Raw genomic sequence first — 123,567 nt, 5'->3', positions numbered from 1 at the left:
GTTTGGATGAAGGATAACCCCATTTTTATTCCAAATATAATACTTGCTGAGTAAGAGTTTTCTGATTGAGTTTATTGAATAAAATGGTGAATCATTTAAAAAAAAATGGTATATACTTCGTTTTTATCCTATATGTCGACATGGCAATTCGAATTAATTTTTCTTTTAAGAATATCTCATCTTAGAGTTGGTTGAAAGTGCCATACAAGCATTGTGAAATAATTACCGGGAAAAAAAAAAAATGTAGCCTTTAGCATTGCTCGTTGTGAGGTCTCAACTTTTAATTTAATGAGACTAAAACTTCTAGTATTCTGATCACTTTGAATACGATATTTCCGTTAAAATAATGATTAAGTGATTCAATTTATCTTTTCCTATGACCTTAAGCTTTTTGGGACAATTGGTGATTTAACATGGTATCAGATCCAAAGGTCCTGAGATCGAACATTGACTATGTTATTTGTCTTCTATTTCAATTAAATATTTCACGTATTGGATATCACCTATTAAAAGTAAGACAATTCATGTAGTTTTTGAACCAACCACGGGGGAGGCCTTAGCAGCCTTGCAAGCAGCAGAATTATGTCATGATTTAGGCATCTATGAGGTTGTGTTGGAAGGGGACTCTTTGTCGGTTGTTACTTGTTAAGGCTATTTGGGAGACAAAGCATAACTGGTTAAGGTATGGGAAAATTGTGGATGACACCAAAATGGTTTTGAGATCCCTTCAACGCTGAAAAATTTGCCATGTCAAGTGATAAACAAATAGAGCAACCCATGGATTGGCAAAGGAGGCGACCAGGAACGTCATGGATAGCATTTGGATTGAGGAAACCCCTGCTTATATTTCCAACATTGTTCTTTTAGAGCTTAATGTTCTTTCTTTATAAATCTTTGGCTCTTGTATTCTTTTTTCATCTATAAATGAAGAGTATCTTTAATTTTCATAAAAAAAAATAAAAAAATAAAAAAAAATAAAAATAGAGTCCACATGTGAGGAGGGAATGATTAAGTGATTACTTTTATCTATTCCTATAAGCTTAAGCTTTTGGGACAATTGATAATTTAACAATTTTACTTACACATTTTCATCAAAGAAATAATAGATATCACCCAAAAATAATAATAATGCATTAATGCCCCTAAGATCAAAATTTAAAATATAAATAAATAAATAGATAAAAGAAAAAACGTCTGTAGCGAATTCCACCATTGTGGAGGCCATGGTGGGTTGGTTTGTATCTAGTCAGGATGGTATTTTGAGACAGAGGCTTCTTATAAAGAGTATTTATTTTTTTTTGGGTTGTTTGATAATGGGCCCTTGCCCCCTTTTTTTTTTTTAAAAAAAAAAAATTATTATTATTATTATTATTATTATTATTATTTTGTATTTTTTTAATTGAATAAAGAAAGGGCTACATGAAGAGATCTTTTACACTTTTTATCCGAACGGAAGAAGAAGTGAGAGATTCTAAAAACAAAAATAGGGTGAGCTCCCCAACAATAAACCCAAAACAAACTAAAACAGCACAAAAATAAACACAAAATAGGAGGGGACCCTAACAACAGAGCTCAAATGATAAAAAGCAGTGCAAATACAATAACAAATTATGGATCTAGTCCAAAAGGACCAAACAGCAGGCAATGATGATTACTAATAATCCCAAAAGAACCATAAGCAAGCCGGACATATTCCAGGGCCGCACAAGGCGATGCAAATTGCAAAGAAATTCCGTGAAGAATCCATTGCGAGTAAAACAACAACCACTGTTAAATGGTTGTTGCAAAGTAGGCACTGTTAAATGGTTGTTGAAGGACGACCACCAACATCAATCTCTTCCTCTTAGTTGTACAATAATGACTCTTAAATTTCGAAGCCTTTTTATTGAGTAGGCATTTTTGTTAATTGGGTAGGCATATTGATTATTTCCACATCAAATATCATTAAATTGGAATTAAGGTCTCAACTCAATTTCAAAAAGTACGAAAGCATAACATAATTTATCTTTATTTTTACAAGGACATAACAATTTTGTCTTGGCTAATTCAAACTTGCAAATCTTATACAAATTTAATTTTCTTTTCTTTATTCTTTATATCATGATGTAACATAACATAATTGAAAATTAGATAAATTTAATTTAAAAAAAACCCAATTATATTATAAAATTTTTTTTATAAAATTTATTTGTAAGTATAGTATTTTTCTTAATATATATATATATCGTTAAGAAAAATGATTGGTGTTTCACCCGCATCATCTTATAAATTAACTAATAAATTTATGAATTTATGTGTATTCTATATAAATAATGGTGGACCCCATATGAGTAATGATAGATCTCGTCCAACAATTTGTAAGAAAATATAAAATAAAAAAATATTGAATAAATTATTGACTTATTGATATGGAGTCGGTTCTGTTGATGGGCACGCTGTACAAGAGGCGCGTGACGCAAGCTTTCCAACAAGGACGTTGTGGTAAGCCCAGTGGACACTAGCCTGTCTCTCTCTTATTATTTTATTCACTTGCTGCATATAATGCTTATCTTGTGATGGTAGTCTTATTTTTATATTTATATTTTTTTAAAATATTTTTATATCCTTTTCTTAATTATTAGATTACTCCTTCCAATTCCATACAAAAGAGGTTGATGCCAAAACTATATAAAACAAAATATTTTTAAAGATGATGTACTCGTTTTTTCTTGCTTAATATTTGTATTGGAATCTTCATGGGTGGATTTTTGTTAGTGAATTAGAATAAGATTATACCCTGTAGTGACATAGTAGTTCTCTTTTTTATATTATTGATGTAATGCTTTAAAAAAAGCGTTAGCTGCATCTATATTATTATTTAAAAAGTCTCTTCAAATTGCATTAAAATTATTGATAAAATTAAAGAAAAATTTTATGTGTTTTTTTAGTGTTCTCCTAATTGTAATATGGTCTTTAAAATCACCAATAAATTAAAAGTCAATAATATAATAATATTAAATTTAACGCTAATTTTAAAAGTCACATCACAGTTGAGAGAACACCGGGAGAACACTAGAAGAACACCTAGTATTTCCTAAAATTAAATCCCACATAATAAAAATGAATAAGATCTTTTCTATTTCATTTGAAATTGAGAATATCCTATTAGTCTTTTTTAGTGGTGTAAAATTGTCCAAAAAAAAGCAATTGAATACTTAACCCTCGCAAGCAACTTTATATAATCTACCTACCTAATTTAAAACTACATTTTGAAATCTTACAATAATCTTTTTTACGGAGCTCATGTTTAAAGGAAAATAACTCAAATTTGATGATTTAATAGACTATTATACTACTGTTATATAATTGAGATGAATTAATAGTAAAAATTAGTCATTAATTTTTTTTTTTTTTTTTATCTTTACAAGCTCTTATTGATTTAAGAATAAATTTTTACTAATATAAGAATATACTAAATAACATTATTCAATTTTGATTATTAAAAAAAAAAAAAACAGCCACGTATATTCTTACTTTCCTTTTGGTACTATAAAAAAAATAAAATAAAATCTGTTTTTTTTATAGATTACAGGGTTGTTCTAGTACGTCCCTCAGAACTTTGATGGATTCTCTTCACCGTCCTTTTCTTCTCATTCACAGCTTTATGTTTACTGACTCACCTATGTATAGTTTACTGCAAAGAGACAGAGAGAATCCAGACATACAAACAAAACCCATCACGCCAAGCTACCTCAGCAAACCCACTGACGTATCATCGCTCCCCACATGCGCCCAAAAGTCTAGAAGGAGAGAGAGAGAGAGTTGTAGTGAACAGAAACAGAGACGGGGTTTTTATAGGACTAGTAAAATTCAGACGAGAAGACCCTTTTGTGTGAATGACAGTTTGGAAATGACTGTTCCGGTGGTCTATTTATGCAAAGTTTAGAGAGGGAGATTGGTTCATCGGACAAACAAAGCCGAGATCAGAGGACCCTTTTGTGTGAATTTTATTGTTTTTTTCAGTTGAAAGAAAATGGTGGGTATTTTCTCAAGGTTTTCTGTCAGCAGGTCTGGCCATCGACGAAGCCAAAGTGCACTTGTAAGAACACGCTCTTTCTTTCTCCTTTCAAATTGTTGGTTTCTTCTTCAGTCTTTACTGTCATTTCTGTAATCTTGCGTTTCTTTCGCTGGGTCTAGAAGATATTTTTATTTTGGATTGAGTTGATCATTAAACAAATCATTTCATTGGGTTTTATGGATTGTGAAGTTGGGTTTGATTTGGTCTTAAATTTTGTTGATGTTATTAAGATCTGACCCTTATGTTTGAATGCGAATAACGTTATTTAGCTTCAGTTTTGTGAAATATTATAACCTTCTTTTACATGGATTTGACTGTTGGTCTTATTGTATATCTAGCCGGCCTGATCTTGGACTTCTGTCCATTCAGCTCTGCGCATTAACTTTCCCTTAATTCTTGAATTCCTGAATGAATTTCAAAACTGTTCTTAAAACACTTTTATGGAATTATGTTGGTCTTATTGTATCTAGCCGGCCTGATCTTGGACTTCTGACCATTCAGTTCTGCGCATTGACTTACCCTTAATTCTTGAATTCCTGAATGGATTTCACAACTGTTCTTAAAACACTTTTGAGTAAGAATGTGGTGTTGAGGGTTCATTATTGGTTTGAACTGTTCTGACCGTTGGGGCCCTGCATTGGGCTCATGTAGGACAGCGACCCCCCTCCCCTAAGACAAGTCAGAATGGCCAGATCGCACCCTCATTTGAATGGGACTGCAAACGGAACATTCAGGAGTCCTAACCAAATCGACCGGTTGCGTCAACATTCGAATGGGAGTGTGAATGGTCCATTCAAGAATCTTGGCGAAATCGTCCAGTCACACCCATGTTTGAGTGGGAGTGCGATCCCAATAGTTCGGACTATGCTGTTTGAGCAGATTTTCATCCCGTCTTCGATAGTGAAAGTATAAAAGGAAATGATTCCCAACCGACAAGAATGCTAACTCAATTTCCATTCAGACTCTCCATCCAAATTCCGTGCCAATTTCAGAATGATTTATTCCCTTCTTAGATTAGAGTTACTGATTTTGGTTTATTTGTTAGCTTTGACTTTCTTGATTTCCCTTAGTTTTTCAACTTTAGGATATTTTCCCAACTTTAGGATATTTTCCCTTCTTTAGGTTGTATCCTTGGACAGCTGCTTATGTTTCTCCTTTAGTGATCAGATTTCATGGTTTCCTTGTTCTTTTTGCCCCTCTATTTAGGGGGCTTCTCTTTTAATGACATCTCAATTATTTATCAATAAAAAGTTAGTAAGATTCTCTATAGTTGAGAAATTGCTGTTTTTCTATTATTTCTAGCAATTAGTTTCTTTCCTTTTGAGGCTTTGTATTCTCTATTATGAAAAGAGTTCTGAATGTAATGGAAAGATCAGTTTTGACAATGAAATATTAAATAACAGTGAAAATTCCAGTTTCCTATGCTTTTCTAAGCTATTTGTTAGCTTGTTGAGTTTCTAGAATTGAAGTCGCGAACTTCTGTTCTTTTCCTATCGCTTCCACAATGTCATCTGCGAAGATTGTAGAACTGCTGCCACACGTTATTGATTTGTTTGTGCTATTCCTAATTTTCCATGTAGGGAAATTTGTTCTATCTTGTTATATGTCGTTATGAAGCATCTTATCTTGCTTTTAAGTATAGCATGTTTTCTGTCTATTTCCATCTAGGTTACATTAGCTTGTCTAATTTCTGTATTTTCATTGGTGATGTTGTGGCTAAATGTTGCAATGTTTGTATGCATGTTCACACCTTGATTGGATTTTTTTTTTTTTTTTCGGGGTAGATATATTTTCATAATGATTTGCTTTATCTGGTGCAGGATGATAGGGAAGTATTGCCCCCAATTTCAGAGGCTACAGCTGCAGCTACTGGTGCTATTCCTGCTTCTCATGGGATTGAAGTAGCAGGGGAGTTTAAGCCAGTTGAGCACCCGACTGAGCCTCTTAACAATGATAGACCAATTCAATGTCCATTACCTGAACCTTCAGTTCTTAATGTAAGCTTTCAACTTGTTGTCTCTTCTAGAATCTTCTGTTATAAATAGAAAATGATGCATGCACATGTGCGTGAGTGTGTCTGTGTGCATTGTGGTGGTTTGCCCCGGACAAGTTAGTTTGGATAGTGTACAGTAGATCAGCCTTTTTATGTTTTATTTTTTGGGTGGATGATGTCTTGTGTCCCAATTAGACAATTTTTGTCACTGTTTTATCAGTGGTCATTCTCTAGTGGATATTTGACCAAAATTTTTTATTGATAACAGAATCATAATCAGCATGCTTAATGTACTTATTCAGTTGTCATGCATCAGATTTTGTAGAAGGCCTCCTTTCCTTCAGCATTGAAATTTGTGCTGGGTGTAAGAACACAGGATAAGTTAGGCAATTAAGGTTTTAAATTTTCTATTCAACTCTTACATTGCTAATGCATTACATAACAGAATACTTTCTGCTGATACTACAATAATCTGTACTTCCATATAGTTTATTGAAGATTCTATTATTCCCAAAAGACTTCAAACCTCAAGCATTTATTCCAAAAGAACCAGAAAAAAATTCCACTAAAGCTTACAACAAAATTTATATTCAGAACATTCATCAATATGCTCTATCGAATGACTCATTTTTTGTAACTACTGACCATTATTTTCTTTATGTTTCTGTGCTTCTTACAAGAGAAATGCTACACACACTCCCAAATGCACATGCCATGATGTGGCACTAAAAATCACCATCGGATCAAAAATCCAATAGTGATCCATCCAAAATCTAATTGTGAGTTTTAGTGCCATGTCAGGGAGTGTGCATTTGGAAGTGTGGGAATGGAAGTTTGTGTAGCATTTTTCTTCTTACAAATATACTGCTGGCTAGACAGTTAGCATAGCTATAGAAAGTTTTTCAGATTCTGGGCCTACCGTTTGGCAGACAAGAAGACAACAATTAGGAACTTAATTGTGAAAAAATTATAATGTTGGATGACTCAGCCATTCAATTTTTTTTTTAAAATTAATTGTACAGTAAAGATCTTGAATGTCTTATAAAAGTAAGTAATAAAGATGCTAAAATCAATCGCCAATACACACACATATATATATGTATGTATTTTATAATCTTGTCTTTGGACACTAGTTATAGTCTTGAGTTGGTTCTATTAGACAATGGAGCCCCATACTTGAAATAAGATGACATGTGGCATTCTAGGTTTTTGATCAGCATGAGCCTGTTCTTAAGAACGATAGACCATAGCTTTTCAAGAGGTAACTAATCGAGGGAAATGAAAAAGGTTGTTTGGAAAGAACCTTAGTGGGTGGAGAAATGATCTTGCATTTCTCCCCCCCCCCCCGGCGAAAGATGGACGGTAATGTTGGTATAAGATTTTGTTGTAAGGAGGTGTGAGTTGCAGATCATATTCAGTTTTCTAATGGTGATATTCAATGGAATTTATCTTTTATAAGATCTATACAGGATTGGGAGGTCAATTTGGTGATTGCATTTTTTTGATTCGTTGTATTCCCTCATAATGAGTCAAGGTGGTGAGGATCACATTTGGTGGATCCCTTCATAGAGGAGGAAGTTTGAAGTAAGGTCACTGTATCAGGAGTTATTTCATCTTTTCATTGGAAGAGTATGTGGAGAGTCAATGTTCCATTGAGAGTTTCTGTGTGGACGATGGCTCTTGGAAATATTCTGGCTATGGATAATTTGAGAAAGATAAAGGTAATAGTGGTGGAATGATGTTGTATGTGTAAAAGGAGCAAATGATTCATAGATCATCATTTTCTCCATTGTGAAATGTCCAGAGAATTATGGAGCGTAATTTTTAGCCTTTTTAGTGTAGATTGAGTTATGCCCTATAGAGGTGATAGAGTTGTTAGATTGTTGGCGAGGTTAGTTCGGTAGTCGTTCATTTTTAGCCGCTTGGAGGATGTCCCCTTTGTGCTTAACGTGTAGTCTTTAGCGAGAGCATAATGCAAAGTGTTTTGAAGATCATGAGAGGTCATGGAAGATCTTAAGAACATCTTGGTTAATTCGCTTTATTATATATGGACAGAGGCGTATAATATTCTCCATTTTTCTAGCTTTTCTTAATTTGTTGATTTATGTTCTTCTTTTAATCTCTAAGTATAGGGACCTGAACTTTGGGGAGCTACATGTCCGCCCTACCTAGGCTAACCGTGGTGGGGCTGATTTTGCCTAGCAAAGTGATATACGGTTTGGGGTCCACACTGGATTTAGTTGGCTTAGCTTTTAACAATATTTTAAGGAAATGTCAGATTGAACAATTGGTTGTCTCACATGTAAGAGTGAAGGATATATAACTAATTGCTATCACCTCAAAGAGATTAAGCTGTGGATAAATTAGGCTGACATTAACTGGATCTTGCATAAATTGGTTGCAATTAAGTATTAAGATAGTCTTTTTTCATGTTAGGGAAAATTTGGGTTCTATGCTCAACAATAAAAAACTATTAGTGTTTTGGGACCTTTTTAAGATGGAATTGCAAGTAAGTTAATACAACAATATCCAAATTTAAGTGAGCGCACAATAAACTGAAGGTAGTAGTAGTGTAACACCCTAGTCCCACTTGGGGAAGATGAGAATCCCACGTATAGTGAGTGACTTATAAAGATATTCATAGGTGTTAAGTCTCACATTACTTATTGGACTTTATAAAGGGAGTTTCCAAATTAACTAGTTCTTTTGGGGTGATAGCGCAGATATGGCTAGCACTTTTCCTTGGAGTGTTACAAATAATATCAGAGCCACCTAGTAACACCATGTAATACTAGAGCACTGTATGGCGTGGCCCTAACGAGGACATTAGGGATTTAAGGGGAGAGTTTGTAACACTCCGGTCCCACTTTGGGGAGATGACTAGCCCACATGGAGTGAGTGATTTATAAAGACACTTATGGGTGCTAAGTTTCACATTGCTTAACTGAACTTTATAAGAAAAACTTCAAATTGACTAGTCTTTTGGGGTGATAGTGCAGATGTGGCTAACACTTTCCCTGGGTTCATTACAACTAGAGGTAATCTTAGGTGCATGTCCAATTGAAGGTACTACAAGAACATTCCTCAGGTATTGTCTAATATACGAATGGTATCTCTCCACTTCTCATTTCCTAGTCAAAGAAGGTGCTACCAATGAAACTCTAGGTACATGTCCATTAAATTTATAAGTACTATTTAAGTTAACCTTTAGATTCTAAATAACCTTAGATTCTACTTCAATAAACAGATGGTACCCCTCCAACTTCCAAATCCAACACAAAGAAGGTACCATATAAGATACATGTCCAATAAATTGAAGAGGTATCACTAGAGGTAACCTTAAGTACCACTCTAACAAATAGATAATCTCACTTCATCTTCTCATGTCCAACATAAAAAAGATTCCACATAATGAAAAATCTGGTACATATTCAATCAAATAACTGTATCATTAGAGAAAGTTTAGGTACCAATCTAGCAAACGTACTATCTTTGAATAATGGAATTGGTGGACGGTTGCTGAAGTATTAGTACTTTTAGTTTTGGTTATTTGACTCAGTCAAATACAAATAGCTTACTTATAGTCATTAGACTATAATTATTTTCACTCCTGGTCGCTATGCCCTAATTTCCCCTTCATGATGTTATTCTTCAATTACATTCATATTTTGTTGGACTTTGATTATTTTTCTTTCCCCTATGTCTGTTAAATGGCATTGTTTTTATTTGGTATTGTTGAGAAAAATCTACTCTCTCTCTCTCTCTCTCTCTCTCTCTCTCTTTCTGTGAAGTCATTATTGCAACATTTCTCAAGTCTGTAGTGCAAATGTGACAACCTCGCTAAGTATTTCATATTCAATTGGTGAAATGATCATCACTTTGCAAAGTTGCAATACTTTAAGTTGGCTATTTGAATATTTTCTCACTCATCTTTCGTCTGTTCTAACCAACTCGCTTCCAATACACCTCGAACTCCTTCCCTTGCTTGAACCATCTTTACAAGAATCTAAATGCAGTCTCTACCATCGGCCAAATCCGATCTCAGTTATACAAAGTCAAAGGCTGTGGGGTCTATTTATGTAGATCTGGAACTCAGACGAAGCCCCTTATCTTCTTGAAATTGATCTGATTTGCACATTTTTCATAATGGGCTTGAAGGAAAGATATAAACTTTCCTCTTTCTAATTCTCTTGCCTAGTGAGCCACTTTTGCTGAATGACTTGAAAAGGATTCCAATGGTTACTATGCACATGAGAGTAATGGAATTTTTCTTGCCTTGCCTTTTTGTGCATAATGAGATATATTGCATCTGTCTACCAGACGGATATGAAGGGTGTTTGACTTAACAATTTTTGTGCAAGAATGGTTAGGAATATGTATGGAACTATGACATGATGGTTCAAAATCAGTAGAGGAGGTTTTGCAATGCATTTTTTTGTGTGGGTGTGTTTGACTTAACAACATAGTTCCATATATTATTTAGTCATTCCTAAACTTATTGATGGAAACAGTTGCATTCTAACTGCTAAGATTCTGATATTTACTTCCATGGTCGTCAGGACGGAAGAATATGGAAGGAGCGAGTGTCGGCAAGTGTGCGGAGGAGAGCCGACTTGCCGGTGATGAAGGAAAGCGATGGTCTCGAAGCCGAACCGGCTGAGACAAAACAAAAGTCAACCCACTCCAATCGCCTGATTCTACCATCTCTCAGTGCTCCTGAGCATAACATTCTGAACCTACTTGAAGAATCTGGGATTTAAAACGTGCAATTGAGTCTTGAATGAATAGAATTGTCACAATTTCCAATTAGTCACCTCCAATTTCAAATGTTCTCTTTTTATCTTTTGATATTTTTTTCTTGTAATCTTTTATTTTCCCTTTTTTCACATTTTTGCTTGCCTATATGTATTTCTAAATGTATAATTTGCAAAGTCACACCTTGTGTATGTATATTAATGGCTCATATGGAAGTGTCAGCCCCTTTTGTTTGATTTTTTTTTTAACCATATCTATTAGTTTTATGATGCTGCACTGAGTTTTCCCAGGATTGGACTGAACAACTGGAATTCTTCAAACTTTATGCCTGCACATAGAAGATTAACGTTGTTATTTGTTATTTCTACAAGGAGTAATGTTAAAAGAAAGATCTATGTCTTTTTTGTGTTTTTCCAAAATTGATGTGTCTCTTGAAATTATCATTGGATTTATGATAGATTATTATTAGATTTTGATTCAATGATAATTTTAAAAGTCACATCAGTTTAGGAGGACACAAAGAGGATATAAGAGTGACATTAAGCATTACTCTTCTATCGGTTCTATCGGTTATTGATGTTGAATCATGAGATTTAGTTTATTAGGAGTCTATTTCAAGGTTTTTTTTAGAAGTTTTCTTTACGTTTAGAGAAATGAATGAAATTTAAGAGAGTTGTTGTTAGTACTTTTAGTAGCTTATCACGAATCACCACCAGTTGTTTACATGTTAAAGAAACAAGACGGTATTTGAGACGTTGGTGCTCTTGCGTCAAAAGGTCTAGAGTGCAGTGTAAGTGGGTTTCTATAAGATAGTTTTCTTTGTTGATACACACCGTTTATCATTGGTCGTTATAATTAGTATAGTTAGTAGCATTATTGATTGCTTTCTCCACCTTCGAGGATCCTCTTTGAATCTGTGGCTAGATTGTTGTCAAGATTATATTTTCTTTTTGGCAATTTGTATTTTGGATTCTGTAATTTTCTGCTTTTGTATTTGTGCTATTTGTTTATATTTGTTCTTGCTCATCTTTTAAAAAAAAAAAAAAAGGATGAGGTGGGTTTCTATTACTTCTACTCGAGAGAAATTCATTGAGGGTCTAGGTTGCATCTTGAAACTATAAGAGACATATTGTTACAGTTAAAGCTTTAAGATTTAATTTCTAATTTTTGTCAAATTCTGAGTTATGTTATTTTATTTTTTAGAACCTTTTTAAGCCTTTCATCAGGTAATGGTTACGTGTCCCTTTTCAAAATGTTATCCTTTCCTTTGGTCCTCCTCCAACGCTGAATATCCTTTACTTGTAGCCCCACTCATCAATTAAAAAGATTAAAGCTCTTTTCTTCCACAGTTTGTGAAGGCTCCTTTAAATTTCTATGGTCTTTCAATTATTGATATTAATGGCAATCATGATTGGGTATTTATTGCATCAATCATTTGTGGGATTAGTATCTCTTACAATTTTTTTGAAATTATAAATTTTCAAATTACAGAATTTAGGTCAATTTTCAAAAAAAAAAAAAAAGCATTTTTGGCACATTTTTTAAGCGTTTCAATGTTTAGAAACGGCCTAAATTTCGTAATTTAAAAATTTACAATTTTTCTAAAATTGTTAAGGATCTTAATCCGGAAAATGAAACCCAAATGAGAAATGGGTTAGGCGGCCCAAAACATCACAACTGCATAGGTTTTTAAGATTTTGAAAACGGATTCAACTTCCAAACAAAGAACTGTCTTCCTTAATCCAATGGTCTTTCCGACACAAACATAGAAAAATCAGACATTCAAAGTAAAACAATTTGTTTTCCATATATAGTACCATAGACAAGAAGTTACAATTTCACAAACAAGTAAGTTGATCAATAAAAACACACCAAAAAAAAAAAAATGCTATTTTTTCGTCACCCGTCTCTACAAATTCAATGGTGGATTTGAAAAAACGACGGGTGGGAGATGAAGAAATAGCAGATAGTAATACTAATATTCATTACAGAAAGCAACAAGCTATAGAGGGAGCTCTTGTGCCTCAAAAGGGTGCTGGACTGTTGGGTTGACAAGGTGCTTTCTTGGGCCACGAAAGTTTCCATGATTCACCCCCAGCTTCCTTTGCCATGCAACTCCATGCTTTTCTGCAGAAGAAACTGCACCAACTTGAGAGCCAGCTGAATGAATCAGAGCTGTGATGGTGGTGAAACAGAGGAGGAAAAGAAGAAAGATTGCAGATAAGGCTCTGATCAACTGCACCATTGTCATTGTGCTTTCAGTTTCTACCTTTATGTGGAGTGTGGTAATAAAGGGTGTTAAAGAATAACTTTGCTTTGTTTGGAAGGCACAAAGACAATCATTTTACCCCCCACCACTCCATAAAATTGATGGCTGGATCTGTTGGGCCTGTGTGTTTAGGTTGGCTTAAAGTGGTGGGGCATTTGGTTGGTGTTTGTTGTTGTAAGTAATCATTCTATTGGAAGACTCCATTATGGTAATGTTTCTTTAGAGGGTGTTTTACTGTTTTTGTTTTTTGTGTTTTTGTTTGGAAAAAAGTCTTCTGTTGTAATGTAAATGTAAAGCGAAAGAAATTTTAAGTGTTTTGCGAGTGTTTACTAATAATTTTATTTTGAAAAAAAAAAAAAAAAAAAAAAGTGTTATCGACAAAGTCTCAAGGCACTAAGATAGAACAAAGCTAAACTAAAAAGTAAAGAAAAAGTACATGTACGCTTTTCAAACTATTATCTCATTAATGTCATCTTCAATGTCCTCCTAAACTATTAAAAAATGTCAATGTCCCCCTAATGACAAAAATACATTTTATAAAAATAAAAATAAAAAATCTTAAAAATTATTTTTTTAAAAAAAAACTTTTTTTGTTTAAAATGAACAAAATGAAAACCCAAGGGAGTCACCTCCTCCTTTTTTTTTTTTTTTTTTTTTTTTTCTAATTTATAAGAATATTTTTGTCTTATTGTAATTTTTTAGACTTGTTTTTGTCTTTTTTTTTTTTTTTTTTTTTTTTGCTTTGGGAGGACATTGACATTTTGTTTAGTAGTTTAAGGAAGACATTGACACAATTGGTAGTTTGGAGGAACATTAACAATGAGATAGTAGTTTGAATGTGAGGTATGTATACTTTTCCCAAAAAGTAATAATGGATTTAAGTGCTATTAAAAAAAATAAAAAAATACACCATTTGTGTTGTAGTTTTTGTCAACCGTTTTAATTTCACACTTTTTCCTTAAAAAAAAAAATAAAAATAAAAAATAAAAAAAAATAAAAAAACTTAAAATTAAATCTAAACCATTAAATCTGACCATTAAAAAAACTACAAAATCCAGCAATAATAATGAGGTTCTTCAACACAATTATGAAGCCTCTACTTTTAGGGTGCATGGCAAAGACAGCCCAAGCACAACTCTACCACCATTACTCATCTTCCCCCGTGAATGAGGAGCTATCTTACTGCAATTCAATTTATTGTTTGGCTAGGCCTACCGTTAAGCCTTCCAAAAAATTATGCTATTCCTAAACCGGAATGAGGATATCCCTCTTCTCACAATAAAGACACCTAACCAGAATAAGAGGAGAAAGCAGCCAAACGCCCGTCTTGTGAGAAAGTTGAGAGAAAAAATTTATTGATATATGCAAAACTCGCTTATATGTAGTTTTTTTTTTTTTTTTTTTTTTTGAGTAGAAACAACAAATTACATTAATGGGCTTAGTAACCCAAACAAAAGGTCCTTAAACCACCATATCAGAATTGGTAAACAAAAAAAAAAAAAAAAGAAAAAAAAAAGAAAAAGAAAAAGAAAAAGAAGAGACAATACATAAAATGAATGACACGGGCCTATGATTTCTTGGTACAACGACCAAGAAAACTAACCACCAATTAAGGCTCTAATATATGGTCTGTCAAAGATGACACAACCAAAAAGTCTAGAAAATAGCACATGTAACATCCCCAGCCCGTTAAGGCTGAGTTTGCCACTTTTCTTCTTTTACAACAAAAGTTTTTGCAAAGATCTATAAGGTCTATCAGAGTACTTGATTTTAAAGGATACGAAAAATGTATAAAACATTATTCAAGAGATTTTATTACAAGCGAAATTAGAAAACATTAAACTTTAGTTGCGGAATATCATATCATTACAATAACTTATATGAAAAGACTTTGAAAATTAATAATTATTCCCACCCCATTCCGGCCTCCTATTCCAGCATCCTTTCTACCTGAAAACAAGAAATAAAACTGAATGAGCCCAAAGGGGGCCCAGCAAGTAAAATCCACAACCATAAATAGTTTTACTCCTTGTTCTCAGTTTTGAAAATCATTTTCGCAAATAAATATAATTCTAGCCATAATAATATCTGTATGTACGGTTGCATCTCCCGTAACATATACATACTATTACATCTAGTAATAGATCATCGTTGTAAATCATCTTTATAAATCATCATCATAATGCATCATTATAAATAATCTCTGTAAATCATCATAGCATATCATCGTTGAAAATATAGTATCATTTTCTCATAATAAGGCCCATGTACACTATTACCCCTGTGCACGAGGGTTGCGGGTCCTGTGACCATGGCACTGAACTGAGGCCTCAGCCCTGCCCGACCGTCAATTAACTCTTTCTTGGTGCACTCAACGGTCTAGTTGATGGAATACCACCTTCTGGCATAGCCTCCTTCAGTGGTTTCGCCTCCATCCGAGTATCGGTACCGAACTCTCATCTTATCTTATCTTGGGGCCAAAAATACTCTCCTCCATACATGTGCCCTCATTTCATAAACATTTATCTCATCTCTTGTACTTTTCTTTGTACTTCTTTTGATGCATCTTAGGACAACATGTAGGAGGGTTTATCATCATTTTTCTTTCTTATAATCATCATCATTTCTCAACTTTCTTTTCTTAAAATGGAAACTTTTCCAAATATAAACTTGTTGTGCTTAAAAAGCATTTAAAGAAATATAAACTTTCTAAATAATTCTTTTAGAAATCCTTCATGCATGCAACATATCTCCATGACAGGTAAATAAAATAATCATTTACAGTTTGATACAAGAATATATAAATAGCATGACAAGAATATATAAATAGCATGACATGAAGTAATTTTAGAAGGGGTAGTGAATTTACTTACCTCTAGACTGAAGCTAGAAGTGGTATGAAGGAATCTAGTTGCTCCAATATGACTAACACCACTAGTATATCTTTTGAAACTAATTTCTAAAGTCCGCTATCTCTTGTGTTCTTTCTTTCTTGTAGCGCTTGGTCTCGCCCTTTCTCTCTCTGTTCTGAGTAAACACTCTTAGAAAGAAGAAAGACCGAGTAAAAAGCGGAAGAAGGAAGAATATATGCAAGAGATGGGAGAGGAGATGAGTGGTGAAAATTCTGAAGGAGAAGAGCTCTATTTATAGGAGAAAATCAAATACTATTCCACCAACCCTACACTATTCCACCAACCCTTTACTATTTCACCAACCCTATACTATTCCACCAACCCTACACTATTCCACCTTCAATTTACGATTATACCCTCATTCTTTTTTCAATTTACAATTATACCCTCATTTTACTATTTCACCAACCCTATACTATTTCACCAATTACCATTCTCTAATTACCACTCTCATAAATTTCCCAAGAATTAAAATCCTTAGCTACAATGGATATTAAAATAACATCATTATCAAAATAATCTATTTAAATAGCTTTGAAAATTCTGGGACACTACAATCTTCCCTCCTTATTAGAATTTCGTCCTCGAAATTAAAACCTATAATATTATCGTCCAATCTTCAAGTTGAGGGATTCAGATAATATTCCTTTCAATCCTTCATCAAAGCTTACTCTCTTTTATCATATTGAAATTCCATCTCCTTCTTCTATGAGTAAATCTTATTCACAGTCTAAAGTCTCAATTTCTGCAATCATTCATCAATTCACACTAAAATCTTACCTCAAAATCTTTTCCATTGTTTCTTTCCAACCTCAATAACAACGATCGAGTTATTCATTAACAGTCTACAATCAAGGTTTTAAACATCAAATTAATAAATCATGTGATCAATAGTTCATACCTCCAAACATCATAGTCCTTATTTCAAGCCTGCAATAATTCTCTCGATCTAATTTAATCAATTTTATCAAAAAGGTGTAAAAATCATCCCCGCCTATATTCTTTTTAGTATCTCAGTATTCCAAATCATGCATACGAAATTTTAATATGATGCTCTAATAATTATTAACTTCTCACCATCATAAGCCTGTAAAAGTAAATAGCACCAACATTCTACAGTTTATATTTTCCAAAAGCATTATTACATGAATATACCTCAGAAATGACATCATAATTCGATTCATTCTAAATACACAACCGTTTCTATTTTCTCATCCCAACTTTTGTGTTTATGCTACAATATCAGCGAAAATCTTTCAGTACTACATCTTTACTTGATAAATCATAACTTAATAATAGAAACTCGTAGTTATGATTTCAACTCAAACGAAATACACGATTACATCAAATGTAAGATTCTCATCCATTCTTGACTAATACATGCTGTGCTTTGCTGCGTTCTAGAGATGAAATTGATGAGCAAGCAAAGTAGGATATGGGTAAGTTTCCAAGCTGGATGTCCCAAAACACTCATGTTATAATTTCTCTCCCTTGGGTCTTGCAAGGTCAAGAAGAGAAAAGAGAGAAAGATAGTCCTGTTGCTTTCTAGAAATGAAGATTTGAAAAGCATTTCGGGACATGGCATGTATGTGAGACTTTCAAAATACCCACATCGGATGCTCTCTCTCTTCTGTCATTTACGAAGACTGAGAAGGAAAGAGAGATATTTAGCCTGAGAAGCATGATCAAGGATAATCTTGCTTCATCAGGACATGATCAACGATAATCTTGCTTCAATGGTTTACTACTGAGAGTATAAGGAGTTGGGTTTGTGAATCAAATCGTGAGGCTGCATTTTTCTCTTGAGGACACGCTCAACTAGGAGGAAAAGTCGAGCTTTCATTGTATGGAAGGCTATTAACAGAAGATTTCAGGCGAAGGGGTATGATCAGAAGGCATGTGTTGCAATGGAGAAAGAGGTGGGAATTTATAGGAAAGATTTCTGGTAATGAACGAGCGCGTGGTGCGCGTTGGCATGACAATTCATTCAGTTGCCCACGCATGGTATTTGAAGTCGTTGATTGAACAGTGGGTTTGAAAAATGAGCTCAGTCGAATTTATGACAGGAGACAAGATCCTACTTCCACGGGATCTTTTGACAAAATTTCCATCGCGGCCCGAGGTCGCCTAACGCTTAGTCTCTTCTCAGTACTTCATCTCTCCCAATTTCTTCGTATTCTCAACTATTTTTCCTTACTCTCCTAAATATGGGAGTATCAGCATCATCCGTTAACAACCTCGATTTGAATGTTGCTCCTGCAGCACAACCCATTGTTATGCCTGACGTGCAACCGGAGGTGCCTGTTGTTCCCCCTGAAGTGTCTGCTATTCATCCCGTCGTACCTGTTACACACCCTAATGAACCTGCTGCATATCCTAACGTATGGCAGCCAACTTTTGTCTTTGACAATCGTCCTATCACTATTCACGATTCTGTCATGCTCCATGATTCTACTGCTGTAGCAGTGGCCAAAGGTTTCGTAATTCCACGGGATCAAACGTTCTTAGCTGATAGGTCGGATACTGATGCTATTAATAACTCATTGGCATTCAGTATCCAAGGTGCTGCTTCAGTTTCTGACATGGCACAACGTTTGAGTGCCAGAAATGTTGAGCTGAAAGTCTCAAGAAACCAAATCGGGGTCTTACAGCGACTGCTCAAATACTACAAACGAAAACACGTGGATTTGAAGCAGGAGAATACTCAGCTGAAAAAGATGATGTTATCTTACGCAGAATACTTGGGACCAAAGATGCTAGAAATGGAGAAGAATACCGAACGTCTCCAGCGACAGCACGAAAAACTCCGGGTCGATGTTCAGGGGTGTTGCAAGTCTCTCCGCACACGCTCTAGTCAGGTACCTCATTAGAAATAAATATTCTATTTGATAATTCAATTATATAAATATACGATTATGCTCATACTAGGTTTTCTCTGTGCAGAAATAATCTTCCTGGAGCAGCTCTGAGGAATCATCTGCTCATCATTACCACGTATCTCTTTATGCAACAAATTCCCTTCTCTTTTTTTTTTTTTTTTTTTTTTTTATGGACACTGGTATGTAATATTATAAGGAGCTTGTTCTCCAAACATTTCTTTTCGTAATCATTCAGTGCTCATTCAATATTCATTATGAAATCATTCTGTCATTGTAATAACTTCCTTTAAACAAACAATCTGTTTAAAAAAAGTTAATCACTCAATAAAACATCTAAGTATGCACTATCACATGTTTTCAACCTCTAAAATACCTTAATATCATTGAACATATATCTTATAAGAGAAATTTTGATCATGTCACTATATTATATCACTGTATCATATTGTCTTTCAACTCTTACCTTTATGCTTCAATTTACCTCAAGAATAATAATCCATTTTCTTTACTTAGTAAAAGAAAATTATATCAAAAGCTTTGGCATGTAACTAAAATTTCTCATAATTTCATATCCACTAATGCCTCAAAATTTAAATATTATCCACAACCTAGGAGCATCAATTCATCCTCAAAACTTTAAGCATCACTTCAATATAATTTACCTCAATTACAGAAAACCTAGCACCTCAAATTCTAAGAATCACCTCAAAGATTTCATGAATTGTACCTTAAAGTCATCACAATCATTTGAAAATATCAAAATCCTTAAACCACAACTTTATATATCAAAATATCTTATAGATTCTAGGGTATACCTCATTTGCATTTATCCCTGCAATACTTAGGCATTCACTTCATGCCACTACGTAATCCTTATTCATCAATCCATATATTATAACATCAATCATAGTATCATTATTGTCATCGACCAAACCTTAGCCATTACCAAAAACTCATATAAACTCTTATATCATTAATTCAGTTCAAGAATCATTTCACAACCGACATCCATAAGACCATTCATTACCAAATCACTTACACAATTTGTCTCACAACCTAAATCCATAAAACCATTTTGTCGCCAAGTTAATTTCACAAATCATCTCGCAACCTAAATCTATAAAATCATCATACGATTTTTAAATCATGATCAATAATCTTTTCTAAATCCTCGAGACACCTTAAAATATACCCTTATCAATCGATACTCTAGAAAACTGCCGCAAATCCAAATAGGCAGATACTATAGATCACAACCTATCTATAAAATAAAAATTTATCTCCGTCATTAACATGATCACAATAATAAAATCCTCCAAATTAATCACACTAGGATGATTTTTTTTTTTTTTTTTTTTAACAAAAATTAACCATTAGAAAAATGCTCATGCATCATTTATTAGAGACCACACAACAATGCACACTCTACTTGGCCGGAATGTGGCTTCTCATTAACCCCCCAATTTTTTTTTTTTTTTTTTTTTTGAAAAGTCTGCCAGAACCTTATAACCTTTGCTCTGATACCAAAATTGTAACATCCCCAGCCCGTTAAGGCTGAGTTTGCCACTTTTCTTCTTTTACAACAAAAGTTTTTGCAAAGATCTATAAGGTCTATCAGAGTACTTGATTTTAAAGGATACGAAAAATGTATAAAACATTATTCAAGAGATTTTATTACAAGCGAAATTAGAAAACATTAAACTTTAGTTGCGGAATATCATATCATTACAATAACTTATATGAAAAGACTTTGAAAATTAATAATTATTCCCACCCCATTCCGGCCTCCTATTCCAGCATCCTTTCTACCTGAAAACAAGAAATAAAACTGAATGAGCCCAAAGGGGGGCCCAGCAAGTAAAATCCACAACCATAAATAGTTTTACTCCTTGTTCTCAGTTTTGAAAATCATTTTCGCAAATAAATATAATTCTAGCCATAATAATATCTGTATGTACGGTTGCATCTCCCGTAACATATACATACTATTACATCTAGTAATAGATCATCGTTGTAAATCATCTTTATAAATCATCATCATAATGCATCATTATAAATAATCTCTGTAAATCATCATAGCATATCATCGTTGAAAATATAGTATCATTTTCTCATAATAAGGCCCATGTACACTATTACCCCTGTGCACGAGGGTTGCGGGTCCTGTGACCATGGCACTGAACTGAGGCCTCAGCCCTGCCCGACCGTCAATTAACTCTTTCTTGGTGCACTCAACGGTCTAGTTGATGGAATACCACCTTCTGGCATAGCCTCCTTCAGTGGTTTCGCCTCCATCCGAGTATCGGTACCGAACTCTCATCTTATCTTATCTTGGGGCCAAAAATACTCTCCTCCATACATGTGCCCTCATTTCATAAACATTTATCTCATCTCTTGTACTTTTCTTTGTACTTCTTTTGATGCATCTTAGGGCAACATGTAGGAGGGTTTATCATCATTTTTCTTTCTTATAATCATCATCATTTCTCAACTTTCTTTTCTTAAAATGGAAACTTTTCCAAATATAAACTTGTTGTGCTTAAAAAGCATTTAAAGAAATATAAACTTTCTAAATAATTCTTTTAGAAATCCTTCATGCATGCAACATATCTCCATGACAGGTAAATAAAATAATCATTTACAGTTTGATACAAGAATATATAAATAGCATGACAAGAATATATAAATAGCATGACATGAAGTAATTTTAGAAGGGGTAGTGAATTTACTTACCTCTAGACTGAAGCTAGAAGTGGTATGAAGGAATCTAGTTGCTCCAATATGACTAACACCACTAGTATATCTTTTGAAACTAATTTCTAAAGTCCGCTATCTCTTGTGTTCTTTCTTTCTTGTAGCGCTTGGTCTCGCCCTTTCTCTCTCTGTTCTGAGTAAACACTCTTAGAAAGAAGAAAGACCGAGTAAAAAGCGGAAGAAGGAAGAATATATGCAAGAGATGGGAGAGGAGATGAGTGGTGAAAATTCTGAAGGAGAAGAGCTCTATTTATAGGAGAAAATCAAATACTATTCCACCAACCCTACACTATTCCACCAACCCTTTACTATTTCACCAACCCTATACTATTCCACCAACCCTACACTATTCCACCTTCAATTTACGATTATACCCTCATTCTTTTTTCAATTTACAATTATACCCTCATTTTACTATTTCACCAACCCTATACTATTTCACCAATTACCATTCTCTAATTACCACTCTCATAAATTTCCCAAGAATTAAAATCCTTAGCTACAATGGATATTAAAATAACATCATTATCAAAATAATCTATTTAAATAGCTTTGAAAATTCTGGGACACTACAGCACAAAACTATAAAAGTTCTGCACTCCTCTCCAAACCCCGAAGGACGGACAGGAACATCAATGACGGTGGTAGGGATTCTTACAAACAAAGTAATTAACAACATAAAAACAAAAACAAGAGTAAAAGCCCATAACAAACAACAAGCAAATAACATAAAAAGTAAATAAATATTACACAACAACAAGGTCTTTTTTGGAAGGGGTGGAGGGAAGCCACAATAAGGGCGGTCGGCCCTTACACGACAGTGCCTGTTGAACACGCGCCACCGCGTGGTGGTCGTATGGAGATGGAGCTGGCGGTGATCCGTAGCAAAAAGGCCCAAGAGTTCGATGAGGTGGCGCATGTGGGCTTGCATCTTCATGAAATGGACAGATCTGATTTTGAAAAAACCAAATCAAAAGATTTCAAAGAGATGCCGAAATTGAGACATGAAGCGGATGGAAATGGCAATGACTAGACCAACTACGAAGGAGAACGAGACGACGGAGCGTTTGATGCAGGATAAATCGCCATAGGCGATGGATAGGGCCTCCAAAGAGGCAAGACAGACCTTTGAGGAGGTATTTGGGGCCTCATATGAGGCATGAAAGGGAAAGGGAAAGAGGATCAGTAGGGAGAAGGAGGGAGGAGGAAGTCGAAACTTCATCCTCCCATGGTTGTTTGAGAGACCAATTGTGGCTATCATATATAGGCATGACTATAGTAGCACCTACCCTCTGGGAGTCGCATAGAAGGGGCCTAGATGGTGGGAACCGCAGGTGCTCCTTCAAGTTCGACTGAGCCATAGCCTGACCCAGCCCCACCAGAGCATCAATGAGAACCAAAATAGATATGATTATGACACGTGTCACTTGGGTATGCCAAAATAGATGACATAGTTTTTTAGTTTCATATATTTATAGAGAGATGATTAGTGTTAATATTTTTTTTCATATTTTTTCCATCTCTTAGTACAAATTATATTTGTGATCTTATGTGGACCCACATAAGTCAATGGTGGACCCTACAAATCTAATGGTTGATCTATTGAATTTGTAAGAGAATATAGAATAAATATTCGCAAATTATTGACACCAAGCATTTCTCATATTTGCATATTTAATATTTGTTTACTAACATGTCATTATTTTATTGTTGCTAACATGACACATTAAAGGAATATGTCAAGTGTTTGACGAAATTTGATTGCAGAGACTAAATTGTTACTGAAGACTTCTTTTTTTTTTTTCCTTTTTTTTTTCTAATTAAAAAGGTGGGAAGGGGCGACCAGTGTAGTTTCCCCCCTTGGGCGTTACCATCGGGGTTCCCACCCGCTGTGGAATGTCCGGTTTGAGCCATAGCTACTGCCTGGGAAGGCGAGCCTGTCACCACAACCCCACAAAGGTGTGAGTTAGTAGAACCCTTTTGTAGAACCCCTTCAAAGTAGCATCTGGTTCACGCATCTACTACCGCAAGCGGATTCGAACACGCGACCACTAGGATGAAAGGAATTCTTCTACCAACTCAACTACCACCCTTGTGGTACCGAAGACTTCTTAAATATAGTTTTAAAAGACATTTTTTTTTAAAAAAAAAAAATTTTGTTGATATGTCCACATAAGAGGGTGGAGAAGGAATTCAAACTAGTAACCTTTGTTTCATTAGGCGTGGTCTCCAGTCTATTAAGCTATCCTTTAGAGACACTCTTTTACATATAATTTTAAAACGTGAATTTTTCTACATTTTTAAATGCACTAGCAAGTAACAACCATTTACTCGAACCATATAAGACATTGCATTTGAGAAGTTATCTTGAGTCTTATTTTTGTTGGTATTCCATCAACTAAAGTAGAAGTTTTGGGAAAAAATAAAAAAAGAAAAAAGAAAAAGAAAAAAGAAAAGACAAGAAAAAGTAGAAGCTTTGGCTCTTTCTATAAATAGAGTAAAATCCACCTTCTTCTCCAAGAATCTTGGCAGTTCATTTATTGATAGATTTTCATAAATCCAGGTGTAAAAAGTAATTATGTGGAAGTTAATAAAAAAATCTTAATGACGTGGAATTTGCCAATTGAAGAAAATGAGAGTGACATGATCATTGAAATTACCTTTTTATTTTTGCAGGTTCGGCCAAAAATGAATTCAACGAAAATGTAGTTGCTGTTGGTGGATTTGGTTCATCTTGGAAAGTCGGTGAGTGTACAGCCAATGGGCGAAGTGTGGTTAATTATGATTAATCAATTTTTAATTTTTTTTTTCTATCTCTTTACACATTTTGTAAATTTAATTGGTGGCCGAGAGCGTTAAATCACCGCTTATATCGACAGAGATGAGGTTCAAACTTAAGATTTTTATTTTGATTTCATATTAAATTTGCACTTATTATAAGAGTGAATCGAAAATTAATCATTTAACATCCAAAAGTAGAGATTAATTATATATTAATATATTTGAATTTTGAAATAGTGCATAAAATTGAATGGAACACCATTTGGGCCCAAATGGTTGACAATCCATTTTGGCCCATAAAAAATAGGCTTGGCCTAATATAAAAAGCCTATGATTAACCGACTTAATCAACTGACATTTAACCGATTTCATTGAGTTAACCGACTTAATCGAAATAGTCAACATTTATTTATGTAAGCTTTTGTGGTTGGGTGGGCGAAAATACCTATACTATCATTGATTTAACTAATACACAACCGTATTAGTTTAAGAATGAGTGATTTCCATTCTTCGACCATTGCTGCCACTTAAATTCGAGAGGATCCTATTCAACTTGAAATACATTTAAAATTGTAATTAATTTAATATCTGTTTTATATGTCCGCACAAGTGGAGGAAAAATGGAGAAAATGGATTCGAACTAGTGACATCCACTTTATTAGATGTGGTCCTCAGTTGATTGAACTACCACTTGGGGACCATGTCTCATAGTGTTTAGAATTTTTTTTTTTCAAATGGTCAAGCCACTCTATTGGTCAAACCACCGAGCATCCCCTCAAATTCTATTATTTGGCTATTTTGGGGTGGCCAAACCACCCACAAAGAGCAAAAAAATAAAGAATTGAGGGGGTGGCCAAACTATCTCAATAGGCATGGTGTGGTTTGCCGAGTAGTGATATAAGGGGGATTAGAGTACTCTCAAATGTGACGTGACATTTAAAATCACTAATATATCAAAATTAAATAATGATCATCTCAAATTCAATAGTGATTTTAAAAGTTACGTCACATTTAGGATGCCTCTAAGAGGATAATAGTTTTCCTTATATCATTACTCATGGTTTGCCAACCCCTAAACCACCCCTGTTTGAACTCTCATTTTGTAAATTTTTTTTCTTCAAATTTATAGGAGTATTTTTATATTACTAAAATAAAATTATGATTATTTTTGCCTTTTTGTTAGCTTTGGAAGGACATTAATAATTTTTGGTAAGTTGAGGAGATATTGATATACGGATAATAGTTTGAAGAGAGTCTGTATTAAGCTAAGATGAAAGATGAAATTTGTTGAGGAGTTTATGAGTGCTAAAAATAAAAAATTGCCGGGTTCTTTTAATTGCCGAAGGAAACCCGGAAGGCCGGACTCGGGTTTTCCACCACTTTCTCCTATTCTTTTCTTTCCGATCAAGAAAAATAAAAATAAAAAAATAAAAAGAGCCAAAAACAAAGCGAAAGCTCTATTTTAGGCCAAATCTAATATATAAACTGTTCAGCTCTCACAGACCTCTCTCTCTCTCTCTCTCTCTCTCTTTCTCTGAGACTCACAGACATGGCTGCGCCGCTGCAGTACCTGGAGACGCTGCGCACCGCGCACCCGGAGCTCGGCGAGTGGTACGCCTCGCTGGCAGATCTGTACCAGCGGAAGCTCTGGCACCAGCTCACCGCCAAGCTCGAGCAGTTCGTCGCCCTCACCGTCTTTCAGGTCCGCGTTTCCTTCGCTTTTCCCACTTTCTTCCTCTTCTGAGTACTTTCCGTTTGTGCGTGGGTTTGTGGACTAGGGTTTGTGGATTCGTCAAACGGCTGCGTTTTGATTTTTGCGCCAGAATTTTTATCCTTTTTTTGTTGTTGGTATAATTAGGGTTTTTGGGAAGAAGAAGAAGATTGGGGAATTAGAGCCATTTTTTGGGTGGTAAAATGGGGTTTTGCGGTGGAATTAAGGGGTTTTAAAGTGTGCATGAGTATTGCATTAAATAAACTTCCTTTCATGTTGTTTTAGTTTTTGATTGGTTGCTGATAAATTGGAGGAAGTTGTGAGGATTATAGGTCTGTTCTGTAGAATTGTTATGCTTATAATCTTATGTGCCATTGGATTTAGAGATTATGGATCTGGGGTATTTTGGAAGTAATCCATTGGGTAGTGTGAACTTTGCATTGAATTGTAAAATTCTTATCAAGTTTTACGTGAAGATTTAGCTGTTTTACATCAGAATAAAGATTAAGAAATTAACAAGTTGCCCTTAGCCAACCTGACCTACCCTGGGTTCTTGATATTCAATTTGGCTCCTCAATTGACCGAGGTTCATGAAGTATAGTGTTTGCAAAACATATGTGTGGTTATATGTTTGTTTGATAAGAATTCTACACATCTGTTAAAAGGATTATTGGTTTTCCTTCTATCTTTAAAAGGGAAAAAAGATGGAAAAAAACATTCAGGGAGCTAATTGAACTCTTATAAGCACCTGTACTTTCCACATAAAATTGGTGATCTTAGGTGAAGTGATCAATGCAGGTGGACAATGAAATGAAGGTTATTAGGATTGTCCCACTTTTGTGGGACATACGTGTATAATGCAACATTGCTCATTTACTTGATTTTTTGTTAATTATTCTTGAATTAGAGTAATGGTTGGAGTACAGACAAAGTTTTCCTCTAAACTGGGTCGGAGGAGTTTTCTTCAACATAGTCTATAAAAGTGACATGTGTCTTTTTTTTTTAATAACATGTGAGATGCACATGAATTTTTAATAAAATTTATTCCAACGTTGCCCCTGCTATTAAAAAAACATGTGCATCTCACGTGTTCAAGGGACACATGTCACTTTTATAGATTAGGTTGAAGGAAACTCCTCCAACTTAGTTTGGAGGAAAACTTTGCCCGTTGGAGTACCCTTTTGACCTATATATGGATTCTCTGTTATGAGAGTTGTCTAAACATGATAAACTCCAACACGTTATGCTGTCTTGATATCACAAAGACTGGGGACTCCCACTAAATGGGATTAGCTAATATTTGAAGTTCATAAAAAAAAGAAAAAAGAAAAAAGAAGAGAGTAACTAATATATAGTTCATGAGTAATGCTAGAAATAGAACGTCTGTCCCCCTTTTGTTCCCTCAAAGGTGATGTGCCTTTTAAAATCACAATTAGATCAAACTTCAATTGTGATCATCCCAAATTTAATGGTGATTTTAAAAGCTATATCACTTATGGGGAAACAAAAGTCCTACTCCTAGCATTACTCTATAGTTCATAGTGCCTTGCCTCTTTAGCATCTCGAAGGAGTGTAACTCTATTGTTCAAAAAGGCTTATATCAAGGTGTATTGATTGAAGTGAAAAAATCAAAATGAGCATGTCTATATATTTTTTATGAGTCTGTCTATATATTTGCCATGAATGGATCTTCTAAGCTGTGTCCTAAGTGTGGGATGTGATGAGTTATTGGGAATTAAGGACATGCAGCCCAGGCATAGTTGGGCATTTAGCATTTACTTTGATTTGATGTTGGTCTTTTTCTAAGTCCTGTTGAATTAGTTAAGATTGTCATACTGCTCACCATCCATTGTGTAAAGTTTTCCTTCATTGATTGTTATTGCTGGAAATGCTTCAGCAAACTTGTTCATAGGCTCTTTCGTTTACGGGCATTCAAAACCGTATCAGTCAACGATATTGCTCGAGTACTAATGTTTTAAACAATATTGCTGGACATTTTTTATGATTTAATTTTCTGATAAGTAATCAAGATGTTATTAAAAGTGTGTAAGGTCCCCCTAGGTACACAGGAAGTATACATGAGAAAATATGTAACTAGAAGGAGAAAAGAGAGTAAGAAAATTATGGTAACTAGTTCATAGTGCATTGCCTCTTTAGCATCTCAAAGCAGTGTGACTGCATTGTTCAAAAGGCTTATATCAAGTTATTGATTGAAATGATAAAATCAAAATGAGTCTGTCTAGATTTTTTTATGAGTCTGTCTATATATTTGCTATGAATGGATCTTCTAAGCTGTCCCCTAAGCGTGAGATGTGATGAGTTATTGGGAATTAAGGACATGCACAGGCATAGTTGGGCATTTAGGTAGTTCCTGTGTAGAACTGAGGATGCAAACCTTCAGTTACCGCAATTGATTTGTAAATTTTGGTTGCCATTCATCTTCATTACCAAAAAAAAAAAAAAAGGAATTTGTGGTTACCGTGCATGCTTCTTCTGTACCCTATACAAATGGTGTTAAAAAAATTCCTCTGGGGAAGGGATATATGGTTTGGAGTTCAAGTTGCTAAAGTCGGTTAATTATGAGAATTTTATGTTATTAACATGCGTATGCTCTCTCATAAGGTTAGTTTGCATGCTATTTTTTTTTGTTGATGAATAACAATAGACCTTATTAACGTGGACACAGTACAGTATTTTCTATTCAAATCCATTCATATGCAGAATCTCTTTAACTTGTTAAGTTCAACGCATCATCCCAGTGTTTTGTTTAACCATGATTAATTGCTACTAAATTCTGTGTTCTTTATTTGGCCAGGGTGCTATGAATTGGACATAGATTTTAACAAAATCTCTGTATATTGTTGTGATTTTTTTTGCCCCAGTCACATGTTTTACACAACATGTTCTTGACTTAAAAAGTTAAATGGGATTTTTCTGTGTATGTTTCCTTCTGATCTGCATCTAACACCTTTTTCTTGGTTAAATTGTATTTCAGGCTGGTGATGCTCTCATACAGTTATATCACAATTTCATCACCGACTTTGAGACTAAAATCAATCTTCTCAAGCTTGCACATTTTGCTGTCATCGTTTCTAGGCAGTATTCAGAGAAAGAAGCTGCCATTAGTTATCTTGAAGGGGTGATTGAGAAGCTTCGAGCTACTAGAGAGCAGCGTATTGAAGAGCCAGTCCTCTACATCAAGATGCAAATAGCCATATTTAAACTTGAGCAAGGGGACCAAAAAGAGTGCAAGAAGCTTCTAGAAGATGGAAAGAGTACCCTTGACAGCATGACCGACATTGATCCATCAGTGTATGCTAACTATTACTGGGTCTCATCTCAGTTCCATAAATTTCGTCAAGAATTTGCTGAGTTCTATAAAAGTGCTCTTCTTTATCTGGCGTATACGTCCGTGGAGTCTCTCTCAGAATCATTTAAGCTGGTATGTGATTATCTTTGTGCGCTTCTTTATGTGGCTTACATGTAGTCGTCTGTGACAAGTCCTGGTTTGCTTTCTCTCACTAAGGTTATTTTGAGGTGTCATCTTACATTCTTACTCGAAGGCTTGAATAGCATGGAATTTGATAGTTTTTTGGGTTTCTATATTATCTAGTTTGTTGTGATTTCAGTGTTTCATTCTTAGGATTTGTTTTTGTCTCTGAACTTCTGATATCTACAAAATCTCTAAATTGTAAGCTATAGTACCAGTACGAAACTAAAATGTGTCATGTTCTTGACCAAATCATTCTCCATGGATGGCAAATGAAGATTTTACCCAGGTACAAGTTGTACAGTTTGATAGGGATTGTACTGCAGTCCGGTTTCAAGCTCAACCAATGCGTCCAAATGTGGGGACAGTATTGAGTCATATATGGAATAAATAACTCTTCACAAACCTGTTAAATTTTTAATTAGCTTGGATCAGCTTAAAATAAACTCTGGCATTGTTTTTTTGTAGCTCCAGTATGGAGAAATCCATTTATTCAAATTTGCTGCAATAGTTGCAATTAGTGAACAAAAAATAGCATCTATCATCTATGCACTTTAATCAAGCATCATTATAAAATTAATTTGATAGTACGGTTCACTAATTCTGACATCTGATTGTCCTCCATATGCACATTTTTTCAACTAGTCTATCATGTGTTCTAACCTTTAGATAATTGATCAGGATCTGGCGTTTGATTTGTCCCTTTCTGCACTACTGGGAGATAACATTTACAACTTTGGAGAATTGCTTGCCCATCCTATTGTAAGTGTATCGTGACTGAGGTTCTTACTTTGATGTTGGTCTTTTTCTATGTCCTGTTGAATTAGTTAAGATTGTCATGCTGCTCACCATCCATTGCGTAAAGTTTTCCTTCATTAATTGTGACTGCTGGAAATGCTTCAGCAAACTTGATCATAGGCTCCTTCGTTTACGGGCACATCAAAACCGTATTAGTCAATGATATTACTTGAGTACAAATATTTTAAATGAGATTGCTGAACATGTTTTATGAATTTCATTTTTTAATAAGTGATCAAGATATCATTAAAAGCGCAAGGTGCCCCTAGTGCACATGAAGTATACATGAGAAAATACCTAATTAGAAGGAGAAAAGAGTAAAGAAATCATGGTAACTAATCACTAAGAGAAATAAAAGTTGTTATCCAAAGATACAAAGTATAGAAAAATAATGACTTGAGCTTCTCCAAAGTTCTTTTACGGTCTTCAAAATTTCTATAATTCTTTTCCCTCTATAGACACCGCAAGAGGCATGAAGGCACCATCTTCTACATAGTAGCGCTCCGAGTGCTCCAAGTGCTCTCAGCAGTTTACCAACATGCATATAAGTCGACTACCCATCCATGAACACACATGTTTTATGAATTTTATACAATTCTCTTGGAAATAAGAGTACATTCTGACAAAATATTTAAGTACATTCTGACAATATTTATGGCATGGGAAGCTGGAAATAATGTTAGAAGTGACATGAATTCGATTTTCGATACTGAGTCTTTTCTCTTACTAAATTTTTAGATGCTTCTTTTTAGCAGCCTGCTATGATGGGTGGTGACATCTTTTACTTTCTGCAGATTAAGAGTCTTCTAGGGACAAAGGTTGAGTGGCTCTACTATATTCTTCAGGCATTCAACTCTGGTGATTTAGTTCGTTATCAGGAACTATGTCATGTGCACAATGCTGCTCTGAGGGCTCAACCAGCATTAGTTGAGAATGAGAAAAAGCTGGTGGAAAAGATAAATATTCTCTGCTTGATGGAAATTATTTTCAGGTTTAGCATTTGTCTTTTTTTTTTTTGTTCTACCTTTGTTTTTGTGCTAGAGGAACAAGTCTTTCCCGATACAATTGGCATAATTGATTAACTGCTACATGTTTCCTTGCAGCCGGTCATCTGATGATCGAACTATACCTTTGAGTATCATTGCAGAGCGCACAAAACTTTCTATCGAGGAGGTGGAGCATCTTCTTATGAAGAGCCTTTCTGTAAGTCCCCATGTCCTTGAAATATTAATGAAGAGTAATTGATCTTTAAATGCTTTGTGAATCTTTACTACCTTTGCGACTTTCCTACTTGGCATGTTTCTTGCAACATCAGTTCTTTTGTTTAATCACTTTTAACATTATATGTTTCTCATTAAATTATCTGGGGATTGCAAAAAACTTAAGCACACCATTCTGGTTGGTCAATTTGCATCAAAGAAGGAAACTTCGTTCCCTTGCCAACTACATAATTTTTGTGCAACAACTTTTGATTGAATACAAACCACTGGGAGAATTTTATTGCAGGTTCATCTGATTGAGGGCATAATTGATCAAGTTGAGGGAACAGTGCATGTATCCTGGGTGCAGCCAAGAGTATTGGGGATTCCACAGATCACATCCTTGCGCGATCGTCTGGACAATTGGTTGAAAAAAGTGAACACTGCCTTGAAATCCATCGAGGCAGAAACACCTGATCTTGTTGCATCCTGATTTTTTCCCCCCCTTTGATTTGCTTCTGCCCATTGTAACAATTCATTAACAGAAAAGGGAAAAAAATTGGAAAGGCGACCAAAAAAAAAAAAAAACAAAAAATTAAAAGAGACTCGTCTTTTAAGTCGCATGGGCAGTATGGCCAACTGTATGCTTCCTTTCTTATTGCCTATTTTTGTTGAATCCTCTTCCTGAAAGGAGCAGCCTCTTGTGCTTCATGAAGTCATCGGTTCCATAGTGCCATCCCTAGAGACAAATGAAAAACGGCTGTTTTACGCTTTAGAGTGGTTTATTAGACTATGTATTTGAAATTTTTCTTAGACACAATCAGATGTGATTCTCTTTATGTTGTTAGAGTGCATTTCCTTTCGTGATTATCATTTTATTCTTCTTTTATATATTGCTATGTTTGAACCAGGTTAAGGTCTTCTTGTTCAGCTTCCTTTTTATTCATTTTTTTAAAAAGAAAAAAGAAAAAGAAAGTAGTGGATGTGCTAAATTGTTTGAATAGTGTTTTCGGTTGTGTTTTGAAAGGATTTTTTGTAAAGGTGAAATTAAGAGGTGTATCTGGTGGGTTTACATTTGAAAGTTGAGTAAGTAAAAAATTGATAAGTATTTAAAGAAGATAAAAAGAAACAAAACAAAGAAGGTTGAAAAAAATTGAGTTTATTGTAGGTGTCACTATACAGGTGGTGGTTTCTCTATCTTGTTTTGTAACCACCAGGTGCACCACAGATTAGGCATTATATATATTTTTTGAAGTATTTTGTGATTTGTTTTGGAAAGTGTTTTAGTAGTAGGGACTAGGGACCATATTTTAAAATTATTTGGTAATTATCGTCTAACAAGTATTTTCAATATTTGAACAAAATTATTTCTTGTACATTTTGTCTCTCTTTTTGCTTTTTTTTTTGGCAAATTTACTATTAAATTTGTAAAAAAATATAGTTAAAAAATGGATGTGTAACGTGCTTCTTTATACGGAGATGAATACGTTATGCGTAGATATCTCTTTTTTATTAGATAAAATATTTTTTCGTTGCTTTTTCCTATATGAGAAGTGTATGTACATATGCATATTTTGGAACAAGCATTTCCAAAATCCTCTTTAACTTTTATGAATGATGATCGTGCTTTATTTTCTTTGTTTTCACGGGTCTTCTCAAGCCCTTAATTGGAGATGATCATTTTCCCTTTCTCTAGTGTTTGAATATAATATTGAACAAAAATTGATTAAAAATATTAAATAATATAAATATCGAAATAAATAAACCATTCAACAAAATTTAATTATGGTTTAAAACATATAAATATAATTTACGATTTATTTTGTCACGCCTACCATTATTTATTAAGTTGTCCTTGATGAGTTTTCATATTTTAAAATTGTTGCATGATTCCTTCATAGCTTATACTCTTAAATATATCATTTTTAATGTACGCATGCAAATAATCATTTATCAACTGATCTCTTAATTAGTTATGTAAACAATTTTTAACAATAATCATTGATGAAAAACACTCTTTCAACGGTAGCTGCCGCACCTTGCAAGATTCGCAACATAGGTTTTTTTATGTCTCCGTGTTAAAACATAATGTTTAACGCTCGCTTTTGTCGGCTCACGTTTTAGCATCAACTTGGAGCACTTAGCACACAATAGGAAATAAAGTTTAAAATGAGCATTTTGCTCATGGTCAACTCAAGCTTTTGTTATTAAAGTGGAGTGTTTTGTCAACATACTAAAGTTTTAACACAACATTTTGTATCGTCTTCTTCTTCTTCTTCTTCAAGTTGTTAACCTAAATCTCTGAAACTTGAAAGTCTAAAGCAGTGATATTATCACCTACTTGTATAGCTTAATTCGTTAACTGCCTCTATCCCAAGGCATATCTCCATTGTTCTAGTCTACCACATCTCTTCCCAACCACAAATGAACACATACATGGATAACGTCAATCAACACCTACAAGACAATGGGAAAAACCCACCCAGCACAATTTGCCAATATCATCAAAATTTTGATGATTATAAACGGGGGAAAAAAGAGATCAACTTTATATGGATGAGGAAATGAAGCAGAGCATATTAAATGTTTCCCTTTTGAACTTTATCCGTAAAGCAAATACACAGAAGATCTCTCAAGCACATCACTCTTGTCTGACAAACGGTGAGGAGCTCACGTCTGTACTATAAAATGAATCTTCTACTCCGCCGTAGTAGTTCTCATCCTTATCTTCCTCCCATTTGAGAACCTCTCTTATATACTTGAATGCCTCATCGATGGTCACTCGGTCCCTAGCCCTAACTTGCGACACAAAAAGCTTTTGACTTGTGATGGAAGCATAAAGGTCTTTGAACTTCATTGCAACATAGAAGTATGCCTGATGGGCCAATGACTGGTTGTTGTGGTGCGTCCGCACCGGACTAAAATCGTTGAACCACTCGCAAGCACTTAAATGCACCCGAGTCACCTTCTCCTCAAAGAGATCATACTTGTTTAATACTAACACAAATGGTGTATCCTTAAAGCAAGGGTGTCTGACCATACTCTCAAACAGCTCCTTGCTTTGCATCATTTTGTTTTGAAGTAGGACTCCACTGCCATTACTTTCTGAGGCAAGCCCCATCTGATCATAATCACTAAGGGAAACACAGAACACAACCACACGAACATCTTCAAACATTTCCACCCACTTACATCCCTCGTTCATCCCCTTCGCATTTACCCTTATAAGTTGATATCTGTAAAAACACCAGAAAGAGGTTCAGAATTCTATGATTGCATAAAAGACGCCAAAGGGAGAAAAAGTAGTAGTTCAAATTCATACGCTCCAGAAAATATCATGTATATTCCTTAAAATCATCTTTTTGATATTTTTCATTGGGGACCATAGGCTACGCTGTAAAAGGTGGCCAAGTGGGATGAGCTCAACTAGGTCTCAAGTTAAAAAATTCTAGCTTTCCAACATAATACTAATTACAATAAGAGTCCTAATTTTAGTAATAACAAATTGAAGGGTTCTTGGTAGGTGCAACCAGGCCACATGGGGTCAAACATCACATGCACGAGGTAGAATTCAACAATATGCATGGAAAGCACTAAATTGCTATAACACAGAATCACAGATACTACAGCGGAGATTTTCTGACTAAATATAAGGATTAGGCGGGGATTGTCTACGACTATACATAGAATAGAGAGCTGTGAAATATAATTACTTGGTCAGAGGCGGGGGTGGAGCCTCTACATTGTCTGTGTAGGTTTCAGACATTGGGCTTCGATCATCAAGGGAGAATTCTATGAAAGCCAAACCATTTCCTTTTGTGACTCCTTCTGCATATAGTATGTCTCTCTCTGAAGGTTCATATTCATTGCTAGATACCTCAACAGCCTGAAAGAAACAACATTAACTTCTTTAGCATTCAAGATGAGTAATAATGCTTATTCACTTGTTCTTAATCATGAAAATTACTGATTGAAATATCAATTTGTTTCAAGTCACTTCAGCAGCCACTGCAAAAGGCCCAGTCATGACATTGATAGAAGATACCATGCATGTGTAGATGTCATTTGTATCATATAGTTTATTCTACACAGGCATATCATATTATGTTGACATTAATGAACAAAAGTAGTTGAATAACAAAAATTAGATCAATAATAGCAATAAAATAACATAACTTTAGAATTTAGACGAGAATATGGTATCATATTGCCCATTAACCTAAAACAAAATGTTCATCTCCTGTGTCGAGTAGATTAATCCCCACAGCAAGTGATGCCATTTGTTTCTAGTAGCATCCATCACGACAACCACAATGCTAATTTGATGGGAAAAAAGGAATTTGAGTGCATACAAATATATATTCACATATATACAGAACAACATTAGGGTCATATATTTTGTTCAAAACCTTGGTAGCCATTCTAACAATGATTGCATGGACATGGGTTCTAAAACCAGCCACTTGGACCTAAAAAGACTGGGTCAATGTTCATAATCATTCAAGTAGAAGAAGCTGCTTAGTTTCCTGATATGTAGCTAAACACTTGAGAGTAGAAAATAATTCATATTGGATATGGCGCAGAAAAATAAAATTGTGAAACTGAGATAAACGTCCACTAATCCATAGTCAATGAAACAAACAAATACAACACTAGATTACCAATGGAAAGATTAGGATGGGAAGAAGGGGCACCTTCCATTTTCAGAGAACTCAGTTTTGCCAAAAATAAATAAACAGTTAAAACATGTTGTAACCATGCAAGCACTGGCACAGGAGGATTAGCAACAATAAAATGCTGTATTATAAAAAACAAATTAAGATGAGATATCAACGAGGGTGTTAATGAAATACCCTGCTCAGGAAGTACTCTGCAACATCTGGAAGGAAGTGAAGCTCATCTTTTCTTTTATATGTTTCCTGTACAGCAGGATCCTTCCACACCTCGTCAACTAATGGAGCATACTCCCGAGTTGCTGCAGGAAAGAACGCATCCAAATCTCCAGTTGCTATAATATCCAGGAGCCAGTCAGAGAAATGCTTCAACTTGGGGTTGATGGAATAGACAGATTGATTTGTTTCATTAGGATCAACCTCTCCATCTAAAGCAAGATTGAAATCAGATGTTACATATTTGAAGCACTGTAACTCAATTAAATAATACCTTAACTTTGCAAGCAGTCTGGTCAACAACATTACCATATCGACATGCAGAAAGAATTTAGTTGCCCTTGACAGAAGTTAAAGGGGCTTATTACACAAGCCTTACACTCCATGGCATATTAACACATCTATTCTCGTTGAGATGAATTGTTGAAGATAATATATAAGAGGAACCTCTCATAGAATACTTCCTTTACTACTTTTAGAGTTAAAAACTAAATCATAAGAGTTAAAATGAAGAATTCTCACCACCCCTTTAATGCCTTGACTGCCGTGCATCACAACACTGGCTTCTCATTGAACGTTTACCTTCAATTAAATTTATCCCAGGAAAAACTATTTCTGGTAACTCTACTTTAAGGCTGAAACTTAAGCAAAAAGAATGTGGCCAATGTGATTCCCCATCTCAGAAACTCCAACCCTACATTTGAAATAATATAAGACACTCGAGTTCTCTTGAAAAGAAAAGAGATGGGAATTTCTTAGAGCTACAAGGCTCAATACACAAGTACCAGAGCAACTTACTATGGCAATGAATTTTAAACTTATAGACATGCAATCATTTCCAATCAGCATGATGCATACGCAGCCAAAGGGAATAATATAAGCTCGTAGAGCAGTATGCATAAAAGATACTAGTTGGCAATATAATTTCTCAGAACTAAAGAAAAAAACATATACATAGTCCAGTCCCCCACCACTTACATTAAAGATTTGAAGTTTCTGGACTTCAACTGAATACTTTCATGAAGAATGGTAGTGAGCAGTGGAGACCAAAACCACTATGCAAGAACAACTACTTTGAAAAACAAAGGGATATTACCTGCTTCAGTGTTTTGATCATTGGGGGTTAGTGCTCTCATTCTAGACATGGCCTCCTCCTCAAAGCGCTCCCGTCCATCAAGCAAAATGCTGAGATATCTGTACATGTTACTCTGGATCATCAGCTTAATATCCTGCATTTCTTCTGTGGAAAACCTGTTCCCGTACAAAAATTTGGCCTGCTCAGGCATTAAAGTACAAGGTGAGAGTGAGCATTGATAGCAACGAATTATGCAAGGTAAAAAGATGCACATCAATGGAAATGAGTTGGAACCACAAAATGCAGCTTAGGAGTCTAATATGATGAATGTGTGGGCGTGTGCGTGTCAGCCCAAAGATTAAGATTCGTCATATCTTAAAAGTTTACATTGAAAGCGAACATCCCTGACCGCATACTTACAAAAAAAAAAAAAAGAGATAATATTAGGCTCATATATTGTTTAGGGCCTATTTATTGAAAAGATTTGTTAAAATGAGGGCACCCTCACAGAGAATTCACAAGCTTCCCTAATTCTAGGAAACTTGTCATTGATTTCTACATGCAATACAATATCCATTAATTTATAGTTCTTAATTCTTTTTTTTTTTTTTTTTTGATAAAATTTTAGGAAAAGAGTTTCAAAATTTGTGGTAACATGTACGTAGGTCAAACTTAAAAAAAAAAATTATTTTGCTCAACGAAGCTTCAGCAGATCTGACCAAAAGCATACTTTGGTCTTCACATGCAGGGAAAATTTAGATTCTTCTGGCTGATGTTGCGATTGTGACATAATATGACTGATACATGGCAAAAATGAGGAAAGCTTTGGGTTTGCAGCTTTATAGATGTAGTTGTTTGGTTGTAAATTTGGTTTTTACAGTTGATTGTATAGTCATAGTTGGTTTTTTTTTTTTTTGAGGAAAGTGTAAGTAGGAGATAGGTGTTTCGGCTTGCTAAGAAGTTTCTGAGTACCAGCTCTGTTCTGGTGTGTTTGTACTGTTTTGGTTGGTTTTAGTAAAATGATTCTTATTCATCGAAAAAAAAAATGAGTACAGCTCATCATCAGAGAGATGAGGGTGCCCCCGTCTTAGACAATCTCTTTACAGGAAAGGGAAATATATATGGTCAACACAAGCATGAAAACCTTAGTGAAACTCTCGCAAACAATGCCTTAAATCACATTTTGGGGAAATTGACATTCTTGTGGCTGGTCAATATAGTTGGGGTATGACTTTGTTGGAATCACTTGATTTGAGGGGTGTTCTGTCCTTCAGTCCATGAATTTAAGGATTCCATCCAAATCCAGGTCAACCTCTGGATTTGCATCCTAGGCTCCTAGGTTGAGACACGATAAATTAAATGTACTCAATTGCATAATTGACCTATATCAACAAAAACAGGCATCTGCTGTAATCAACGTACTACTCCAAGATATTACAACAAAATTTGCCTCTTCCCATGTTCATGTCCCTGAAACACAAATCCTGACACGTGGATCCAACTCTTAAACAAACCAAAACCTAAAGCCATTAGATGGAGAGCCCTAACTACTACATAAGTCCATAACAAAATCTTTACCTAACCACGGGGGATTTTTCCTAACATACAATATGACGAAAAAACCTAAAAAAATAGAAACAAGATGGAAGTTTTGACATATGCTTAAAAAAATGAGAATGAGATATGCAATGGACTGCATGAATAGAATGAGACAGACAAAGAGACTAACTAGCTAACTTAAAAACTTTGATGTGCACTTTTTTTTTTTTTTCCCTCATAATTTCCTAACCCACAAAAACTTCATTCTCTCAAAGTCTCCATACACTAGTTTAAGATATTCCTCATTTTCATTAATTGGAGAGGGCAAGGATTACATCTGTTCATAAGAATGCAAAAGCAACCTGAATATGGATTGGATCTCTTACAGATTTTTAACCTACATAGTTTAAATTAGAGGAAATTTTGTCTCGTGTCTGTCATTAATTGTATAGAGAAAATTATTCTCCCAGTTCATAAAAAGTTTCCTCCCTCTGAAAGTTCACAGAACACTTTACTAAGCACAAACTTTCTCTCATTCAATTTTTTCAAATTTATACAGAACATTGCTAAGCCGCCTAAAATTTGATTGTATGGCTCCAAACACTTTTATCTTAGTATTTGAATCAATGATAGCCATTCTAAGTGTCATCACACAGCAATAAAATCAGTAAAGAACTCCATTGCATTTGCAAGGAGAATCAGACTGTAAATTGAGTCAAAAAACTAAAGCCCAGAAAGGTAGACTTGGTTAGAGTGCATTCAAGCTTGTTTGTGAGTTAAATGAGTTGAGATTAAGTCCAAAGTTAAAGCTCATTTAATTAATCAAAATGAGCATGATTATCTCCCCGCTCAACTTGATTATGCTTATGAATTAGATACATCAATAATCAGTGATAGTCTTACGGGCAGCTCATATAGGTTATGAGTTTTTCCAATCCACATTGAAGCTCAAAAGGTGATTGATTCTGACTACACAATGTCGGTTTGACTTCATATGTGATTCGTATGCATCTTTTTCTTGTACTGGGTATAAAAAAACTCGTTTCTTAAAACCAGTTTTAACCATCAAAATCATGTTACTTTTGAAAGCCAACCATGCACTTGAAGCTCATTCAGCTTGTTGAGTAAAGATCCAGTGTAACATGAGATATTTCGGCAAGCCCCAGTATAGCTTGAGCACCACATGGGGTCATCCAAGCCGAGACAAAGAATCCATAAACTTGGTTCAGCTCATTCACACCCCTAAAGGAGAGTTTCAGAAGTAGTAATGAATGCTTACCCAGTATACAAGTTTTTACTAGCACCCTTTCAAGTAGAGAAAATTTCACTTTCTCAAAACATGGATGCCATCCCTTTTACTCCAACAGTTGAAAAGTTGAATAAAGATTTGTTCTTTAGAGCATCCTTTGTATCACAAGCACATCTTTTAAACTTCTCTGCAATTACACTTTTTTATCTACAATAATTCTTATACAAAATCATCGCCAAGTCTAACAACATCTACAGAAATTGCAACCAGTAAGACACAGATTGCCAATTGGAACAGGAATCTCACAAGATAAGGAAACTTCTCAACAGTCAAGCAATTATCAAGACAATCAAGATAGAAGATTCAGCACTCTGAGAAACACAAGACCTGATGAATGACAAACACTTGATGTATAGTTAGCATTTTAGTTGTAGATTATATGCTGATAAGAATGTGAAGTATAATGAAACAAACCACTCCCTGTGCAATTCACGGGAGTCAGCATTTCAACTCAATTTGGTTGTGTTATGATATTACCCAATATTATGACATGTCCTACAACATGGAAACTGCATTTGCAGATGCAGAAATGCATAATCAGTTTGCAATGGAGCTGGAGTGCTGTACCTGCTTAAAGATAGTGCTTGTTCCAGAGCCTTGAAGTCCAAGAAGAAGAAGTTTCTGAATTTTTTTCTGCTCCAGATAATTTGGAACCGTTGTATAATTGCTAGGCTCATCTCTTGCTCCAAGAGGTTGACTAAGGGGCACAGGCAAAGAGAACAGGGTACAAACAAACCGTGTTGATGCCTGACTAGCAAAAAGCAAATATGAGCTGTTTCATAAAGGTTCCCAGGATCCAACACAAAGAGGGTTCAAATCAAAAGTTTTTCAGTGCATACCTTCTCCCAAATGTTACCCCTAATATTGTTCTGACCTTCCTCTTCATAACGACCATCATCATACACCCAAAAATGAGTGTCCCGTGGACACTGCACCTTTGCCAGCTGAAAGTATTAAAAATTAGGTTAGTAAACATACCCTTTTCTTTTTGGTGGTAGGGGGTATATATATATATATATATTTTTTTTTTGATAAATAATCAAGAATATCATTGAAAAGCGTAGAGGGGCGTAACCCAAATACACAGGAAGTATACAAAGAGACACCTTTAAAGATAAAAAGAAGAACATAAATCTACAAATTGATGCAACGAAGAAACTTGAGGAATGTTCAAAACACCCGCCCAATGGAAAAACAAATTGAGAAACCTATTGCTAAGTATAGTATGGTACCATCTCAATAGGACTTGTCAATTTTCATGTAAAACAGAGAAATTTTCATTCTTTAAGAACCAATTTATAGCCACAGTCCAATACAAATCTATGCCAACATGCCAATGTAGTGGAAATGGTAGCCTCATCATGTAGCTGTCAATACATTAGGTATGTGTGATAAATTGCAGCTATATAGACTATAAGTTTAATTTAATTACATTAGATAACACACAATTACTATTAATATAGGTATTTCCTTTGCCCTACGATCAAGTTCTCAGTGGAAGCTTTTGGAGAAGTATTCTTAAAGTAAATCGATTACTAAGGAGAAATAGAGACTTCTGATCATACACAATAATGGGATGATAACTTTTCATATGGTATTGTATGTGTTACACTTGCATATGCCTAAGACCACACAAGCTCCAAGTCATCGCCCCATAGTTTACCAACCTAATAAATTATCACCTTTCCTTATGCTAACAAGTGGGGTAACTAAACCATGAAATCTAGCTCAGATAACAGTACCAATTCACTGTCATGCAACACAGGTTCATTGGACCAAAAAAACAAATTGATGCAATTATGGGACAACATGAGGTAAGTTATTGGCAGAAAATCTGTCAAAACCAGAGACAGTATATTACTTGATAATTGTTCTCTACTAAAAAAAGGTTTCTCAAAAGTAAAAAAAAAAAAAAAAAACTGTAATTGCAACATGTAAATGGTAACAAACATTTTCTTTTGTTGAGAAGTAAATGATGTTCATTAAAAACCAAAGGGCACATCCAAGTACACATAAAGTATATAAGAGAAACACTTATCTAGAAAAAGAAAAGAGATAATAAAAAAAAGTCACGAAAACTATAATTTTTTTTTTTTTTTTTTGATAAGTAATCAAGATATCATTAAAAGCATAAGGTGCCCCCAAGTACAAAAGAAATATACAAGAAAAGCCACCTAACTAGTAGGAGAAAAGAGAACTAAAAAATCAAGATAACAAATCACCAAAGAAGAAACATAAGCAATTGTCAAAAGATATAAAGTGTTGAAAAATAAAGACTTGGGCCCCGTTTGGTTTGTGGAATAGGTATTCCAGTAGAAAAATGAATAGGTATTACTGGGAATAGACGAGGTTGGAATGGAATAATTATTCCAATTCTTTAGTTTGGTAGCAACACATATTTCATAATTGGAATTGAACCAAAATTACTAAAAAGCCCATATGATTTCTAATTTTTTTCAAAACTTACCCAAACTTTTTTTTTTTTTTTTTTGATAAGTAATGTTGTATATATCAAAAAAAGCGCAAAGCGCCACAAAATACACAAGGAAGTATTCATAGGTAACCCAACCAAAACCCACACTCAAAACACCCTAAAAACCTGAAAAAATCCAAATCTAAAACCCGCAAAAGCCCAATAACAGCCCTAAAAACCCAAAGCCCCTACTGCACCTCAGGGGGGAAGGAAAATGCATTTTTAGACCCAAAAAACCCCCGCCGGCTCTGGCACTTAGCCGGAGAAGACCTCCGGCTTCTAGCCTCAAAATTTATGGAGCATTCCAAATTTTTGAGCTCCCTCTTCCCCTTAACCTTTGGGGCAGAAATGTCAATTATAGACTCCCTCTCCTTTTTAATGACAAAAAAAAGATCCAAAAGATCTTTCTCGTCACCTCCCCCGGACAACCCCATCACTGAAGCGAAGTTCACTTACCAAAACTTACTAAAAAGCCCATATGATTTCTAGGAATAGACACTTACCAAACAAAAGAATGACTATTCCATAGGAATAGCCATTCTATTCCAGGGGTTTATTCCGCAAACCAAATGGGCTCTTAATTTCCTCCAAAGTCCTTTCACAGTTCTCAAAACTTTTGTCATTCATTTCCCTTCAAAGACAGCACAAAAGGCACAGAGGCACCGCCACAACGGCATTCCGAGTACTGCTGATAGTCCACTAACAAGCATACAAATCCATTACTTATCTAGGCATAACCCAAAACAACCCAAATCAACTGAGGAAAACATTCCAAATGGCACAAGCAACCTCATAATTAAAACTAGAAATATGAAAACAATCATAAGCATATCCACAAGGAAAGGTATATTCCCCAGTAACAAACATTACAGCCCACTACAATAGTAATATACACACAAGGACATAACCCAATTGAATCAACAATCAAACTAAAATTAAATACTAGACTTAGAAATGGAAAGTCTTATCCCAACTCTTTGAAGTTAACTAAGAAACTATGATGCAGGACGAGAAAAGAGTTAATTGAGTCATATAGTTTTATTTACGTCTTACTAGTTAATTGAGTTATTAGTAATTAATTTATGTTTTAATTTAATTTTCAAGAGTCAAGGGAATTTTTGATAATTCAATAAATGAGTGTTGCCCAAGATTAGTTTGGGTAGGTTAATAAATGGGTGTTGCCCTAGATTGTTTTTGGGTAGGTCAATAAATGAGCGTTGCCCCAGATTGTTTTTGGTAATTCAATAAATGAGTGTTGCCCTAGATTATTTAGGGTAGGTCAATAAACGGGCGTTGCCCTCGATTGTTTTTGGTACTTCAATAAATGGGCTTCGCCCCAGATTAGGGTTAGGGTTCAATTAGCGAGTATTTAAGTATGTTTTGTACTCCAATAGAGAGAAACTAGGTGGAATAAATAATATGTTGAGTTGATTCTCCTTCTCTCTTCTTCTTTCTTTTCCCTTTGCCCTTATTTCACCGTGTATTTTTTAGATTATTAATGGTCCCGCATCAAACTAGAACGGCTCAACAACATTAAATCAATTAAAGGGTCTATTTGATAATTGTACTAACTCAAGAAGATGCATGAATAAACATTCAACAAATCCAAGAAAGTTAATGAGTGACGTCACAAAAATGGATATTCATCAAAGCAATTATAATTCAGAGAACCTACAAAGAGCATCACAAGTACATGCACAAACATCATATATCCAATATTGGAATTCATTGGCTGTCATCTAATATATGTACCATAACATCACGCTATGAGTGACAGCTTATGACAAAAGAAATAAGATAAATGTCAAGTTGAAAAGCCAGAGAGCTCACCCGTAGCACCCTCAATTCAAGCTTTGTAATTTCTCGGCCATTAATGTAAACTTCAGTATTCCCATTGCTTGCATCAGGGCTTAGTTTCCCAGTGAAATTTAAGTTTGAACTTATGATTCTATCTGGTTTTTCTCCCTCCTGTCAAATCAAAAAATAGAGATATTTAAAGCAATTTAAATCCATTAGGGAAAAAAATAACTCTAAAACGTGCAATAACAGAACTTCGAACTGAAAGAAACTCATTGAAAATGTCATGTTGAACATGCCTCACCTTTCCCCATTGACCGGATTCCTTGTCATACCAATATCTACCGGGCTTCAACTTTCGTGGGGGTAAAGGACACCCAAGTAATTCTGCCATCTCTTCCGGCTTCAGAGCAAATCCATTGACAATTAGCTGTTCTGGCCGAAGCTGATTAGCGGAACACTCTTTCTCTGCTCTCATAATCTGCTTGACTTCCAAAGGACTGAGTAATCGTGTTAATACTCTTGAATGTTTGCCCAATTTTAACCGCTTTGATTCATCAATCGGCTGACCAATGCAGGTTACACACTTGCGCCCTTCAGGCATTGATCCCATTGCCCTAAGCACACAATTGCTGCAATACTTAGCATCACATACTAGGCACGACTCCTTTGTTTCCCACTTCCCTTTTTGACAACGATAACAAACTCTACTTTTCTTTTTCTTCTTCTCTTTTGAAACCCCAACATACATAAAATCTGGCTTCTCCACATCAACCTCTTTCCTCTCAGATCTATCAACTGTATTAAAAGTGACAACAGGTGCTCTCCTTACTTCATTAACAACCTTTTCAGGAGGATTCTGAACTGAACCTGGTGAAGCAGAGGGAGAAGCAGAAGAAGAATCACGGTGTTGCAAGACAGACACAACAGACTCTGAACTGCCCGACACCCTAGGACTTTGCGTAGGTGAACTCGTGACACCAGCAATATAGGACACCGGCAAAGGTATAGGTTCAACTACAGGAGGACAGGCAACAACAGCAGATCTTTGTGATTCAGACAGGGGTTCTGCAGTTGGGATTGCACGAGAATTTACATCAAGGGGTTCCACTCTAGGGACTTCATAAGAAACCGGCGGGCCCTCATACTCCAAAGCAATAGAGTAATCAAGATCTCCATCATCTTCAGGGAGAGAAGCTCCCGGTGGGAGCATCTTTTTCACCAATTCTCTCCAGTTCTCTCCCCCCTTCCCCTCCATTCTTTAGCAGCACCACCAAATCGCCAACTCTTCAACTAGAGCCCTAAACTATATCTCAATTCAATATCTTTAAGCAAACAACTATGTCCTATATAATCAAAATCCTTCTAACTTAACAGCACAATTGGCACCAAATACAAGCAGTAATGTTTCAACCGCCCGAAGATGCACAGAGAATAACCAGCTAAACGAAGTTGAATTACGACTTAGAACGGGAAATAGTCATCGAACCGCCACAATCACCCGGTCTCCGTTTGAAAACCTCCAAACTTGATAGGAGAAATCACAAAATGAACAGAAATTTCAGCCAAATTCACAAGAAACGAAAACGAAATTCAACTATTTGGAGCCCAAGCGCGACTTTCAAACAAAAATAAGCACAACCCATCTATAATTTCAATCTATTTGCAGTCAACAACAGGCACCCAACTTGATATCCCACAATTTATGAAAGCTTCAACCCGTAGGCATAACCGCAAGTGTTGAAAAAATCATAGTCAAACATATTCTAAAAAAATAAAAACATAAAAAAATAGCAATGACCCAGAAATGTAGAACATAGAAAGATTCTAAATTCAAAGCAAGATTGGCTCACCCGAAAAGAAAGGTCAAAAACTGCAAAATGATAAAATATACTTTTCAGGGTGTAAAAAATATATTATTCAACTTTCAGAGAGAGAGAGAGAGGGGAGAGCAAAGTAAGTACGTACCTGGGGGGAAAGGGACAAAACGAAAGCGAATCTGAGGTTAAAATCAAAGCTTTTTCAGCTTCGGTGGCTTCGAACTTTGAAGGAGCAAAAGGCGAGATGGCCACGTTTACCCAATCCACCATTGAGATTAACCCCCCAAGTGTTCTACAGTCTTACTGGGTCAGACACACACAAGTGCGTCCCACATTTCCCCCGAGTCGTATAGCGTCGAAGACAGGCGACCCACACTCCACGTGCCCAGCACCCTCTTGAATCACGCGCACGACCAAGATACTTGTTTGTGATACTGTGCCTATGACGCGCCTTTAGAGAGCGGGGGTTAAGCAAATATATATATGCCAGGTGTTCTCAGGCCACTTTCTTTTTAGCTTTTTTTAAAAAATAATAATATTTAAGACAGAAGAACACCATTGTGAATACCTAACATTAAAAAAAAAAAAAAAAAAAAAAAAAAAACTAAACACTCATTTGAGTTGTACTCCGTATCTATAAATTGCATTATAGCATTTTCGTTCGGCTATTTATTTATTTTCTATTTTAACTCATTTTTATTTTCTATTTTAATTACTAATTTTTTCAATGCACCTACATCTAGCTCTCCAAACTAGATAATTTTTTACACGATTTGCAAACTCAACACAATATTAAATGGTTAGGGTTAAGGAATCTGACTCGTTTAATTAATTGGGCCGGGTTAGGGTTGATATATATTGTTTTGTACTCATACATTGATACGACCTGAATTCGGCACATAATATAATGGCTGACAATTTTTTATATGACCCTCGAACCCAATACAAAATTAGAAACTCATGGTAAAGGAGTTTGACCTGTTTAATTAACTAGGTCGGGTTATGATTGACATGTATAGGCTTATACCCATGCCTTGACAGTTGACACGACATGAACTCAATATGAAATTAAAGGATTGGGATTCAGGAGTATGACTCGTTTAATTAAATGGGTCGGGTTAAGTTTGACTTATATAGTCTTATATTAATGCTTCGAAACAACCCAAACGCAACACGTGATATAATGGTTTGCAATTTTTAACATGATCCACGAACCCGACACGATCTTAATACAAAATTATAGGGTTATGGTTGAGGGATTTAACCCATTTAATTAAATGAGTCAAGTTAAAGTTGACCTATATAATTTTATACTCATTCATTGATATAACTCAAACTTAACACGTGAACACAAATTTTACCCTTAAACTAGAGATCCATTTTCACTCTTTCATTTAAGAGTCTTTTTATTTTATTTTATTATTATTATTATTATTTTTTTAAGGCGTATGGAGTGAATAGTACTCATTACTAGTGGGAGTACAGTTCATGCTCCCCAAATTTTTTTAACAAGGTAATGAGCCAGTTGAAGAGTAAAAAATATGCATTCTAACATTTTGGTTCTCCAAACTAGGGATCTCTCCAAAATAAAGAGCTGAATGATAATATTCTTAATTTTTGATTGTTTCGGGACGTTGATACAATCTTTAGTTTAGATACGTTGCAAATTGAATATTAGTTAAAATTGAGTATGTGTTCTTTTGCTTAAGATTATTGTTACTAGTAGTGAGCTAGTGGAACTAGGATTTAAGATGATGTGAGGAGTCAAAAAAAAAAATTATATGCCGTTCTATTCAATGCTAGAATTAGACTTGCTATTTATGTCATTTTCATAGTAAGATTCGCATATCAAATCAAAGCCAAGAAACAATTTAATTTTTAAAAGAAATTTATATCTGTTGATAAATCTTCGATAGTAGTTCACAAGGGTGCATGTACCCTTTTGTTGAAGGTCATTCGAGCTTTTCTCGGCGTTAAACCTCTTAGTCTCTTAACATTTTCATCCTTGACAATAGTATTTTTTTTGGCTGGCCAATAAAATGATGGTTTGTGGGCTTATGTTGGTCAATTTACGTAACGTTGTGAATTAAATAATTGTAAGGGAAATAATTATTTTTGTCCTCTTGGTTTTGGCTTTCTATCAAACTAGTCCTTGTCATTTCCAAAGTGTAGTGGTGATATATCCAAATTCATCCAACCTATCATTCGAGGGGTTGACTAAAACTATTAGATTCTGACGTGGCTCCACGTGTTGGAATTGAATTTCTAGTGATGATGTGTACGAGGTAGGATAAGGGTTTTTTATTTTTTTATTTTTATTATTATTATTATTATTATTATTTTAGGATAAGGTTATATGGTAGAATTTTGGGTTGGCGGAATTAAGTTGCACAGTAGCCAATCAATATTAAGTCAAAATAAGCGACCAAGCTTTGACAACTCATGAGGAGTATACCATGATGGTGCCATATTCTTGGGATGTTATTAATTAATGCCTTCGAGTGAAGTGATAATAGTTGAGGATTTTTGAGAAATAAATATATTTATTTTATGGTAAGAATTTAAAGTTAGTGTATTTTACTGTGTATATATCGGTATGTCTTTTAAAAATTTTAAATAATGTTCAATACATTCATATATGCACTAACTTTAAATGCTGATTATAACTATTAATTTCATTTAAAATTGAGAGAATCATTATTTACTTTTTAAGGTTATTTTTTGTTTTTGTCTAAAAAGTGTTATAAAGTGATATAAATGTATCTGTCTTCTCTCTAGAATTTATCTCTCTCTTTCTCTTCTTCTCTTTTAGATAATACCAAGAAGAATTTCAAAATGAGGGAAGATCTAGATCCTCTCCTTTCACGATAGCAGTGCTTGGTGTCTTCTCTGTAGGCTTCTCCGATCTCTGTTTATGGCGAATTGCTTTAGATCTAGTTTGTAGATCTAAATCTAATCTCTTCAACCTTAGATCTAATCGTCTTCTTCGATCAAGACGTGTCTTTTAAAAGGATGTCTATGATGTCGTGCTCCTCTGCTGTTGTTTGTGGGGTTTTTGTTTTTTATTTTTTTTGCTTGTCCTGGCCTTTGGGTTGAGTATGAATTTGTTGTCCTGGCCTTCGAGTTGAGGATGAAGTAAATTGGTATGGGGGCTTAATTCTCACAGCCGAATTTTTAGTTTCTGGTTATTTTTTATTTTTGTTTTTGTATTTGGACTACTCATGTCCTAAATCTAGTATGCACGAAGTAGATCTGTTTCTTAAATGTTATTGTAAATGTGTTAGCGGAAGCTTGAAGTCATTTTTTATGACTTTGTAACCTTCATAACTTTTGACTATGATTTTTCAGAGCGCTTTATGCTCGTGAAATTTCATCAATAGAAGTTTTATATTTCAAAAAAAAAAAAAAAAAGTGATATAAATGTGAAAAGAATTTTGAATAATTCTTGTTAGAGTATTAAGGAGAAGGGACAATCAAGAATTAAATTGATTGATATAAAGGGGAAGAAGGATGAATTATTAGTTTGTTAAACATTTTGTTTTATATCTTTTGTTTTCTCAGCTCAAAATAAAACATTAAAAACCACCTTAAATACAAAACACCCTTAAAAAAAAATGCAAAAAACAATTTTTATCTTTATATCACATCAAAACAGTTTTTAAATTTTTTTTTTTTTAAAAAAATACTGTCCAAAATACCTTAACAAATAGAGCCTGGTTTGAGAGCAAAATGAGAAACTTTAATTTAAAACCATCAATGGATTTGGCTTCAGCATTGTAAAAAAAGTATAGGATTTACTTATCTATTTTTTATAAAAATTTTGAAATTAATTTTATACCATTAATTTTTTTTTTTTTGTTTTGTTTCCAGCATCTAATTTAAAATACTATTATTTTGTACAGGAGCCACGTTGGCACGTTCAAGTGTCTGTTGTTAATAATATGAATTAATAGAGTCACGATGTCTTGTTGGCTTCTAATTAATGAGATTAGTGGGAAAAAATAAAGAAAAGGAAAAAGAAAAGGTCCTGGTCTTGGGTTTTGGAAGTTGGCCACACGCTCTCAACAAGACAGTGGGAGTAGATAAACAGATATCCTCGTGATTAAACAGATATCCTCATGATCATGCGTAATCATCAGATAAGACCTTCTAACTCTGGTGGTTGACCAAATAAAGTTATCAAGTAAAAATACAAAGAAGATATAAAAAATATGGCAAAGTTCACTTAATCCCCATAAACTACCACTCTAATAATAATTTACCTTATAAATTATTAATTGTGATAATTTACTCCCCAAATTATCAAAATAATGACAATGTACCTCAAATTTTAACAAAATAATGAAATTATCCTAACCAAAATAAAAACAAAAATACTAAAATTTAATTTTGTTTTCAAAATTTTAATGGTATTTTTGTCTTATCGAAATTTCTATAAAGGTAATTTCGTCATTTTGATAGCATTGGGGGGGTACATTGTCATTGTTTTGGTAGTTTGTGAGGTAAATTATCGCAATTGATAGTTTGGAGGGTAGATTGTCATTATGGTGATAGTTTGAGGGAGTTAAGTGGACTTTATCCTAATAAAAAAAATTAACATTTGTCAATAAAATAAAACTTTTTATATTTGTTGCATTTTCTGAAAATAGACTTTGCTTCATGTTAAACCATATATATATATATATATATATATATATAACATTGTATAATTCTTAAAGTTATGAGGGGATCTAGGAATTTCTTTATCAAATATGAGACAAAATATAATTGATACAAAATTTGGCCGGCATCTAAAACATGTAGGTGTTGGAGTTGTATTATTGGTGTGGGACAACAATTTTTGTTTGCACATTCTTGGATTGATCTATGTTCCCGGACGGTATCTACCAGAATCCATCTACCAATTTTCGAGTGGTTAATCACCAACTCCCTCCTCTTTCTTGAATTGGGTTAGTAAATGGGCAATTGTTGTTGACCTTAATTTTTAATTTGGCTAATTAAGGGTTAAGAGGGAGGATAGTTGCCACTTTTAATTCTAATAAATACAAGTGGAGGAGTAGAGTTGGGAAACATATGATAATCGGGTAATTGATTAGTATATGATTATATACCCCAAATAATATTATAGTGGGTAATTGGTCAACCACACAACCATGTACCCCCATACTAGATTAGACAATGTTAACCATTTGAACATTATTCATGTGGTTTTTCAGAAGTAGGAAATGATGAACAATGTATCATTCTAACGCTATTCGAGTTTTCAAACGATGGTCAATACCGTTCTGACAATGTTAACCATTCAAACATTGTTCAAGTACTGTTATATTTAAAAATAAAAAAATAAAAATGAGAAAACTATATTTACCTCCCTCTAAATACCACTATATTTGCAATATCTCATTTTCGTTTTAATGTCCTAAATAATTACTCTTCTCAAAATTCAAAGATGTTTTTGTTTATTTTCCCAAAATAATAGTTTATTTTTGCACTAATAACAAGTTATGTAACACATTTTCCTGCTTTTAAATAAAAAAATTAAGGACGAAATTGGAAAACATAGGTGAAAAGCATTATTACTATTTTCTTAGAACTTGTCTTTTTAACAAGTGGAATATTTTGGTGGGAAGTTGGGTTTAGATAGCTAAAATACTATATCGAATGGAGTTGCTGTCACTCAGTTTTATATATATATATATATATATATACAATAAAACAACAAAACAAACAAGAAAGGAAAAGGGAAACATGTTAGGGTTTGTTGTCACTAGTGGGAACATGATGTAATACACAAAGGAAGGGATGAAATGATAATATACCCACTTTGATCAATAAAGGCGGCTCATCTAGTTAGATTACGTGCAAATCATTAATACTGCGATAAACTTTACGAAAGGATTATACTAGAATAAGAGCTAATGAACTTTAGAGATAAATTATTCTAATTGTCAATCTAGTTATTAGGCTTTCTAGGCCTTTCGGTGGGTGATTATCGAAAGTCTGTCTGTAACCACGCTCTTCAGTAGTCCTTCAATTTTTTTGAACGATCAGGCAAATGATCGTTCGTAGGAATTTTACTTGTAAGCCCGTAAGTAATTATTAAACTTTTCAAAGTGGATAGTCCGAGTTGAATATATTATTATTATTATAATTTGAAGTAAGAAGAAAGAGTAAAATATGTTGGTAATGATGAGTTTGATTTCCTATTTTATAGTAAGCTTTTAACTTTGAATGACTTAGACTTACAACAATAGTGAGTCATCATTCAAGATGATACTTGAATGGCTTATTAATAGAAATTTTGTCTATAAGATAATTATGAGAACAATATTTGCTCACAAGGATGTAGGATAATTTATGACAAAATATCTTTTTCAAGTAGATCTTCGGATGCGTTTGGTATTATGATTTTATAAACAAAAAATACAATTTCAAACCAAATTGTAGAAAATATATTGTTTGAGATTGTGTTTTTAAAAAATTACGATTTGAAAACGCAAAAAATTTGTATTTCAGAGAGAACGTCACATCTTGGTGGCAAATGTTATACTTCGTTAGTCTTTTAAAAACTTCATGGCAGTGCCAGCTAATTTGTGCATCATTTTGCTATCTATTGGTTGCAATGAAATTATGGAAACATTCTCATTTTGTTTCCCCTTTACAGGCTTATAGTTGTCCAATTTAATAGTTTGAATCTTTTAGAATTCCGTGCAATAAAATTGTCGTATCATATTGCAATAAGATAATTCTTATATAAGATGTTACTCGAGTCTCACTTATTTGGATAAGTACTCAAGCCGTTCAAGTACTATCACATGAAACTGCCCATTTACAATGCAACTAGCTTAGAGCCCGTGCTATGCGCCGGGTTTTTCTTTTATTTTGTAATTTACTCAAAAATTCTTTAAAAGATTATCAACAACAATTTTTATTTTCTTCTCTTAATTAACTAATTGGCTACTAAAAATGACAAATGTTCATAAGATCCTTTTAAACCATAGTTTTACTCAATACATATCTAATAAATTTAAAAATTCATAAATTTTAGTTCTTATAAACTGAAACATATTAAATATTTGTTCCCATATATGTAGTTTAAAATGAAATATAAAGGAAAAAAAATTCAAAATAAAAACATAGATTAATCAATTATACAAAATGATTGATTAATCATTATATTCCAACAATGACACCACTTCTCCTCCACTACACAATCCATTATGGTAAACTTTTGTCTTTCAGGAGTTGAACTTTCTCCTCATAAACAATTTTTTTGAGAAATTTTTCTATTACACTAACAAAAATAAAGAAGTGTTCTAAAATATATGAGCATATTGATATTTGATTACAGTTATGTTTACTAATTTTGTAAACAAAAGAATGTTGGTAGTTTAATTTTTCTTTTTAAAAATGAAAGAGATAAAAAAATATTGGCAGGAATATTGACATAATCTAATTATACATCGTACCAAAAATAATGATAGGAAATTTTTTCACTATCATTTCCCTTAATTCAACGTGAAATTTACAAAAGAAAACTAATCAATTTGAAAAAATAATATATAAATTAGTATAAAATTTAAGGGAAAAAAATGGAAGAACATAACCAATTTTTTTTTTTTTTTTAACAGCCATCCTTCACATATATAAAGTAAATGAAACTAATTTTAAGACATACAGGAAAACAAAGACGAAAAAATCTACACAATGAACATTGACATAATCTAAAAAAGCATCCTACACCGTACCAAAAATAATGATAAGAAACTCTTTCACTATCATTTCTTAATTCAATGTGAAATTTACAAAAGAAAAATATTCAATTTGAATAAATAATATATAAATTAGTAGAAAATTTAAGGGATAACAATGGAAGAACATAAATACATTAAATAAAGATAAAATAAAAAACTAAAAATAAAATTTTAATATAATTGAAAGAATTGTCTTTTTCTACTGTATACGTTTCTCAATTCCAATGAAACCTTAAAAACCAATGTCATCCATTAATTAAGCATGTAAACAGATAAAAAAAATTAAATCACTCAATGAACAACAATATGTACAAACTAAAAAATTATCAACCAAAAATAACGATAAGAAACTCTCTCTCATTATTATTTCTTGAGTTCAATGTAAAATTTACCAAAGAAAATTAATCATTTGAATCAAAAATAATATATAAATTAGAAGAAAAAAATAAGGGACAAAAAAAAAAAAGGAAGAACATAAGCACCGGAAATAAAGATAAAAAAAAGGAAAAAAAAAATACTAATTGAAAATAACTATTCTAGATTAAAAAAAAAAAAAAACTATAGTATAATTTTTCATTAAGAAACAACGATTGAAAAATTGAAAAGAACTGTTCTAGAAAAAAAAATATATATAAAAAAATAACTATAGTATAATTTTTCATTGAGAAGTAGCAATGCAAATCTCTTTCTCTCTCTCTCTTGTTTTTTTCTAAATTGATTGTAAAATTTACAAAGGAACATTGAGATATAAATAGAAAGTAAGAGAAGAAAAAAAAAATTAGAAAAAAATATAAGGGACAAAAACAAAAATGGAAGAACATAAGCACCGAAAATAAAGATAAAAAAAACGAATAAAATGAAAATACTAATATAATTGAAAATAACTATTCTACTCTTCATTGAGAATAGTATAATTTTTCATTGAGAAACAACGATTGGAAAATTTAAAAGAACTATTCTTGCAAAAAAATAAAATAAAGAAAAGAAATCATTGAGAAACAACGATTAGAAACTCTTTCTACCTCTCTCTTGCAGTCTTGTCTTTTTCCTGATTTGAGTGTGAAATTGACAGAGGAACATTGAGATATAAATAAAAAGCAAGAGAAGAGAAAAAGAAAAATAAATAGAGAGAGAAAGAAAGAATTTGGGAACCTTTTGTTTTCTTCATTAAGACAATTAAATATATTATAAATAAAACTCATATATTTTAGGGAAATTGTATATAAAATCCTTAGGTAAACGCGCCTTTATTAAAAACTCCCTGGGTTTTTTTTTCTCGAAAATTTAGTCCTTGGGTCACTCGAAACTACTAGAAACTCCATACCGTTAATTTTTGGTAACTGCCGTTATTTGAATGAAACGAACCGTTTCACTTAAGTCCACCTATGTGGAATTTTTGTATCCTACGTGTTCACATTGGACACGTAGGATATAAAACTCACCGTTTTGGACCATCCAAAACGGTGCGTTTTATATAACTTGAGGGGTTATTTTTTGAAACCCATTCGGACCATACGGACCATACGAAACCCACCCGATAGAACCAGCGGCGAGCCACCGACGCAGCAGACGCCACCGACCCAGACCCCGCCGGCGACAGAACCACCGGAGACGGAACCCACCGGCGACAGAGGCCACCGGCGACAGTACCCACCGTTTGGACCATCAATTCCGGCGTCACTTTTCCGGCTAGGTTTCCGTCGATTCACAATATTTTGAATCGGAAAAATCTGGTTTCGACGAAGGTATTTTCCGAAATTTCTCTGTGGGTTTTGTTGATTGACTGAAATGGAAGCCTTTAATAGTTGTGTTTTGAATTTTCTTGTTGTGTTGGAAGCTTTTGGTCGAAACCCCATCCCGAACCATTTTTTGTCCAACATCTGTCGAATATTCCACTTTTGAGCCAATATTATTGTTGATTGGCAGTGGGTGTGGTCCACCTTGGTTGTGGTCCTGGAAAGAGACTGTTTTTTTCGTGTGCACTGTATGGTCCTGGAAAGAGACTGATTTTGTCGTGTTAGGCAGAAGGGATTCTATCAATTTTTTTATGTGGGGCTTAATTTCCTTCCATTTAATGTACAACTCAACTTGCTCAATATACTGTTAAAAAACAGAAAAAAAACTTTAGCTCACTCAATTTTTCTCTCAACATTTGGTGAAGTTCAGTAATTTTGAATGGTTACTCTAATTGCAATGGAAAAAGTGAAAGAACTTTATGGATTAGATTATGGTTAACGTTGTATCATTTACAATTAACCGCTAATCGGCATATCGGTTATGGTTGCGGTTATGGTTGCGGTTATTTGACTATTTTGAGTCATTTTTGGTTTCCAACCGAATAGCTAAGTTGCAGATTTTTCACCTAGTGTGAACAGTGAATAGGTTTTCACGCACTAGATAATAAACAATGGACGAAAAATCAATGGGTTCCTTTGTTTATTGATATTCCTGTTTCTCTTGTATTCCTTTTTTTTTTTTAGATATTTCCATTTAGTTTCATTTTTTTTTGCTTTGGTCGGTTGTTTTATGTTGCTTTGTTTTTCTGATACTTATTGTTGATCACACTTATGGCTTTGTATTTGCTAGTTTACATGGTCCTCTATTGATTACACGTTTTTATTTTTTATTTTTAAATGCTTGAGAATAACTTCATGATTTCAATGGCAATTGAATACTTGAAATTGATTCCATATTTTTCAATATAATATTTGGGAAGAATAATTTAATGACTTCAATGTCAACGTATACTTAAAAAAAAAAGAATATAACATTTAAATGCAAGGATATAAGAATGAGAAATAATATTTAAATGCAAGTAGTGAAAGAAATAGATAATTTGTTGGAGAGATCATAGAGAAAAAGTAGTAGCTAAAGTAGATAGTTGTAATTTTTCGGTAGGTATTCGGACTATTATTGATGGAGATGCTCTTAGACACTAAATGAGAAAAAGTTAAGTTGCCTATTCTGCTGAAGACGAAAAAGCACTCATAATAGTTAGATCTTATTATTATTAGGAATTTGACTATTCTTTTGAAGATGCTCTTATTAGAATAGGTTGAATGAAATTTCCTCCCAATTAGTTTGGAAGAAATTTGTCTCATTTTAAAAGTGGCTCTTTAAATTTGATAAAATAAATTTTTCTTCTCAAATTTAACTTTTATTTAAATAGTCTATTGTAAATGCTCTTTTACATCATGTAAATATCGCATTCTCTTAATATTTAGCAAGCATGATGGACATGTATATTAATATAATGTAATGGTGACTTTGGCAAAATATTGATCCTATGGAAAGTTATTAAGTAGCAAATGTAACTTAAACCTGCTTCTTTTACCTATATTAACGGTAAGGATTTTCTAGTAGTTCCGAGTGACCCAAGGACTAAATTTCAGAAAAAACAATACCCAGGGAGTTTCTAGTAGTTCCCTTATTACTATTATGTTTTGTCCTTTTTTCCCAAATGAATGGTTGTCAACTATGTCAACCTAACATCCAAAATCAGCTTAAGTTGGGCATCTTGAGTCCAAAACATGCACGTAATCTATTTCATGCAATAGATAGATATTATTGTTTTTGTGTTTTCTTGTATGGACAAACATTTTTTCTTACACTCTTTTATATTTTTCTTACACTTTTTTATATGTTTACAGATATAGCTGTCAATATAATCATGCACCACGGTGGGACAATGACCCATACCCCATTTAAATACATTGGTGGCGACGTCCATGAAGTGAAAGGCTATGATGTTGACTATTTTAGTATGTGGGAAGTGAAAGAGTTGGTTCGTGACTTAGGATACATGAGCGACTTTAGATGTTGGTATAATGTCGGTGATAGTCCACATAATCAAGTGATATCTTTAAATAGTGATGCAGACGTTGTAGATTTTGTAAATATTATGGCTGAGTACAGATCACAAGATGTTCATTTATATGTTGAGCATATGGTGGACAGTGCTATAATGGTAGAGGAGCATTTATTTCTTGAAGCTGTTGAAAGACAACATGGAGAAGGTGGTGGCGGGGTGGGTGAGATACCTAGTACTGCTCGGCATGATGGAGATGGAGAAGGTGGTGGTGGGGTGGGTGAGATACCTACGGCTCCCCGTCATGATGTAGATGCAGAAGGTGGTGGCGGGGTGGGTGAGATACCTAGTCCTCCCCTTCATGACGGAGATGGAGAAGGTGACGGGGTGGATGAAATACCTAGGGCTGAAGGTAGTATACTTATTTCTTATTTGTTAACTTAATTGTTTTTTCAAATAATATATCATGACAGCACTTAGCCTTCCCTTCCCGAATGACTAACAACAAATTTGATTGTTTCTTTTAGGGATGGAGGACATACCTAATGCTGCACGCCAAGATGGAGATGTACAAGGACAAGGTGGAGAAGGTGGAAATTCTCAATCAAGACATTTCAAAAGCCCACGAGTTAAAACTAAGGCTGCCCGTTATATTACGCCATCCAAGAAACCAAGCGGGGAACCGACCACCAGCCGAGGAGGTACATACAAACTGAAATTGAGTTGTATTCTTATTTTATTTATTTTTTTAGAAATAATATTCACCAGCAACTAACTTTATGTTGTCATGATTATTTATGGTTTTTAATTAGTTGATTCTTTTGTTTTTGGTTTTTTATTTTAATTTTTGTATATATTTTTTCAGTACGCAGAAGAAGAAGGAGACAGGTTGCTCAACCGGTTTTCCAGGACGAGGAAGACAATCCGAATGTTGGTGCAGACACCGTGCCCGAAACTGGTACAAAAAAAAAGGACGTGGTGGTAGGCCACGGAAGAAGAAAGTGGAAGAGGATATTGATGAAGTTTTCAAGGAGCTGTTGACTGACTTCGAAGCAACTGATGGCGAGGATGAGGACCTTTTCTATGATGCTGATGATGTCAGAAAAGAGAAGGATGAGACGTCCAAATGGTGGGAAAAAAGTTGACATTAACATAGGTGAGAAAGGAGCCGATTTGGGGGATGAGGAATCTGATGATGAAAGTGATGGTCTTGCAAGTTTGCAAGAAAGTGACGCTGACGAGGTTGGAAAAAAAAGGAAGCGGTATAGACAGTTCAATCTGAAGCATGACTTGAAGATTCCAGTGACGTTTGAGCTTGGGGATCAATTTGCAGATTCAGGTTCATTCAAGATGGCACTGAAGACGCATGCTGTGCAGAAAAGGGTTTGATTACAACTACAAGCACAATGACACGAGTAGGGTGAGTGCAGTCTGTAAATTAGGGCATTGCTCATGGAGGATTCATGCCTCTACTGATGCTACCAGGACTTGTTTTCAAATTAAGACGTACTACCCGGTTCATATTTGTGGTAATCAATACGAAAACTCCAGATGCGATGTTGAGTATCTTGTTCGTACTTATAAGAGGGACTTCAAGGATGACCCCACGTGGACACCATATGCATTGAAATAGAGGGTGAAGAGAGACCTTAACGTCGATGTTCCTATTGATCGTTGCTATAGAGCGAAGAAGGAGGCATTACATCAACTTTTTGGTAGGCACTCTAAGCAATATCGCCTCACACGGCGATATGCAATGGCAATACTCAGCACCAACCCTGATAGTAGTGCTTTTGTACACAGAGATGGAGCATTCTTTCAGAGGATGTATATTTGTCTTGATGCATGCAAGAAGGGGTTCATACATGGGTGTCGGCCCATAATTTGTTTAGATGCTTGTCATATGAAGGGGGACTATGGGGGGCAATTGTTGTGTGCCATAGGCAAGGATGGCAACGACGATATGTTCCCCATTGCAATTGCTGTGGCCGAGGCAGAGACAAGAGATTCATGGCAGTGGTTTATTGCCATTTTATTTGAGGGCTTATGCGGGCCAGATGGCGGACTTGGTTGGACTATAATGTCTGACAGACAGAAGGTATTTGGTGTAAAATACTATTTATGTTCTTATTGTATTATTTTATTCCTTTATGTTATTACATATAATTTAACATAAATTTATGTGTGTAGGGGCTTGGAATTGCGGTTGAGGCTGTGTTGCCACACGCTGAGCATCGCTTTTGTGTTCGGCACCTACGTGCGAACCTCAAAGCGAAAGGCTACACAGGGAAAGCTATGAAGGATGAGTTGTGGGAGGCTGCACGTGCCTCCAATGTTTATGCGTTTGACCATCACATGCGGAATATAATGTCAATGGAGAAAGGTGCACACGATTACCTTAGTGGTGTACCTAAAGCATCATGGTCCAGACATGCTTTCAACTGCCAAACCAAAAGTGATATGTTATTAAACAACTTGGCTGAGAGCTTTAACGCGTGGATTAAGGAAGCTAGGATTAAGCCTATACTGACTATGCTTGAAGAAATTCGTCTGCAAATAATGGCACGCTTCCAGCAGAAAAGGAATGGAATCCGGTCGACGCACTACACAATATGCCCAAAGATCCAGAAAAAATTGGAGAGGTCAAAAAGCGATGCAAGGAATTGTATTAGTCGGTGGCAGAATGAGTTGGAGTTTGAGATCGAGCACATATACGAGCCACGGCATTTAGTCCGGTTAGATCATCGCACATGCACATGTGGAAGATGGCAGGTGAGTGGGATCCCTTGCTCACATGCTTGTGCTGCAATTTACATGCATAAACAAAAACCAGAGGATTATTTGGATGATTATTACAAGATGGACAAGTATATGCAAGGATATGCAGCTCGAGTTTATGGCATGGAATGTCCGCAGACATGGCCAGCTGATGATCCATGCGATGAAATCCAGCCACCTATCATTAGAAGGGCTCCTGGTCGACCAAAGATTAGTAGGCGAAAAGCTGTAGATGAGCCGACTAACCCCTACAAGCTAACCCGTAGTGGATATATCGTTAAATGTGGAAATTGTGGGGGTTTAGGGCATAATTATAAAGGTTGTCATTTACCTTTGAACCCGGACCGGAAGAGGTGGAAACCGAAGAAATATAAGCCGAAAAAAGATGCTGCTCAAGCACAGGTAAAACAAATACATTTTACAACATAAGGTTCATATTCCAAAATTTGTTAACTTAATTATTATTGTACAAGTAATATAATAATTATTAAATTTTGTAGGTAGATCTTGTTGGATTGTCTCTCTGATTCTGATTGGGTGTTGGAAATTTTGTGTAGATTTTTGTAAGTTTTTGGTTTGGCAATGGAACTGATTTAGTTGTTGTTTTGGCCAAATTTAGTGGAATGTTCTCATGCTGAAATTTATGGAGATTGTTTTGATGTTCTGATTTGTGTTTAACAGATTATGGTTTAGTTTTGGGTTGGTTTCCGATTTTTGTTTTTTGGCTAAAATGAAGTTTTAGTTCTTGGTCCATACCGATTGGGGAGAGTTGAACACAAATTTGTGGGTTGATTTCCTGGATATTTGTGGACATTGGCTGAAACTGAAAAAGCTAAAGTAACGGATTTCTGGGGTTATTTCTGGTGGAGTTTTCGATGGAAAATGGGTGTTTTGATTGAATTGTTTGGTGGTTTTGAGGATGTTTCCCTTGATTAAGGCATGATATCTCTTATTGTTTTGTGAGTGATGAAGTGTTGTTACTTGATTGGATAAATTATTACAAGTTGGATTGTGAAGATGAAAAATAATTCTTGTTATTGGTTGTTGAAGGATGTATCTTAAGAATGCTTGGTTATATTGGTTTGTTGTGGTACATAGATGAAGCTATGGAAGCTACATGTGGAATAGAAATTACTTGAAATAAAGGGTTGTTTTGGCTATTAGAATTAGAAAATATTTTTGAGTTTTGTAAATAGTGATAATAGTATGATACCCTTTTTGGTGGGCGGATTTTTCATTTCTAGAATATGTTTATACTATGTCAAAGAGCTATTTTCCATACGTTGAGACATATAGGTTGCTCCAAAGAGCTTTTTTTTTTTCTTTTAACACATTTTTTGGATCCGAACATGAACCACAGGCAGAGGCAGAAGTCCCCGGGTCATCACAGCAAAGTGTACGTACACGTAGGGCTACTCAGGCACAGGTAAAATCCAAGTTTTTTTGTGGTTAAGAAAACTCTTATTTCACGATGATTCCCCCGCGCCCCCCCCCCCCCCCCCTTTTTTTAACACATTTTTTGGATCCCAACATGAATCACAGGCAGCGGCAGAAGCCCACGAGTCATCACAGCCAAGTGTGCGTACACGTAGGGCTACTCAGGCACAGGTAAAATCCAAGTTTTTTTGTGGTTAAGAAAACTCTTATTTCACGATGATTCCCCCGCGCCCCCCCCCCCTTTTTTTTAACGCATTTTTTGGATCCCAACATGAATCACAGGCAGCGGCAGAAGCCCACGAGTCATCACAGCCAAGTGTGCGTACACGTAGGGCTACTCAGTCACAGGTAAAATTCAAGTTTTTAAACTCTTATTTTTTATTTTTTTTTTATTAACAAAACTGTTATTTCCCGATGACTCCATAGCTGCCCACTAATATCTGAATGTTTGAAATTGGTGATTTAATTTAGTAAATTAGTCTGCAGTTTTTTTTTTGTACTTAAAAAACTCATATACTTGTGCTTAATTTGTAATATTCACACTGATTTCCGGTTTTTCTTCTTTTTTCTTCTTTTTTTTTTTTTTTTTTTGGTATCTGCAAATAATTATTATTTTTGTTAACGCATCCTTTGGATCCCAACATGAACCACAGGCAGAAGCAACAGCGGAATCATCACATCGTGGTAGTACACGTAGGGCTACACGTGTACTAAGAAGCCGTGGAAGTAGTGCCACGCAATGATCACAAGCTGAAACTTATCAGATCTCTTCATTTTGCCTTTTTCCCGCATACACATTTTATAATCAAGTGATATGTCGGGTTTTTTTGGTTTTATGTTTGTAATATAAAAACAATTGGGGTATTCATTTTGGGACTTTATGTGCTTGTTAGCTTCAATGTTGTTCATTAAACATTAAACGTGTACTGTTAGTTATTGAATTACATTTTTAAATTTCGTCATGACAATTACCAATTCCAGATTGTATTAGTGGACGGATAAAATTAATTATGCCTGCAAATTATATTGTAGGGTTCAATATTTCAGACTTAAGAGCAACATACAAATAATCATAAATTGCCGCATACAAATAAAACTAATGCATGGAAATAGTTGTTCCATAAAAGTAATCAGCCGACTTGATAATTACGAACAACCTGATAATTACGAACAAGCAGGATTTTTACATAATTGTTACATAGAAGCCATAACCATATATCCACGTGGACAACATAGGTAAGTAAACAATATCCTTGACAACAACAAAACAGATAGTCTATTTCACTGATAATAATCTAATTGCCTCATTCTCATGCCTCAATGCCCCATCAACCTTAGACAAATCAACAGTACACAAATCACCAACAAAAAAACCAACAAATATGTTTGGATCGTTAGTTTGCCCCTAAGTAATGACACTTCACATTTCAGGGAATGAACTTGTTTATACAGCGCAGGTAGGACATCCCTTCCGCGAGCACAGGTTTCTTTGTCATACCATTGGAAAAAAGGACATTGGCCAGCTTTCTGTAATTACACAAAAAAAAATCTGATAATTACGAACAAGCACAAAGTAATAACTATTTCGTAAAACCAAATTATCCAAATTCAAATACCTTTTTACGGTCATACATAGCACACCCATAGAATCGCCTCCCAGGATTTTTTATAGTAGTGGATGTTATAATTGGGCTTGTAAGTCCGCACCTACACTGCACAGGTTCCATATCTTCTTTCACCGATGATGTCATGGATGCCGACGACATTGACTGCTCATTCTACGGTGAAACCCACAATTATTAGAAGTAATCACAATTCCCTAATGGATGGGTTTCACTAATTAAAATTCACAAACCTTTTTCATCTTCCCATCGTAGAATTCGCTTTCATTGTCTCCTATCCCGAAATCTTTCTTCCTCCTGTTCATCTTATAATATGAACCTAACAATATATAACTGACATGTGAGAGAATAATCAAGCTCATAAAAGAAAAATAAAATCAAGCTTGCCAAAAGATTATTCTCATGTCCCTACAAACATGCAAATATGCAGTGTAATCAAGCATGCAATAAGAAGAAATTAGCCATAGCATCCAACCACGTATATAATACTGCTCAATTGTAGAATGATGAAACTTCCCTAAAAAAATTTACAAAGTCATTAAAACCCAACCAACCACAATCTATCATATCGCAACAATAATACCACTTTTTTCTCCATTGAAAAATACTTTTCTTCCAAATGTTAATACTAATATGATTAACATTTCTTTCAGTAATTGACCTTTCTTCTCATCAACTAAAAAAGGTGGCAACAATATTGGAGGACCTAAAAACAAAGACATGCATAGAAAAGTATGGCAAGTATGGCATGAACTATTAGGTAAAAAAAAAAAAAAATTCAAAAAATACTGCTCAATTGTAGAATGATGAAACTGGCGTAAACTATGCACAAAGAATTCCTATTTTCATGTCCTCGGCAATCCACCATTTGAGTAGAGAAGCAACAAAATAAAATAAATAATTATACAGATGAAACAATCCCCCTTGACCAACTTGCCAGTGCACACGAAAAAAACAGTCTCTTTCCAGGACCACAACCAAGGTGGACCACACCCACTGCCAATCAACAATAATATTGGCTCAAAAGTGGAATATTCGACAGATGTTGGACAAAAAATGGTTGGGGATGGGGTTTCGACCAAAAGCTTCCAACACAACAAGAAATATCTAAACACAACTATTAAAGGCTTCCATTTCAGTCAATCAACAAAACCCACAGAGAAATTTCGGAAAATACCTTCGTCGAAACCAGATTTTTCCGATTCAAAATAGTGTGAATCGACAGAAACGTAGCCGGAAAAGTGACGCCGGAATTGGTGGTCCAAAACGGTGGGTATTGTCGCCGGTGGGTTCTGTCTCCGGTGGTTCTGTCGCCGGCGGGGTCTGGGTCGGTGGCGTCTGCTGCGTCGCTGGCTTGCCGCTGGTTGTCTCGGGTGGTTCGTAGCATCCGTATGGTCCGTATGGAAGGGTTTCAAAAAAGAAGCCATCTAGTTATATAAAACTCACCGTTTTGGATGGTCCAAAACGGTGAGTTTTATATCCTACGTGTCCAATGTGAACACGTAGGATACAAAAATTCCACTTAGGTGGACTTAAGTGAAACGGTTCGTTTCATTCAAATAACGGCAGTTACCAAAAATTAACGGTATGGAGTTTCTAGTAGTTTCGAGTGACCCAATGACTAAATTTTCGAGAAAAAAAAACCCAGGGAGTTTTTAATAAAGGCGCGTTTACCTAAGGATTTTATATACAATTTCCCTATATTTTAATTGTCTCATATTGAGATATAAACATAAAGGAAGAGAAGATAAAAAGAAAATTAAATAAAGAGAGAGAAATAGAGAATTTGAAAACCTTTTGTTTTCTTCATTAAGACAATTCAATGCATTATGATGATGATGAATATATATATATAATAATATATCTCACATTAAGATATAAACATAAAGCAAGAGAAGATAAAAAGAAAATTAAATAAAGAGAGAGAAATAGAGAATTTGAAAACCTTTTATATTCTTCATTAAGACAACTCAATGCATTACAAATAAAAAATCAAAAAAATTGGTTCAAACATAAATTATGGGAGAGAGAGAGAGACAAAATTATGGGAGAGAGAAATAGTTAAGACACTTAAACCATATAATTAGTTTAGAGAGAGAAGAAAAGGTTCAAATATAAAATTATATTAAAAAAAACAGTTGAAACATAAATTATGAGAGAGAGAGAGAGAGAGAGATTATGGGAGAGTGAGAATTATCACAATTAATTAAAAAAAAAAAAGGAATTCAGATATAAAATTATGGGAGAGAGATTTAAGACAATTAAGTGGGGATAGAGAAAGAGAGAGAGAGAGAGAGAGAGAGAGAGAGAGACAAAAAACGATTGAAACACAAATTATGGGAGAGAGTTAGCACAATTAATTAAAAAAAAAAAACTATTGAAACACAAATTATGGGAGAGAGATTTAAGACAATTAAGTGGAGATAGAGGGAGAGAGAGAGAGAGACAAAAAACAGTTGAAACACAAATTATGGGAGAGAGTTAGCACAATTAATTTTTTTTTTTAAAAAAAAAACGATTGAAACACAAATTATGGGAGAGTGAAAGTTAGCACAATTAATTGTCTTAAACCATAGAATTAGTTTAAGACATTTAAATTGAGATAGAGGGAGAAAGAGAGAGATTTAAGACAATTAAGTGGAAATAGGGGGAGAGAGAGAGAGAGAGAAAGAGAGAGAGAGAGACAAAAAACGGTTGAAACACAAATTATGGGAGAGAGTTAGCAGAATTAATTTTTTTAAAAAAAAAACGATAGAAACACAAATTATGGGAAAGCAAGAGAAGAGAAAAAATAAAAATAAACAGAGAGAGAAAGAAAGAATTTGGGAACCTTTTGTTTTCTTCATTAAGACAATTAAATATATTATAAATAAAACTCATATATTTTAATTGTCTCATATTGAGATATAAACATAAAGGAAGAGAAGATAAAAAGAAAATTAAATAAAGAGAGAGAAATAGAGAATTTGAAAACCTTTTGTTTTCTTCATTAAGACAATTCAATGCATTATGATGATGATGAATATATATATATAATAATATATCTCACATTAAGATATAAACATAAAGCAAGAGAAGATAAAAAGAAAATTAAATAAAGAGAGAGAAATAGAGAATTTGAAAACCTTTTATATTCTTCATTAACACAACTCAATGCATTACAAATAAAAAATCAAAAAATTGGTTCAAACATAAATTATGGGAGAGAGAGAGAGATTTAAGACATTTAAGTGGAGAAAATTATGGGAGAGAGAGAGAGACAAAATTATGGGAGAGAGAAATAGTTAAGACACTTAAACCATATAATTAGTTTAGAGAGAGAAGAAAAGGTTCAAATATAAAATTATATTAAAAAAAACAGTTGAAACATAAATTATGAGAGAGAGAGAGAGAGAGATTATGGGAGAGTGAGAATTATCACAATTAATTAAAAAAAAAAAGGAATTCAGATATAAAATTATGGGAGAGAGATTTAAGACAATTAAGTGGGGATAGAGAAAGAGAGAGAGAGAGAGAGAGAGAGAGAGAGAGACAAAAAACGATTGAAACACAAATTATGGGAGAGAGTTAGCACAATTAATTAAAAAAAAAAAACTATTGAAACACAAATTATGGGAGAGAGATTTAAGACAATTAAGTGGAGATAGAGGGAGAGAGAGAGAGAGACAAAAAACAGTTGAAACACAAATTATGGGAGAGAGTTAGCACAATTAATTTTTTTTTAAAAAAAAAAACGATTGAAACACAAATTATGGGAGAGTGAAAGTTAGCACAATTAATTGTCTTAAACCATAGAATTAGTTTAAGACATTTAAATTGAGATAGAGGGAGAAAGAGAGAGATTTAAGACAATTAAGTGGAAATAGGGGGAGAGAGAGAGAGAGAGAAAGAGAGAGAGAGACAAAAAACGGTTGAAACACAAATTATGGGAGAGAGTTAGCAGAATTAATTTTTTTTTAAAAAAAACGATAGAAACACAAATTATGGGAAAGCAAGAGAAGAGAAAAAAAAAAATAAACAGAGAGAGAAAGAAAGAATTTGGGAACCTTTTGTTTTCTTCGTTAAGACAATTAAATATATTATAAATAAAACTCATATATTTTAATTGTCTCATATTGAGATATAAACATAAAGGAAGAGAAGATAAAAAGAAAATTAAATAAAGAGAGAGAAATAGAGAATTTGAAAACCTTTTGTTTTCTTCATTAAGACAATTCAATGCATTATGATGATGATGAATATATATATATAATAATATATCTCACATTAAGATATAAACATAAAGCAAGAGAAGATAAAAAGAAAATTAAATAAAGAGAGAGAAATAGAGAATTTGAAAACCTTTTATATTCTTCATTAAGACAACTCAATGCATTACAAATAAAAAATCAAAAAATTGGTTCAAACATAAATTATGGGAGAGAGAGAGAGACAAAATTATGGGAGAGAGAAATAGTTAAGACACTTAAACCATATAATTAGTTTAGAGAGAGAAGAAAAGGTTCAAATATAAAATTATATTAAAAAAAACAGTTGAAACATAAATTATGAGAGAGAGAGAGAGAGAGAGATTATGGGAGAGTGAGAATTATCACAATTAATTAAAAAAAAAAAAGGAATTCAGATATAAAATTATGGGAGAGAGATTTAAGACAATTAAGTGGGGATAGAGAAAGAGAGAGAGAGAGAGAGAGAGAGAGAGACAAAAAACGATTGAAACACAAATTATGGGAGAGAGTTAGCACAATTAATTAAAAAAAAAAAACTATTGAAACACAAATTATGGGAGAGAGATTTAAGACAATTAAGTGGAGATAGAGGGAGAGAGAGAGAGAGACAAAAAACAGTTGAAACACAAATTATGGGAGAGAGTTAGCACAATTAATTTTTTTTAAAAAAAAAAAAACGATTGAAACACAAATTATGGGAGAGTGAAAGTTAGCACAATTAATTGTCTTAAACCATAGAATTAGTTTAAGACATTTAAATTGAGATAGAGGGAGAAAGAGAGAGATTTAAGACAATTAAGTGGAAATAGGGGGAGAGAGAGAGAGAGAGAAAGAGAGAGAGAGAGACAAAAAACGGTTGAAACACAAATTATGGGAGAGAGTTAGCAGAATTAATTTTTTTAAAAAAAAAACGATAGAAACACAAATTATGGGAAAGCAAGAGAAGAGAAAAAAAAAAATAAACAGAGAGAGAAAGAAAGAATTTGGGAACCATTTGTTTTCTTCATTAAGACAATTAAATATATTATAAATAAAACTCATATATTTTAATTGTCTCATATTGAGATATAAACATAAAGGAAGAGAAGATAAAAAGAAAATTAAATAAAGAGAGAGAAATAGAGAATTTGAAAACCTTTTGTTTTCTTCATTAAGACAATTCAATGCATTATGATGATGATGAATATATATATATAATAATATATCTCACATTAAGATATAAACATAAAGCAAGAGAAGATAAAAAGAAAATTAAATAAAGAGAGAGAAATAGAGAATTTGAAAACCTTTTATATTCTTCATTAAGACAACTCAATGCATTACAAATAAAAAATCAAAAAATTGGTTCAAACATAAATTATGGGAGAGAGAGAGAGATTTAAGACATTTAAGTGGAGAAAATTATGGGAGAGAGAGAGAGACAAAATTATGGGAGAGAGAAATAGTTAAGACACTTAAACCATATAATTAGTTTAGAGAGAGAAGAAAAGGTTCAAATATAAAATTATAGTAAAAAAAAACGGTTGAAACATAAATTATGAGAGAGAGAGAGAGAGAGAGAGAGAGAAAGAGAGAGAGATTATGGGAGAGTGAGAATTATCACAATTAATTAAAAAAAAAAAAAAAAGGAATTCAGATATAAAATTATGGGAGAGAGATTTAAGACAATTAAGTGGGGATAGAGAAAGAGAGAGAGAGAGAGAGACAAAAAATGATTGAAACACAAATTATGGGAGAGAGTTAGCACAATTAATTAAAAAAAAAAAACTATTGAAACACAAATTATGGGAGAGAGATTTAAGACAATTAAGTGGAGATAGAGGAAGAGAGAGAGAGAGAGAGAGAGAGAGACAAAAAACAGTTGAAACACAAATTATGGGAGAGAGTTAGCACAATTAATTTTTTTTTTAAAAAAAAAAACGATTGAAACACAAATTATGGGAGAGTGAAAGTTAGCACAATTAATTGTCTTAAACCATAGAATTAGTTTAAGACATTTAAATTGAGATAGAGGGAGAAAGAGAGAGATTTAAGACAATTAAGTGGAGATAGGGGGAGAGAGAGAGAGAGAGAGAAAGAGAGAGAGACAAAAAACGGTTGAAACACAAATTATGGGAGAGAGTTAGCAGAATTAATTTTAAAAAAAAAACGATAGAAACACAAATTATGGGAAAGAGATTTAAGACAATTAAATGGAGATAGAGGGAGAGAGAGAGAGAGAGAGAGAGAGAAAACGGTTGAAACACAAATTATGAGAGAGAGTTAGCACAATTAATTTAAAAATAAAAATAAAAAACGATTGAAACATAAATTATGGGAGAGTGAGAATTAGCACAATTAATTATCTTAAACCATAGAATTAGTTTAAGACATTTAAGAGGAGATAGAGGGAGAGAGAGAGAAAGAGAGAGAGACAAAAACGGTTGAAACACAAATTATGAGAGAGTGAGAGTTAGCACAATTAATTAAATGTCTTAAACCATTGAATTAGTTGAAGACATTTTTCTCAAAAAAGTTTAAGACATTTAAGTTGAGATAGAGGGAGAGAGAGAGAGAGACGTGGGAAATAGAGTTAGGAGGACACGTGTCGCAATTCTAAGCATTCCCTACGTCAAAACTCGGCTTTTATATATATATATATATGAATATGATAAGACAACTTCGTTACATGAGATCTAAATCTTAAATGTCCCTAGAATTGTTTTTTTTTTTTTTTTCATAGTTATTTTTTCGTTTCTGGTTTGTTTGTTTGTGCATATTTTCCTAATTTTTTTTTTTAAAAAAAAAAAAGAAAAAAAAAAACGTAAAACTTTGTACTATTCCAAGAGAGTTGAAGAATTCTCGGTAGTTAAACCATGTGGGGGGGATCTAAATGGTGACGCGGTATATCAAAGCAAAAGGGCAATCTTACGAAGCCAACCTCCTTTCCCAAAGGCCCGAACATTATCCTATCCAGAATCTACTTGTCCCATAATCTGACACAATTTTTCTGGCTGGAATTCTTTTCCCAAATCCCATGGATGACATTCAAATCCCCCCACACTACTTCCTTCCCCAACAAACAGAACTACTGCCAATGTTCAGAAGTTTCTTACTTTTCTACTATTTCACTCAAAATCCTTGTTGACTTTTCCATACTAAGCTTAGAACATGCCAACGTTCACACTTATTGTTACTTTGTAGCAAATTTGATTGATACCCATCTCCTTTTATCCATCATAGATCAGAAAACTTCCGTTCATATGGCAATTTTCTTTCATTTTTTGTCTATATTTTCGAGTACTAGTTTATGGTCATTTTAAATGAAATGGCGATTTTTCATGTCATTCTGTGTGTAGCTGTGCTTTGGCAGATTGGTATATCATGGTGTGTATGACAGGATGATTAGGACATCGGTCCTTAACCAGACCCATTTGTTGTTACCAGCAAAAGATTCATCAAAAAGCACAGAATCTAATTTGAGGTTGAAGGAGCAAGAATGCTTGTCCCTTCTGAAGAGATGCAGGAGCCTGAAAGAGTTCAACCAAGTCCATGTCCAAATGCTGAAGTTGGGACTCTTTTGGGAGTCCTTCTGTGCAAGCAATCTTGTGGCATCTTGTGCTCTCTCAGATTGGGGCAGCATGGACTATGCCTGCTCGATTTTCCGGCAAATCGAGGAACCGGGTTCTTTTGTGTTCAACACCATGCTCAGAGGGTACGTCAAGGATGCAAGCTTTGAGGAAGCTTTCCTTCTGTATGATGAGATGATTGAGAGGGGAATCGAACCTGACAATTTCACTTACCCTCCTCTTCTCAAGGCGTGTGCCCGGTTACCGGCACTCAAGGAAGGAATGCAAACTCATGGACATGTCTTCAAGCTTGGACTTGAAGTTGATGTGTTTGTGCAGAACAGCTTGATCAGCATGTATGGAAAGTGTGGAAAGATAGAACTTGCTTGTACTGTTTTCAAGCAAATGGATCAAAAGAGTGTTGCCTCTTGGAGTGCCATCATTGGAGCTCATGCTAGTAAGGGGTTGTGGTCTGAGTGCTTGATGCTTTTTGGTGATATGAGTAGTGAGGGACGTTGGAGAGCTGAAGAAAGCACATTAGTTAGTATGCTTTCTGCTTGCACTCATCTGGGTGCTCTTGATTTGGGAAGGTGCGCACATGGATCCTTGTTGAGGAACATTAGTGGACTCAATGTTATAGTACAAACTTCTTTGATAGACATGTATGTGAAATGTGGGTGCCTAGAGAAAGGGCTGCGTCTCTTTCAAAACATGGGCAAGAAGAACCAATTCTCTTACACTGTAATGATATCGGGGCTCGCCATGCATGGACATGGTAGGGAAGCTTTGAGAGTTTTCTCAGAAATGCTTGAAGAAGGTATTGCACCAGATGATGTTGTCTATGTGGGTGTGTTGAGCGCTTGCAGCCATGCTGGTCTTGTCAAGGAGGCACTCCAATGTTTCAGTAGGATGAAATTTGAACATGGGATTGTACCAGCAGTTCATCACTATGGTTGTCTGGTGGACGTCATGGGGCAAGCCGGGATGCTCGATGAAGCCTTTGAGCTTGTCAATAGCATGCCCTTTGCGCCGAATGATGTCGTGTGGCGGAGCCTTCTTAGCGCCTGTAAAGCTCATCATAACTTGGAAACAGGGGAGATTGCAGCAAAGAAGCTTTTCCAATTAGATTCACTTAATCCTAGTGATTATGTGATTCTATCTAATATGTATGCAAGAGCTCAAAGGTGGGAGGATGTGGCTAGGATTAGGACAGAAATGGTTAAAAAGGGCCTCAAGCAAACGCCGGGATGTAGCCTAGTCGAGGTGAAGAGGAAAGTGTATAAGTTTGTTTCACAAGACATGTCTCACCCTCAATGTGATGGTGTTCAGGAGATGATCCACCAGATGGAATGGCAGTTGAAGTTTGAAGGCTATTCCCCAGACATATCACAGGTATTGCTGGACGTAGATGAAGAAGAGAAGAGGCAGAGATTGAAAGCTCATAGCCAAAAATTAGCAATTGCTTTTGCACTCATACATACATCTCAGGGGTCTCCCATAAGGATAGCTAGAAATGTAAGGATGTGTAATGACTGTCACACATACACTAAATATATTTCAGTGATTTATGAACGAGAGATTACTGTAAGAGATCGTTCTCGGTTTCACCATTTCAAAAATGGAACTTGCACTTGTGGTGATTACTGGTGAAATTGATTAATTTTTCTGCCCCAGCCTAATGATTCATGGGGAAACTTCTTTTTACTCACCATCTTGAATGATATTTCCCCAAGATATAAATTCCATGATAAGAAAAGAAAACATTTATAGGAGAGGAGGAGATTGAATAAACATATCTTGGGAATTCTTTGAGCATTTTTCTCTTGCTAATGATAGTGGCATTTCCATGATGCAAGGAAGATTCATACCTGTAGATAGAGAGAGGAACTCTTTTTACTAGATCAAGGGGAGGCATACCAAGTTCAAGAAGATGCGAAAGCGTGCAGTTCTGCCGCCTTCTTCCATAATGAGTCACAGGCAGCACCTCAGAAAGCACGGCCGAGCCACATGCAGGGAAACTTGAAAGTGTGGTTCTGGCCGGGGTCCCTGGTATCCGGTACTGCCTGTCTGGATGGGGGGCATTGAAGCAAAATTTTGAAAATGGTTTTCATTTCATGCTAGAAAATGGCTTCCACGGTTATTATCATTCAATCTAAAACAAAGAATGAAAATGAGAAGATGAAGACTTTCAACATTGTTGAAAAGTGTTCTTGAAGAAGATTTTAAGAAGCATTACTTTCTATTATTGCATCCTTCTTCAAGCAAAAACGAAAATGAGAAGATGGGAAACTCTGAAAATTTGCCACAATGTGATGGCAAATAAAAACTCTCTGGACAATATGCAGGAAGAGTAACTTCGTTTATTGTACAATGTTCACAGAAATTACAACAAATCTTGACCTACTTTCATTGTTCAATAAAGGTACTTGTTCTTCTAGTTTACAAGTGTGGTCTTGTTAAATGTGAACTGAAGAAACGGCTGCTGTAATTCCAATGGTCCGTGGATCTCCACTTTCCAAAGAAACGCCACGGGGATCTTCTCTAACCAACAAGGCCAAAACATTAACTGAACTCCACACTTTGGTGACATTGCTCCCAGAATCCCCCAAGGTCACAGCAAAGATAGCATCAAAGCCACCTGCCCCAGGAACTCCAGCCAGCAAAATTCCTTCCATGTTCATCGTTGCGTCCAAAAGCCGAGTTTGTGTTTCAGGTTCAATCTGCGAATTCAGAAAGCTAGTTAATATTTGAGTATAAGCAGCCAGATTCCAATGAACAAGACTAAACTAGAACTGGAATCCATTAGCATAACAAGTTTGATTATCCCATGCTAAACTCTATAATTGCACTTAATGACAGATTTACAAAGGGTAAATATAGGGGAACCTATGTTCTCTGTATGCACAAAATGACCACTAATTACAGGGCTGTCAGATGCCCATACTTCTTTAGATGATCTTTAAAAAATTACATTTATTTCTTTTGAAAAACTGAGAGATGACTTCGCTAAATTGACCGTGTTAGTATTCTGTAATTTTTTTCTCATCAGGAAGTTGGAAATTAAACATCCTTTACAAAATTTCCCAACCAGCACTTTTAGAGGTTAGCAGAACAATTACCTTGGGCTCTGAAATTGAACCAAATTTCATGAGCTTTGGATAGAAGTTATTAGAACAGCCCACAACTCGGATCAAAAGAATAACAAACCAGGGGTTGAGCAATCCATTACTTGGCTTGGCCTTCTTTGTTGAAAAAACAATGCTACTCAAGCTTGACTCTAGATTAATTTTATAAAGTGTTCATTCAAAACATTGTCCTAAAATTAACAAGCCAACTTTGAACAACCTAGCACTTGGCTCGACTCAGTTTATCTGCAGTTGTACAGTACTTAACATGGAATTTTAGCAGTCCTTTACCCTGAAACAGATACATATTAAGATCACAGTATCCGTTCCTTACAGATTTAGATTACATGATTGTAGTCTCTGCCTGACGTTTCACAATATTTCTGGGCTCTAATTCAGGTCTTTGTAGCTTCTGATATTTTCCCTTAAATGAGTATCCACGTATTGTGGCATTTGAATTGTGTCTTCATTTTACCAAGCCGCATAAGACAATTAGATTCTCATTTTTCTTTGAATTTTTTTTTCTTTGGAAATATGCAATTGAGTTAGTCAGAGTACAACAATGAAAGAGGGTAAAAAGAAGAAAAAACAAGACCCCAACTTCATGCTTCCTAATGAAGGGGAGATGGAGAAACAAAATGCAGATCAAAATCAAGGAGAAGTTTCAAAGTGTCAATCTTGGGTTCAAATTTTATAGGCCAAACCACTATTTTGGTCCTTGAATTATGAGTCAAAGCTCAATTTTGTCCTCAAATTATCAATTGTGAGAATTTAATCCCTTATGTTGTAATATATTTCAACGTTAACTATGACTTGCTTGATCACCAATGGCCTAATTGAAACTTGCTAACGTGGCTAATGTCATTGTACATCTGTCCTTGTAAATGTGGGCATGACTAAAATGAGTCACATCAGCAAGCCAAAAAATTTGGTGATGTCAGCAACCCAGCCTAAGGATGAGCCACATGTTTTTTCTTTTGATGTTGGGGAACTTCTCCAAGGCAGGGCCTTTCAGACCCACCCTTGCAGAGTAAACCCCGATCCCGTGCATTGCACCCTCGAAAGTTTTCCTACACGAAATTGGTCAAGTTGCTGGTTTTTCACCAGGGTGTGTGGCCCTAAGGGATTGTTTGCACTCATGAGGTGTTGAACCATGGACCTTGACGGGAGCAAACCTCAAGACTAAGGCCTTCACCACTTGGGCCAACCCCTTGGGGTTGATGAGCCACATGTGACTCCCATCTTTTCGGAAAATATAGTCCTCTTTCTTAAAAAAACCCTCAAATCATACTGGAGGTACACTCCACGAAGCACCAGAGTAACTTGACCTAGGATCCAGATTACGTGGTTGCTGCTGGAGACCTCCACGTGCGTTTGTTGCCCTTTCTCCCTACCCAAACTACCATTCAGATTACTTTGCTCTTCCTCATTAATTTGATCACTAATTTTCTACCATTATTCTCAGACTTCTCAAAAAATGATTATTTCTGTGTCATCAATATGCAACTGAGGTTAACGCAGTCATGGTGACACTTCAATTACGAGTTGCTTTGGAAGAAAGTCCAAATTTAAGCCAAGTTAACTTCAAAAAAACCTACTCAACTCAGCCAAGTTACTAACTCAGCAATGTTGACTCTACCATTTTATGAAACCTTCAAGCTCTACTTTCCAAGTCACCATTCCAATCAATATCAAAATTTTAGCTACTTTTCCCACAAATCAAAGGAAAACAATCCAACAAATAACAAGATCTAGAGAGCAAAGACAAGAAATGAAAATATCAAAGAAAAACAAATGAGGACAATGGGAGGAGCTAAAAAATGAAGAGGAAGAAGAAGCCAGATTTGCTTATGCCTATTCTTTTTCTTCTTCTTCTTCTTTTTTTTTTTTTTTTTTTTTTTTCACTATATACTTCTTTTATTCCCTGTAAGAGAATACATTTTTAAAATTTATAGGACTAAATTGACACAATTGATAGTTTAGGAATGAAATTGAACTATGACCTATAGTTTGAGGACCAAGATAGTAGTTTGGTCAGTTTATATTAAAAAAAAATTCTCCAAAATAAATAAGCCATAGATGGAATATCTCAAGACGTGACATTAATAAGATAACTGTGAAAGTTACCTTTCTTCTATGAAACTTTGTATTTATGGATGGCGGCATATGTGTCTCCTTTGTCGATTAGTGTTAATGATTTCCTTGTTCATTTTGCCTCTGCTAGTTAGGTGGTTCCTTTTGTATACTTCCAATGTATTTAAAGGCGCCTTACGCTTTTATTGAGATTGATTTATTACTTACATATAAAAATTAAAAAAAAAAAAAAACTGTGGAAGTTACTTAGGTTTTAAGTGGTATATTGCAGAAACCATCTTCTCAACCATTACATGAAACAGACACAGGGGTACATGCATCAATTGGAACGTCCGCAAGAGAAGATGGATTCTTTTACCATCTTTTTGCTAGGAAGATTAGTGAATTGAACAAGTGACTCTGGCCATTTTGATTGCAAAGTCTTGCATGTCCACATCATTAATATAAGGGGGGGAAAATCACTGGTTTTCATTCTAGTTATTTGTATTCTCAACCTTAACATTTTATATGGAATATAAAAATACTTATGAAAAGAAGAATGAGAAACAAGCATTCAACTGAAGAGGAAAGAACCTACCGGAACATCTGCAGCATCACCCATCTGGCGCATATGATATCTGATCCCAAGCATAGCATCTCTTGCTCCTAACAATGCTTTAACAACTGCTTCTTGTGTCGGTTCAGAAGCTTGCTCTAGCCACTGTTCAGGAAAATTAGTAAGCGAAAATCAAAATTAGAAAAGATAAAAAAAACAAAGTAAAAAGTAGAGAGGTAAAACTATTAAATTTACAGCTTAAATAGACTAGGAAATCTCAATAACTTGCACGACTTACCAAACTATTAAATTTACAACTAAAATGGACTAGGCAATCTCAACAACTTGCACATGACTCACCAAACTGTACCTACTTTTTGAAGTTCACAATTTGAAAATGAAGCTCAGAAACAAGCATAAACCTGGTCTAAAACATGGTTTTATGTCATATGCACGAATCCTATTTAAAAAACAAAAGTTTGTTTTTCCACAGTGATACATGTAAAACCCATGATAATAGGCTCCAGATGAGTCACTTGCTCTCCCACCCTCCCGCCCTCTGGGAAATGAAAGGCCAAAAAAGAACACAAATTACCATGGCAAAATTTCTACGGGCAAGAAATCTACCAATTGAATAGCAAGTACAGCCAGCAAGTTCATCGTGACAGTTAATTGTAATAATGGAAGATTATGTGCAAATCGTTTTTGAAAATTTACTTTGATATTCAGAGATACTTATCAAAAAAAAAACTTTGATATTCAGAGATAATGCAGTATTTCTAACAGTTATAGTCATCCCATTAGATGACTTTAAGGGTAGAACCTTGAGCCCGCAAAGCATTTGGCAGCCCATAATTCTTAGGTTTAAAATTATCCTCGATTTGTGAAATGTCTCTAATGAAATGAAGAACTTCCTCTTTCTATTTCTCTTAACTTTTCAGTTTCTACCAACAATATGCAAATATCAACTTTTTAATGTTTATGAACAACAAACAAAATATGGCAGCTAGTTCAAAAATTCAATACAGGTGCTAAGGACTTATTTCTTGCTGATCTGATCCTATGATCCGACCCAGAATATTGCTGTTTGGCAGGACATATATTTGGAAATGACCTATTATTTTCTTTTTAATAAATCTCTGAACTCGATAAATAAGATACTACTTGATGCTTCACATAACAAGGAATATTTTCCAAGTCATACAAGGACAAAATATAGAAGCAAGTCTGATACAAAAGATAACTACACAATTCCAGACTTCAGGTATTCGTCTTCCTTTGCCAATGAACATACGAAAATCAGGTAATGCAAAGGGAAATGAACCTTTGAATAAAATAGTGGATACCAAAAAACAATTGAAGATATTTGACTTGATGTGGAGAACAAAATGACAGTCGACATGTATCTCAAACTCCCAAAGAAACTTGGCTTCATTTGTTAAAAATTTTGCTTTCTGCCTTTTGTTTTTTTTTTCTCAAAACAAAAACATTAACAAACAACCCAAACACAAAACACTCTTAAAAACACAAAAATCATTTTCACCTTTATGTCACATCATGACACTTTTTCAAATCGAACACAAAAAACACCCCCCAAGAGGCATTAACAAATAAAACCAAAAACTGTCATCACTTTTTTTTCATTGCCAGAGAACCCCAAGAAATGTGATTATTAGTAATATTTCCACTGCAGATGTGAGAAAATGAGCTCAAGAATTACCTTGTCTGGCCTAAGCCTGCTGCAGATGTCAATTATGCATTTATATGCATCCCAGTGTTCTTCTGCAAGTTTGCTTAACATATTGAATTGTACTTCAAGTGAAGAATTTGCCTCTGACAACTTTCTCCATGTGTCTAGGGATTTATGAGGGTCAGACTTCTGCCACTTTTTCACAGCACCTACCATTGATGGTGTAGACGATCCTCCAGTTCCTGGTTCTCCTAGTAGCTGCAGAAAGCACACTAATCAATAAGAGCAGACGGTACTTCGATGAATTTTTAGAAACAAAGATAAGTTTGATGAGAGCACAGCATTTTTACGGAAAATGAAAGAAGAAGAGAGAAAAAAGACATGGTTGGAGATAGTGCTGTTTTGCAGACTAATTTTCTGTCACTTTCTTTCTTGCTTACATATAATTGCCAATCTATGCTCGTGATGTTATTATTCACAAATATACTTAACAAGGAAGCAGAAGCTTCTTTTAAAGAACCATTCCACTGTACACATGCTACACATTACAAAATTAAACCCATTGCACATGAAAAATGTCCAGTTGCTCCAAACAGCTTTCTAGATTTTGTTGTAACAACGTAGCAAAATTAGTGATGATATTGCTCCATCCTACCAATCATAAAGCTTGTACACTAGCTACATAGGTTTCCTCCAAGCTTCATATAATTAAAACAGAATTATCATTCTTCTCAATGTACTGTGCTTTATAAAACAAAGTTAACAGAAACAAAACAGTCACCTCAAAAAGTCAATATCCCTAACGTGGAAAGAGTCTAATAAAAGCTGGGAACTTGATTTCATTGAGACACAGACAGAAAGAGCCCAAGAAAAGATAACATGGAGAGATGGCAAGTTCAAAATGCAAGCATAAAGTTCAGTTGGGAGGAATGAAAGGGGAAAATTGAAAGAGGTAAACACAATTCATGTTGAGTTGGGTATTAAAACTAACGAGGGAAAGTGGCATTTCATTAGTTAATTTCTCTGTCCAGATAATATCTATAAGCATAACATAAAATCATATTGACATTTGCAAACACATACAAGTTCCAAGAAATTCTAAATTTTAGAATTCTTACAAGGGTCATCAATGGTGGCAAGGAAAACTTAGTTCTCTCATGGTCCCATTTCCCTTTTAGGATATCTACAATGACTTCTTCTAAGGGCAATCCTTTTGCTGCAACCTGCAATGTCTCAAAACAAATGTTATGGAAGTGTTCAAAAGACATTTACTAAAATTTGCATGTAACATTTTGTACATGAAAAGAGAAAACATATATGAGCCTTGTATGCATTTCATTGTATCAAAGTTAGACATAAATTAACCTAATCCTGAGAGGGTTTCATCCAAAACACAGGTATGGTAACATAAGCAAGTCCGTATGGTTTATTTTATATATAGATTGCTTCATCCTCTTCTTCTTCTTCTTTTTTTGGGAGGTGTGTGGGGGGGGGGGGGGGGGGGGGGGCTGAAAAGGGGGAAAGAGCGAGACAACTTGTAAAGAAAAATGAGCCTAGAAGAGCTAGAGACTAGCAAGCTGCACAGGGAAAGCACTAAATGAAAAAACCCTGATCCTTCATAACAAGCGGCTCCTCAAAAAGCAGCTGCTAAAACTAAAATTTTCTAATAAGCTTCATAACCTCCATTCTATAGAAAACTTAGCCCCCTGCTGCCTAACTATAAACTTGCTCACATGAAGTGACTTTCAGGATGGTTTGTTTGTATATTCAATCTATCAATATCAGGTCAGGTATGGTGTATGAAATAAAAAAGATGATAACATATTTCCTCACAAAGCCTTGAAAACAAACAAGATGGAAATTAGGAAACAAACAAGTCTTCCAGAAATCTTTTGAAGTTGACAACCACAAGAGAAACTCAAATGTAATGTCATAGATCCATCATTCCTTTAACCTTGCCTTCAGGGATTCATACGTTATTCTCAGCACTATGTTTTTCAGAAGATGAACGATGCTATATGTTCATCACTCTGTTACCAGATTCACTGTTGTAAAGTGAAAGGAGTTTGGATATTGTACCCTATAAAACAACAAAGGAGATTGGTAGAGGCTAAGGCATCAACAAAATAAAACGACTAATATAAGCCAGTCTAAACCGTCATGACACTCTGAATATTATCAAAATTATCTCATACAAAATTTGTACAACTCAAGGAAATCTTAATGGTATATGTGCAGACATAACAAATGACGGGAAAACTTAAATGTTACTTGGGAGAATAATGTGAAAAAAAAAAAAAAAAAAAAAGAGTAGCCCATGGCCATTTTGACATATAAACCCAGCATGTTGTTTGTTTTATTAAAGGACATAAATTTCCTCCAAACCAATCTGGAGGAATTATCCTCCAACCCATTTAAAGTAGTGCTAAGTGTCTATAAACATTTAAAATGCACATTAAATTCTTCAGGTCATTAATAGCAGTTTACCAATAACTTAAATTAACATTTTAAATGTTTATAGACACTTAGCACTATTATAAATGGGTTGGAGGATAATTCCTCCATACTGGTTTGGAGAAAATTTATGTCCTTTATTAAATCATCAATTGTTCCAAAAACTTAAATTGATAGTGAAACCCGACATGTGAAATATTTAATTAAAATGGATGGTAAACCATGGAGCTGGAATTCAAACTCAGGATCTCTGTGTTATTACTACATTTAATCACCATTTATATCAAAGCTTAATCTTATAAGAAATAATGAATTTAATTATTTAACTAATATTCTAACACTCTCAAGTATGGGCTTAAACACTCATTCAATAAGTAAGACTTAACAAGTGAAATATTTAATTGAAATATAAGCTAAACCCTAGAATTAGGGTTTAAACTCAAAACCTTTACTCTAATACCATATTAAATCACCACTTATTTCAAAAGTTTCAGCTCATAGGAAATGGTAAATTTAGTCATTTAACTAATACTCTAACACGCTTAAGAGATCAAAGAAATTCGAAAATATTAGACTCGATATGAAATCTAAATTTACAGTAAACAAATTTGGCATGATAAACCCCATAGGGCAGCCAATGCTTACCTACCAAGTGTCCATGTAACACTAGTTAAGTCAGACTAAATTAGATATAGGTTTGACAATTTTGTTCAAGTGAAATTTGGACGAATGAGGATTATGATGTGGTCTTTCCATACATAATACACAACCAGCCATGAGACACACAAACAAACAACGGGTACTCATGCGCGCGCGCACACACACAGAGAGAGAGAGAGAGAGAGAGAGAGACCTGAGCAGAAGAAATCACTTCTGGTGAAAACCGAACATAACGTTGACTGCCATAAACGGCAGAACTGACATCAAACCCACTGCCAACTTTGCCTTGCGCAATACAGTGAGCAGTTTGAGCTATCATGTGTACTATATCAAGATCTGTAGTGTCCCTTTCTTGGTCTTGATCTTTCGTCAAGGAAGAAAGATTAACAACTCCAAGGTAATGAAGCAAAGCAGCAACCACGGCAGTTGTCATCGCTGCTGAAGAACCCAATCCAGTTTTTGCGACTTCAGGCTTGCAATTTTCTGCTTTTGAATCCTCAATGTTGAAGGTAATTGATGTAAAAGGTGGAAGGGCAGCTAATGCTTCTGGGGTCAAGGGGAGTCCACGTGCTTCAATCTATGCAAGAGGGTACAAGAGATATATATCTTGATCTAAAACTTTGGAATTCCCTTGTAAATTAAAGCACTTAAATTTGAAGGAGCAACTCCTACTCGAAGGGCAAGCTTAATTAGCAATTTTTCGTACTTTGATAAAAGAAATTATGGTAGTTGGCTCTCCTTAATGATTGTAAGTTGTTGGATATATTTCTCACAAGAACCAAAACAACTATGGTATACAGTGTACAAAAGCATGTACAATGAAGATGAACTCTTAAGGGGAAATTTTACCCAAAAAAAAGAAAAGAAAATTTAAAACAATTAAGAAAAATAAAAGTTGCCACCATCATAACGGAAAGATACTGATATATCAAAAAGGGTAAAAATACCTGATTCCGATATGAATAAAACTCATTGGAACCTAAAATTGTGATATCAAGACCTGCATGACTAATCCAGTTAAACATTAGATGCTTGAAGCTGTAGAAGTGCTTTATCTTCACTGTGATAGAGAAACATGGGAGCATCAAACTTTACCTTGTAAAAGAAGTTTGTGTAACAACTCTTTCTTATTCTTATCAAATGCTGCATGTGCAGCTGCCACAGCGTATTGCACTGCTTGTTCCACAAAAGGGTTCCTTGAGTCACTGAAATTTTAAGCCAATAAAGTAAGTACCACTTAAAATATTCATTTGACCATGTGCTCCTCCTTATCATTTGCACATGATTTGTAAAGTAAGAATAACATGAACCTTTAAATTAAGCATCTTTGGAGCAGACCCAGCATTCTCTATAACCATTTTTGTCACATGAAAGCAATTTGTTGTTCAGATAATTAACGATGTTACTAAGAGCATCAATAGGGGGCACAAGTGAAGTATACAAAAGGATACCCACAAAAGAAGAGAACGGCAAGAAAAAGATATACGGTTCAAGTCCTAAAATTGAGGACATCAATGAAATCCAAGAAAACTTAAACTCAATTAAGAGAATCTTGAAGATCTTCAACTGTAAAATATACACAAGTAGCAACAGTAATAAAAACTTGCCTTGAAGAGACACACTGAAGGGTCACATTTTTCAGTGCCAATTTATACATGCTTTCTCTAGACATCTGAGGAGATGTTAATTTCACATCTGTCCATGCCTGAAAAGTGGTACAGGAAGTCACAAGAAATTCAGCGCCATGCTAATAACATTCCCAAAAAAGGCTTGTGATACCGACACAACAATATTGTTGGCCAACACAAAGCACCAAACAAAGCTATTGAGAAATAAATGCAGAAAGCGGCACATGTGAAAAACATGACTCTTATAGAAGTAATCAGAGCATCGCCTCATTTCACTAAACACCACATAGAGGCTGCATTTGGCCTGATTTTCTAGATATGCAACTTATCCTGCATTGGTTGAGTTAATCGCAATAAAGAAGCAAATCAACCAAGGTCAGTCATGCTAATAACTCTCTGGAAATTAACATATGTTAACTAAGACTGCGATTTGGTATGGGATAAACCTTTTCTTTTGGGATCAGTGATAATTTATTGAAAAAAGAACAAAATAACTAATACTATTGCTCAGAGGCATATTCAAGGAGGCAAACTGATTCTAACGGAAGCGGGAGGACATATTAAGGTAAACCTGCACCTATCAAGTTGCATCCCTACTACGTAAGGCATTCATAGCCACAAAACAATTGGCTTCATAGTAGGCGACCAAAAAACTGCTCCGCAGCCCATGTCTCAACTAAAATTTATGTCCTTTCTCAGATCCCCTCCCACCTTCGATTAACATCATAAAGGAGATAGACATTTTTCTCTGGTTTAATAAGTAGGTAAGATGTAGGCTCTGACAATAAGATCTAATAAAACCATTTTTTTATTTTTTATTTTTATAAGTAGCATTTGGTTGTAACCCTCAAAATTAATTAAATTTGTATTCTATACCTTTTCTCTCCCCCAATTTTCTCAGCAAACAAGCAGAGACCTTGCAAGGTCTCTTTTTTGGAGAGACTTTATTTTTTGATAAGTAATGTTTATATATCAAAAGCGCAGAGGGGCGCAACCCTAGTACACAGGGAGTATACAAGGGAAGCGACTAGCTAGAAGAAAAAAGAACAAGGAAATCAAGATAGCTAATAACTATAGGAGCGAGCCAAGCCGCTGTCCAAGTGTAAAGAGTATGGAAAAAGAAAGCCGTGATCTCCTCCAAAGACCTCTCAGCATCCTCAAAGCATCTCTCGTTCCTTTCTAACCAAAGGCACCACATAATGCATAGAGGGACCATTTTCCACACGACAGCACTCCTAGATCGACCTCCCGTCCGCCAACAAGCAAGCTGGCCAGCCACCTTACTAGGCATTACCCAAGACAACCCAAAACGACTGAAGATGGCCTGCCATAAGGAACGAGCAATCTCACAATGAAGGAAAATATGATCAATAGACTCCCCATCACCTTTGCATAAGCAACATCTATTAATCACTATGATATTCCTTTTCCTGAGATTATCAAGTGTGAGAATCTTCCCTAACACCGCTGTCCAAGTAAAGAAAGCCACTCTCGAAGGAGCCTTGGTGCGCCATATACTCTTCCAAGGAAACGGACTTGCTTCTTTGCTTACCAAGATATTGTAGAATGATTTAACATCGAACTTCCCTTTTCTCGACGGGATCCACCAAATTTTGTCCACCCCCCCCCTACTCCACTTGTGAGAATATAACGTAGAGTAGAACGATGCTAGCACTTCCACTTCCCAATCATGGATCGATCGAAGGAAGCTAACATTCCATTGACGATTTCCACCCATAAACTCCAAATTATCGGCAATGGATGCATCTTTTGCATTAGCTATGTTATATAGGCCTGGATATGCTTCCTTGAGGGTCATTTCCCCACACCAAACATCATCCCAAAATCTGATTTGGGATCCGTCTCCTGGGTCGAATTTAGTATATTTAGAAAACACTCGCCACCCTCTTCTAATATGCCTCCAAAGACCCACCCCATGAGACCCGGTGTTGTCAATAGAATGCCATCCACCCCATGCGGAACCAAACTTGGCATCCACCACAATTCTCCACCAAGCCTCTCTCTCGTGCGCATAACGCCATAGCCATTTTCCTAATAAGGCTTGATTGAAGACTCTCAACTTCCTGATCCCTAAGCCACCTTTGTTGATAGGAGAGCATACCTTATCCCAACTAACCAAGTGATATTTGAATTCTTCGTTTAAACCACCCCAAAGAAAATCACGTTGGAGCTTCTCTATTCGCTTGGCCACAGAAGCAGGTAATGGAAAGAGGGATAATAAATAAGTGGGAAGATTAGAAAGTGTGCTCTTGATCAAAGTGACCCTTCCTCCCTTGGAAAGATACAACCTTTTCCAACTTGCTAACCTGCGCTCAATCTTTTCCAAAGTATCATCCCAAATGTTTTTGGCCTTGAAGCACGCACCCAAAGGGAGTCCCAAATATTTCAAAGGTAGAGTAGCTACACCACAGCCCAAAATCCCAGCCAAGTCTCCCACATTTTCCACATCCCCTACCGGTATCAAAGCTGATTTAGCCATATTTACCTTCAGACCAGAAACGGCTTCAAAGCAAATAAGTAATGCTTTAATGGAGCGGATTTGATTACTATTCGCCCCACAGAAAACCAACGTATCATCTGCAAATAGAAGATGAGAGATGATGATCCTCTCAGACAAGTTACCTCCCACTGGGAAACCCGAGATAAAACCAGAATCAATGGCAGCACCAATCATCCTGCTAAACGCCTCCATAACTATGACAAACAAAAAAGGAGATAAGGGATCCCCCTGCCTCACCCCTCGTGAGCTTCTAAAAAAGCCGGACGGGGTGCCATTGATCAACACCGAGAAACAAGCAGTTGAAATACAACGCTCAATCCAAGAACACCATTTTTCGCCGAAGCCACATCTCCTAAGAAGATATAATAAAAAATCCCAATTTATGTGATCGTAAGCCTTCTCCATATCCAGTTTACAAAGCAGCCCCGTTTCCCCCGAATTAATCCGGCTGTCAAGACATTCACTTGCAATAAGTACCGAATCCGTAATTTGCCTTCCCTTCACGAAAGCATTTTGAGGCTTTGATATCACCCTTGCTACAACCCTCTTCATCCTATTAGCAAGAACTTTGGCAATAATCTTGTAAGTTCCACTTATAAGGCTAATAGGACGAAAATCCTTAAATTCAGTAGCCCCAGACACCTTTGGAATAAGGGAAATGAAAGTAGCATTAAGACTTTTTTCAAACTTACCATGAGCATAAAAGTCTGAAAAAACCGCCATAATATCTTCCTTTATCACCTCCCAGCAATCTTGGAAAAAAGCCATGGAGAAACCATCCGGACTTGGGGCCTTATCTCTATCCATACCTTTTACCGCCTCCAACACCTCCCTTTCCTCGAAAGGAGATTCTATATGAGTGGCCTCATCCGCCTCCAGCAAGTCAAACGCAAGATTGTCCACCCTAGGCCTCCAATTGCAACGTTCAGAGAGCAAAGACTCGTAGAATTGCACCGCTTGTTGCTTGATGATGTCTTGGTTGGAATTAGTAGCTCCATTAATGGTTATGGAATCAATGGAATTATACCTCCGATTCGAATTGGCAATTCGATGAAAAAATTTAGTACATTTATCCCCCTCCTTGAGCCACCTAATTCTGGACTTTTGTTTCCAACTGATCTCCTCTTGTAAAAGAGCAATCTCCAACTCCCTAGAAATCACCCTTTTTCTTTCCTTTTCTTCTTCATCGAGCTCCCTCTCTTCCTCCAAACTCTCCATAGCCTTCAATTCTTCCGCTTTTTCTAGGCATCTAGCACTCACATTGCCAAATTCCACCTCGTTCCAGCTTTTAAGGTCCCCCTTTAACGCCTTAAGCTTTTTAGCCAAGATGAAACTTGAAGAGCCAGAAAAATTATAAGAGGACCACCAAGCCCGTACCTTGTCCACGAACCCCTCATATTTCAACCACATGTTCTCAAATTTAAAAGGCCTCTTACCTCTTGTCATGCCGTCACAATCGAGCAAGATGGGAAAATGATCCGAGCACAGTCTAAGCATCCTTTTCTGGATCAAACTAGGATACTTAGTTTCCCATTCTGGAGAGACTAAGAATCGATCGATCCTAGACCGAGAATAAGAATTTGACCATGTGACCATCCCTCCGGCTAATGGGAGATCCATAAGCCCCTGCTCAGCTATGAAGTCTGAAAAGTCTGACATTGCACGAGTACGGCGTGCTCCCTCCGCCCTTTCACTAGGAAAATGAGTCACATTAAAATCGCCGCCGATACACCAAGGCATATTCCACCAGCTGGTAAGACCAGCCAACTCCTCCCATAGCCGGTGCCTGATGTGATCAAAATTCGGGCCATAGACCCCCGCAAAAGCCCAAACAAAATCATCTTCTACGTTCTTGAAAGAACAGGCTGCAACAAACTCTCCCACATAATCCTCAATCTTTGTGACCACCCTTCTATCCCACATCAATAAGATTCCACCCGATGCTCCTTTTGATGCAACAAAAACCCAGTCCGCATAAACACATCCCCATAAATTTCTCACAAATTCATTGGAAATATACTTCATTTTCGTCTCTTGAAGGCAAACAATATCCCCCTTCCATTGTCTAAGTAAATTTCTTACCTTCAAACATTTATTGCCCTCATTTAGTCCCCTCACGTTCCAAGAAATAATTCTTGGCTTCATGGGTTATCTCTTTGTGCCCTTCCTTTAGCCCTAACCCGACTAGAACTCCCTTCATAATTGATATAACTTACCAAATTATTGAGTTCCCTCAATCCTTTCTTTCCCGCATTAGATGCTACACCTGCCCCCTTCCTTTCATTTTCTGCAATGATATCCGCAAACAGCTCCAATAGTTTTCCTTCATACCCATCGCACGTAATTCCCACGAATTGGCTAAATTCCTTGACAAGCTTCAAAACCCTGTCTGTTGACTTAGATCCCTTCTTCCCCTTATTTCCCGGAGCTGAGCAACTCATTAATGGAATAAGATTCTCCCCTTCATATACCTCTAATTCCAATCCTACCACTGGAATTTCCTGAGTTGGAGCAGATTTCTCCACAATACGTGGAGAGTTATATAGTTCCAAGCTGGTTTGAGTTGGTCCCCTATCCATTTCATTCCTTGATTCCAACAAAGTTCCCACACAATCCTCCTCCAAACCTTCCCTTCCTCCTACTAACCCAACCTCCAATCCTGCCCTGGGAGAAATTAATTCCCCTTTTTCTATTGTTTGTTCGCAGACTTCCGCAATCTTAGAACTGGGTGGAGTCCTCGGTCTAGGCGACATTTCCGGAGAAGCAGAGACTTTATTTAAGTCAGTCTTTTGCCTTTTCTGCTGGGTCCGGTGTTTGTATACTAAACACCTTACTCCCATTTTCCACTCTACTCTCTTCACATAGGATGACTATTTTCCCATTAACAAAAATATCAAACATTTTGAAGGATTACACGATATGCCACCTCCAAAATTGCAGAGAAGAAAATTGACAAACAAGAATCAACAAGAAAATGAAGCCAATGATCACAAACTCAGTCTATAAAGGACAAAGTTGAAGATTTACGCACCCATGCCCAGCCGTCCGGCTTGATCTCCTCGTAAAGTGGTTTCACAATTGCGAAAAAGCGAGCGTTGGTACTGAGTACGAGCCCTGCATTCGGCCTCTCCAGAATAAGGTAACCCCCAGTCATCAAGACCTTCCCAGGAGCCGAAGCAACACTGTTTGAACATCACAATTTTCCCAAATCAGAATTCCTACATCTCCTTTTCATGAACATTACAATTGGGAATCACCAAACACACACCATCCCTCCATTTGTTTTCTCTAAAAGCAAAGCTAAAGAAAATAAATCCTAAAAATCTCGTATGCTATATCGGTTCCTGAAAATACTGAAAAAGCAATCTGAAACTAACCCAAATCGTTTTCTGAATCAGAATTTTTTTGGTTCTACTGGGTCCCCAATAGTTAAGAATCAAAAACAAAAGAAGATCATTAAAAAAAAACTAAAACCCATAACGTTTTTTTTTTCTCAATCGTACTCTTTCTCAGGCACCAAACACAGAAACAAGAAAAAAAATTGAGACCCAATTCAAGGAAAACCAACATATGGAGAGGAACTTACACGGCCATTGCTCTCTCTCACTCTCTCTAGATTTGTTGTCACTATTTGTTCTTGAAGGTTATGCAACTGTGATTAGCTGCATTCAAAGAAACAAAAAATAGTACAAATATTATAGAAGGAGGAGGAGATTGTTAGTGCCGGGCAGTTGCATGCACCTCTTTTAGATTCACTAGCTCGACTTCCAGCGAAGACGACAGCACCCACAAACTCACTGGTTTTGGTGATCACGTCCAAGTCTTCAACCCTGTTTATTGGTTAACTTGACTAAAAAAAAGATTTCAAAAAAAAAAAAACACTTTACTAAAAAAAAAAGTTTAAATTATTTCACTTTTCTTTTCTTTTTTTCAATTTTCCTTTTAATGAAATGCAAAGCATGAAAATGAAATAAATAAATAAAACAAAAAATTAGCAATGGGTTTGTTTCATAAGAATGTATATCTTCCTAGTATAGGAGTAGGTCTTATTTGTGAGATTTATGAAGGGTTTTTGGGATAAGAAAACTAAAAATATTTCTAGTATTTTGTTAACAAAAAAAAAGTGGTTTTGTAAATTAATAATACTAATCCTCATTTTCATGTAATGATTTGTAGGATTGAGATTTCTTATCATTTCTAATCTTTCATCTAAAACTGCTAGAACCCAAATAAAAATATTTTTGTTATATGTAAAAATCAATGATTTTGTAGGGTATTAATACAAGTCAGTCCTCATTTTCATGTAATGATAGCCTTTTAGTCATTGTAAGATTGAGATTCTTTGGGTGTTTTTTGTTTTTTTCTAAAAATAAGTGTTTTGACGTGACATAATATAATATAATATATATATATATATATATATATATATATATATAAATAAAAGGGTGTTTTGTGTTTTAGATTGTTTGTTATTTTTTTGTTTTAAGAATAGAAAATAAACAACAAAGAGGAATTTTTTTAACAAATATAGCCCTTGCCATTTCTTATCTTGCATCTAAAACGGCTAGACCCAAATAAAAAATATTTCTCTTATTAAAACAAAAAAAAATCAATGATTTAGTAGGTTAATAATACAAATCCTCATTTTTCTTAGAGTGATATCTAATAGCCTGAGTAATCACAATTATGAAAAATGATGAAAAATAGCATTAAATTACAATATTATCTATAAACAATAATCAATACTAAAAATAAAACTAATACAAATAAGAAATGTAGCTATGCCTCCCCTTCATTGCCTGATGGTCAAAAGTGAAAAAGTCAATGGATTGTGTTTCATGCGCAGGAAAGTCAAGCAAAGCCCACTAATTAACACTAATTATGTGCTTTATTAACAACTTTGAACTTTTCACTCATGGTAGGTACGGTAGGGTGGAGCTACAGCTACCCATTTCCCTCTCTCACAAGTATGTGATACTCTAGGGATGAAAATGTTAGCGGTTAGCGGCTAAAACCGCCAATTGCAACCACCTAGGCAGTTAACCACCCGATTAGCTGTTAACCGCATCCAGAAACCGCTAACCGCTTTTTTTTTTCACCAAAATACACAAAATTGAGCATGCAACCAAATGCCCCTCCTTTCTTTCACCAAAATATACAAAATTGCAAATCGCCCTATTGAGCACCCGAAATGTCCGAGGGAAAAATCGGTGCACACCACGTTAGTCTCCGTTCTTAGACCAACGAGCACAAGGTGGGAAAGGGGAGAGAAGATCGATTTCAGTATAAGGGCCAAAGAATATAGCCGAGATCAGAGACGACGAGGCGAGGACGGTTCCAAACCGAGAGAGCGACGAGAGACAGCGAGCGACGAGTGACAGCGTGTGCGTGAGAGGCAGAGGCTGAGTGTCGAGTGGTTTAGAAGATAGATTTAGGGTTAGAGAAGGAGATGAATATATAGAAGTGTAAAACTACGTCGTTTTACCTTAAGTAATATATATATATATATATATATATATATATATATATATATATATATATAAGACCGTAAGCAAAAGTGGCTAGCGGTTAGTGTGATTATCGACTAGAAGGCAATTAATAAAACTGCATTTTCACCCCTATGTGATACTAACAAAGTTTTTGTTGTCAAATCAGGATGGCAAAATTTTCATATAGGGTTGTTAAGGGTGTTATTATATAAGCGGGTTTGGTATTGTCATGTTAGTTGTACAATTTTAACTATTTATTTAAATGTTGGTAACATTCATGTCCGTTCCTGTTGCCTCAACCCACCTCCTTTATTTTTGCTTGACGATGCTAGTTATCTCGTTTTCTCCTCCTTCTCCATCAAATGGGTGGCTTGTGCGGCCCCTATAGATAGGTGGCTTGCACGGTCACCTTCACAAAGACCCACGGCCGGCCAACAATCACCAACAATTCATTTTGGGGGTGACGTACTTGAGATGGGTGGGCATTGATGTAAATAATTTAGTGGCTGATGTAATATGTTATATGGGCATGTTTGGCAAAGGCCATGAACCTTTTTATTGCGGCATAAATTTAGTGATACGAGAAAAAATATAAGAATGTTTAGTATGGAAAAGTGAAAAAAAATTTATTTTGTAGTAATTTTTTTTATTTAAATAATAGTAAAAAGTGATTAATGCGATATAAAAAGTAAAAATATTGAGAAGTTGAATTTTTTTTTTTTTTTGAAGAAAAGTACGAAGTCATTGAAGTCTTTTTCTCTATAGTAAAATTGATAGTCTTGAAGGGAACACTTCTGGCCTTGTAAAAGGCTCTTTTGCGTTTGATAAGAGACCTATCTGGGCTGCAAATTTATGGGTTCCATGGGCTTCAAATTGGGCCCAATGTTCGGAACCGTAAAATATTCTTACATTTTCCTTCTCTTCGGTCACCCAAACGGACTTCCTTCCGAACTTGATCAACTGAACGTTCCAAAAAACCAAGCTCAGACTCGATCAATCAAAAGCGCTCTTACCCTCTCCGCCTTGAATCCTCAGGTATCATTCACTTTCAAGGCTCACTGATCCTTCTTATTCTCATTTTAAATTTTTGATTTTTTTTTTTTTCATTCTGTGTGTGACATAATTGGTTTAAAAGAAAACCCAGAAAAAACTAACAAAAAAACCCCATAAGGAGGAGAGAAAAGTGACATAAATGCTAATGAAATCGAAAGAGAATGGAAACTTAAATGAATTGATATAATAAGGCTTGGGTGAGTTGCAATTTGCCCTTTTTTTTCCCATATAAGATTTTGATGTTGAAATTATGATTTGTTGCATTTTCCAGCTCAAATAATTTTTTGGTACAAGTTATTTTCTTTTTGGTAGATTCCATGGGCCATGGGAGAAAAGAAGGCTTTGGTTTATGTATATAAGTATATTATTGGGTCTATGTGCATTGGAAACTTTTCTTTGTTTTAAGAGTTACTTGATTAGCATTTTTGTTTAAGTCAACGCCAATATAATCCAAAAATGTAGGTAAAGGTGCTAGATATGAACTTGGTGGTCTACATCCACACTGCATTGGCACTACAGAAAGCAAATATAATGCACCTACTATTTTCTCTGTTAATGTACCATTTTCTTTGGATAGTAAGTTGCACACACACCCCGTGGTGTTGAAGCTAAAACTTCATCCTAGGATGCATAATTTGAACTAGAGCTCATTGGTTTTAATGTACCAACTTTTTACAGTTAACATATGTAGCTACGTTTTATTTATTTTTTTTAAATAGTGATTCCATAGATTGATAATCCATGATTTCAAAAGATTACCAAGCAGCTGTTAATGGCAATCTTAGTTGTTGCTAAAGCATAGGAAAAATTGAGTTAGGAAAAGAAGCATCGTGCTTGTATTTTTAAAATTTGATTGTCCCACCATTAATGCAATAATGGATCTGAAGGTTAAAACAAGGAATGGGAGTTTGAGAAACTAAAAATGGTTGCCGGTCTTATTTTCTGAGATAGGTTATCTATCTTTCCTTGATGCTAAAACTTTGGTCCTCTTTTAATTTCTTCAATTACAGAGATGCTATTATAGGTCTCTTTTTGTAGAGGAAGCTCCATAGAGATGCAGAAATTGGGTGATTTCAAGCTACCTCACTTCTTCAATTACCCACCATACTTCACGTAATCTTCAGTTTCTCTACAATTTTCTTTTTTGGTTTTTATTCTGTTCTGACTTTCTGTATTGAATTTTGACAATTTAATATAAATTGCTGTTTTTTTTTAATCATTATGTCAATATAAGTTGTTTGGCCCTTATTGAATCTCAATCTCCTATTTTTCTTTTCTTATTGATTTGCACACTATTTTAACAATAAAAAAATCCATTGTAATGCGGAAGTGTTTGACCTTTTTCTTCGCTGCAATTCAGCACGGAAAAGGGGACTCTTGTATTTGAAAATTTCCTTGCCTTTTTTTTTGAGTCCTGGACTGCACCAGGCTCGTTAATAGTTTAGTTTGCCACTTGATGTGCCTTAAATGTACAGTAAATGGTGGATACCAAAGCCAAAGTCCCAAAGCAAGTTGAAAGTCAAAGCTCCTCATCTTCACTTATTCATCAGACCTTTGAAAGATGATTTGGAACATTAATGCTGCATCCAGTTAAATCATTTTTATGTAAAGTTTGTAGGAATGCTCAGTGAAAAGCAATCTGTTCAACAAGAACCATTAGAGACTCTTTATGCCCAATTTGCAAGCAAGAGCCACAGACAATATAATTCCCACTATTATCGGTCCATGGACAAGAATTGTTTGGAGTGGATCTTCTCTGCAATTTGTGATAGAGAGGAAGCATCTAACTTGAATTGAAAGAGTGGTTGCTTCAGAAACCCTTCTTGGCAAAAGGAGTTGGTAAGCAAGAAATGGAAATGCTTTTGATAAGATGCACCAACCCAGGGTGGGCTACTGCTAAAGCTAATGCCCTTGAATCTGAATATCTCTGCTAGTTTTCTTTGCTCCTAGGGACAGGGTAAAAGTTTATGCATGGTGCTTTTCTTGCTGATATTGGAGTGGAAGCTACTGGAATTATAGTTTGAGACCTTATGGGAAAACTCGTTGCAGGATCAGCTTACAAATTCTACTCTAGTTCAGCTTTGAAGGTTGAAGTTTTGGCCACACATGTGACCATGTGCGACAGTGCGAAGCAGTTTATCTTCTTGAGTCTTTGACTAACATAGGAGTAATTTTTAAAACAGTGACGAACTTATGGGGGCCTTAAACATTTTTATCATATCCATCAGAGATAAGCACATTGTATGGACATAAAGGAGGTGCTGCCATCTTTAGCTCCTTCCAAATTTGCAAAAGCAAATTATTCCACTGACAAATTGGCTCATTGGGTTGCTGTCATGGCGTCAAAGCATTTATTTCCTAAATATGAGGTTTCTTGTACTCCTATAGAGCTGGCTGAGCTCTTAGTTGTTTGCATCCCTCTTCTGATGTTCATTAGTTCCTTTTTTTGCCTTTTCTTTTGTCCTCTTGTGGAGTTCAGATCCCAAAAGGCAAAAAATTGAATGTGCCTCGATAAAAACTTGGCACCTATTTGCTGGGCCATCACAATTGTAGGAAACAGTCATACAGTTGATGTGGCATAGAACATGCCCACTTACTATAGCGATATAACGCCTTGACCCTTGGCTCAGGTGTTAAAGAGGTGTTGTGGTAGGGTAAGGGTAGGTTTTTGTGTTTGAATTGTAATGAAAATAAAATGGAAGGAAAAATATTCTATTTAAATGTAATGTTTCATTGAAAGGTATGTAGATTATAGTTTATGGATATTTATTCTCTTTCATTGTAAATACTTTTCTTTTTCTTTTTTTCTTGTGGTCTTTCCCATTTTCGTTTTTGATTCTAACACATATCTTCTCAACTTTGCCTTATTCTTATTTTTCATTTGGAGCATTGTGATTTAGAACATGACTTTGGTGTATGTTTTTCAGTTTGCAGCCAGTAAGGGACACCCGTGAGAAGCAGGTACAACTTTGGAAGGAACTCATTCTTGATTACTGTAGAACACAAAAAATATTTGTGATTGGACTGGAAGAAGATTTTCCACTATTTTCAAATGCTGTGATTGAAAGTAAGTTCATCATTCTTGTTACTTTCTAATTTGGTCATTGAAGTTTGGGGTTGAGTCCTAAAACTGTTTGACATACTTGTATCAGTGCCACTAAGCTTTGCTATTGTGCATGACCTCTGTAAGCAGTGTAAAGGAAAGAGTTGGTATGTATTTTGCTATTGTAATTGCAAGAATTATCACAACTTAGGGAAAACGCTAGTTACATTTGTGCTATTGCCCCACAATGACTAGTCAAAGTTACAATTAGAACTCCTTGAAATCCCTTATAAAGTTTAGTTTCACCTAGTAAGGAATCAATGTGGGACTTAGCACCTATGTAATACACCCACCCAATATAAGACATAACTTTTTCAAGGAGTCACCATCCCCCACTAAAATCCCTAACGTCTTTGTCAAGGCTCACGTCATGTTGTAGTGCTCCAATGCCATGTGGTGTCACTAGCTAGGTTGATTCCAATACCATTTCTCACAATTAAAGAAAAACACTAAGCACATCTACATTATTACCTCAAAATGACTAGTCAAAGTTACAATTGGAACTTATTGAGATCACGTATAAACCCAGTCTCACATAGTAAAGAACCAGTATGGAACTTAGCAGCCATGCAATACCTTAGAAACTTGTCCTTGTCTTCATACACTATGGAAATGATGCAAGTCCAAACTCAATGTTTTTCAAGAGAGTCCTTTCTTGATGAAGTAATGATTCATGTCTTTCGTGTCTTGGGAGTACTCTATTTCCTGGGATGTCATAAGAATGCCCTTCCTTCTAGGGGACTTGTTAGTAATAGTAGTAGGAGGATCTGGAGGATCGGGTTCAATTATATCATTGCATCAGTATTACCAAAGAAGCGCAATGCCTCTATAAAAGCGCCAATGTTGGTGGTCTAGAATATTGGAAGGTTAGAGCAGACAGTTCTTATCCATTTTGGAGCTTTCTTCTCGACTCTTTTTTCCCCAACTTGCAATCTTAACAAGTTATTGAAAGGTATTCCAAATTGAAGATAAAATCAAATTGGATGATGAGCAGCCATAAAAGAGACATTTTTGCACACCGTGATCCTTACAGACTTTGTTTCCTTCAATTCTCCAAGGGATTCTATCCTATCAGATGGATTAAGATGCTCAAGCTAGCTTTAGGCATTATATTGGTTGTCAGGGGAGATAAGATGGAGGAGAAAAACTGATGGTTGTTGACAGCAAAGTTGTAGTTGATTATTTAACCTTACTATCAACAGATGCAGCAATCTGCTTGCCTGAGTTTTGGCTTTTAACAGACTAATCTTCAAATGAGTACCTGTATTGAGATTTTTCTGCAGTATGTTTTACATGCCTTTTTCGTTGGATATATCTTTAGTGTTCTACTGTGATATTGTAGGATCTCTTACTCATGAAGCCAGGGAAGCATTCCTCTCAGCATTAGTTTCTGAAGGTTTGATATGGTCTCAATCGCTTCTTTTGTTTTTTCTTTTCCTTAAAAGCCTGTGCCACAGCATTTATAATTGCATAGGTTGTTGATTAGTTGCCATTCTGATGTAGCAGGACGTGCAGAATGGTTGGATAAAGGCCATAGGAAATGTCTAATTCTGTGGCACCGCATACAGGATTGGGCTGACATTATTTTACATTTTGTGAGTTAGAAGTGTGATTTTGAGAATAAAATTTCACATTTATAGTTAGTAATTACTTATCAATTCGTTTGATTGAAATCTTCTTGCATATTTGATTAGGTTAAAGATAATGGGTTAGAGGACAGCGTTATAACAGTTGAGGAAATGCGTTCAGGGATTGAATGTCGAGGAACAGGTAAAATTTGATCGTATATAGCGTCTAGACGAAGTAATTTTGTAAATGATACCAGAAACTCAACTCTTTCATGATTATATTTTAAAATGGGGGAGGGTTTTTTGGGGAAAGTGAGGGAGAAAATCTTGTTCTATTTTTCTAAAAGGGATTTTCCATGTGGAAGAATATGAAAAAGTGAGAAAGGAAGATGTTTTCCTTCATATTGGGCTTATGGTTGTGTATAAATTTTGCATGAAAGTTATACACTTTATGTCTAAAATCTCTCTCCACATCTGTTAATTCAGAGCTTCAAGGGATTGACCGTACAATATTAATGCGAGCTTTGAAACTACTAGAACAAAAGGGGAAGCTTGCTATATTCAAGGGAACTTCGGCTGATGATGAAGGCGTCAAATTCTCCATGTAACCCATTCACTTGGTTCCTTTCATATGTTATCAAGCAATGCTGCCTGTTACTGCTGCTCTGGTAGAGTTTGGGCTCTTGTGAAGTGGCGAGGACTAGCTCGTAACATTTTGTTGTGTTTGAGTTTAATCTTGTTAAAGAATATATGATTGAATTGAATTTGTTGTGTTTAATTTGTGTGTCGAGTTTTATAAGTTGTGTAAAAAATTATCGATTTTTTTGTCATATGTTAAGTTTGAGTTGTGTTGAGACATAAATATAAGATTATATAGGTCAGTTATAATTTTATTCATTTAATTAAACATGTCATATCCCTCAATTCTAATCCGCTAATTTCATATTAGGTTTGCAGATCATGTACCGACATTTCCCACCTAAGTATCAGTTTGAATTAATACAATTTCACTCATGATGTTGCACACCTTTAATATCCCCTATAATAATATTAATAATAAAAGATACTATTGGTATACAATGTTGTCACATTTCTAAGTTGCCAGAAAACTCTATGAATCAATATAATCAGCTACATTACAAGACTTGATAAAAATTCACAAGACATTCAAATTATATCTATCTCAGATTATACAACATAAACGGCCAAAAATGCAAGTATGAGATGGGGAAAGAAAATCGTATGCTAGCCATGGTTCAACCAAAAGATGGAGCCAGGCATTCATCAACCATATCCACGAGATTTGGGTTCTCCAGTGCTGCTGCCACCCGTTCTTTATCATTCAGTTGTTTGTTAACTGCAACATAAAACAGAAATATGAAGGAATATGAAAATCAGGTCATAATTTTTATGAGATTGTTCATTGATTGAGAATATGAGAAAATGTTAAAAGGTTTTGGCGACATTTGAAAAATACGTCATTTCCTCATCATCATTGAGGTTGCTTATTTCAATGATGCTTCCAGAAGACTTGCATTTTTTTTCTTTTTCTTTCAAGCACTAACAAAATTCGTTAATCACAAAAATGAATGAGAGAGAGAGAGAGAGAGAGAGAGTACCTGCAGCTTCAGATGCATGAGATCCAGGGGCTACCCTTATATCAATCTAACCAAAATTAAGAAAGAGATGTAAGAAAGGAGGTACAACTTGTACACATCATAGGAGCTACCAAGCACAGCTCAAATTCCATATAAACGAAAAAAGTAACAGAGCCATGGATTACAAAAATCATGTTCCAATCGAAACCATAAAGTGGCAATTACAAATAAGCAGATAGTAACGGGACAGAATAAGCATCTTACAGCCTAAAAAGGTGAAACCTCCCCGCCATCACGGACTTTTTTATGCACGATTCATTGCATTTTAACTATGCAGTAGCTGAGTGGTTTGTAATTCTATACAGGAATCCATCAAGTACGTATGGTTCTTCGGATCTAACCAACATTAGTTATGGTGGTAAGCATATGCCTCCTAGGTGGGGTAGGCAGGAAAATACAAAGCTGCCTATTGATCTCAGTCCATCTGATAGATATAGGGAATATTAATGAATGAGGGTGTCCATTATCATTAGTAACAGAAACACTGATTTGTCCTAAATTGGTTCTTGAGGTGATTGTGACATTCTGTGCATGCACCCCTTGGCCATAAACTTCTTTCTACCTAGGAGGCCATTAATGCATTCAGGCAAAGATTAAAAATAAAAAAATAAAAAAGGCAACAACCATAGACACATTCCATCGATCTTATGCATTAATCAGCCTGTTTAGAACAGTGTAGAAAATAATAACAAAATAAATTATTTGGTCCTACATGAAGCATACAACTCTAAAATAGTGAACGAGTCCCCTACAAGTGAGAGGATTCTGTTATCAAGTCACACCAAATTTCTACAGTGAGCCTCCTATAATCTCTAATGTGCTAATGCTGTATCATTTATTGAGCTGAAAGCCTGTTTTCTGAATCCTACATGTCAACATACAATAACGTAATGAATTCTAAAATTAACATGAAAAAGTAGTTGTAAAGTCCGAATATTCGATAATATGTTTCACCTATATGATGAATGAACAACATCATCAACAAAGCTGATAATAAGGAAATAAAAGTTGATACCTTGTAACGAGAGGGCAAGCTCCTCAAAAGTTTCACTCGCAAGCAAAGCCCAATAATTGTTGCCATACTACAATGTTCAACTGTGGGAGTAAATGTGACCCTGAAGCGAAGCATCATTATCGATCGTGGATAAAAGTTTCATTTTACTCATGTTAGAATAAGAGAACACAATTACATGAATAAGAATGAGACAGAAGAGCTGTGTGTACCTAACATAACTTTGCTTGTCATCTACTTCGATTGCATCTTCTGTTATAACTTTGAGCTCCTCCAAAGAGTATGGGTGCTCCGGGTCTTTTATATCTCTTATATGATTTAAGAATGTTAAGAAAAAACTAGAAAAATAAAAACTTCAGAGTGTAACTGCCTACATAAGCAGGTGCATAACATAACTTTTAGGTTCTTTTCCATATAACAAAGGGGAAATGAATAATTAACTTCAAACACATCTTAGAAGTATGATGTTGCAAAGAAAAAGGAACATAAACATAATATTTAATAAGTTTAACAATAAACCAAAGGACTTACACTTCATACGTAATAGATCAAGCATACAATATTACAACATTTAGGTGATGATGAAGCAATATTGCATTAATTCGTTAAGACAAAAAAGATACATGTAACTAAAATCAAATCACAGATTTAACACATATATGCCTAGAAAAAAACTGTTTCATTTATTCGCAGAAATTTTGAAGTTCCGTAAATGCACCCTGAAGCTAATACAGAACCAAATGAATTCCATATCCATTTCATTGCATTTTTATGTCAAAAGTAGATGAAGTAAACCAAACTTTTTTTTTTATAAGTAATCGAAAAAGCGTAAATCGCCTCAGGTATACAAAAAGTATACAATAGAAAACACCTAGCTAACTAGAAGAGGAAAAAAAGAAAGAAGAAAAACATGATAGCTAAGCTCTAAAGGAAAAACAAAAGTAGCAGGCCAAAGATAAAGAGTATAAGAGAAGAAAAAAAAACTCAAACTCCTCTACCATCCTCTCGCGGTACTGAAACCTCCAAAGGCACCACAAGAGGCAAGGAAGCACCAACAGCAACTCAACTACTCAGCTTGGCATAACCCTCCCAAAACAGCCCAAAGCGACTGAAAAGAAATTCCATATGGTACAAGCAACCCCAGAAAGAAAGTAAACATGATGAGCGCAAAACAACTTGAAAGCAATAAAAAACAATGTCTCCAATCCAATCCCAATTCCCAAAACCCAGTTCCATCCTGCAAAAACGCAACCTTAAGATGTGAACACATAATATGCCTAATTGAAAACCAACCAAAAAAAAAACACAATTCAAGGGAAAGGATATCAAAAACTTCTGGTTGGTCAATGGGTTCCACGGCGTACTCATCCGCATAATCACTGGGCGCGCTTCGAGCTCGACGCTCTTTCTTCTCGTACACGGTTGGGTTCGCATTTATTAATTCAGAAACCATGTCTACCTACAAAAATATAAAATAAAATATATGAATGATTCATTCAGTGAACTTGCTTCTCATTGGGAGAAAATTGGATATTAAAAAGAAACAAATTAAATTGCAAAAATAGAATTCAATTTCTAAATATATGATACTAAAATTACGTACCCAGAAATTCCAGAGACAAAAGTTGTTAACTTTAAGGTAAGCCCAATTAAGGCTTTCAGAGGAAAAGAAAAGGGTTTCTTTCCCTAACAAAAATAAACAAAGAAGAAGATAGAAAGAGAACAAAACTAACCGCTTTGATTGTTCTTCCTCGTCTGGGAGAGTGCCCTGTTTCTCTGTGTCCCTGTCGGTCGGGGGAGCCTTTGTATTATTTATTTTAACACGTGGCCTTCACTGATTTAAAAATGGGGGTGAGCCGCTCTCCCTCTTTTTGAGGTTTCCTTCTTGATAAGTTTAAAGAGAAACTAAAAAAGAAAAACTTTTTAAGTTCTTGTTTGGAAGGCAGAATGCATTTTTCATTAAAAAAAAATGAATAATTATTATTGAGAATAAAAGAGAATGAAATGGAATAACTATTCATATTCTTTAGTTTTGTTTCTTTTTTTGTTCTTTTTATTTATTTTTTTATGTTTTTTTTTTTAGGTTTAGTTTTCTTTTTAAGTTTAAAATAAAATAAAAAATAATAATATGAGTGTTTTTAGAAAATTTATTTTATTCTTGTGTGTATGAGATTAATCATTTCCATGGGAATAATATTCTCAGGAATAGACTCATACCAAACAAGAGAATAATTATATTATAGGAATAATTATTCTATTTCATGGGTCTATTTTGCAAACTAAACGGACCCTAAGACTTGTTCTCTAGGTTAACATTTATAGGGTTAAGCATAGCATTCCTATTTATATAGAGGTTACTCAGGTTAGTGTAATGAAAGTCCACACCCTTGGCCAAATGATATTCATTGAATAGACTCCCTTTTTTTCCTTCTCCCGCATTGATTAGAAAAAAAAGAAAAAAACAAGAGATAGGAAGATGGAAATCAGTTTTTAAATTTATTAACAATAAGGTAAGCGATTTGCTATTTGTTCTTTAAGCTATGTTGATTATTTTTAAAAATTTCTAATTAATGCTTAGCTAGAAGTTGCCGCTACATGTGATGTGGATGAGTTGCCTATCGGATTCTAACAATTTTCTTTTTTTCTTTTTAATTAATTTTAAACACTTTACATATGCTAATATGAGAGAAGTAGGAAGAAACTGTTTGGCTTTTTGTGTTCAACAAATTTAGTATCAAAATATATTTGACGTAGGATTTAAACGGAGTAGAGTTGACATATTTTGGAGATGAAATCAAAAAGTTGGTGATTGGTTCAAATTAAACCAATTTGGCTCGAATAAGAATGGGTGCTAAGTTCCATAATACTTTGTAGTTTCAATCGTCTTTCCAATCGAATGGAGGACTAAAAGCACTTCTGGAGAACCCCGTTCAAAAGTAGCTCGAATGAGAGAGCCCAAAGAAGTCCAATAGAAGCCTATTTGACCGTTGTTCCTTATTGAACCCTAAATGTGGCGGCTGATAATATTTTTTAGCAGTCAACTTAGTTTAAAACTCCAATTTTCTCCCCATCTATATAAGTCTCCTAAACCACGACTTTCGAAGCTTTTTTTTTTTTTTTTGATTGTTTTGGAGAGGTTGCTAAACACCTTTTGAGTCTAAACAAATTAAAAGCTTATGTTTCTTTCATCATTTCCATTCAAACCTACAACCACAGTGAAGAAGTCTAGCACATTTAAACCACTTTTGGGCCCATGATCTAAGCACACATGCAACTAATCAAACACCAAAGAAAAAATCAAATTAAGCTGCGCCAGACTTTTAATACCTATTCACAAGTGCACAAGGCTCTTTTAATTACTAATCACCATCAATCGGCAGTGGCAAGTAATGGCAACAACAAAATAAAAGTTTACACCATCACTGAAATTTCATTATGAAAACTTTCAGTAGGAGGAGGAGGCCTAGAGGGGTTTTAATTTTTAAGGCTTTAATTGAAATTTGAATTAATCATAAAAAGATCAATTAGCCTACCAGGCAGCAGACAAAACAAAAACCACCCAGTGGCTGGTGTGACAGTGAATATATCCCACCACAAGTTCATTAGCCACAACACCCTCTTACATACGAAACCATGTCTCATGCCCTTTGACTATAAGAATTTTCAAGGGTTGGGACCCCCGGTCCATATATCAAACTGCACCGCTCGTTAAACGAACCTACAAGTCGAGAAACAACCTCCTTGAAGAACATGGATGCAACCTGACAATCACCAAGTCATTGCCACAGTTAGAATGCTTCTTCCCTCTCTTCATAATCTTCTAGATAGCCAATCAGACAGGTAGGGCCAAGAAAATGGGGAAAATAATAGCAACTATAGAATCATACAATCAAACTAGAATTATAGCAAAGAGGAAAAACATTTCAGCGACTACAAGGCAGACAAGTCAAGCAATTATGGAATTCATCTCAGAGTGATCACAAGCCTCAATGTCATTAGCTACGAGTAACATGCATACCACATAAGCCAATTTCAAGCCCCAAAACCCCCACCCCCCAAAAAAAAAAAAAAAAAAAAAAACCTAGAAAGAAAAGAAGGTGGTTCTAGCTACAGGTTTCACCTCAATGATATTATATTCCCCGAAGAAGCCAATTTCCAAAGTCCTCAATAAGCATAATATTACTAAGTTAAAGGATGCAATATTAAAGAATGGACTAAAGGAAGATTCACCTGTCGATAAAGTGGTGACTGGAACTTAAAATCCACAAAAAAATAAAGCTCACAACTCCCTGGAACTGGTCCTGGATTGAACTCCCATATGTTTATCAAGTGATCAAACAGGGCACTATCCTTTGCAGTAGTCTGAATACAAAACAGAATAAATAATAAATTCATCAATGGAATCACAAAAGAGCCATATGAAAGTCAAAACCAATTTTCATGACCAAGGATGTAAAGAACCAAATCATGGTAAACACCCACTTAAACAAATGCAAATGTAGAGAACTAACCTATGTATATTAAACACTCCAACACACCACATCAAGCCTCACAGACGTTCAAGTAGTAAGCAGGTTATAACACCTAAAAATATAAAGACAGGCAATGGATGCACAAGAGGCTCATGATCAAGCACATGAAATTCGCATGCCAAGTTGCTGCTCAACTCGATTTGTGTTGACTTGGAATATTGTGCTTTTTCTTTCAGCTCCACAAAAATCATATGTTTCCGAAAGCCAGCAAGCCATAAGTTAATAAAGTAGTTCTCCTCGCATTTCATTCAAATTTGTAATTGATTCAATGCTCAACACAACACCAAAATCTGATTCAAATCTCCCTCAAGTCAACCTAGGATTAATACTCACACTCATTAAAAATCATTTTGTATATCCCCATATGTTTCCCCCACTCATGCTCATGCACATTATACAATAGAAAACTCTACGGGTCTTATATTCTCTTTTACTAACATTCAGATCATACAAAAGCTATAATAATTAGTATGCCGCAATCAATTTTCCATCAAAAGAGAAGGGCCAAGACTACTAAAATTAAACCACCATCTAAAAACTGAAAGGGAGTTGGTTACCTTTACAGACTTTGGCCTGTTCAATTCTACGTGGGAAGTGTAACTCTCAACAAGAAATTTGAAACCAATCTCCAGCTCAGCATCAAAAGATCCATCAGGATAATGTTTACGTATCTCAGACCGCTGACACCAGGGGACAAAACCGTGATATAAGTCAACAGCAGCAACAACATTAAACAACTGCTCTGGAGAATACCTAATAAACAATAAATTTGTCAGCCGAAGTTGCTATAATTAGAAATCAAAAGGGTCCAAATGACGATATAATGCAACCACAATACATCATATTAAATAAATAAGTTTGTCAGAAGAAAAATTAGCTCATGAGCCAGCCAATCTCTAATATTCACCCCATGGAACTGTAACTTATAAAGGAAGCTTTAGAAGTAGAAATAAGTATGGTTAATCATATTTTACCCACATCTCAACTTATGGTTTTAAAAGTCGTACTTTACCCACTAAGATCATCCTTTAATATATCTTTTAAGCCCCCCAGTATCAAAATTTATGTGTCATGTACCTCAAAAAGAAAATCCAAAAAAAAAAGAACCACTACCTCATTGTAATCTGAAAACTTTAAACTCGTGAACTAATAGGAAATACACTTGCACCTTAGATAGCTAAAGTAAAACTTTTTGAATCACAAGTTGGAAACTCGAACTAGACCTAAACACAAGTGAGTAATGTGTAATTTCCCCACGAAATAACTATAGTGAGCTTTGGCTTGAGATCAAGAGTTGATATCATATCAGCGATTATGCATTCCAACAAACAAAAGAATTACTTGATAGGAAAAAAAATACTTGATAGACCATGATTAACCAAGAAACTACATTTTTTACACATCCCAAAGAAAACGAGAAAGCAATAACTAAATATACGCTAATGCATTAAAATGTGATTCCCACAGCAAGGCTTTAAAAAATTACCCCAAGACGCGCCTCTCCTCGTAAACTTTCGACAGAACACCGCCCTCTTCACCATCTCCACAACCCAGAAACCGCCTTTTTTGAACAGTGTGACTATCATTAGACAAACTCCGCCACGAAAATTTAAGATCATTAAGGCCATTGGCCGAATTACAGACTGACGGGGTATCGATACCCGTGATGCTACTAATGCATTGAATCTGATCAAATTTCTGCAACCGCCAACTGTTCTTGAGGGACCTAATAGAATGTCTGGAACCATTTTTCCGGAACATAAAGGATCCAAGTGCTTTTGAGGTTGACATGAACGGTGGCATCGTAAATTCTGCCAATTGGGAACCCTATCTTAAAGGTACAAGGTCAGTTTGGGGGAAATCCGACACCCCTGAATTGAATAATCCCAAGATCTTTGGAAGTCCAGGAAGCTGCGAAATTTTGATAAATGAAACAATTTCTTCTTATTGGCATACAATATAAAATGATGTTTAAGAAGATACATACACAACGATTAATCCAGCGGTGTAATAATTGAAAATCAAACTAAAATATACAAAACAAAAACCAATGGTTTCAAATGCTGGCATTTGATTCCGTCTGAGCTCTAAATTAACCTAACTTAACCCAAAAAAGAAAAAAAAAAAAAAACCTGAGCTTCATAACTAAACCAGATGATAATAGCTCAAATAAAACGATTAAACCCTAGAATTGAATGAAAATGAAAGACTTAACAATAATTTTTCCCAATAAGATGTAAATGTGCGTAGAATCACAAAAAATGAACGATTCGAAGTGGAAAGGGATCGTACCTGGATGTCTGAGAACTGTAGAGAGAGAGGGGATGTGATTCTGGGCGGGTTGAGGTGGAGTGGGTTGAAAAAAAAGCTCATATAAAAATTCAAATTGGTTATCCTATTTTAATTTAATTTCAAATATTACCTCAATTTTTAATTTTTATAATTAATTATGTAAAAAAATTTCAAGCTTTTTTTTTTTTTAATTAATTTTATATTTTTTCTCAAAAAATTTCACCATCCAACACTACTCCCTCGTACTTCCAAAATAAATAAATTACTCGGAATAAATAAAATATTAGCTTCATTGCATGCACTCTGTACATATTAAAAACTTTACTTTTCTTAATTTACAAAATCCTTTGAGCCTAGTTTTCCAAATAATATGAATCAACAAAAAATTATCGAATTCAAATTAAAAATTTAAATGGTTTAATTAAATAGATTGGATTAAAAATAGAGTTAACTACTTTAGATTGGTAATTTTTTATTTATTTTTTTTTTTTTTTAAAAGCACATTATGTTATCTATTGATGCAATAGTTAACGAGTAATGTTAGGTACCATCTTTTTATCCTTATAAAATTCTCTTAAAGCTTATGTGGTTTTCAAAATCACCATTGCATCAAAATTCAAATATGATTCATCAAAAATTTAATGGTAATTTTAAAAGACACATCAACTTTAAGAGGATTTTAGAAAAATAAAAAGATAGTACATAACATTACTCTTCTGATTAATGATGTGTCACAAATAGAGAATCAGTTGATATCTAAGTGAGTTCTTTTTTTTTTTTTTTTGGCTTTAATTTTTCAGACTTCTAAGAACTAATTTACTGACAAAATGATCATCATAATAAAGAAAACAAATTATGTTAACCGGTAACATTCATGCCTGGAATCCTTCCTGAGGTGCAAATTGGTCTTTTTTAGGAACAAGTGCCCTACTCACAGGATAGCATGTCCGATTCATTATTATATTAACCACATCAATGGTGCATCGGTTACAAATCTTGTTCACAAATGATAACATGTTTTTTCCCTTGGATGGAAAAGAAATATATTATATATAAATTGTTCAAGGTAAACATTGCAGTCTAGCAGTTAGCACGCAAAAGTCTCACTGCTTGTTTTTACAAAATACAATGAGCACGAGCATGTCAGGCTGCACTCTTTGCCAATCAAATATACACCAATAAACTGGATGGGATCCCTCCCATTGGGCTGGGCTTTGAATCCAAGACGAAAACAGAGAGACCTTAGGCATTTGAACAAGCTGTTGCTAGTTAAACCTCCTTCCCAAGGTTCTTTGTGGCTTGTTCTACGCCCATGACAACCTTCACAAGCAAATGAAGTGAATTCTGACATTACAAATATTTGACCATGCCACGACCCTGCGCACTAAGCTTTGTGGCTTGAAGCTGCTTCTTTTTTGAGGCCTTCAACTGCCGCAACTTCTTATTTATCTGTTACAACATTGATTGGTTGAGCATTGAGATTAATAAATAAATGTGATTTCCCCTAAAGCTTTGAAACACTATTGTTTCTTCCAGATAGGATAAATGAACAAAAGCAACTCAGTATGCATCCAAATTGGAGTGAATCATATTTATAACTATACTCAAACTGACTTAAAAGTAATTGTCTTAGTGTATTTTCACTTATTTTTAATATCTAACTTTTCACCAAAAGAAAACAAACCTTCAAACGACGCTGATCTTTTACAACTTGTTTCGCGCGGGCTCTTATTTCATCTGGATTAATCTTAGATTGTGGGCGCACCAAGAAATCTAATGCTGTTGCGTCCGGCCTTGTAACATGCTGCCTGGATGATAATTGGCTAGACTTGCGATCCCTGCATTATAGTAAAAACTTAACGGAAAAGGTTCACCGAAAATAAACGAGCCCAGGAGCAAGCATGAATCTGTTATCACAACTTACCGTGAAAATTCATCCAAATCAAGATCATCATCTTTGGATTCCATCCTAGCAGCTTTATTCGCTGGCCTACCAAAAGTTGAAAAAAAAAAAAAAAAAAAATCAAATAATACACAAAGTTTGGCAGCAATGATTTGGACAGATATGCAGAACACGTCACAAGCAATACTTTTTAACAGATGGCCTTCGGTAGGGAAGGCTCTCGTCATCAGCGTTTCTCATGTCCTCAAACCTTGTACTTTTGTTAAATATCAGTCGACTCTGCAATCAAAAGTTCACAATGACCAAAAAATATTTCAGTACCACTAAATTTAATAGGAAACCCCACGTACAGATCTTTGAGTATCGTTCCAGAAAGAAAAGAAAATGGCTACAAGTAAAAATACTGTGCAAGTCAAACAAAAATGCGGCCACTGACCAAAGACTTAAGAATCAGTATTTTGCAATAGAAACAGGAACACTTGCAAACAACCAATTGTGTAATCATAGCACAGAAAAAATGAAACTGTTTGATCGTTTCAAGTGAAACGTTATCATGATGAAAGGGAAATGTATGACCACGGCATGATTCTTGAACAGAGAAGAAGAAGCATATCCACCATCAATTTCCACCTTTAATACTACCATTTTCAACCAAATGAGTTCCCACCGCTTTCCCATAGATAACAAAAGTACAGGCAGTACAAGAATCTTATATACGTATGAAGAGTCATTACCCATTTATCAAACAAATCCTTCGCAAGTTTTCTGTTGGATGTGGTTTCCTCATCAGATTTTGACAAAAACATAATGACCTGCCCAACAAAATAGCAAATCTGTCAAACTTATTCCTTCTATATCAAAGCTGCAAAAATTATGGATTGATTCTCACAAGGCTATTACTTACCTTTCCAATACCACTCTTCTTGAGTTGGTCTTTTCTATCATACATCTCTAGATCAATGGGCAACTGCACAATAGAAGCAGAGCATTTCAAGAGCCATATATAGTCCATAAAAAACTACTACTATAGTCCATAAAAACCTACTACTATATATCATAGATTAACATATGCAGGGAACTTTGACTATACATCAGTCAAAATCTTCAATATTTCTGAACGGATATTCTTGTTTGGTAAGCTTCCATCTGGAAGAGGTTCCAACCAATTCTTCAATAAATTTAGAACTCCGTGATCTAGAAACTCTAGTTGGAGCTGCTTCCTGCACCAAGAGGAGTTGACCCAAAGAATATAAGAATTATGAATGCTATGCAAAGACAAGAATGCCCATAAAAACTTATGGCAGACAACTTACTTTGAAAGGACCTCTGTCAGAAGAGGCAGTTTTTTGAGTTTATTAACAGCAGGCTTCCCCTGTCTATTAAGGTCTGCATCCTCTTCTGCTGTGACCTCAAGCTCGGCCATGACATTCTCAATTAGCAATGCTATTTCTGCCGGGTTTCTCTCATTCTTCTTTTTTTTCTTACCCGACTTGAAGAGCTGGTTAATTTCTTCATCTTCGCCACGCTCCTCAGCCTAGAAACATCCGAATGGTAAACCAAAAATGGCATCAAGAACCATCCATACACAAAATCAAGCAATCAATAGAAGACAATAGCATTACATTATCAGCACTATAGTGAAAAGATAAAAATATTAACCTGAGGAGCTTCACCAGGAGACTGTGGCTCACCGCCATTTCCATTCCCAACAGTAGGATCCACACCACTGTCATCTATGAAGTTATCATCGTCCATAGTCCTGACACCCTCATGATCATCCTAATCCATTCAAGAGAGGGAACAAATTAGAAAACTTAAACTAGAAAACCAAAAGCATAAATAATAAGTCAGGTAGAATCAATGGTTTCATGGCTATCTATGATGAACCAAGTTTCAAGGCCCCAAGATTCATGAAACTACTAATGTCATAAAGTAAATTCCCTAAAGTACATAAGAAAAGGTTTGGCTTTCTATAATCTATTTATTCTATAGACAACCACGTTCAAATGTTCAGACAGACCACAAAATATATCTGAATGCGTGGAACAGCTTCACAACTAATTAATCAGATATAGCAGATTTAACCCTAAGTTCACAAGTTCACTAAATCAAATGAGTACATAAGATATGTGATAGCTCAAACACAATGAGAACATAAGATATGATACTTTAAACAGGTGTGTTCACCTAAAAACTAGCATCACTGAAAGGGAACAGAGAATGACATAAAACCCTCAAAATTCATCAAAAAGTTATCTAAGCATCAAATAATCAAGTTTTCCTTCCATAACCCATTTGTTCTTGGATAAGCAGCAGCCAGCAATTAAACGTAGCATTTTCTTTTCTAAACACAACCTCAATACCCACGTTGAATTCTTCTTTCAGGAAGATCAAATTTAATTGAAAAAAATGGGAAAAATGCAGTTTACCCTTTTAAAGTAGGTTTAAATTGCCAATTTTTTAAACTTCAGGTGGTAGATTGCCAATTTTTGAACTTTAGGGTTAAAATTGAAAAATCTAAACTGCATTTTTCCCTAATAATAGGAAAAAATGCAGTTTACCCGAAATTTTTCAATTTTAAATTCAAAGTTCAAAAATTAGCAATCTATTCCCTGAAGTTTCAAAAATTGGCAATTTAAAGCTTTCGTTTAATTTTTCCGGAATTTTTTTTTAAAAAAAAAACCTGTAATTTAATAAATTTCTGTTCATTTTGACGGAAAAATTAAACGGAAAACTTCGGGGTAAATTGCTAATTTTTAAACTTTTAAGGTTAAAATTGAAAAATCGTAAACTGCATTTTTTTTCCCCCAAAGTAATAAAACAAAAAGGGAAAGCCCAACAATTTCGATTATACCTCAGAATCGCCACCGGCAATGGTGCCCCACATCTCCTTGACCTCACTCTCTCGATCCTTACCCGAAGAAAACCCTCCTCTCTTGGAGGACCTACCATCATCGCTCTTCCCCACAGAAGAAAACCCTCTCTTCTCCCCCTTATGCCTCTTCTCCTTCTTCCCACCGCTCTTTCCCTCCTTCAACTTTTTCGAATTTCTCTCAAAATCCTCCTCGTACTCGTCCTCATCCACCAGGCTCGGAGTCACAATCTCCTTCGCCGAGACAGGATCGCCTTTCTTGATCAGCCGCTTCATGGGCTTCGCTTTCATCAACGATGCCTCCGCGTCATAAACAGGCGTCTCCGACCGCTCTCGCTGCCACTCGCCCTCATCCTCGTCGTCCTCTAAAAATCCCTGCCGCGGCTCCGGCGACTGCTCCCTATCGGACTGCACGCCGTCGTAGTCCATCAACGGCTCCCCATCCTCGTCGCGGAACCTGAAAAACGAACCAAACCCTGCAAATCAAGAGAAAGGCATGGAGGTAACCAAACCCTAAGTTTCTCACAGAGAAGGAGACGTACGAATCGTTTTCGTAACCCATCGGCGATGATGATCGTGAATTGGAGAACCCTTGCGAGAAACACATTGTTTGAACGTAGAAAAAACAAGAAACACAGAGAGAGATTGCTGTGAATAATGTGAAAGGTTGATTTCAATTGACTCGTACGCTGTATGTGTATATTTGAATTCTGTTGTATATTTATAATATAGATGTACAATTGAAGTTTAAAACTAAGAGATTAGATTACAGTTTCAAACTAGTTACATAATTTAAAGTATTGATAAGATGACGACAGTAGCTTGATTATCTTGATTCTTGAACTTCTCTTATCTTCAATATTTTGAATTCCAACAGAATCCGTTGCTGCATTTCTGGCAGATGTGGGGATCTTATCTTTCATAATCCTAACAAATTACAATTCAAACACTATCTATCTACTATGATAAAAAGAGAGTTTACGTATAATAAATACAATATGTTTGAATTTAAATATTTGAAAATTTTATTACGGCGGTGGATTATCATTATCCTTTCCGGTAGCAAAAGGAAAACTCAGAGCTGGTCTTTTTTTTTTTTTTTTTTTGAAAAGATATCCATTATCTCATTAAACGAAGACCTCTTGGTCAGAGAATACAAGATTTCGAATGAAATCTGGAAAATTTGAAAACCATATATTTTCCACATCCCTCAACGCTGCTTTTTGGGCAATTTGATGAGCAACAGTATTGGCCTCTCTCCTCACATGTTGAACACTCCAAGACACAGATTGATTGAACAGATGCTTTGCTTCCTCCACGAAATGAGACCATATCTGCCCCTACAGATGTCTCCACATTGAAGAGCTAACACAACTTCCATTGCGTCCCCTTCCACAACAATCTGTGTAAATCCAAACTTGCAGCAGAATTCAGCCAATGTCCATACCGCCAACGCCTCTGCAGTTGCTGGACCAAAAATATGGGGTCTACTTGTACACATTGCTGCAACCGACGCACCACCATGATCCCTTGCGATAATCCCCACCCCCCCATTCGTTGTGTCCCTTTATTAATGGCCCTATCCCAATTTAGCTTGATAAAACCTTCCTTCAGTTGCTGCCATCTCACACATCTGGGCATGGTATCACAAGTATTACTGAATCTTCTACTCTGTTCAGCTTTATGAAAAGCCTCCAGCTGAACTCAGAGCTGTTCTTGATTGAGCTCGGAAAACATAAAAAAGAGTATAAAATTACTTATTTAGCCATCTGATGTGTATATGTATCAAATTTGTTAGCGAGAGCCATGTGTACAGGAAAAGATCTAAAGGCTCAAAAGGTGCCACATCATCATCACCAGACATTTTTTTGTTTTTTTAGCGTTATGGTCAACAACGTTAACAAACTCTCTTCTCGCTCGGTCTGTGTCTTGGACCTAGGTTCAAGAAAATTTAATTATGTTAAAAAAAAAAAAAAAAATGAAAGTCTACATTCCCCCAAAGGGTATTCAGTTAATTGCTATAATTTCTTTTAAAAAAATTCTAGTGCCACATGTTCTCTCAATAAAAGCATAATAAAATAATAATTGATACTTAAAAAATAAATAAAAAGTAAAATAAAATAAAAAAGATGGGTGGCCAGCACCATAATGGTAATTAAGTGCATAATATAATAAGCTTTAAGGTGCTCCTAAGTATACTGAGAGTATACACAAGGCACAAAACAAAAGTTAAAAGCAAGAAAAACGAAGAAAAACCCAAAGCCCGCAAAGCAACCCAACAACCCAAAAAGAAACCCACAAACCAAAGGCCCTCAAGCTCGAAACCCACGCGAAGCTTCATAAAACTGTTAGACGACATCAAGCAATCCTTAAAGAAAACTGTAGAAGGAGTGATTGCTATCTCCGTTCAAGAACATTTCAAAACCAATATGTGGGTCTGAAATGCTTATCAATAAAAAAAAAAAAACCAGAAAGATTGCTCGACTTGCAATCGATCAGTCGGTATATGTAGCTGTGAATAATGTGAAAGGTTGATTTCAATTGAGTCGTAGGCTATATGTATATATTTGAATTCTGTTGTATGATCTATATAGATTTAAATTACAATTCAAACACTATCTATCTACAATGATAAAATAAAATAAAATAAAATAACTTATCTATAATAAATGCGTACAATATGTTTGAATTTGAATATTTGAGAATTATATATATAATTCTCAAATCTTCAAAGCCAAACTATATATATATATATATATATATATATATATATATATATATATATATATATACGGTGATAAAATGAGATCTTATCTATAATAAATAGATATGTTTGAATTTTGAATATTTGAGTGGATTATCATCATCATTATCATTATCCTTTCCAGTAGCGAAAGGAAAACTCAGAGCTGGTCTTGATCGAGCTCGGAAAACAAAAAAAATAATAAATAAATAAAATTACTTTTTTAGCCATCTGATATGTAGTTGTATCAAATTTGAAATTTGTTAGCGAGAGCCATGTGTACAAGAAAAGATCCAAAGGCTCAAAAGGAACCACATTATCAACACCAGTCTTTTTTTTTCTTTTTTTTTTAAGCGTTAAGGTCAACGACATTAACAAGACCTTGGTTCAAGAAAATTTAATTATGTTAAAAAAAAAAAAAAAAAAAAAACCAAAAAATAAAAGAAAAGTTTACATACCCCCTCAAACTACGGATCTAGATCCTCTCCGGTCCATTATGGACTAGAGGGTATCCAGTTCATAGCTAAATTTTTTTTAAAGAAATCCTAACACCACAAATATGTCACAAGTGGAATCAAGCACATAAATAGGTCGAACACACTCGTGCTGAAAAGTTCGAAAGTAGCCCAAATTCACCCTAGAGAAGGCTTTTAGTCTTGTATTCCAACTGAGAGACTGGCCTACAAATTTTCTAGTTTTCCTAGTGCTCTTAGGACTTATTTGCTCCCTATAAATAGGCCTCTAAGCTTCAAGAGAATGTGTGCTTAGTTTTAGACAAAAATTATTTCCTTGGAGGCCTGACAAGTTGAAGAGCAGAAGATCATGGCAGGAGGCCATCCCAGCACCACCATGAGCGGCTAAACCCTTTTTGTGGAATGTTGATGTAACCCTATCAAAAAACAATGGTTTGATTGTATTTAATTTCTAAATTTTTAGTTTATGCATGTTGATTGTATAAATATGAGAATTGCTATAGTTTGATTTTGTTCTTAACGTTTAATACAATTATTCTTAAATTCCAAATCAATATGAGTGAAATTCTTATCTTGTCTTCGAAAATATTTTTACTTTTACTAAATTCAAATCATTCTTATTTTCTGTGATTATGCAACGATTTTTAATTGACATATAATTAATAGGATTAGATAGGCCATACCTAGGGAAGACAGATCGTACTATACCCTAGTTTAGTCTAATTTAGTTAGACGGTCCATGCCAACGAAAGATGGGTTATGCTATTCCATTAATTGTATGAAACTTATTTAAGAATTAGATAATTTATAATTAGGGAAGACGAGTCGTACCACATCTTAGTGGTTGGTTGGACGGTCCGTACCAACCGAAGATAGATTATCCTAATTCTTTAATAAGATATTTTCTTGTTTGTTTATAGCATGTATATAATGAATTTCTTAGATTAAATATAGTTAACCATTGATGTGCGGATAGTGGTGAAGTCAATACCCTACGCTATCTCTCTCATAGTTCACATTCTCTTATGCGTTTATTTTTATGCACTTAAATTTACACAAATCAAATCAATCTCATTTACATTAAGTTAATTTTAATTCTCATAAATTTGATAACAAAACCCCTGCAATCATTGAAGTTCGAAACCCTTAATATAGCCTTATCCTACGAAATTTGTCTTATTGCGAGTGGTAAATTTTATAATTGATATTTTTGCTTTAAAAATACCACACCAGATGCAACATTAAAGAATGGACTAAACGAAGATTCACCTGTTGATAAAAATCCACAAAACAAATAAAGCTCACAACTCCCTGGAACTGGTCCCGGATTGAACTCCCATATGTTTATCAAGCGGTCAAACAGGGCACTATCCTTTGCAGTTGTCTGAATACAAAACAGAATAAATAATAAATTCATCAATGGAACCACAAAAGAACCATATGAAAGTCAAAACCAGTTTTCATGACCAAGGATGTAAAGAACCAAATCATGGTAAACACCCACTTAAACAAATGCAAATATAGAGAACTAACCTACGTATATTTAACACTCCAACACAGCACCTCAAGCCTCACAGACATTCAAGTAGTAAGCAGGTTGTAACAACTAAAAATTTAAAGTAGTAAGCAGGTTAGAAGTAGAAATAAGTAAGCTTAATCATATTTTACCCACATCTCAACTTAAGGTTTTAAAAGTCGTACTTTACTCACTAAGATCATCCATTAATATATCTTTTAAGGCCCCGTGTCAAAATATTTATGTGTTATGTACATCAAAAAGAAAATCCAAAAAACACAGAACCACTACCTCATCGTAATCTGAATACTTTAATTAAACTCGTGAACTAAAAGGACTTTGCACATTCTGATCAAATTTCTGATGCTACTAATGCATTGAATCTGATCAAATTTCTGCAACCGCCAACTGTTCTTAAGGGACCTAATAGAATGTCTGAAACCATTTTTTCGGAACATGAAGGACCCAAGTGCCTTCGAGGTTGACATGAACGGTGGCATCATAAATTCTGCCAATTGGGAACCCTATCTTAAAGGTACAATGTCAGTTTGGAGAAAATCCGACACCCCTGAATTGAATAATCCCAAGATCTTTGGAAGTCCTGGAAGCTGCGAAATTTTGATAAATGAAACAATTTCTTCTTATTGGCATACAATATAAAATGATTTTTAAGAAGATATATACACAACGATTAATCCAGCGGTGTAAGAATTGAAAATCAAACTGGTTTCAAATGTAGGAATTTGATTCTGTCTGAGCTCTAAATTAACCTAATTTAACCCACCACCCCCCCCCCCCCCCCCCCCCAAAGAAAAAAAACCCTGAGCTTCATATCTAAACCAGATGATAATAGCCCAAATTAAACGATTAAACCCTAGAATTAAATGAAAATGAAAGACTTAACAATTTTGCCAATAAGACGTAAATGTGGGTAGAATCACAAAAAATGGATGACTCGAAATGGAAAGGAATCGTACTTTGATGTCCCTTTCAAAAATAAAAATTAAGATTTTTCACATCATTTTAAGATGTCAGCTAAAAAAATACATCAATGGTGCATCGGTTAGAAATCTTGTTCACAAATGATAACATGTTTTTTTTCCTTGGATGGAAAAAAAATATATTATATATAAATTGTTGAAGGTAAAAATTGCAGTCTAGCAGTTAGCACACAAAAGTCTCACTGCTTAGTTTTACAAAATACACTGGGCAAGAGCATGTCAGGCTGAACTCTTTGCCAATCAAATATACACCAATAAACTGGATAGGACTTTAAATTATTCCCGCCGGACAATCCCTCCCATTGGGCTGGGCTTTGAATCCAACAGGAAAACAGAGAGACCTCAGGCATTTGAAGAAGCTGTTGCTAGTTAAACCTCCTTCCCAAGGTTCTTTGTGGCTTGTTCTACGCCCATGACAACCTTCACTAGCAAATGAAAGTGAATTCTGACATTACAAATATTTGACCATGCCACGACCCTCCACACTAAGCTTTGTGGCTTGAAGCTGCTTCTTTTTTGGGGCCTTCAACTGCTGCAACTTCTTATTCATCTGCCATAAACAAGTCACATTTAGGTTTAGAAGTTACAACATTGATTGGTTGAGCATTGAGATTAATAAATAAATGTGATTTCCCCCAAAGCTTTGAAACACTATTGTTTCTTCCAGATAGGATAATGAACAAAAGTAACTCAGTATGCATCCAAATTGGAGTGAATCATATGTATCACTATACTCAAACTGACTTAAAAGTTATTGTCTTAGTGTATTTTCACTTATTTTTAATATCTAACTTTTCACCAAAAGAAAACAAACCTTCAAACGACGCTGATCTTGTACAACTTGTTTCGCGCGGGCTCTTATTTCATCTGGATCAATCTTAGATTGTGGGCGCACCAAGAAATCTAATGGCGTTGCTTCCGGCCTTGTAGCATGCTGCCTGGATGATGATTGGCTCGACTTGCGTTCCCTGCATTATAGTAAAAACTTAACGTTTAATATGATATGGTGTTGGGAAAAGGTTCACTGAAAATAAACGAGCCCAGGAACAAGCATATATCTGTTATCACAACTTACCGTGAAAATTCATCTAAATCAAGATCACCATCTCTGGATTCCATCCCAGCAGCTTTATTCGCTGGCCTACAAAAAATTGAAAAAAAAAAAAAAAACAAATAAAATAATACACAAAGTTTGGCAGCAATGATTTGGACAAATATGCATAACACATCACAAGCAGTACTTTTTAACCGATGGCCTTCGGTAGGGAGCCCTCTCGTCATCAGCATTTCTCATTTCCTCAAACCTTGTACTTTTATTAAATATCGGTCGACTCTGCAATCAAAAGTTCACAATGACCAAAAAATATTTCAGTACCACTAAATTTAATAGGAAACCCACGTACGGATCTTTGAGGATCATTCCAAAAAGAAAAGAAAATGGCTACAAGTAAAAATACTGTACAAGTCAAACAAAAAGGCGGCCACTGACCAAAGACTTAAGAATCAGTATTTTGCAATAGAAACAGGAAAACTTGCAAACAACCAATTGTGTGATCATATACCAGTAGAGCACAGCAAAAACAAAACTGTTTGATCGTTTCAAGTGGAACGTTATCATGATTAAAGGGAAATGTATGACCACAGCATGATTCTTGAACAGAGAAGAAGCATATCCACCATCAATTTCCACCTTTAATACTACCATTTTCAACCAAATGAGTGCCCACCGCTTTCCCATAGATAACAAAAGTACAGGCAGGACAAGAATCTTATATACGTATGAAGACTTATAAACATGTGTCACATTACCCATTTATCAACCAAATCCTTTGCCAGTTTTCTGTTGGATGTGGTTTCCTCATCAGATTTGGATAAAAACATAATGACCTGCCCAACAAAATAGCAAATCAGTCAAATTTATTCCTTCTATATCGAAGTTGCAAAAATTATGAATTGATTCTCACAAGGCGATTACTAACCTTTCCAATACCACTCTTCTTCAGTTGTTCTTTTCTATCATACATCTCTAGATCGATCGGAAACTGCACAATAGAAGCAGAGCATTTTAGGAGCCATATATAGTCCATAAAAAACTACTACTATATATCATAGATTAACATATGCAGGGAACTCTGACTATACATCAGTCAAAATCTTCAAGATGGCCGCACGGATATTGATGTTTGGTAAGCTTCCATCTGGCAGAGGTTCCAGCCAATTCTTCAATAAATTTAAGACTCCATGATCTAGAAATTCTTGCTGGAGCTGCTTCCTGCACCAAGAGCAGTTGACCCAAAGAATATAAGAATTATGAATGCTATGCAAAGACAAGAATGCCCATAAAAACTGATGGCAGACAACTTACTTTGAAAGGACCTCTGTCAGAAGAGGCAGTTTTTTGAGTTTATTAACAGCAGGCTTCCCCTGTCTATTAAGGTCTGCATCCTCTTCTGCTGTGACCTCAAGCTCGGCCATGACGTTCTCAACTAGCAATGCTATTTCTGCTGGGTTTCTCTCATTCTTCTTTTTTTTCTTACCCGACTTGAAGAGCTGGTCAATTTCATCATCTTCGTCACCCTCCTCAGCCTAGAAACATCCAAATGATAAACCAAAAATGGCATCAAGAACCATCCATACACAAAATCAAGCAATCAATAGAAAACAATAGCATTACATTATCAGCACTATAGAGAAAAGATAAAGTATTAACCTGAGGAGCTTCACCAGGAGAATGTGGCTCATCGGCATTTCCATACCCAACAGCAGGATCCACACCAGTGTCATCTATGAAGTTATCATCGTCCATAGTCCTGACACCCTCATGATCATCCTAATTCATTCAAGAGAGGGAACAAATTAGAAAATTTTAACTAGAAAACCAAAAACATAGATAATAAGTGATGTAGAATCAATGGTTTCATGGCTATCTATGATGAACCAAGTTTTAAGGCCCCAAGATTCATGAAACTACTGAAGTCATAAAGTAAATTTCCTAAAGTACATAAGAAAAGGTTTGGCTTTCTATAATCTATCATAAAGTAAATTTCCTAAAGTACATAAGAAAATGTTTGGCTTTCTATAATCTATTTATTCTATGGACAACCAGGCTCAAATGTTCAGACAGACCACAAAATATATCTGAATGCGAGGAACACCTTCACAACTAATCAGATATAGCAGATTTAACCCCCAAGTTCACAAGTTCACTAAATCAAATGAGTACATAAGATATGTGATAGCTCAAACACAATGAGAACATAAGATATGATACTTTAAACAGGTGTGTTCACCTAAAAACTAGCATCACTGAAAGGGAACAGAGAATGACATAAAACCCTCACAATTCATCAAAAAGTTATCTAAGCATCAAATAATCAAGTTTTCCTTCCGTAACCAGTTGTTCTTGGATAAGCAGCCAGCAATTAAACGCAGCATTTTCTTTTGTAAACACAACCTCAATACCCACGTCGAATTCATCAGAAATCGGAGCTTCTTTGTTCAAGAACAACAAATTTAATTGAAAAAAAGTAATAAAACAAAAAGGAAAGCCCAACAATTTTGATTATACCTCAGAATCGCCACCGGCAATGGTGTCCCACATCTCCTTGACCTCACCATCTCGATCCTTCCCAGAAGAAAACCCTCCTCTCTTGGAGGACCTACCATAATCGCTCTTCCCCACAGAAGAAAACCCTCTCTTCTCCCCCTTATGCCTCTTCTCCTTCTTCCCACCGCTCTTACCCTCCTTCCACTTCTTCGAATTTCTCTCAAAATCCTCCTCGTCCTCGTCCTCGTCCTCATCCACCAGGCTCGGAGTCACAATCTCCTTCGCCGAGACAGGATCGCCCTTCTTGATCAGCCGCTTCCTGGGCTTCGCTTTCATCGACGATGCCTCCGCGTCATAAACAGGCGTCTCCGACCGCTCTCGCTGCCACTCGCCCTCATCCTCGTCGTCCTCCAAAAATCCCTGCCGCGGCTCTGGCGACTGCTCCCTATCGGACTGTACGCCGTCGTAGTCCATCAACGGCTCCCCATCCTCGTCGCGGAACCTGAAAAACAAATCAAACCCTGCAAATCAAGAGCGTGAAAAGAGAAATGCATGGAGGTAACCAAACCCTAATTTTCCGAAACCCGGAGACGTACGGATCGTTTTCGAAACCCATCGGCGATTGTTTGTACGTTGAAGAAAAAAAATATGAAACACAGATCGAGAGATTTGCTCGACTTGCAAGTTGCAATCGATATATCGGTGTATATGTAGCTGGTCTTGAGTTCGGAAGGGTAAAAAGAAAGTAAAAAATTACTTATTTAGCCCTCTCATCTAAAGATATATCGAATTTGTTAGTGAGAGCCATGTGTACAAGAAAAAGATCTAAAGGCTCAAAAGATGCCACATCATCATCACCAGACATCGTTTTTTTTTTTTTTGTTCCTTTTTTTCCTCCGTGTCTTGGACCATGTTTCATCCAATGAACGTATAAAATTGAAAAAAACTTATTGCAACATGTGTCCTTTGTAATTATTTTAATATATAAAATAAAACAAATTGAAGGGCATGGTTCATGTATAAAATAAAATAAAAATCCCATCCGGTAAAACCCTAAGCCCTAAAACTAGGGCTAGCAACAGGTACCTGCTATGACCTGTTTACGACCCATTTATCTTTTGCATATTTTTTTATAATAAGGTTCATCTAAACATCATAAAGAATAGTTACATGCATAGAATAAACAGATATCTGTTTATTTGCCAGGTATCTGTTTTGCCAACCCAACCATGAGTATTCAATCCTCAAGCTTATTAATTCTAGGCAGGTTTCCAAATATATCATCCATCAGCTTCCTATGGCTATGTCTATCACATATCACAATCCAGAGGTTTATAATGAGTTCTCAGTCAATAATTACTTCAATTCAAGAAATCTAATATAAGCTTCCAAGTTTTTCAAACAGAATGTATAAAAATTTCTTATTCAAACTTCTATTTGCAGAATTTAGATATTTAATGGAACTCCTAAAATGAAAATTCCTCTCAAACTTTACAAGAGGAGAGCATTTTATGTGAAATGAGAACTGATGAAAATTCCTCTCAATCTCAAGTATTCAGCCTCCAAGAAATTTAACTATGTTAAACAAAACCAAAAAACACAAAAAACAAATAACTGTTCTTATCACTTCCTAGACATAAAAAAACCAATTGAAATTCCAATCTTATAGTTTATCATAAACTCTGCACCCTTCAGCAAAACATGTTGCAAACATATTCTCACCTTAAACACAACGAGTTTCATTAAGAAACAGAGGATATAAATGAACTGAACCTCTATCTGCTCTGCCACCAACTGCACCAAGGAGATTGCTGTCTCATTGGTTATCTTATCAATATGGCCAAGAAGAAGCTCTAAATCATAAAACCACTTTAAACTTATTGTGTCAGACAAGACTTTAACAGTTAAGATCTTGGATTATCAAACAACACATTCCAGTCAGATTTATAACCTTTCAAAAATTAATCTAGATCCACCTGATTTAGGGACTGGATCAAAGAGTGTGTAGGACTGATCCATTAATATACAATTCAAATATATAATGCAAGTATTGTGGAACAAAAGTATAAAGAAGACCTCTTCCCTGTTTTCTTCTTCTTCAAAGAAAACTGAACGTTCAACTTGCCCTCACACCACAGATCATGTCAAAATCTAACCATGCCACCATTTCCCACCTCGAACCTAGTATGGCTTGAAAACATTCTCCAACCTTTCCTAATATTCTTTCATAACCCCACCCCATACGACCCAAAAGGCTCATTAGAACACTACCCCCACCCCCACGAATTACCAAATTTAGAGTCTACCACAACTCTCCATCAAGACTCTCTCATGCACATAATGCCATAGCCATTTTCTCAAAAGAGTATGATTGAACTACAAGTTCTGAACCCCTAGCCCCTCCCTTAAAGATTGGAGAACA

At 35.2% G+C, this 123,567-nt stretch overlaps 13 protein-coding genes across 17 annotated transcripts; 6 read left to right on the top strand and 7 right to left on the bottom strand.

Annotated features, from left to right (window-relative positions):
* Positions 1-3,631: 3,631 nt before the first annotated feature.
* On the top strand, positions 3,632-11,041 carry LOC148587021 (cystic fibrosis transmembrane conductance regulator). The gene is made up of 3 exons (XM_088514881.1): positions 3,632-4,078; positions 5,878-6,054; positions 10,610-11,041. Exons 1-3 carry the CDS (start codon positions 4,013-4,015, stop codon positions 10,808-10,810), a joined length of 444 nt encoding a protein of 147 aa, XP_088371007.1. The 5' UTR covers positions 3,632-4,012; the 3' UTR covers positions 10,811-11,041.
* A 7,152-nt stretch (positions 11,042-18,193) lies between these two features.
* Positions 18,194-18,998, top strand: LOC148587020 (uncharacterized). The gene is made up of 2 exons (XM_088514450.1): positions 18,194-18,844; positions 18,930-18,998. The coding sequence occupies exons 1-2, from the start codon at positions 18,194-18,196 to the stop codon at positions 18,933-18,935; spliced, it is 657 nt and encodes a 218-aa protein (XP_088370576.1). The 3' UTR covers positions 18,936-18,998.
* Positions 18,999-25,899: 6,901 nt separating this feature from the next.
* Positions 25,900-32,471, top strand: LOC132176042 (Proteasome component (PCI) domain protein). Its single transcript, XM_059588155.2, has 6 exons — positions 25,900-26,102; positions 29,107-29,553; positions 30,283-30,363; positions 31,194-31,390; positions 31,503-31,602; positions 31,906-32,471. Exons 1-6 carry the CDS (start codon positions 25,950-25,952, stop codon positions 32,089-32,091), a joined length of 1,164 nt encoding a protein of 387 aa, XP_059444138.2. The 5' UTR covers positions 25,900-25,949; the 3' UTR covers positions 32,092-32,471.
* Positions 32,472-34,129: 1,658 nt separating this feature from the next.
* Positions 34,130-46,826, bottom strand: XLG3 (extra-large GTP-binding protein 3). 3 transcript variants are annotated; one of them, XM_088514654.1, is made up of 10 exons: positions 46,649-46,826; positions 46,534-46,553; positions 44,985-46,207; positions 44,714-44,851; positions 41,250-41,354; positions 40,978-41,157; positions 37,584-37,761; positions 36,452-36,699; positions 35,312-35,484; positions 34,130-34,834 (listed from the first exon to the last, which is right to left on the bottom strand). In XM_088514654.1, exons 3-10 carry the CDS (start codon positions 45,936-45,938, stop codon positions 34,240-34,242), a joined length of 2,571 nt encoding a protein of 856 aa, XP_088370780.1. In that variant the 5' UTR covers positions 45,939-46,207; positions 46,534-46,553; positions 46,649-46,826; the 3' UTR covers positions 34,130-34,239. The 3 variants fall into 3 exon arrangements, with proteins under 3 accessions (XP_088370780.1, XP_059441485.2, XP_088370779.1); XM_059585502.2 differs by lacking the exon at positions 46,534-46,553; XM_088514653.1 differs by lacking the exons at positions 46,534-46,553; positions 46,649-46,826 and having other exon boundaries at positions 44,985-46,507.
* An 11,098-nt stretch (positions 46,827-57,924) lies between these two features.
* Positions 57,925-61,367, top strand: LOC148587019 (uncharacterized). The gene is made up of 7 exons (XM_088514449.1): positions 57,925-58,221; positions 58,590-58,763; positions 58,928-59,020; positions 59,116-59,445; positions 59,696-60,160; positions 60,253-61,242; positions 61,341-61,367. The coding sequence occupies exons 1-7, from the start codon at positions 57,925-57,927 to the stop codon at positions 61,365-61,367; spliced, it is 2,376 nt and encodes a 791-aa protein (XP_088370575.1).
* A 9,689-nt stretch (positions 61,368-71,056) lies between these two features.
* On the top strand, positions 71,057-73,924 carry LOC132173566 (Tetratricopeptide repeat (TPR)-like superfamily protein). Its single transcript, XM_059585083.2, has one exon. It carries the CDS (start codon positions 71,509-71,511, stop codon positions 73,324-73,326), a length of 1,818 nt encoding a protein of 605 aa, XP_059441066.2. The 5' UTR covers positions 71,057-71,508; the 3' UTR covers positions 73,327-73,924.
* Positions 73,925-74,016: 92 nt separating this feature from the next.
* LOC132173567 (GHMP kinase family protein) lies at positions 74,017-90,202 on the bottom strand. Its single transcript, XM_059585084.2, has 11 exons — positions 90,125-90,202; positions 89,970-90,045; positions 89,415-89,565; positions 83,842-83,939; positions 83,330-83,439; positions 83,182-83,234; positions 82,428-82,811; positions 80,239-80,343; positions 79,151-79,378; positions 77,473-77,595; positions 74,017-74,396 (listed from the first exon to the last, which is right to left on the bottom strand). Exons 2-11 carry the CDS (start codon positions 89,975-89,977, stop codon positions 74,133-74,135), a joined length of 1,524 nt encoding a protein of 507 aa, XP_059441067.2. The 5' UTR covers positions 89,978-90,045; positions 90,125-90,202; the 3' UTR covers positions 74,017-74,132.
* LOC148587018 (uncharacterized) lies at positions 87,158-88,985 on the bottom strand (the record flags this gene model as incomplete). The annotated part of the gene is made up of 1 exon (XM_088514102.1): positions 87,158-88,985. A coding segment is annotated over exon 1 (1,371 nt), but the record flags the coding sequence as incomplete, so codon positions are not given.
* Positions 90,203-92,810: 2,608 nt separating the features above from the next.
* Positions 92,811-98,360, top strand: LOC132174636 (vacuolar protein sorting-associated protein 25). Of its 2 annotated transcripts, none has more exons than XM_059586267.2 (7): positions 92,811-92,907; positions 93,936-94,038; positions 95,853-95,992; positions 97,371-97,424; positions 97,535-97,623; positions 97,723-97,798; positions 98,083-98,360. In XM_059586267.2, the coding sequence occupies exons 2-7, from the start codon at positions 93,980-93,982 to the stop codon at positions 98,202-98,204; spliced, it is 540 nt and encodes a 179-aa protein (XP_059442250.2). In that variant the 5' UTR covers positions 92,811-92,907; positions 93,936-93,979; the 3' UTR covers positions 98,205-98,360. The 2 variants fall into 2 exon arrangements, with proteins under 2 accessions (XP_059442250.2, XP_059442249.2); XM_059586266.2 differs by having other exon boundaries at positions 97,532-97,623.
* A 305-nt stretch (positions 98,361-98,665) lies between these two features.
* On the bottom strand, positions 98,666-102,103 carry LOC132174637 (protein AE7). Of its 2 annotated transcripts, none has more exons than XM_088514558.1 (6): positions 102,000-102,103; positions 101,593-101,725; positions 100,479-100,584; positions 100,270-100,369; positions 99,216-99,261; positions 98,666-98,953 (listed from the first exon to the last, which is right to left on the bottom strand). In XM_088514558.1, exons 2-6 carry the CDS (start codon positions 101,717-101,719, stop codon positions 98,853-98,855), a joined length of 480 nt encoding a protein of 159 aa, XP_088370684.1. In that variant the 5' UTR covers positions 101,720-101,725; positions 102,000-102,103; the 3' UTR covers positions 98,666-98,852. The 2 variants fall into 2 exon arrangements, with proteins under 2 accessions (XP_088370684.1, XP_088370683.1); XM_088514557.1 differs by lacking the exon at positions 102,000-102,103 and adding an exon at positions 101,870-101,976.
* Positions 102,104-103,670: 1,567 nt separating this feature from the next.
* Positions 103,671-107,181, bottom strand: LOC132175594 (uncharacterized). Its single transcript, XM_059587575.2, has 5 exons — positions 107,091-107,181; positions 106,285-106,709; positions 105,356-105,551; positions 104,497-104,628; positions 103,671-104,027 (listed from the first exon to the last, which is right to left on the bottom strand). Exons 2-5 carry the CDS (start codon positions 106,599-106,601, stop codon positions 103,905-103,907), a joined length of 768 nt encoding a protein of 255 aa, XP_059443558.2. The 5' UTR covers positions 106,602-106,709; positions 107,091-107,181; the 3' UTR covers positions 103,671-103,904.
* A 958-nt stretch (positions 107,182-108,139) lies between these two features.
* LOC132175838 (protein IWS1 homolog 1-like) lies at positions 108,140-112,348 on the bottom strand (the record flags this gene model as incomplete). The annotated part of the gene is made up of 10 exons (XM_059587904.2): positions 108,140-108,539; positions 108,775-108,928; positions 109,015-109,080; positions 109,181-109,272; positions 109,728-109,805; positions 109,898-109,960; positions 110,084-110,213; positions 110,307-110,527; positions 110,653-110,772; positions 111,848-112,348. Coding segments are annotated over 10 exons (1,524 nt in total), but the record flags the coding sequence as incomplete, so codon positions are not given.
* Positions 112,349-117,678: 5,330 nt separating this feature from the next.
* LOC132174751 (protein IWS1 homolog 1) lies at positions 117,679-121,844 on the bottom strand. The gene is made up of 11 exons (XM_059586412.2): positions 121,742-121,844; positions 121,167-121,647; positions 120,309-120,428; positions 119,964-120,184; positions 119,741-119,870; positions 119,578-119,640; positions 119,408-119,485; positions 118,840-118,931; positions 118,674-118,739; positions 118,413-118,566; positions 117,679-118,148 (listed from the first exon to the last, which is right to left on the bottom strand). Exons 1-11 carry the CDS (start codon positions 121,759-121,761, stop codon positions 118,050-118,052), a joined length of 1,524 nt encoding a protein of 507 aa, XP_059442395.1. The 5' UTR covers positions 121,762-121,844; the 3' UTR covers positions 117,679-118,049.
* Between the last annotated feature and the right edge of the window lie 1,723 nt (positions 121,845-123,567).

This window comes from Corylus avellana, chromosome 3 (genome assembly GCF_965113065.1).
Source record: "Corylus avellana chromosome 3, dhCorAvel1.hap1.2, whole genome shotgun sequence".
Lineage (NCBI taxonomy): Eukaryota > Viridiplantae > Streptophyta > Magnoliopsida > Fagales > Betulaceae > Corylus > Corylus avellana.
Note: the sequence above shows the minus strand (reverse complement) of the source record. Positions and strands in the feature narration are given on the sequence as shown.

Coding starts and splice junctions, on each gene's coding strand:
- XLG3 (XM_088514654.1), bottom strand. CDS start 45,938: ATGGAGGGGAAGGGGGGAGAGAACTGGAGAGAATTGGTGAAAAAGATG. Junction 36,700..37,583: donor TGATCAAAACACTGAAGCAG/GTAATATCCCTT, acceptor ATCTTGCTTTAG/ATGGAGAGGTTGATCCTAAT. Junction 34,835..35,311: donor CCACCCCCGCCTCTGACCAA/GTAATTATATTT, acceptor GTGTTTTTACAG/ATATCAACTTATAAGGGTAA.
- LOC132175594 (XM_059587575.2), bottom strand. CDS start 106,601: ATGCCACCGTTCATGTCAACCTCAAAAGCACTTGGATCCTTTATGTTC. Junction 105,552..106,284: donor GAGGAGAGGCGCGTCTTGGG/GTAATTTTTTAA, acceptor ATTGTTTATTAG/GTATTCTCCAGAGCAGTTGT. Junction 104,629..105,355: donor ACAGGCCAAAGTCTGTAAAG/GTAACCAACTCC, acceptor TTTTGTATTCAG/ACTACTGCAAAGGATAGTGC.
- LOC132176042 (XM_059588155.2), top strand. CDS start 25,950: ATGGCTGCGCCGCTGCAGTACCTGGAGACGCTGCGCACCGCGCACCCG. Junction 26,103..29,106: donor TCGCCCTCACCGTCTTTCAG/GTCCGCGTTTCC, acceptor ATTGTATTTCAG/GCTGGTGATGCTCTCATACA. Junction 30,364..31,193: donor AATTGCTTGCCCATCCTATT/GTAAGTGTATCG, acceptor TACTTTCTGCAG/ATTAAGAGTCTTCTAGGGAC.
- LOC132174636 (XM_059586266.2), top strand. CDS start 93,980: ATGCAGAAATTGGGTGATTTCAAGCTACCTCACTTCTTCAATTACCCA. Junction 94,039..95,852: donor AATTACCCACCATACTTCAC/GTAATCTTCAGT, acceptor TATGTTTTTCAG/TTTGCAGCCAGTAAGGGACA. Junction 97,799..98,082: donor GATTGAATGTCGAGGAACAG/GTAAAATTTGAT, acceptor CTGTTAATTCAG/AGCTTCAAGGGATTGACCGT.
- LOC148587019 (XM_088514449.1), top strand. CDS start 57,925: ATGCACCACGGTGGGACAATGACCCATACCCCATTTAAATACATTGGT. Junction 58,764..58,927: donor ACCGACCACCAGCCGAGGAG/GTACATACAAAC, acceptor ATATTTTTTCAG/TACGCAGAAGAAGAAGGAGA. Junction 59,021..59,115: donor AGACACCGTGCCCGAAACTG/GTACAAAAAAAA, acceptor CTGACTTCGAAG/CAACTGATGGCGAGGATGAG.
- LOC148587021 (XM_088514881.1), top strand. CDS start 4,013: ATGGTGGGTATTTTCTCAAGGTTTTCTGTCAGCAGGTCTGGCCATCGA. Junction 4,079..5,877: donor GACGAAGCCAAAGTGCACTT/GTAAGAACACGC, acceptor TATCTGGTGCAG/GATGATAGGGAAGTATTGCC. Junction 6,055..10,609: donor CTGAACCTTCAGTTCTTAAT/GTAAGCTTTCAA, acceptor CATGGTCGTCAG/GACGGAAGAATATGGAAGGA.
- LOC132173566 (XM_059585083.2), top strand. CDS start 71,509: ATGATTAGGACATCGGTCCTTAACCAGACCCATTTGTTGTTACCAGCA.
- LOC148587020 (XM_088514450.1), top strand. CDS start 18,194: ATGGGAGTATCAGCATCATCCGTTAACAACCTCGATTTGAATGTTGCT.
- LOC132173567 (XM_059585084.2), bottom strand. Junction 80,344..82,427: donor AAGTGATTTCTTCTGCTCAG/GTCTCTCTCTCT, acceptor GAGACATTGCAG/GTTGCAGCAAAAGGATTGCC. Junction 79,379..80,238: donor TGCCACCATTGATGACCCTT/GTAAGAATTCTA, acceptor TGCTTTCTGCAG/CTACTAGGAGAACCAGGAAC.
- LOC132174751 (XM_059586412.2), bottom strand. CDS start 121,761: ATGGGTTTCGAAAACGATCC. Junction 119,871..119,963: donor CTGACAGAGGTCCTTTCAAA/GTAAGTTGTCTG, acceptor CTCTTGGTGCAG/GAAGCAGCTCCAGCAAGAAT. Junction 118,740..118,839: donor CGAAGGCCATCGGTTAAAAA/GTACTGCTTGTG, acceptor AATTTTTTGTAG/GCCAGCGAATAAAGCTGCTG.
- LOC132174637 (XM_088514558.1), bottom strand. CDS start 101,719: ATGGTTTCTGAATTAATAAATGCGAACCCAACCGTGTACGAGAAGAAA. Junction 100,585..101,592: donor TGACCAACCAGAAGTTTTTG/ATATCCTTTCCC, acceptor TAACATTCTTAA/ATCATATAAGAGATATAAAA. Junction 99,262..100,269: donor GCTTGCCCTCTCGTTACAAG/GTATCAACTTTT, acceptor AATTTTGGTTAG/ATTGATATAAGGGTAGCCCC.